General features: G+C 43.0%; 5 protein-coding genes, 1 long non-coding RNA gene and 2 pseudogenes across 15 annotated transcripts; 4 read left to right on the top strand and 4 right to left on the bottom strand.

The window, feature by feature from the left end:
- The first annotated feature begins 1,967 nt into the window (after nucleotides 1-1,967).
- LOC149970410 (uncharacterized) lies at nucleotides 1,968-3,127 on the top strand. Its single transcript, XR_016493323.1, has 2 exons — nucleotides 1,968-2,041; nucleotides 2,283-3,127. It is a non-coding gene; the product is annotated as an uncharacterized LOC149970410 (long non-coding RNA).
- A 22,010-nt stretch (nucleotides 3,128-25,137) lies between these two features.
- Nucleotides 25,138-26,167, bottom strand: LOC149970409 (general transcription factor II-I repeat domain-containing protein 2A-like; annotated as a pseudogene).
- Nucleotides 26,168-30,779: 4,612 nt separating this feature from the next.
- Nucleotides 30,780-37,239, bottom strand: LOC110509760 (intracellular hyaluronan-binding protein 4). 4 transcript variants are annotated; one of them, XM_021590849.3, is made up of 8 exons: nucleotides 36,600-37,239; nucleotides 35,068-35,179; nucleotides 34,615-34,749; nucleotides 34,461-34,532; nucleotides 32,414-32,485; nucleotides 31,995-32,175; nucleotides 31,252-31,443; nucleotides 30,780-31,057 (listed from the first exon to the last, which is right to left on the bottom strand). In XM_021590849.3, the coding sequence occupies exons 1-8, from the start codon at nucleotides 36,868-36,870 to the stop codon at nucleotides 30,992-30,994; spliced, it is 1,101 nt and encodes a 366-aa protein (XP_021446524.2). In that variant the 5' UTR covers nucleotides 36,871-37,239; the 3' UTR covers nucleotides 30,780-30,991. The 4 variants fall into 4 exon arrangements, with proteins under 4 accessions (XP_021446524.2, XP_021446523.2, XP_021446522.3 ...); XM_021590848.3 differs by having other exon boundaries at nucleotides 31,252-31,446; nucleotides 36,600-37,224; XM_021590847.3 differs by having other exon boundaries at nucleotides 31,995-32,196; nucleotides 36,600-37,170.
- Nucleotides 37,240-37,822: 583 nt separating this feature from the next.
- On the bottom strand, nucleotides 37,823-47,126 carry LOC110509339 (uncharacterized; annotated as a pseudogene).
- Nucleotides 47,127-60,342: 13,216 nt separating this feature from the next.
- Nucleotides 60,343-62,737, top strand: LOC110509761 (uncharacterized). Its single transcript, XM_021590850.3, has 3 exons — nucleotides 60,343-61,064; nucleotides 61,281-61,391; nucleotides 61,749-62,737. Exons 1-3 carry the CDS (start codon nucleotides 60,576-60,578, stop codon nucleotides 61,800-61,802), a joined length of 654 nt encoding a protein of 217 aa, XP_021446525.1. The 5' UTR covers nucleotides 60,343-60,575; the 3' UTR covers nucleotides 61,803-62,737.
- A 16,360-nt stretch (nucleotides 62,738-79,097) lies between these two features.
- On the top strand, nucleotides 79,098-88,275 carry LOC110509762 (phosphatidylinositol 4-phosphate 5-kinase type-1 beta). Its single transcript, XM_090226960.1, has 11 exons — nucleotides 79,098-79,314; nucleotides 79,796-79,948; nucleotides 80,123-80,419; nucleotides 82,833-83,023; nucleotides 83,188-83,268; nucleotides 83,374-83,422; nucleotides 83,509-83,593; nucleotides 85,326-85,466; nucleotides 85,657-85,792; nucleotides 87,356-87,453; nucleotides 87,816-88,275. The coding sequence occupies exons 1-11, from the start codon at nucleotides 79,210-79,212 to the stop codon at nucleotides 87,836-87,838; spliced, it is 1,359 nt and encodes a 452-aa protein (XP_090083086.1). The 5' UTR covers nucleotides 79,098-79,209; the 3' UTR covers nucleotides 87,839-88,275.
- A 2,083-nt stretch (nucleotides 88,276-90,358) lies between these two features.
- Nucleotides 90,359-125,816, top strand: tjp2a (tight junction protein 2a (zona occludens 2)). 4 transcript variants are annotated; one of them, XM_021590854.3, is made up of 24 exons: nucleotides 90,359-90,685; nucleotides 104,668-104,806; nucleotides 109,027-109,080; nucleotides 109,930-110,054; nucleotides 110,165-110,267; nucleotides 112,476-113,202; nucleotides 113,440-113,543; nucleotides 113,783-113,936; nucleotides 114,901-115,012; nucleotides 115,208-115,350; nucleotides 115,499-115,583; nucleotides 115,745-115,895; nucleotides 118,009-118,117; nucleotides 118,225-118,444; nucleotides 118,902-119,086; nucleotides 120,675-120,770; nucleotides 120,994-121,073; nucleotides 121,239-121,449; nucleotides 121,651-121,751; nucleotides 123,352-123,579; nucleotides 123,775-123,873; nucleotides 123,969-124,238; nucleotides 124,741-124,826; nucleotides 124,990-125,816. In XM_021590854.3, the coding sequence occupies exons 3-24, from the start codon at nucleotides 109,036-109,038 to the stop codon at nucleotides 125,141-125,143; spliced, it is 3,588 nt and encodes a 1,195-aa protein (XP_021446529.3). In that variant the 5' UTR covers nucleotides 90,359-90,685; nucleotides 104,668-104,806; nucleotides 109,027-109,035; the 3' UTR covers nucleotides 125,144-125,816. The 4 variants fall into 4 exon arrangements, with proteins under 4 accessions (XP_021446529.3, XP_036823740.2, XP_090083071.1 ...); XM_036967845.2 differs by having other exon boundaries at nucleotides 90,519-90,685; nucleotides 124,930-125,816; XM_090226945.1 differs by lacking the exons at nucleotides 90,359-90,685; nucleotides 104,668-104,806 and adding an exon at nucleotides 108,425-108,567.
- LOC110509765 (amyloid-beta A4 precursor protein-binding family A member 1-like) lies at nucleotides 125,377-137,711 on the bottom strand. 4 transcript variants are annotated; one of them, XM_090226947.1, is made up of 14 exons: nucleotides 137,159-137,707; nucleotides 135,791-136,117; nucleotides 131,982-133,875; nucleotides 131,576-131,791; nucleotides 131,422-131,461; nucleotides 131,061-131,206; nucleotides 130,458-130,490; nucleotides 130,233-130,316; nucleotides 127,942-128,145; nucleotides 127,645-127,824; nucleotides 127,212-127,424; nucleotides 126,806-126,925; nucleotides 126,559-126,699; nucleotides 125,377-126,350 (listed from the first exon to the last, which is right to left on the bottom strand). In XM_090226947.1, the coding sequence occupies exons 3-14, from the start codon at nucleotides 133,800-133,802 to the stop codon at nucleotides 126,279-126,281; spliced, it is 3,270 nt and encodes a 1,089-aa protein (XP_090083073.1). In that variant the 5' UTR covers nucleotides 133,803-133,875; nucleotides 135,791-136,117; nucleotides 137,159-137,707; the 3' UTR covers nucleotides 125,377-126,278. The 4 variants fall into 4 exon arrangements, with proteins under 4 accessions (XP_090083073.1, XP_036823744.2, XP_036823742.2 ...); XM_036967849.2 differs by lacking the exon at nucleotides 130,458-130,490 and having other exon boundaries at nucleotides 137,159-137,711; XM_036967847.2 differs by lacking the exon at nucleotides 135,791-136,117.
- Between the last annotated feature and the right edge of the window lie 6,468 nt (nucleotides 137,712-144,179).

Below are 144,179 nucleotides of genomic sequence, written 5' to 3'. Positions count from 1 at the left end.
TCCGTTTGAGATGCGCCCTGACCCTGACGGGGCATGAAAGCGCTCCCATCCACCTCATTAGGCCTTAAACAGTCCAAAGCCCAAGGTGTAATGAGAGCAAGCAGCGCAACCAGCAGCCCCCTAGCTCCGACCTCAGGTAGCATTTATGAGCAGATCACTCAATGTGATGAGGAACAATAGCAATAAAGTTGATGGGGAACAGCAATACAGGTTCCCTGGCCTAATGGTCCGGGCAATGTAATGAAACATTAGCACTTCTTTCTATAGGAGACAGGCTTGTTGAAAGCAGTTACATGCCAATTACTCAAGGAACAGCAGAAAGGGTTCTGTGATTGGAGCAAGTAATCCAACACCCTACGAAGGCAATCAGGACATGCTGGATTTCTTTTTGACTGCAGATTAGCCCGTCTGCACAGTATAACAAGCAACTTGTTATTAAACAACAAGCCATTTCTATGTCATTCATTTGTCCTGACGTCTTTGTATTCCAATTCCCCTGCCTTGATTATTTATTGACCAAGACGAGAGTGGGCATTGAGCAGGGGCAGTGGGTTCACTCAGTGATGTGAAAAGGGCGAATGATGCCCCTTGTCCACTTTCTTCCATGCCCTCCTCCAACTGATGCCTGCTTATTTTATCCCTCCCTTCCTCTGTCCCAATTCCCTCCCTGCGTGCCAGCCTGTGCCCCCTGTAGTGACGTGTTTCTCCTACTGATCGGTGTTCATTAGAGCAGGGCTGTCAGCGGGCCTGACTACGCAGGGAACACAGTGTGATCATCACAGGTAATAAGGCTCCAGCAGTGCCAGGGTGTCGTTCACCAGGCAGCGTCCGCTTCGTGCTGCTGCGTGTCACGCCTGTGTCTCCAAGATGGTGACAGGAAAAGGAGAAGTAGAGAGGACGCAGCAGTGTCCCCCATCAACCATCTATGGGCATGAATACTGTCTCCTTATCAAAAGCCTGATTAATAAACCCAGTCCACAGAGAGATAGAGGAGGATGAATCACTGTCTAATTACCTCTTCCTCTGCCTGCTCTTCTCTCCATCCACCCCTCCGGCTCTCTGCCTCCGCTGTATTTTGTTACATTTTGTTCCTTCGCCCCATGCTCTGTCCCACCCTGTCACCATTTACCCCATCAGGTAAACAGAGTGTGCTAACATAAGATAATAGATGCATGGGGGTGTTAAAGCACATTTTACGTGGAAGAATACACATTACAGTCATTAGCAAATGGTGAGACACTAGTGTGTATTGAGGCAGAATGGGGAGAACTCCTCAGTACAGAAACACTGGAGGGTGTACCTGAGATGGCCAAACCGGGAAGACATTTGAACCTGGGAAGAATATCAGCACAGTCAGCGGGGAAACACTGGGTATACCTTCTCTGCCAACCAGTCAGTCAGTGGGGTACAGGGAGATAGGGGGCAGAGCATGGGTTAGAGTGCTCTCTCTGTGAACTATGGGGATTCCCCGTCTCTCAACACCTCACACTGTACAGAGTTACTGAAATAGCACCTCACACAGGCAGTATTGAATGAGAGCGGGTGTTAATGAAGCAGGTTGGCATTTATTGGGATGCCTCACGTACTGGAGGCAGCTCTGCAATGTTGTCACTAGCTGGCACAGCCACAAAGTCAGAACATCTGATTTTAAACCTAACCCTAACCTCACTGCTAACATATGCCTAATCCTTTCCTTAATTTAAAACTAAAAAGCGTTTAAAAAAAATGTATTACTTTTTACGATATATAGCCAATTTTAATTTTAAGATTCATCCAAATAAACGTGAACCTGCGTCAATTAACGTATTTAATCCCATCAGTCACAATAGTGACCGTAAAAAACGTTTTCAGTCATAAGGCTCTATAAATGTTACTGAATGATATATCAATGCATTTCCAGCAAATATTGAAATAAAAGAGGGTCTCAATGAAAGATGTACAATGTCACATGTTTAGTGTAAATTGTCACATGACCAGAGCTGTTTACTTCCTGGTTGCACCATGAGAAGAGGATGGCTGCATCAAAGCTACCAAACAAAAGGTTAGTAAAGTACGTTAACATAAAGATAGGACAAAGATTTTTGGTACACATCATCTTTAAGGTGTCTAGTATTGATATATGCATTTGAAATTACTCAACTTTGTTCAGTGTGGTCATAGAATGTGTAAACATGTTGACGACAGCAATAGTGAGCAGCGAGATAACACAGTGCATCTAGGTATACTTATACACATACATAGTTCTTGTTCTACCTAACTTTCTACTCTGTTCTTTCTTTTAGTTTTACTTTGAGTCAAGTTCTGGATATTTTGGATCTAGGTGACGGCCCAGACAAGGCATGATAGCGTTGGGTCAGATATGGACTCTGAGGGGGAGCCAGGCTGTTGAATGTATATGCTGAATCTATGCAAACAGATCATGACAGGAACAAGGTTATCAGTGATGATGTGCAATGCGGATAAATTGCTTTGATTAAATAATGGCCTCAGTTCATGTGGTTGACAACACAAAGATCACTGACAACCAATTTAAGGTTAAGCCCGTCTTCTCTGAGCTCAATGAGTCACACAAAGTCATGCCATTTCAGAAATGGCTGTCAGTGGATGAGAGCATGATCCGATACTATGGCCGACATGGATGTAAGCAATACATTAGAGGTAAACCAATCCGTTTTGGTTACAAGCTATGGAGCCTTGCCTCACCCAGTGGTCACATGTATCACATGGAGCCATATGGTGGATCCCACATACTCCTCCCTGAGACTGGGTTGGGTCAGGGACCCAGTGTCGTTCTCGGTCTTGCAGAGCAATCTCAGGTGCCTCAAGGTTACAAGTTCTTTCATGACAACCTCTTCACTTGCACTCCTCGATGAAATGACAAAAAGAGGATATGGGAGCTCTGGAGCAATGAGGCAAAATGGTCTGTTTGATGTCCCATTCAAGCCACAGAAGGACTTCATGAAGTTACCCTTGGGGAACCTCTGAGGTTCTGACACAAGGACACAAGTTCCTGGTCCTTTGGAAAGACAATAACATTGTCACAGTTGTCACGAACCGGGAGACAACGTCGAGACAAGGAATAACAAAATATATTTATTAAATAAAGCAAACTAAATACAATTAACAATGTTGTGTGTAATCAGTAGTGTGTGTTTGCATGCATAAATGTGATAATGTGGGGTGTTGAAAGGTGCCAAAGCAAACAAACAAACAAAAAGGCCACAAAAACCCCACAACAAAATCTATAAAGGTGTTTGCATGGAGAGAGTCTCCTCCATGAATGGGGAAGTGGTGTATTTATCCTGGGACACACCCGGGCCCAGTTGTGTCCTATGTCGTTGACGACCCTCCCGGCTCCGCCCACCGACATCCTATTAAGGAATACAAGAGCAAAGAGAAAGAATATGGCAGACAGAGTGGGAGGGTCGTCACACAGTGGCAACAAACATGGAGGAGAAATACAGTGAGACCTCTGTCAAGAGATGGAACAAGGAGCGACGTGCCTTTTGACAAAGTCCCACAACCAAAATGCTTTTGGAAAAAAAGGTAAATTGATTCAAGATGTACTGTATGACAGTAGGTCTGACTGATCGTAGTTCAAAATAGTGATGCACAAACTAATTGTGCACTTGGTCCTAAAGCCTACTTCTAAGATATATATATATTATTTTATTTTGTTCAGTGTAGGCCTCTACTTGAATACATATTCTACAGGCCATCTCTATCCTAAATATTACCTGTATGTTCAATGTGAATGGATCACACGACTGCTATACAGTTATTAGTGAATGTTGCACTAAAATGTCACAATGACAATGTTACAATGAATATTGCACTAAAGTACAAGTTCAAATGTTACAATAAAGTTACAATATTAATGTTTCAGTACATGTTGCACTAAAGTAACACTGTTACAATGTATGTTACAATAAAGTTACAATATTAATGTTTCAGTACATGTTGCACTAAAGTAACACTGTTACAATGTATGTTACAATAAAGTTACAATATTAATGTTTCAGTACATGTTGCACTAAAGTAACACTGTTACAATGTATGTTACAATAAAGTTACATGTTGAAATATGTTGATGGTTGTTGTATTTTTGTCTTTGCTCTCAGTATTCGTATCAGTGTTGCATAAGGGTTTTTGATGTGTAAAATAGTCACACTAGAATGTGATGGGGCAAACTAGTAGCAATGCTGGGGACTGCCAGTGACAGGGTTTTAAATGTGTTAATAACTGGGCTGGGTTATTTAAGAATTCTGATGACTGCATAGGAGAAATATGTTAATTCAGTATACGTAACATTATCCCATCGGTCACGATTGTGACCGACCATAAAACACACTTTTTCACCAACTTTTCCATGAAATTAAAAAAAAAGAATGATTGATTATTTCAAAAGGTTACTAATGACACATGATTTGGATATTTTCATGTATGGGAAAAATGTGGGATTAAATGGGATGAGTTAAACATCCCATATCAGTTGGAATGCAGCTAACCTAGCACATGTAGGGCCTAGGCTTTGCCTTTTATGTTGGTTATTCCACCACCACCACCACAGACCTTAGTCAAATGGTTAATTAATTCTAATGGACCAAGAGACAGGGCTGAGATATCTTTAAAGAGATGGTGGGAGGCTCTGTGAAATGACGATTCCAGCATGCATTATTAGTGTGTTATACCTTGGTTTTGCACTATCTCTACTCTTTTGATGCCTCCAGGTAAGTTAGTATGTGAGTTAGTGAGGGGATTTCTACCTTCATTCTGAATGTGAATAGATTCTCAGAGCAATTGGGCCTTTCAAGCACAATGCCTTCACCCTCCTCCCTTTTTGGTGTGGAGAACTAGGCAACATATCGATTTTCCTAGCCAGCTAAAGTCTGTGTACTGTCCCGCTGTTGTTCCTCTGTTCCATTTTCTTCCTCGTTTCCTCTGACTAAATCTGCGTGCCTTGTGAGTGAAATTAGCTGGCCGTGATGGTGCTGTGCCCCTGGGCTCCTGCTGATAGCCGCCTACTGCCTCACCGCTGTAAAGCCAGAGACAGCGACCAGCAGGCTTCCTTCCCAACAGATAAAAAAACACAAATATGAATTGTTATTATTATTATTATATCTCCCTCTCTCTGCTTCGCCCTGACATCCAACTGCCTTCTTCCCATTGGTTGTCAATAGAGAAGCCAAGAGCCTGTAAATCTGTCTGTTTATATACATCACATCAAGTGCAAATATGAATGCTCAATTTCCTAGCAGTGGGCCATCCTCTAATGCATTTATCCTCTGCAAATAGCAATGTCACGCTAACTCTGGGGAGAGGCGTCCACTGAAATGTTATGAATAACTTTATCAAATTACACATTGAAAGCAAGAGGGGAATAATAAGGCTAGCGCCAGTGCTTCCCAGTCCGTACAAGTGAGCCAAGTTAAGAAAACCAGCCGTTTAGAAATGCTCCAGGTCATTCAGTATCCTGTGTTGTTTTCCCTCAGGGCTGAAATCTGAGGTATGAAATAATAGTCAAGGAAACACTGGAATTATCATTATATCATTTAACAAAAGATTAACATTTTTAACACTTTTCTGTGAATTTAACCTCATTGAAATGAAAAGGTACTGTATGTGCAGAAGAAAATATGCCTCAGACATTTTGTTCTTGGCTGTGTTAAATCTCTGGCTAGCCGTAATCAAATGCATGACTGTTAACTTTGATAAATCCTACTTTCAATCATAGTGAATGGAATCCAAGTGTGTCGCTTGCCATAGCCAAGGCTTAGGCACAGTAGTGATTTTTCAGTTTACAAATGGACAGGAGAGAACCACGCTAAGTTGTTCTGTTTCACTGAAACAGGTCTCTGAAAGAGATTTCTCTACACACTAATTAAATTATAAATTCAATATATTTTATCCATATGCCAAATGTCAAGCTGTTTCTGAGTTATTCCTGAGTATGTGCAGAATCAGTTGGTTTTGGCCGGATATCCAGAGTGAAGCATGCTGGGATAGATGCAGAACAGCTGCGTCTCTGACTGAAGATTATAGACCTCCTGGTCATGACCTCCAGCAAAGGTCATGCAGGTCAAATACATATTCCCTACCTTTAAATGACATACAGTCATTGTAGCCTACAACAAGTATTGTCAAATCATTCTTCTTTCACACCAAGAATACATATTTGGATTAATGTACCTAACAAAATAATATCCACAGTATGACAAAAAGAGACTCTAATTCAAACATTCTCTCTCTCTCTCTCTCTCTCTCTCTCTCTCTGTGTAGAAAGAATGTTATTGTTGAATGCTCCTGGAAAGCTGGTTACCATGGTTTGATTGAATAGTGGCCAAGGACAAGTAATAAAACCATTTGAATGATCTCTATGGGCCCGATTCCGACTTGAGTTAAGCGTGCATAAATGGAATGGAATTACCTTTTTATACACTTTTCTCACTGTGCATTCTGAACTAGAACTTTAGTATGAGAATAGCATGCTATTCAACCACTATTCGTTTTGGATGGTGATCAAATAAATGAAGGTGTGTCTACAGATACTCTGTATTCTGACCTTGACTTAATTCCCTAATAATTCCATCCCCTTTATGCGCGAGGAAACGTTTACCTAGCGTTTCTAAGTAGAAAAAGCATCTACTTTCATTTTCAGATAGAAATAACAGCTTTCTCCATGCGCTGTAATTCACAGATTGATACGAGCTATTGATAAGAGCTAGGTAAATTAGTAATCCGTTTGGATAAGGGGATTGTAAATATAAATTACTTGTTTTAGATCTATTTTACCTTACAAATGTGAAACCGGTTATACGGCTGTAAACTGAAGCAAATAAAATAAAATAACATTTTATTGGTCACATACACATGGTTAGCAGATGCTAATGCGAGTGTAGCGAAATGTTTGTGCTTCTAGTTCCGACCGTGCAGTAATATCTAACAAATAATCTAACATTTTCACAATGACTACCTTATACAAACAAGTGTAAGGAAATTATTAAGAATATGTACATATAAATATATGGATGAGTGATGGCCGAACGGCATAGGCAAGATGCAGTAGATGGTATAGTATATACATACAGTGCCTTGCGAAAGTATTCGGCCCCCTTGAACTTTGCGACCTTTTGCCACATTTCAGGCTTCAAACATAAAGATATAAAACTGTATTTTTTTGTGAAGAATCAACAACAAGTGGGACACAATCATGAAGTGGAACGACATTTATTGGATATTTCAAACTTTTTTAACATATCAAAAACTGAAAAATTGGGCGTGCAAAATTATTCAGCCCCTTTACTTTCAGTGCAGCAAACTCTCTCCAGAAGTTCAGTGAGGATCTCTGAATGATCCAATGTTGACCTAAATGACTAATGATGATAAATACAATCCACCTGTGTGTAATCAAGTCTCCGTATAAATGCACCTGCACTGTTATATTCTCAGAGGTCCGTTAAAAGCGCAGAGAGCATCATGAAGAACAAGGAACACACCAGGTAGGTCCGAGATACTGTTGTGAAGAAGTTTAAAGCCGGATTTGGATACAAAAAGATTTCCCAAGCTTTAAACATCCCAAGGAGCACTGTGCAAGCGATAATATTGAAATGGAAGGAGTATCAGACCAGTGCAAATCTCCCAAGACCTGGCCGTCCCTCTAAACTTTCAGCTCATACAAGGAGAAGACTGATCAGAGATGCAGCCAAGAGGCCCATGATCACTCTGGATAAACTGCAGAGATCTACAGCTGAGGTGGGAGGCTCTGTCCATAGGACAACAATCAGTCATATATTGCACAAATCTGGCCTTTATGGAAGAGTGGCAAGAAGAAAGCCATTTCTTAAAGATATCCATAAAAAGTGTTGTTTAAAGTTTAAAGCCACAAGCCACCTGGGAGACACACCAAACATGTGGAAGAAGGTGCTCTGGTCAGATGAAACCAAAATTGAACTTTTTGGCAACAATGCAAAACGTTATGTTTGGCGTAAAAGCAACACAGCTCATCACCCTGAACACACCATACCCACTGTCAAACATGGTGGTGGCAGCATCATGGTTTGGGCCTGCTTTTCTTCAGCAGGGACAGGGAAGATGGTTAAAATTGATGGGAAGATGGATGGAGCCAAATACAGGACCATTCTGGAAGAAAACCTGATGGAGTCTGCAAAAGACCTGAGACTGGGACGGAGATTTGTCTTCCAACAAGACAATGATCCAAAACATAAAGCAAAATCTACAATGGAATGGTTCAAAAATAAACATATCCAGGTGTTAGAATGGCCAAGTCAAAGTCCAGACCTGAATCCAATCGAGAATCTGTGGAAAGAACTGAAAACTGCTGTTCACAAATGCTCTCCATCCAACCTCACTGAGCTCGAGCTGTTTTGCAAGGAGGAATGGGAAAAAATTTCAGTCTCTCGATGTGCAAAACTGATAGAGACATACCCCAAGCGACTTACAGCTGTAATCGCAGCAAAAGGTGGCACTACAAAGTATTAACTTAAGGGGGCTGAATCATTTTGCGCGCCCAATTTTTCAGTTTTTGATTTGTTAAAAAAGTTTAAATATCCAATAAATGTCGTTCCACTTCATGATTGTGTCCCACTTGTTGTTGATTCTTCACAAAAAAATACAGTTTAAATCTTTATGTTTGAAGCCTGAAATGTGGCAAAAGGTCGCAAAGTTCAAGGGGGCCGAATACTTTCGCAAGGCACTGTATGAGATGAGTAATGTAGGGTATGTAAACATTATATAAAGTGGAATTGTTTAAATGACTAGTGATACATTTATTACATCCAATTATTAATTATTAAAGTGGCTAGAGATTGAGTCTGTTGGCAGCAGCCACTCAATGTTAGTGATAGCTATTTAACAGTCTGATGGCCTTGAGATAGAAGATGTTTTTCAGTGCCTCGGTCCCAGCTTTGATTCACCTGTACTGACCTCGCCTTCTGGATGATAGCGGGGTGAACAGGCAGTGGCTCGGGTGGTTGTTGTCCTTGATGATCTTTTTTGCCTTCCTGTGACATGCTGTAGGTGTCCTGATTGGGTGCTGTAGGTGTCCTAGATTGTATACAGATGTAGGATCTTAATTTGAGCCAGTCTGCTACAGCAGGAAAATAATCCTGCAGAAAAAGGAAATGTGAATTATTCGTTATTATTATATGGATTAGAATATATTGTTGTAGGGGCTGATACATTTTTTCAAAGTGGAAATTACAAACTTCAGAAGCCTTTTTTAACCTTTTTTAACCTCAAATACACTACTAAGTTTTACATTTGCTGAATTGCAAGAAAGTTCTTCTGCAACAGGGTGACCAAATTAAGATCCTACACCTGTACGTGCTGCTGATTTAGTTCAAGTGCATCTCTGGGTTCTAACCTCCATGGTCCAACCGTCATCATAAACCAAACAGTTAAAGCTGCACACTGAAAAAGAGTCTGTCATTCATCAAAAGTCCTTCTCATCCATTGTTTAAAAGTCAGATGTGATTGTGTCCTCATTGAAATTCATGAGGTGCCTGTGTGCATGAGAATGCTTTAGTCGTGTTCCTGGAGTAATTTGCCTGAGTGTTATTTCAATGGGATGGAATAGCCTGTCCTCTCCCAATATGATGCTGTACCACTGCGGTAAGACACATCCCACACAGAATTATGATGAGGTGGCCATTTAACACCCATAATTTCACAGTGCTCAGGCAAGCGCAGCACAGCAGAAGGTGGGAAGATTAGCCAAACTATGCCTGTTTCCTTACACCCCGCTAACTCATGTGGTAAAGTATCTTGTGCCTGTGTGCTTGTTTTAGATGTAGTTCTGGTGGAATCAACAGTGACATTTATGCTAATTTAGAGGATTAAATCCAAAGGGTATTCTCAAGGTTAATTATATGATTTGAAACCAATAAATACAGTGAAATCAATTGGTTTCTTTTAAATGGACCAATAATTAATGATCCTATGCCCCCTCTCTACTCTGACACACCACCCTGTTCCATTAAAAGAGAGAGAGAGAGAGAGAGAGAGAGAGAGAGAGAGAGAGAGCAGCATATCTATGCGATGGCAGCATAATTGAGGCGCAAGGATTTTTAATCAATTAGAAATGGAGGGCTAATTAAAGGCGGCATTGTGTTTACTGATTCAGAGCCACCGGCTAGGAGAAGAGCAGAGAGGGGAATGTAGCTGCACGCAACAAGCAGCAGGCAGCCGGCAGGGCCCAACACAACCTGCAATGTGTCGGATTCTATTCACCACTACAGTACAGCCGCGTCATTGTCTGAGAGGAAAGGACAGCCCAGCTGACCCACTGTAGCTATAGAGCTGAGACTGACTGGTAATGTCCAAAAGTGTCCACATGGAGTCTGTTACAGTTTTGAGGAGGTCGTATACGCCTATTATCAAGTGGTGTTAATGAAAGAAAAATGTCAGCAATAAAGTGCTGACCCGATGAAAGCTAGGCAAGAACGTTGTTATGAAATGTAAATGAATGTATTTGCCACATACACAATAAAGGCCATTTTCCTGACAACCTCAAAGTGAAGGTAATTTCATTACCCGCGCCCAAACTCTACATGCCTGACTGGTCCCGGGAAGAAAAAAAATCAATAGACACCATTACCATGGTTTTCAGTTAAGATGTCATGGATATGCCTGGTGTGTGTGCGTGTGCGTTCTCGTGCAAGTGCAAACAAACCTCATTTGCCACTGACTAATGAAGATTTAAGAACCTCCTGTTGGTCTTTTAGCAGAGGGTTGTCAGGGGTTGATTACATATTAAAATCAGTATGAGAGCTGAGTTGAGATGAGTTGAGCTACAACGTCCTGTGTTTCATCCTGTCACTGTGTCGAGGCTCAGGCTGAGGAATGGCACCTCACCTGACCTCGTGACCTCCCAGGTTAACCAGTGGGAGGAGGAGGAGAGTTGAAGGAGTCAGACGAGTCACTGGACTGAATCGTGCCCCTGCAGCCAGACTTTTCCATCTGCTATATGCAGTCTGCTTCATAATTAAAATGAATGACGGATTATTAAGCACAGGCCGGCCTTTTCTCTGAACACACACACACACACACACACACACACACACACACACACACACACACACACACACACACACACTGTCCTATCACACGTGTCTTAACCATGCCCTGAAACCTCTTTCAGTTAGGACACGTAAATCAACATTAGGCCTTCCCTCTTTTATTACACAGATGTTTTCCATCTGGAATACATAGACCTGCTATTGTTTTGACATTGCTGTCCTATTTGGGATTTTCATCCCATTCTCGCTGGGTCAATAGGCTTATCTAGCTCCTGCTAAGAGGCCTCAGATTTGGCTTTCATTTCGCAACAAGGGCACTTTGCATCTCTCATTTCAGGAACACCAGGAGGCAGTTTTTCCCACTCCTCCTGGTGCTGAGAGCCATCGTGTCCCACTGTGATCTATAGATCAGCACAAACCGCCCTGATGGACTGCATAACCAATGGTAAAACCTGGCTAAATCTACAGTACTATCTGGGTCTCTCTCTGCACACCTTCTCCGATCAAATAATAAATACTTGCCAATGCCCCACTGTCCGGTTGAGTTTTGCTAATGAATGACTTGACTGTATGTGTTCGGTAAAGGCATACAATGACCAAGGCTGGGAAGTTTGGGGGGTTTTCAGTAGTGCTGTATCTGTTCCTCGAGTAATCAAGTTATGTCAAATGTGTCACTGAAGCAAATAAATTAGCTTATGTTTACAGTGTGTGTGATGTTATGCCAGGTTCCACTCAGCCCGAATGAAGATCTCTACATCTCTGATATTTGTTAGTGGTGTTAATATCTTGAAGGCATCTCCTCATTATGGAAGACGCTGCAATTACACACTCTAATGCACAGGTGTATACAAACAACAGTTACTGTATATGAGGTATGGTTAAAGCATAGATACAGTTGAAGTCAGAAGTTTGCATACTTAGGTTCATTAAAACTCATTTTTCAACCACTCCACACATTTCTTGTTAAAAAACTATAGTTTTGTCAAGTCGGTTAAGACATCTACTTTGTGCATGACACAAGTCATTTTTCCAACAATTGTTTACGGACAAATTATTTCACTTATAATTCACTGTATCACAATTCCAAATTGGTCACAAGTTTACATACACTAAGTTGACTGTTCCTTTAAACAGCTTGGAAAATTCCATAAAATGACGTCATGGCTTTAGAAGCTTCTGATAGGCTAATTGACATCCTTTGAGTCAATTGGAGGTGTACCTGTTTGAAGGCCTACCTTCAAACTCAGTGCCTCTTTGCATGGGAAAATCTAAAGAAATCAGCCAAAATTGTAGACCTCCACAAGTCTGATTCATCCATGGGAGCAATTTCCAAATGCCTGAAGGTATCACGTTCATCTGTACAAACAATAGTACGCAAGTATAAACACCATGGGACCACGCAGCCGTCACATCGCTCAGGAAGGAGACTCATTCTGTCTCCTAGAGATGAACGTACTTTGTTGCGAAAAGTGCAAATCAATCCCAGAACAACAGCAAAGGACCTTGTGAAGATGCTGGAGGAAACAGGTACAAAAGTATCTATATCCACAGTAAAACGAGTCCTATATCGACATAACCTGAAAGGCCGCTCAAAAAGGAAGAAGCAACTGCTCCAAAACCACCATAAAAAAACAGACTACGGTTTGCAACTGCACATGGGGACAAAGATCGTACTTTTTGGAGAAATATCCTCTGGTCTGATGAAACAAAAATATAATTGTTTGGCCATAATGACCATCGTTATGTTTAGAGGAAAAAGGGGGATGTTTGCAAGCCGAAGAACACCATCCCAACCATGAAGCATGGGGGTTGCAGCATCATGTTCCGGGGGTGCTTTGCTGCAAGAGGGACTGGTGCACAAAATAGATGGCGTCATAGGCCTCCCGGGTGGCGCAGTGGTTAAGGGCGCTGTACTGCAGTGCCAGCTGTGCCACCAGAGACTCTGGGTTCGTAACCGGCCGCGACCGGGAGGTCCGTGGGGCGACGCACAATTGGCCTTGCGTCATCCGGGTTAGGGAGGGTTTGGCCGGTAGGGATATCCTTGTCTCATCGCGCACCAGCGACTCCTGTGGCGGGCCGGGCGCAGTGCGCCCTGGTTGCCAGGTGCACGGTGTTTCCTCCGACACATTGGTGCGGCTGGCTTCCGGGTTGGATGCGCGCTGTGTTATCGGAGGACGCATGACTTTCAACCTTCGTCTCTCCCGAGCCCGTACGGGAGTTGTAGCGATGAGACAAGATAGTAGCTACTTACAATTGGATACCACGAAATTGGGGAGAAAAAAGTAAAATTCAAACACCAAAAAAAAATAGATGGCTTCATGAGGAAGGAAAATGATGTCGATATATTGAAGCAACAACTCAAGACATCAGTCAGGAAGTTAAAGCTTGGTCGCAAATAGGTCTTCCAAATGGACAATGACCCCAAGCATATTTCCAAAGTTGTGTCAAAATGGCTTAAGGACAACAAAGTCAAGGTATTGGAGTGGCCATCCCAAAGCCCTGACCTCAGTCCCATAGAAAATTTGTGGGCAGAACTGAAAAAGCGTGCAATAGCAAGGAGGCCTACAAACAGATACTAGCACTAAGACCGCACTCAGTCAGCTGTATAAGGAAATAAGCAAACAGGAAACCACTCACCCAGAGGCGGCGCTCCTAGTGGCCGGAGACTTTAATGCAGGGGAACTTAAATCAGTTCTACCAAATCTCTATCACCATGTTAAATGTGCAACAAGAGGGAAAAAAAATTCTAGATCACCTGTACTCCACACACAGAGACGCGTACAAAGCTCTCCCTCACCCTCCATTTGGTAAATCTGACCACAACTCTATTCTCCTGATTCGTGCATACAAGCAAAAAAGAAAGCAGGAAGCACCAGTGACTCGGTCAATAAAAAAAATGGTCAGATGAAGCAGATGCTAAACTACAGGATTGTTTTGCAATCGCAGACTGGAACATGTTCCGGGATTCTTCCGATGACATTTAGGAATACACCACATCCGTCACTGGCTTTATCAATAAGTGCATTGAGGACGTCGTCCCTACAGTGACTGTACGTACATACCCCAACCAGAAGCCATGGATTACAGGCAACATTCGCACTGAGCTAAAGGGTAGAGCGGCCGCTTTCAAGGTACGGGACTCTAACCCGGAAGCTTACAAGAAATCCCGCTATGCCCTGCGACGAACCATCAAACAGGCAAAGCGTCAATACAGGGCTAAGATTAAATTATACTACACCGGCTCCGACGCACGTCGGATGTGGCAGGGCTTGCAAACTATTACAGACTACAAAGGGAAGCACAGCCACGAGCTGTCCAGTGACACGAGCCTACCAGACGAGCTAAATCACTTCTATCCTCGCTTTGAGACAAGCAACACTGAGGCATGCATGAGAGCATCAGCTGTTCCGGGCGACTGTGATCACGCTCTCCGTAGCCGACGTGAGTAAGACCTTTAAACAGGTCAACATACACAAGGCTGCGGGGCCAGACGGATTACCAGGACGTGTGCTCCGGGCATGTGCTGACCAACTGGCAGGTGTCTTCACTGACATTTTCAACATGTCCCTGATTGAGTCTGTAATGCCAACATGCTTCAAGCAGACCACCATAGTCCCTGTGCTCACGAACACAAAGGCAACCTGCCTAAATGACTACAGACCCGTAGCACTCACGTCTGTAGCCATGAAGTGCTTTGAAAGGCTGGTAATGGCTCACATCAACACCATTATCCCAGAAAAGGACAAAAGGAACACCTATGTGAGTAGTTCATTGACTACAGCTCAGCGTTCAACACCATAGTACCCTCAAAGCTCATCACTAAGCTAAGGATCCTGGGACTAAAGACCTCCCTCTGCAACTGGATCCTGGACTTCCTGACAGGCCGCCCCCAGGTGGTGAGGGTATGTAGCAATACATCTGCCACGCTGATCCTCAACACTGGAGCTCCCCAGGGGTGCGTGCTCAGTCCCCTCCTGTACTCCTTGTTCACCCACGACTGAATGGCCAGGCATGACTCCAACACCATCATTAAGTTTGCTGACGACACAACAGTGGTAGGACTGATCACCGACAACAACGAGACAGCCTATAGGGAGGAGGTCAGAGACCTGGCCGGGTGGTGCCAGAATAACAACCTATCCCTCAACGTAACCAAGACTAAGGAGATGATTGTGGACTACAGGAAAAGGAGCACCGAGCACATCCCCATTCTCATCAACGGGGCTGTAGTGGAGCAGGTTGAGAGCTTCAAATTCCTTGGTGTCCACATCAACAACAAACTAGATTGGTCCAAACACACCAAGACAGTCGTGAAGAGGGTACGACAAAGCCTATTCCCCCTCAGGAAACTAAAAAGATTTGGCATGGGTCCTGAGATCCTCAAAAGGTTCTACAGCTGCAACATCGAGAGCATTGGTTGCATCACTGCCTGGTACGGCAATTGCTCGGCCTCCGACCGCAAGGCACTTCAGAGGGTAGTGTGTACGGCCCAGTACATCACTGGGGCTAAGCAAGGATCAAAGACCCCAGCCACCCCAGTCATAGACTGTTCTCTCTACTACCGCATGGCAATCGGTACCGGAGTGCCAAGTCTAGGACAAAAAGGCTTCTCAACAGTTTTTACCCCCAAGCCATAAGACTCCTGAACAGGTAACCAATGGTTACCCGGATTATTTGAAAGCGGCAGCTCTACCCCTACATACATACTCTACATACACCTGCAGTGAAGGATAAACTCAAGACACATCCCACAATGGAAAGGGAAGAACAGCCTGGTTTCATAGACTAGACGTAACATAGTACATGTAAATCCGGAACTCTCAAATTAGTATGATATTTTACGTTTGGTATGGTTACAGAAGACAGACAGTTACTTAAAGCAAAAATGAAAGTAGGGTGGTTGGTCAAGGTAAATGGGTAGGGGTATAATGTGATTGTCTAGCAACCCAAAGGTTGCAAGATCAAATCTCATCCCAGACAACTTTATCATTTTATCTAATTAGCAACTTTTCAACTACTTACTACTTTTTAGCTACTTCGCAACTACTTAACATGCTAGCTAACCCTAACCTTAACCCTTTTAGCTAACCCTTCCCCTAACCTTAAGCTTTTTAGCAAACCCTTCCCTAACACTAACTCTAACCTTAACCCAACTCCTAAACTTAACCCTAACCTCTAGCCTAGATAACATTAGCTAGATAGCTAACGTTAGCCACCTAGCTAGAATTCATAACATACACTATGTTTTACAAATTCGTAACATATTGTAAGTTTTGCAAATTTGTAACACATAATACAAATTGTAATTCGTAACATATCATACCAAATGGGTGATGGGACATTATAAATGAATACATACCATACAAAACGTAACATGTCATACTGAATGGAGTGTCTCGGATTAAAGTACAGCATAATACAAATGCTCTGAGGGAGAGACAGAAATTGAGAAAATGAGAGAGAGAGACAATGCCAGAGAGCTAACCAGTGTGACTTATCTCCAGACAACAAAAGCCTCTTTTAAAAACAGCTTGTAAATTCTGGCCGTGGAGAAGCCTACAGAATCTGATGAACCAGAGGAAAGTATCGTCTAACCCAGGGGCGCAGGAAAACACACACAACTGGTAGCCTCTGCGTGTGAAAAACAGAAACCAAAACAAACTCTCAGAAGCACACATACACAAGGCTAAGCAGGCTAAATTTTCCCTGACATTGTGAGAGTACGTGAGAACATTTGTTCTCTGCTGAATTTAAGGGTGGTGGTGCCACTCCATGAAGAGAGAGTCATAATTGTTTTCTTTGAGACAGGCAGAGTGCTCACAGTTCACAGCTCTATACTCCACGTTTAACTCACTAATAAAACACCTGACTGCCAGGAAATAACCCTCTAGGCTGAGATACTCTGCTGGTACTGGATTATCTGATAAAGCCAAACTGTGTTGAATTGGGTCTACAGCTCTTTACTCTCTCTTTTACGTACAACCACTCAAAACTGTTTACTTACAGTGCCATGCGAAAGTATTCAGCCCCCTTGAACTTTGCGACCTTTTGCCACATTTCAGGCTTCAAACATAAAGATATAAAACTGTATTTTTTTGTGAAGAATCAACAACAAGTGGGACACAATCATGAAGTGGAACGACATTTATTGGATATTTCAAACTTTTTTAACAAATCAAAAACTGAAAAATTGGGCGTGCAAAATTATTCAGCCCCTTTACTTTCAGTGCAGCAAACTCTCTCCAGAAGTTCAGTGAGGATCTCTGAATGATCCAATGTTGACCTAAATGACTAATGATGATAAATACAATCCACCTGTGTGTAATCAAGTCTCCGTATAAATGCACCTGCACTGTGATAGTCTCAGAGGTCCGTTAAAAGCGCAGAGAGCATCATGAAGAACAAGGAACACACCAGGCAGGTCCGAGATACTGTTGTGAAGAAGTTTAAAGCCGGATTTGGATACAAAAAGATTTCCCAAGCTTTAAACATCCCAAGGAGCACTGTGCAAGCGATAATATTGAAATGGAAGGAGTATCAGACCACTGCAAATCTACCAAGACCTGGCCGTCCCTCTAAACTTTCAGCTCATACAAGGAGAAGACTGATCAGAGATGCAGCCAAGAGGCCCATGATCACTCTGGATGAACTGCAGAGATCTACAGCTGAGGTGGGAGACTCTGTCCATAGGACAACAATCAGTCGTATATTGCACAAATCTGGCCTTTATGGAAGAGTGGCAAGAAGAAAGCCATTTCTTAAAGAAATCCATAAAAAGTGTTGTTTAAAGTTTGCCACAAGCCACCTGGGAGACACACCAAACATGTGGAAGAAGGTGCTCTGGTCAGATGAAACCAAAATTGAACTTTTTGGCAACAATGCAAAACGTTATGTTTGGCGTAAAAGCAACACAGCTCATCACCCTGAACACACCATCCCCACTGTCAAGCATGGTGGTGGCAGCATCATGGTTTGGGCCTGCATTTCTTCAGCAGGGACAAGGAAGATGGTTAAAATTGATGGGAAGATGGATGGAGCCAAATACAGGACCATTCTGGAAGAAAACCTGATGGAGTCTGCAAAAGACCTGAGACTGGGACGGAGATTTGTCTTCCAACAAGACAATGATCCAAAACATAAAGCAAAATCTACAATGGAATGGTTCAAAAATAAACATATCCAGGTGTTAGAATGGCCAAGTCAAAGTCCAGACCTGAATCCAATCGAGAATCTGTGGAAAGAACTGAAAACTGCTGTTCACAAATGCTCTCCATCCAACCTCACTGAGCTCGAGCTGTTTTGCAAGGAGGAATGGGAAAAAATTTCAGTCTCTCGATGTGCAAAACTGATAGAGACATACCCCAAGCGACTTACAGCTGTAATCGCAGCAAAAGGTAGCGCTACAAAGTATTAACTTAAGGGGGCTGAATAATTTTGCACGCCCAATTTTTCAGTTTTTGATTTGTTAAAAAAGTTTGAAATATTCAATAAATGTCGTTCCACTTCATGATTGTGTCCCACTTGTTGTTGATTCTTCACAAAAAAAATACAGTTTTATATCTTTATGTTTGAAGCCTGAAATGTGGCAAAAGGTTGCAAAGTTCAAGGGGGCCGAATACTTTCGCAAGGCACTGTACACCTCCACAAGTCTGGTTTAATTCTGTGGGTAGTTTTTAGGTGAAGTTCTGCCTGTAAATAAAAAACTAGCCAGTGAAATGAGAGAGAGGGCTCTTAAATTAAACGTGCACTGTGCTAAACAGTCATGGGGATTATTTAGCTGACGCTATTAAAGCAAGAGCAAAGTAATATTCTGCCTTCAAAGACTCTCACAGGGGGGTATCAAGTCACTATCAAGCAGAAGGCTTTTAGATTTAGCATGGAACAATAAAACAAGCAGCAGTGACCTTCAATTTGAACTGAGGCCTTGCCGCTTGCGAAGTCAAACTGACTTCAAAATCAGCAGTACTGGTTGTCTTTTATTGGGTAGAACCATTAGCAACGTTACGGTTTGTGGACTTGTTCATTGCTCCATCTTTGTTAATGAAAAAATAAATCCCACGTGAGCTCAATCTTGATATTCCAGAGAAGACTGGGTCTGCTCTTCCTATACTCTGTATCGCAGGAGGCGAATACGGCTCATAACAATATCTGGAACTGTGCAAATAGAATGGCATCAACCACATGGAAACCATGTTTTTATTCCGGTGGAGGAGATCTTTGTGGGCTATACTCAGCCTTGTCTCAGGGTAGTAAGTTAGTGGTCTGTTGATATCCCTCTAGTGGTGTGGGGGCTGTGCTTTGGCAAAGTGGGTGGGGTTATATGCTGCCTGGTTGGCCTTGTTTGGGGGTATCGTCGGACGGGGCCACAGTGTCCCCCGACCCACCCCTGACTCAGTCTCCAGTATCTATGATGCAATAGTCTATGTGCAGGGGGGCTAGGGTCAGTCTGTTATAGCTGGAATAATTATCCTGTCTTATCGGTTGTCCTGTGTGAATTTAAATATGCTCTCTCTAATTCTCTATCCCTCCCTTCCCGGAGGTCCTCAGCCCTAGCATCATGCCTCAGGACTACCTGGCCGGATGACTCCTGGCCTGATGACTCCTGGCTCTACCCCTGGTCGTGCTGCTGCTCCAGTTTCAACTATTCTGCCTGCGGCTAGGGAACCCTGACCTGTTTACCGGACGTGCTACCTTGTCCCGGACCTGCTGTTTTCGACTCTCTCTCTCTCTCTCTCTAAAGCACCTGCTGTCTCGATCTCTGAATGATCGGCTATGAAAAGCCAACTGACATTTACTCCTGAGGTACTAACCTGTACCCTCTACAACCACTGATTATTATTTGACCCTGCTGGTCATCTATGAACGTTTGAACATCTTGAAGAACAATCTGGCATTAAATGGCCCTGTACTCTTATAATCTCCACCCAGCACAGCCAGAAGAGGACTGGCCACCCCTCAGAGCCTGGTTCCTCTCTAGGTTTCTTCCTAGGTTCCTGCCTTTCTAGGGAGTTTTTCCTAGCCACAGTGCTTCTACATCTGCATTGCTTGCCATTTGGGATTTTAGGCTGGGTTTCTGTATAGCACTTTGAGACATCTGTTGATGTAAAAAGGGCTTTAAAAAAAAAAAATTGATTGACTGATTTGATACCATTCCACCTATTCCGCTCCAGCCATTACCACGAGCCCGTCCTCCTTAATTAAGGTGCCACTACCCTCCTGTGCTCTGTATACCAGCTACGTAGCCATGGCAACATTTCAATTTAGTGGGCCTATTGATTTTACCATTAGAGATCGTATTATTCACAGAGCAAAATGTTGCTCGTCATCTTCTGTCCCAAGTCCTAGCTTGGTAGGGCAGTAACATGCTCTCCATTATGAGTAGGTATCAGCCTGGCACATTTTTGCAAAAAGGGCAAATGTCACAGTAGCTGATGTTTTTCTCAATACATTGCAGTCAATACGAAAAGATGAGTGTCACAGGGTTGACATTTATTTCAATACATTGCAGTCAATGGGAAAAGATGTCACAGGGTTGACGTTTTTCTCATTTATCTCATGCATGTCTCTCTCTCACTCTCTACCTCATCTTTATCCCCCCTCATTCTCTTCTCTCCCTCCCCATTCTTTCACACTCTCCCCCTCTCCACATCTCTCTCCCTCCCTCACTCTCCCCCTCCCTCACTCTCCCCCTCCTCCCCACCTCATCTCTCTCTGCCTCCTACTTTGCCTCCCTCTCCCTCCCCCTCCTCTCATCTCTCTCTCCCTCCTACTTTTCCTCCCTCCACCTCCTCTCATCTCTCTCTCCCTGTCCCTCTTTCACCCTCTTTCTCTCCTTCTGCCTCACTCTCCCCCTTCTCTTTCTCTCTCCTCCCCCTCCATTCTCTTTCCCTCCTTATTTCCTGCCTCCCCTTCCTCTCCTCTCCTCTCGTCCTTCCGTCCGTGTGTGTGTGTGTGTGTGTCCGTGTGTGTGTGTGTGTGTGTGTTTATCAGTTACACATTCATGTCAGTACATACAAAAAGAAGGTCACATGGGGGAGAGGCGTTGTGCCGTGAGGTGTTGCATTATTTGTTTTTTGAAACAAGGTTTGCTGTCAAAAAAGCAGAGCATCTCTTTATCACAGACCGACTTCTCCACATTATTACAACCATTGAATCAATATGTTCTGACCATGACAGTTTACAATCTATGGTAACATCAAGTAATTTAGTCTCCTTAACTTGCTCAAAAGCCACCATTCATTGCCTGATTCAGGTCTAGAACTTAGGGAATGATTTGTACCAAATACAATGCTCTTAGTTTTAGAGTTTGGTACTGGCCACCCGTTGTAAAACTGACTGCAACTCATTGTTTAGGGTTGCAGTGCATACCTGAATGCACACGCTATGTTTAATTCCAGTGGCAGGCAGGCAGGCAGGCAGGCAGGCAGGCAGGCAGGCAGGCAGGCAGGCAGACAGACACACATGCACAGGCAGTTAGGCAGGCAGGCAGACAGACAGAGGCCCGGCAGGCAGGCAGACAGAGGCCCGGCAGGCAGACAGACAGAGGCCCGGCAGGCAGACAGACAGAGGCCCGGCAGGCAGACACAGACAGTTAGGCAGGCAGGCAGACAGACAGACAGAGGCCCGGCAGGCAGACAGACAGAGGCCCGTCAGGCAGACAGACAGAGGCCCGGCAGGCAGACAGACAGAGGCCCGGCAGGCAGGCAGGCAGGCAGGCAGGCAGGCAGACAGACACACATGCACAGGCAGTTAGGCAGGCAGGCAGACAGACAGAGGCCCGGCAGGCAGGCAGACAGAGGCCCGGCAGGCAGACAGACAGAGGCCCGGCAGGCAGACAGACAGAGGCCCGGCAGGCAGACACAGACAGTTAGGCAGGCAGGCAGACAGACAGAGGCCCGGCAGGCAGACAGACAGAGGCCCGGCAGGCAGACAGACAGAGGCCCGGCAGGCAGACAGACAGAGGCCCGGCAGGCAGGCAGACAGAGGCCCGGCAGGCAGGCACAGGCAGTTAGGCAGGCAGGCAGACAGACAGAGGCCCGGCAGGCAGGCAGACAGAGGCCCGGCAGGCAGACAGACAGAGGCCCGGCAGGCAGACAGACAGAGGCCCGGCAGGCAGACACAGACAGTTAGGCAGGCAGGCAGACAGACAGAGGCCCGGCAGGCAGACAGACAGAGGCCCGGCAGGCAGACAGACAGAGGCCCGGCAGGCAGACAGACAGAGGCCCGGCAGGCAGGCAGACAGAGGCCCGGCAGGCAGACACAGACAGTTAGGCAGGCAGGCAGACAGACAGAGGCCCGGCAGGCAGACAGACAGAGGCCCGGCAGGCAGACAGACAGAGGCCCGGCAGGCAGACAGACAGAGGCCCGGCAGGCAGGCAGACAGAGGCCCGGCAGGCAGACAGACAGAGGCCCGGCAGGCAGGCAGACAGAGGCCCGGCAGGCAGACAGACAGAGAACCGGCAGGCAGACAGACAGAGGCCCGGCAGGCAGACAGACAGAGGCCCGGCAGGCAGGCAGACAGAGGCCCGGCAGGCAGACAGACAGAGGCCCGGCAGGCAGACAGACAGAGGCCCGGCAGGCAGACAGACAGAGGCCCGGCAGGCAGACAGACAGAGGCCCGGCAGGCAGACAGACAGAGGCCCGGCAGGCAGGCAGACAGAGGCCCGGCAGGCAGACAGACAGAGGCCCGGCAGGCAGACAGACAGAGGCCCGGCAGGCAGACAGACAGAGGCCCGGCAGGCAGGCAGACAGAGGCCCGGCAGGCAGGCAGACAGAGGCCCGGCAGGCAGACAGACAGAGGCCCGGCAGGCAGACAGACAGAGGCCCGGCAGGCAGGCAGACAGAGGCCCGGCAGGCAGACAGACAGAGGCCCGGCAGGCAGGCAGACAGAGGCCCGGCAGGCAGGCAGACAGAGGCCCGGCAGGCAGGCAGACAGAGGCCCGGCAGGCAGGCACAGGCAGTTAGGCAGGCAGGCAGACAGACAGAGGCCCGGCAGGCAGACAGGCAGAGGCCCGGCAGGCAGGCAGACAGGCAGAGGCCCGGCAGGCAGACAGACAGAGGCCCGGCAGGCAGACAGACAGAGGCCCGGCAGGCAGACAGACAGAGGCCCGGCAGGCAGGCAGACAGAGGCCCGGCAGGCAGGCAGACAGAGGCCCGGCAGGCAGACAGACAGAGGCCCGGCAGGCAGACAGACAGAGGCCCGGCAGGCAGGCAGACAGAGGCCCGGCAGGCAGACAGACAGAGGCCCGGCAGGCAGACAGACAGAGGCCCGGCAGGCAGGCAGACAGAGGCCCGGCAGGCAGACAGGCAGAGGCCCGGCAGGCAGACAGAGGCCCGGCAGGCAGACAGACAGAGGCCCGGCAGGCAGACAGACAGAGGCCCGGCAGGCAGACAGACAGAGGCCCGGCAGGCAGGCAGACAGAGGCCCGGCAGGCAGGCAGACAGAGGCCCGGCAGGCAGACAGGCAGAGGCCCGGCAGGCAGACAGAGGCCCGGCAGGCAGACAGGCAGAGGCCCGGCAGGCAGACAGAGGCCCGGCAGGCAGACAGACAGAGGCCCGGCAGGCAGACAGACAGAGGCCCGGCAGGCAGACAGACAGAGGCCCGGCAGGCAGGCAGACAGAGGCCCGGCAGGCAGGCAGACAGAGGCCCGGCAGGCAGACAGGCAGAGGCCCGGCAGGCAGACAGAGGCCCGGCAGGCAGACAGACAGAGGCCCGGCAGGCAGACAGACAGAGGCCCGGCAGGCAGACAGACAGAGGCCCGGCAGGCAGGCAGACAGAGGCCCGGCAGGCAGGCAGACAGAGGCCCGGCAGACAGACAGAGGCCCGGCAGGCAGACAGACAGAGGCCCGGCAGGCAGACAGAGGCCCGGCAGGCAGACAGACAGAGGCCCGGCAGGCAGACACAGACAGTTTCAAGTTTCGGGGTCAAATGACTTCAAATGTCATATGCCGCGTCATGATGGTCCCCCAGTCACAAATATGTACAATTTAGGAAGATGTAATATTTTTAACCCTAAGAAACTGCTCCTATGACCTCAATTAAGTCACTTCCTGTGATCACAGGAAGCTCAAATTCAATGTATGTCCTCCAGGGGGCGCTCTTTAATGATGCCCTTTTATTCTTTACGTTAAGAATTGACTGTTCTACAAAGGATGGACGACAGTGTTTTGTGTAACTGCAGGGAGAGAATGAAGGACCAGGTTTAGAATGAATTAAGACACTTCCTGTTACCACACGAAGCTGACCCTCAACACAGGGCATTCCTATAAGGTCACAATTGGTTGTGTGCTGGTTAGCTAGCTTAATCGCAGTCAACGGGCCATGCTAGGGCTGTAGGTAATGCTTTTCTATAGGACCAAGTTTTCACTGTGAAGAGTTAATTTTACATGGTTAGATATAGGCTTACCTTCATCTTTAGCGTCTGTTGAATGATCCCATATGTCAGGGGTGCTCAACTACTATTGGAGAAGGTCCAGTGACACAAATTTCCTAGGTGGCAAAGGCCCGGATGGATATCGTCCTTTATCGGCGCTGTGGTACAGCGTAGTAACAAACATGGTCGTCTATGACTTAGGAAACAAGTTGTTATATAAAATGTACATGAAATACATTAAATGAGACTACGAATTTGAATTAATTACAACTTCTTTCAAATGTAAACGTGCAACATTGCATCAACATCGCTGAAGAAAAAAAGTGGTTGCATAATTGTCTATGCAAAAAGGGCACTGTAAACATTTGTACATGGGCCTTGAATAAAAAATAACAATAATACAAAAATCAGATGCATGTTTTCTGGAGAACAAAGGAGAGTTGAACAAAAATAACAATCTGAATGCACAGAACCTCACTGTGGGCCGTGCAATATTCATGGATAAGTCACTCTGGGGCTTAATGAGAGAAAAATCCGCTTTCTGTCTCCTACCAATGCTTTTGAATTGTGTGAGAGCAACTCTGAGACACTGGTGCAGGTGTTCATTGGTGATTCTGGTGCGGTATTTGTTTTTAATAAAGTTAATTGTGGAGAAGGCTGATTCACAGCTGTGTGTGAAGCCAAACATGGTCAGGATGTATAATGTCAGTTTCTTGAGAACAGGGACCTCAGCTGCAGGCACCATCTTTTCCCCAGAAAGTGACAGGGTCACAATCACCAGCCTGCTCCTTCAAAGCCACCTTTTCTTGCAGCTCAATCAACTCCATCTGCAGTGATGCAACATCTCCCCATCTGAAGATCTGTTTTGCTTCGTCTGACAACTTTGTCACATTTGTGACCATGAAGGGGTTCTGGATGAGCAGCAGCAGTTATCTTCCAACAGTGAAGTCATCAAAGAGAGCTTTGAAGTTCTCCATCAGCTTCTGGATGAAATCAACATGGTTGAGAACATCTTTGTCTCCCTGCGTTTGCACCAGAAGATTGGAGTTCTCCCTGGAGATCATTCTCAAAAAGCTACAATTTCTATTGGAAAGCCCGGACTGCTGTTATCATATCCCACACTGTGTTGTCCCATCCCTGCAGCTCAACATTCAGTTGATTAAGATGTATTGTCTGGCAAAAATGCAACTGTTTCCATCTTCTCATCATCTTCCAAAAACTCAGAGAACTGAGTTGCCTTAATTAAGCTTTGATTTCCTCCTGAATGGTCCAAAAGTGTTCCAAAACCCTGCCTTTGCAAAGCCCTCTAACATTGTTGTGCAGTGGTAAGTCATCAAAACTGGCATTGACCTCTGTCAGAATGCTTCGTAGCAGGCGGTGTTGTAGGGATGATGTTGCTCTCAAAACGTAGCTAACTTTCATCATCATTGTCATGACCTCAGAATATACTCTTTCCCCAGACTGGCACACAGGACAGATTGATGGATGATGCAGTGATATGATGTCAGGTCAGGGTGGTCCTCTTTCAAACGTGCAACGAGTCCCCTACCTCTTCCTATCATGGCTGGAGCTCCATCTGTCGTGATGGAGACCACTGACTTCAGATCTGTCCCCCTTTTTGTCAGCATCCCTTTGATGGCCTCATGGATATCCTCTCCTCGCTTCTAGATTTGTTAAACCCAGCAGCTTAATAATTCCTTTGTTTCATTATAAAATCTAACAAACACCAGAAGATAGGCATTGTCGGTGTTATCTGTTGATTCATCCAAAGTTAATGAAATGCATGGTGCATTCTGAATGACCTCATCAAGTTGTGAAGTTAAATCTTCAGCTAATATTTCAGTTCTCCTCATTGCTGTGAATGTGACAGGGGGATCTGTTTGATCTTTTTGTTTACCTTCATATGTCAACAACTTCACACATACATTCTTCTACCATCTCAGTGTCTGAAAATGTTTTTTTTGTTGTGTTTTCCCAAAACCTAAGCTAGCCTCAGTGAACACTCCATTGCATGTTGCTGGGCTGTCAGGGAATTGACAAGGACTTTGGTGGACCTCTCATATTGGGATTTCAGTTGGTTAATCTTGTTTGTTCTCACCTCCGTTTTCAGGAGATATGTCTGATCGGATTTACTATGCCTGGTGTTATAATGGCACTTAACATTGGCATTTTTCACGAGAGATAAGGAACTCACTGCATATCAGGTACACTGGTTTTGTGCTAGTTGCAGGGAGAATTAAGAAATACTGTTCCATCCACTCGTCTTTGAAATATATGTTTTTCAGAGTCCTTTTAAAAAACATTTTTTTTTACCAGCCATATTAACAAAGATACTGGTAACTAAGCTCTTCTATCTGTGATATTTACAGTTGAACCGCGGTCAAATATTTCTGTTTCTTTCTGCCTACTTATCCCAAGGTTCCACAGAGGATATTTGGATTCATGTGATCGGGTAAAACGTAGCCTCCTGTATTTGCATATAATCTTGCGTTTGGATAAGACGGGGCACTAGTAGAGGTGGCCATTGCTTCAGGAGAAGAGAGTGAGAAAGAGAGTTTACTAAGTCAAAGAGGCCGCTGCGCCCAGTTGATTTCTTAAAGCTGTCTAAAAAAATAATGCAATGTTGTCCGGTCCGGATTGACCCTTCTCTGGGTCCGGACCCGGAACGCAGTCAGCCAGTTAAGTTTGGCTGCCATATGTGAATTTTGTTTCTAGCCTCAAACGTTCTGCCAATGTCACTCAAAAGCCCATTAAGTCTAGGTCAAGTTTCAAGTGAGGCCTACCTTTCTGCCATGTAGTGGGGGGAGGGGCACATGAATGAATTGTTCATTGAACGGCCTAACCCAAGCTTCATGTCCACTCCCTGCCCAACCCCAACCATAACTAGCTTCATGTCCACTCCCTGCCCAACCCTAACTGTAACCCCAACCATAACTAGCTTCATGTCCACTCCCTGCCCAACCCTAACTGTAACCCCAACCATAACTAGCTTCATGTCCACTCCCTGCCCAACCCTAACTGTAACCCCAACCATAACTAGCTTCATGTCCACTCCCTGCCCAACCCTAACTGTAACCCCAAACGTAACTAGCTTCATGTCCACATCCCGGCTCAACCCCAACCATAACTAGCTTCATGTCCACTCCCTGCCCAACCCCAACCATAACTAGCTTCATGTCCACTCCCTGCCCAACCCTAACTGTAACTAGCTTCATGTCCACATCCCGGCTCAACCCTAACTCAAAGAGACAAGATGTGGAGGGCTATGGTTGAGCCAGGATCTGGATATGAAGCTAGGGTGTTAGGTTTAGGGTTGAGTTTAGAGTTTGTCTGCCTGCCTGTCTGTGTCTTTAACCAATTTACCCATTGCAGCTCTGTCACCAACTTTTTTGCCTTGAATGCAATGTATTGACTTATATGTCAATATCCTCTCTGTGGAGGGGGGAAGTGGAGAGAGGTGGAGGTGGGAGATAGAGGGAGAGAGAAATTGTATAGAGGAGACAGAATGGGGGGGAGAGGGAGGCAGGGAGAGAGGGGGAAAATAGAGGAGTAGGGTGTCATGTATGTGATGCCTTTCTCTGTGTCCATATTGTGATGCTATTCTTCCCCCATTGACTGCAATTTATTGACATACGCTTCAACCCTGTGACACATCTTTTTCTATAAACTACATTTATTGACATAAGATTAAATTGGTTGAAGCTTGTATTTTCCCATTGACTGCTATGTATTAGCATAAATGTCAACCCTTGTGACACTCATCTTTTCCCATTGACTGCTATGTATTCAGAAAATCAGATGCAATGACCTTTGTTTTTAGCAACAACAAAAAAATGTGCCAGGATGATGTGTTCAGGCTAATAATGGGCGGATCAGCCTATTTGGGCCCAATAACAATTATAATATATGCCATTTAGCAGACACTTTTATCCAGACTGAGTCTTAGTGGCATCATTAGAGTAGAAGCAGTGTGTACGCTGTATATACTTATTTTTGGGCATTGCGTATACTCACTTCTTAATCCCCACGATGTGTATCAAAGTAGTGTACGGGAGGTACATGCCGTATCAATTAATAAAGTTGATGGAACAGATCAGAATGTTTAGATTCAAATGTTAAACTATTATTTCTTCACATCATAGGCGCAGCAATGTGCACACGGTGGTAAGCCTACGCAAATGTATTTTTTTGTCGATATTATCAATGTACTGGGACAGAGCCAAGAAAAGACACAATACTGTCTGGTGGTCTTTGTGCACTTTAACCAGCCTAGATGGGGGCATAAAAGCATAAGGACATGCTACAGACATGATTAAGTATTGTTTCTTAATGTTCATTCCCCACCCTTAATTTTTTAAAATACATGTTCATCTCAGCGTGTATGTGTATTGTGATTTTGGCTTATGTGATATTTACTTGGGCATTTACAAATTCCTTGTAAATAACCAGACTGAGGCATTGACATATGAACAGCACTCAAACCACTCGCTCTCTTCTGAGAAAAATAAATAACTTCCCCCACATCCTTTGCAACAACAGGGCCTTATGGGGCTCCACTAAGAGCCTTGTTTTGATTTCCTCAGATGAAAGACAGATAATTGCCAAAATAAAGGAAACACCAACAGTGTCTTAATATGGTGTAGGGCCACCGCGAGCCAGAACAACTTCAGTGCACCTTCACATAGATTCTACAAGTGTCTTGATCTATTTTGAGGGATGGAACACCATTCTTCCACAATAACTTCCATAATTTGGTGTTTTGTTGGAAAACGCTGTCTTCGCTCCGGAATCTCCCATAAGTGTTCAATTGGGTTGAGATTTGGTGACTGAGATGGCAATGGCATATGGTCTACATTTTTCCCTTGCTTACCAAACCAATGCCCCCATCTACTCATGCCCTGTAGATGGGGGCATTGCCAAGGTAACCAAAAATAATGGTCTGCCCAGCATTGTTATAGATGACCCTAAGCATAATTGCTTAACTCAGGAACCACACCTGAGTGGAAGCGCATGCTTTCAATAGACTTTTTATATCTCATGAACATAAGTATTTCCATTATTACCTATATCAACCCCCCACTGACCTTTACCTGCCAATCAATATAATGAGCACTCCTTTCAGAGAACCCAAGGAAGAAAGGTGTCTGCACATTGGTTCAAAAGCCATTGATTGTCAACGTCGCTAGTATATTAGATTCTCAATTGAGTCCCTGTTCTGGTAGGTCTACATACAAATCACTGTCAGCTGTGCTGCTAGATAAAACATTAAAAACTTAAGTCAACTTGCAGTTTAAATTTCTCACACCTCTGCGAGTTGATTGACGAGTCCACATGTAAAGACTATACAGTGCTCTACAGAGTGTAATTAATGGTGTGCATAGCCAGGGTCAGTGTGGATGGCTGATTAAGCAACATGCTGATCAGATGACACATTGATTTAGAGCTCAGCTCCTCTACCAGAGGCTCTGGCCAGCCATCTACCCATTAGCCAATATCTCTTGCATGGGGATTGGTTCTCCCACTCCCATCCCAAGACCTTAGTCTCATTGGGCCCCAGTATGACCACCAAGAAGCATACATCATGTAGCCTAGCTGTCTCTCTAATAAGAAAATATTTCCTTATAAGAAATCAGACAGGTCAGACTATTTTCAGTGAATAGCTTAACTAATGAGCAGACCAATGAGTGTTGCTCCCTGACTGATTCTAATTGTTAAGCCCAGTAGGAACTTAGAACTGACCAGCCTCACTAGGGGACAAAGTGTAAACACACAATTCTTGAGCATCAACACAAAAGGTTGAACAAAATTAATTAAAATAGCATTAAGTGAGCGACCAGCTTAGCTTCACAGGAGAAAAAGGTGGAGCTGGCTGGGGCACTGGCGCTATGAAAGGTCTATAATGACACGAAGCTTCATGGATTGAAGTTCATTACCAGTGAACAGCAGGGGGAGAGCTCAGTTACTGACACTACTTTTACAGAATGGAAACGTACGCAGATGTTTACATGTCCTACAGACAACGCATTTCTATAGCCTATAACATTTAACAATAAAGATGAATACACCAAACAATTCACTCTAATGGGCCAAGTATCACATGCAGTTTAACATTTGTTTCTTATTTGGATGAGTGGTTGTTCGATGGCTTGAGGCAAATTTGAGATGGCTTGTGAGGAATTAAATGGTCTCGACTCCCCCTTGTGGCTGACAAAGGCACGCTGCAGGTCTAGGCATGGGCACAAATGGCCATCAACTACAGTAATTAATGTGCTCAAATTAAATTGATACATTTTCACTGGAGCAAACAATAAGGGGTCCATCACCATGTCAATATACACAAGGTTGTACAAACTGTATCCTATACCAGGTGTCAATGTCAACAGTGCATTTATTATAATCAGGTCAAGTATTCATATTTCCCATTACAATGAAAGGCCATTCATCTGAACTCTGATTTATATACAGTTCTTTGGGATGTATAGGAGTTACTTCTCTTGGGAAGTGCAGCTCATTCCACTAAGGCACAGTACAGGTGACAGTCCACCAATGGACTGGGCTCTGGTCTAATGCTGGCCCCTTCCTTTAGGCCAGGGCAGGGAAGTCCTCTGGGTCATCAGGGTTTGGTGCCTGTCCCTGCTGGACCTGAGCCTGGGGAGAATCAGAGTCAACTTAGTGGGATGCCTGCATCAAGACATGAGCAAAGAACAAAGCCCAGCAGGCAATTGTAGTGCAATTCACAAATGCATGAGGCACCAGGGATTAAACAAAACACTTTGCTGCCCTCTACTGTGGTTTGAAACCCCTTCATGTACAGCCAAAAGGACCCAGTCAACCAGACACACCTTTTCAGGAGGCTTCTGAGGAGAAACGGTCTCTGGCCGTGTGGCTGGGCCACCTCGTCCACCCCCCCCTCTTCCTCTGGTCCCCCGTGAGGGTCGTCCCAGGCTGCCAAAGTCAATCTTCAGCTTGGCTGTGATGTCATTGGCAGGGCGACGGAGAGATGCAGCATCATCCTCCTCAACCTCAACCTGCTCCTGCTGAGTCAGAACCCAGGCAACGCAGACAAACACTTAGAGAAATCAGTACTGTGACTAGGGTTGTAAAACCACCAGTAATTTAACAAAGTTACTGGAATTTTGGTAATTGAATAAGTAATCTATGGTAACTTGTCATTTGTATTCATATTCAAAAAAAGATAAACCCGTGTCCATAAGTTTAGTGGATTCATTTTCAAATCAGGTCTTCAAAGATTTACCACCATTACAACTGTCACCAATTTGGCACCAAAACATTTTACAACAAAGACATTGAAAGATAAATAAGTATAAAATATCCTTCAATATTGCATGCCAAAACCCTCATATTATACAAACAGTATTCACTTATATCGGTTATTCAGGATAATGTTATACAGCATTGTCATTTTATTAAAATATATATATTCAAGTTCCCAAAATACTGGTAGTATTTACAGGTAATGCACTCTCACTTTTGCAACCTTAATTGTGATTCAATGAGAGGTACCAAACAGGAAAACGAGTGATTAAGCAGCCGGTATTTGCAGCATTTTACCAGGACTCCTCACCTCAACCTGTTTCTTGGACTTGTGGATGACCACTGAGTCAGAGGGCACAATGGTATCAGCCTTGCGCAGGTTGAACTCCTTCTTGGGCCGGTTCTGTTCTTGCAGGGCTTTCCACTCATCCAGAGACATCTCCACAGCAACATCCACCACTGCTTCCCCCTCGCCTTCATTCTCAGGGGCGCTGCAGAGACTCAACAGTTTGCTATGGCATATGAAAATCGAACACTCCAAAACTCATTCTATAACTAGAGTGAATTGTGAGTATTTAAAATGGGAGTCAGCATGTATAGCCTAGTCTAAAAAATAAATTACAAAAATGGGTATTGCAGAAAGAATTAAACTATACATGTATACTGTTTGCATGGTCTCACTGGCTGATTAAATAGTGGTGCTGTGCTGGTGAACCATTTGTCACTCACAGATCTTCACCAGTCTCTGCCACCTCATCTCCGTCACCTCCCTCAGTCGCCGCAGCACCATCAGACGCCGCACTAAAAAAACACATCAGGTTTAACTACAGTCACAATCATGCAAGACAACTCTCAGATGACGAACACTTGAGACATGGTTGTTGAACCACTCAATGAAGGCTTTTCTAATTCAGATCAGAAAGGAATACATTGGCTTTAATTTATATTTTTTCTAGACACAAGTCACAACATTCCACCATCCTTCCAAATCTCATCTTGTTGACTACTATTAGAAGTGTGGGAAACTTCAGTATCTGATTATGTGTTCGAATTTATCCTTCTTCCTTATTCGACCAAATTGGACATTTAAGTAGCCTGTGGCGTTAATTTGGAAACTTACGCTAGCTAGCTTGTTGCAAGTCAGAAATGTTTTTCTGAGAACCTCTGGACCGCCAGCCACGGGGAAATATTTGATTGGTTTTACAAGTGGCAACAAGTCACTAGCATCCTCCTAGACCAGGAGTTCCAAAACTTTCTCCCTCGGGCCACCCTTCTAACCTTGTGCAGTCTATTACCACTTTCAAAAGTAAGTTGAAAGCCGGACTGACTTTCGGGGGGACCCCACAACCCCTACTGGGGGGCGTGCCCCAGTCTGGGAACCACTGCCCTAGATTAGTGATGCACCGATATGACATTTTTGGCTTAAGCGATATTTTCCTTTACAACAAAAATAGATACACAACCAATATTTAATTTTAGCAGCCTTACGCATTCTAGTACAGTTACATCACACACGGACGCAGTGGTCTAAGGCACTGCATCTCAGTGCAAGAGGAGTAACTACAGTCCCTGGTTCGAATCCAATTTGTATCACATCCGGCCGTGATTGGGAGTCCCATAGGGCAGCGCACAATTGGCCCAGCATCATCCGGGCTGTGATTGTAAATAAGAATTTGTTCTAAACTGACTTGCTAAGTTAAATAAAGGTTACACACTACACTGACCAAAAAGTTATTTTTTGGGCATTGACGCATGTCCCCATTACCAGTAAAACAATCGAAACCCATTTCTTGCACTTACTTGCTGTGCTATTTCGTTGTTCATTTGTTCAGCCGTTTCATTCTCAACCAGGATTTCTATGGAACGCCGTTTGGGTCTTTGCACGTCAAAAAAGATAAGTCAAATAACACTACATAAATCTGTTTAAGTAGCTAGCTAACTATATAGCTATGTGTCACTTAAAATAACCCAAATTTACAAGACAGATTTCACCTTGGAGTTGTCTCGCTGAGATTATCTTACTCTTTCAAATGACTGCTTGACTTGACTGCTCGATCCACACAGCAAACACTGTGGGCTAGGTTAGGAATGCTGTTGCACATGTAGCGCACAATTTTACATGGCGTTATTACATCATGTACCTACGTTATACAAGTATGCACGGTAGCTTTGACATCGTTTTTTAACATTGGCGTTACACTAGACATCGACAATACCAATGTTATCATTTTTAGCTAATAATCGTCCGATTCGGATATGTTCACCAATATATCGTGCATCCCTAACCTACTGTAATCCACCCCTTTTTAATAGTCTACCTGATGAGAACTTCACCAGGCTTTTGAACAGAATGTGAAATGCCTGGGCTTCAGAGGCTACTCCCCCAATTATAGCAGAGCTCTCCTATAGCTAGTTAAACACTGTACTGAGCAAAAGCAAGGCGCTACAGAGGGTAGTGTGTACGGCCTACAACAGGCTGTGTCAGAGGAAGGCCCAAAAATTGTCCGACTCCAGCCTCCCAAGTCAGACTGTTGTTACCGCACGATATGCAGTACTGATGCAAGTCTGGAACCAACAGGACCCTGAACAGCTTCTACCCCCAAGCCATAAGACTGCTAAATAGTTAGTTCAACTACCTTTGTTACCTACATTGACCCATTTTACACCAACTCTCGACTCTTCTGTTTAGCTTTCCTGTTGCCTCGTCACTTAATCCCTACTGTTAGTCTACACCTGTAGTTTACGAAGCACCAACGGTCCTAGTGTGCATACTCACCTTATGTGGTCCCTCATAGATCCCCAGTTACGTGGACCACTGCCCCCTCGCTTCTCCTCTGACCGCACACCACTGAAACAGGCAAATGCTCAAACGTCACCAACCTCTACTTCACGAAAAAATTGATACGGGTTACGTGAGGTATTGATCTTACGTTCTATCACTGCCACTGTGGCGCTCGAACTCCCTCTTGCCTCTTTGGTCAAAGCCATCTGTGGATCTTATGTTGCCCCCGCCACGCATTCCTTTTCCACGGCCCCTTCCAGGACGCTCGCCCTGATCCACAGGCCTGTTGGGGTAGTGTGAGTAGTTATTACAGTCCTTGTGGCCAGAGTCAAAACACATACTCTAGACCAATGATAAGCCTTTGTTCTATCCAAGCTGATCTGAAAAGACTAGAATGGGGTAAGGAGCATGACAGCTCCACCAAGGGTGATGTTGGGCCAGGTAGAGTTTGAACTTGCATACAAGTAACCAGTTCTCAGATCTGCAAAGCAGTGTCAGCATGGAAAATAAACTGAAGGAAATTACACATGGGAATCCTTGTTTAATATGTGTCCAGTTTAATATGTGAAACCAGAAAAATGCCCACCTCGTGTATAACTACCTTTCAATAGAGTATCCTAAGGGTGCTTCACTGTCGTTCTGCCTTCGATCCCGGAAGCCAACTCGTCGCTCCTCTAGATGGCCAGGTGCACCTTGAGGAGGATATTTTGAACCTGCACATAAATTAAAGCTTAATGTAGATGACAAATTATGCAACCAGCACCACACACACACACACAAAACCAGTAGAACAGCCAACTAATCCAGAGAGGATCCAATTACCTACAATGTAACCAAGAGCTTGCTAGCCGATAGGTATTATCGCAAGGCCACAGCTTTCTTGTTTCTACCATTTAATGGGTAGCTATACTGAAGAGAAAAAAACGTTGAACGTTTTACTAAGCTACAGTTCATACACAGAAACCAGTCAAGTTAAACAAATTCATTAGGCCCTATTCTATGGATTTCACATGACTGGGCAGGGGTGCAGCCATGGGTGGTTAGAGGCCAAACCACTTGGTAGCTCAGCCAACCAGAATGAGTTTCTCCCACAAAGGGGCTTTATTACACTACAGAAATACACACCGCCCCCACAATCTTGCAGGTGAAGAAGCTGGATGTGGAGTTCTTGGACTAGTGTGGTTACAGTCCGCGGTTGTGAGGCCGGTTGGACGTACTGCCAAATTCTCTACAATGATGTGGGGGCAGCTTATGATAGAGAAATTATCTTTAAATGATCTGGAAACAGCTCTGGTGGAGATTCTTGCAGTCAGCATGCCAATTGTACTCTCCCTCAACTTGGAGACATCTGTGGCATTGTGTTGTGACAAAACTTCACATTATGAAAGCTGTCTTATTGTCCCCAGCACAAGATGCACCTGTGTAATGATCATGCTGTTTAATCAGTTTCTTGACATGCCACACATGTCAGGTGGATGCATTATTTTGGCAAAAGGAATTCACTAAAAGGGATGAAAAATAAAAATTAAGTTGTGCGTATGGCAAAAGTACATTTTACATGTTGCGTACATTTTTGTTCAGTACATTTTCAGACATTGCTAACCTGTACAGTGGTGTTATGACCCAAATCCAGGTTTAAGCCATCGTTAGCTAGCTGACTACCGTGGCAAGTCTACTAGCTAGATACATTCAAAGGCCTGTTCTGTATGACAACTGACGTTAGCTTGCATGTCATCGATTTAGCGGCAGCCTACCTGATTGCTAACTAAATTGTTAGCAATTTCACGAAAGTAGCACTGATTCAAGTAAAAATACCTAGCTAGAGCAAACCCATGTTGCACCGAACTAGGATGTTATATACAGTAGTTACCGTTACATTTGGCTAGCTACAGTAGTTAACGACCCAAAGCATCTAAACCCCAAAGTCTACAATCCCAGTTCCATAAACACGAAGGACACACAGGAAGAGCCTCTTATTAAAGTTCACTAGCAAGCAAAGTTCGTCACGCCGCAACTGTGTAAGTTTAACTACACATGCAATACACCCGACACGTGCTGTCAATCTTTACTAGAAGTTAGACACTTTCTTGAAGTAAACTAGATAGGCCTTCTTCAGCTATCGCATCGACTTACCCTGTAAACTTTTAACGTGTGCATTGTCGCATTCCCCTGCACTCAATGGAGTTCTCCTGTCCTTTTGAGAGTCCTTCTTCACAAATGTATCTGTAGTGGCAGTTTTTTTAGGCTCATCTTTCTTCTTTTTCTTCTGCTTCTCCACCTGAGCCTCGCGAATGATGTCGAACGGGTCGGCATCGTCGTCTAAAAGATGACCAAAGCGGTTTGTCACAGAGCACCCAAAACCAGCACTTTCGGTGTCGGTGGGTTCTTCAACAATTCCCTTCATGTTGAGAATGGAATTTTCCCCAAAAAATATATTGGAATACAATCTGGATTACACCTCTAAATCTATTGACCTTCTTTACGAGCCGAAGACCTCAAGAACAAACATATTGACCCGTGAATAAATCACGACTATTCCCCCTGGCTAAAATTCGAACAAACTCACTTGCATATTTCAGCATGCGGTTCGTCCAAAATGGCGGATAATTTATATTCAAACCCATAATATTACAATATTATTCATGAGGTTAAGGACACCCCCCTTTTTAATATCATCACCATCACAGCCAAACAACATTTATTGGGCGCGTTAGTGACTATCGCTGGTCACCACCTTTCAAACTGTGTTGCATTCTGTGGATAAAAATGGTTCGACTTCCGCATACATGACGACTGTATGAACTTTATAACAAACATTTTTATCATCATATATTCTGCAAATCCAGCACCTTGCATACAGTGCCAGTGTATGAAAATGTCAATTTTTGGTCTACTATTCATTTTAAATATTTATTTAGTCATTTCAAAAGTAAATTCAAATAATTAAATATATCCCTTGATTTAACCAGGTGAAGAGAACTGATCTTTTGCACAGTGTGGCTGCAAAGTAGATACCTGTTTTCATCATGCCAAGCATCAGAAAATAAAACACCACTGCTCATAGCTAATGAAATCAAATGGTTCTCATCATTAGTTGTGATAACCGTTGGTCTCAGGCAGCTGTACACCCGTAGCTGGATAATTTTTGACCAACAGTTTCTTGGCGATACTTTCTTTGTTCTCAACTTAGAAGAAAATGGGGATTTGTAAACTTCCATCGATAGTTGCAGGTGGAACGTTGGAATTTAGAAAATGCTCTATTATTTAAAGCTTCAATATGTAACTTTAAGGGCATCCTGACCAAATTCACATAGAAATGTGAGTTACAGATCTGTCATTTTCTATGCTTCCCGTTCTTAGGCGTAGCTGCAAATACAATCGTTTTGGTTATTGCAAAGATAGCTCACAGCGGATTAGATGATCCAATGATTCTGTACACTATACATTGCTTGTTTTGTTACAAACAGAAATTAGGCGAACTATTCAAATTTTTGCAACCAAGAAATTACAGTTGAAGTCGGAAGTTTACATACACCTTAGCCAACTACATTTAAACTCAGTTTTTCCACAATTCCTGACATTAAATCCTAGTAAGAATTCCCTGTCTTAGGTCAGTTAGGGTCACCACTTTATTTCAAGAAAGTGAAATGTCAGAATAATAGTAGAGAATTATATATTTCAGCTTTTATTTATTTAATCACATTCCCACTGGGTTAGAAGTTAACATACACTCAATTAGTATTTGGTAGCGTTGCCTTCAAATTGTTTAACTTGGGTCAAACGTTAAAGGTAGCCTTCCACAATAAGTTGGGTGAATTTTGACCCACTCATCCTGACAGAGCTGGTGTAACTTAGTCAGGTTTGTAGGCCTCTGCTCACACATGCTTTTTCAGTTCTGCTCACACATTTTCTATGGGATTGTGGTCAGGGTGTTGGGATGGCCACTCCAATACCTTGACTTTGTTGTCCTTAAGCCATTTTGCCACAACTTTGGAAGTATGCTTGGGGTCATTGTCCATTTGGAAGACCCATTTGCGACCAAGCTTAAACTGATGTCTTGAGATGTTGCTTCAATATATCCACATCATTTTCCTACCTCATGATGCCATCTATTTTGTGAAGTGCACCAGTCCCTCCTGCAGCAAAGCACCCCCACAACATGATGCTGCAACCCCCATGCTTCACGTTTGGGATGGTGTTCTTCGGCTTGCAAGCCTCCCCCTTTTTTCTCCAAACGGTTATATTTTTTCCCCCATCAGACCAGAGGACATTTCTCCAAAAAGAACGATCTTTGTCCCCATGTGCAGTTGCAAAACATAGTCTGGCTTTTTTATGGCGGTTTTGGAGCAGCGGCTTCTTCTTTTCTGAGCGGCCTTTCAGGTTATGTCGATATAGGACTCGTTTTACTGTGGACATAGATACTTTTGTACCCGTTTCCTCCAGCATCTTCACAAGGTCCTTTGCTGATGTTCTGGGATTGCTTTGCACTTTTCGCACCAAAGTATGTTCATCTCTAGGAGACAGAGCACATCTCTTTCCTGAGCGGTATGTCGGATGTGTGGTCCCATGGTCTTTATAAGTGCGTAATATTGTTTGTACAGATGAACGTGGTACATTCAGGCGTTGCTCCAAAGGATGAACCAGACTTGCGGCGGTCTACAATTTTTTTTCTGAGGTCTTGGCTGATTTACCCATGATGTCAAGCAAAGAGGAACTGAGTTTGAAGGTAGGTCTTGAAAATACATCCACAGGTACACCTCCAATTGACTCAAATAAAGTAAATTACCCTATTAGAAGCTTCTAAAGCCATGACATCATTTTCTGGAATTTTCCAAGCTGTTTAAAGGCACAGTCAACTTAGTGTATGTAAACTTCTGACCCACTGGAATTGTGATACAGTGAATTATAAGTGAAATAATCTGTCTGTATATAATTGTTGGAAAAATTACTTGTGTCATGCACAAAATAGATGTCCTAACCAACTTACCAAAACTATAGTTTAACAAGACATTTGTGGTGTGGTTGAAAAACAAGTTTTAATGACTCCAACCTAAGTGTATGTAAACTTCCGACTTAAACTGTATGTAGCGACTTCTGCATATTGCACCTTTAATAATAATAATACAAAATTGCTCTGTGAAATAATCAGACTATTTTAGTCTTTTTGTGGGCTGCTCTAGTGTAATTGGTGTTTCCATTGTCTTGTAATTCCAAGCTGGAAAGTACCCAGGGCCTTGCCTTGGCTCCAACATAGAGCAGATCCGCCGCAGCCATGGCCCAGTGAGACACGGATGCCGGCCCGTGTAGATGGAAACAGACAAGTCTGAGCCTTTTGGGTTAAACACTGGGGTAAATTCACCTCACAAAGCAACTGTCTTGATTGATGGAGGTTGTTGATTCTTCTTGCCACAAGTCTTTAGTGTCACACAGAGCCTACATTAACATAAAACACTGGCAGCCCACTGGTGTGGGGGTAAGTCTCACTGGAACAGCAATGGTAGTGTGTTCAGATTTATATCACATGAAGCGTGCACACACAGCGTGAATACACAAGACGCAGCATGCATACTCACCAAGCTCACCTTTACATGGTTTTGACCATGCTTCAGTTAATGGAAATCTGAACACACAACCAGCACTTTGAAACGTTGGTTTAATAATACTTTCCGGTGGATATATTGTCAAATCTCTGCCCACATAAGGACCAACCACGCAGGTAACAGGTAGAGTAGGTTCAAATGTCATTTTAGTCAACATTCCAGCTTGTAGAGGACCATTTCCTGAATGAATCGAACACAAAGATATTCCAGACATTAGTGGATTTAGAAATTCACGCATCTGGTCCCCGGGCAAATCCCTCTGTGACCATCATATTTCATTCCATTCCAGTCTTTAGTCCAGTCATGGCCAGCTCTGGAATTACTTGCCTATTAAATAAATTTATGCTTGATCTAGCAATAGGGTACAGAGACTCTGTAAGAAGGGTGTGGCACAATTGAGGTGCCTCTGGAGGTTTGCAGAGGACAAATCGAGCTCTGTACTGCATCGGCAAGCGCCTCGCACATTTTGTAACAATGTGGAGGGCTCCATATAGCTCCGCATTGACATGATTTGTTAGGTTGGGGTGTGAGGTCCTGTACAAACAAACTCACTTCCATGACATCTTCCTTTACAACAGCGCTGCGTAGAAGAATGAATGCCTTGACTTCTTAGAGGCCGTATCACCAGTAAATGCTGTACGGCCATTGCAGGTCGGATTGACCACGCAGAAACTTCAAGGCAGGGCGGAAAGTCATTCCATGGAGGGCCTAGTGTCTGCTGGTTTTTGACATTTCCTTTCAATTAAGACCTATAAAACCAGGTGAGTTCCTTACTAATTAATGAACTTTATTCAACAACCAAGTATGAGGAGCGAAAACCCGCAGACACTCAGCCCTCATGGAATGAGTTTGACACGTGCTTCAAGGGATACGAATAAGAAGTGTTTTGTAACATTAGGCCCTAAAGCAAGTGTTGATGTGTGAAGAGATGATCACAGTAGTAATGTAAAGGGGATTTCATTTTTTGTTTTTTATTTGTTCCATCACCACAGCACTGTGTTGGCTACGCAAGTAGATGAGTGTTAGTATTTACTTCCTATCCTCACGAGGCTAGACCTTTATTGCTGGCAGTGTTGAATTATAACCACCACAGATCAGCCAGGCAAAACTCAAAATGTCACCCTCATCTATTGGGTGTAATATTAATTAATTGAATGCAATCAGAACACCACACAACAAAACTATTGCTCACTCAAGGCAAAATTCTAATTAAAACTTGTTAGGAAAGTATTGACTTTTCCCGTTGATTCAATAAATATTTCCCAAAATATCTTATCTACACATTGAAGACAAAACAACGACATCTTCACTGAACAAAAATTGTGTTGGTCCCATGTTTCAAAAGCTTCTTTCTCTCAAATTCTCTTCACAAATCTGTTTACATCCGTTAGTGAGCATTTCTTTGCCAAGAAAATCCATCCACCTGAGGCATATCAAGAAGCTGATTAAACAGCATGATCATTACACAGGTGCACCTTGTGCTGTGGACAATAAAAGGCCACTCAAATGTGCAGTTTTGTCACAACACAATGCCACAGATGTCTCAAGTTGAGGGAGCGTGCAATTGGCATGCTAACTGCAGGAATGTCCACCGAAGCTGTTGCCAGATAAATTAACATGACATTTTCTACCATATGCTGCTTTCAATGTCGTTTTTGGCCTCACAACCACAGACCATGTGTACGGTGTCGTGTTTGCGAGCAGTTTGCTGATGTCAACGTTGTGAACAGAGTGCCCCATGGTGGAGGTGGGGTTATGGTGTGGGCAGACATAAGCTACGGACAATGAACACAATTGCATTTTAGCGATGGCAATTTGAATGGACATTGCCGTGACGAGATCCTGAGGACCATTTAAAAAAAAGGTATTTGTAACCAACAGATGCATATCTGTATTCCTAGTCACATGAAATCCATAGATTAGGGCCTAATGAATTTATTTCAATTGACTGATTTCCTTTATGAACTGTAACTCAGTAAAATCTTTGAAATTGTTGCATGTTGCATTTATATTTTTGTTCAGTATACATCCAAACAGTAGAGTAGAATTGTCTATTGTGCCTTTAAAAGTATAATCTCTCCATCAAATGAAACTGAACATCTATGAAATAAGCCCATCCCATTATACAGAGGGATCAGGTTTTCTTCAGAGTGATCCTGTACATTTTTTCCAATGACTGTTTTCTAGTTGAACTTGCACCTATGAAGTTTCAGGTTTCGGGCACATGCATAGCCATTCCCACATTTGTTGGACACAAACACTTTCACAAACACTAAAATGCAATTGTGTTCATTGTCCGTAGCTTATGTCTGCCCATACCATAACCCCACCTCCACCATGGGGCACTCTGTTCACAACGTTGACATCAGCAAACTGCTCGCAAACACGACACCATACACATACGCGTAAGGCTTTGAGAAACTAAATGACTTGTCTGGGAGAATCTCTTGCCACTTCACAAGCATATGGTCTGTCCCGTGTGAGTGCTCATGTGGTTTACAAGAGTACACTTTATCGTGAAACCTTTCCCACAAATGCAACAGTTGAATGGTCTCTCGCCTGTTTGACTGAGGCATGTGGATATCAAATGTAGCCTTCATTGTGAAACTTTTACCACAAATATAACAGTTTAATTTTTTTCTCCTATGTGTATGTGCTGATACAGCACAGATTTGTGATAGCAGCCTTTACCACAGTGGCTACAGACGTGACTTTGAAGTTAAGAAGGCAAGTGAATCATCTTGTGTTTCTTGGCGTCGGCACGCGATGATGCGAGGTAAAGCCTTCCCCACATATATTACACGCGTAAGGCTTTTCACCAGTGTGACTGCACTGACGTATTTTAAGGATTGTTAATTGGGTGAAACCTTTACCACCAGTAGTACAAACGTACAATTTCTGCCCTGTGTGAGAAAGCCTGGGTTACAGAACTTTTTACCACATATTACAGGCAAAAGATTGTTCTCACCAGTATGTATGTACGATCGTGCCATTTGAGCCTGGTTGCATCAGAGAGATCACAGACATACTGGTAGTCTCTTTTTCTGGTATGGATGGAGGCCACATGTCATTTGAGAGCACTTGCACCCCGGAAGCATGCCACATGAATTAGAGACAGGTTCTTGTCCAGTGTGCATGGTTTTGTCTTTCAAAAGTGTGCGAGATGAAAACACTTGGCGCATACGTCACAGACAGTCGGTTTCTCTCTGATATGGGCAAATGTGCTTTGAGCTGGCTTGCTCAACAGTAACTCTTGCCCATAAACCACAGACAAAAGGTTTCTGTCCAGTTTGTAAAGTCATATGATCTTTGAGACTGGTTGAAAGACGGAACCCTTTGCCACATGCATCAAAGTGATAAGCCCTTGCTTGAGGAGTTGCACTCTGACTGGATAAGGATGAAAGGAAAAGCTTGCCACAGGATTCACAGCAATACTTCTCCTTTGAGTGCTCTGCTTTATGAAGATCCCATTGATACCATGACTGAAAGGTCTTAGACAGCAGCTGTGTGCCCTTTCCTCGTGATCACTGAAGTTGTGCCTTTTCAGAGCATGTTCCCCACAGAATATTTTTTCACATGTTGTGCAGGTGTTCCGAGTTGGGTTAAGCTCCCTGTGTTTGACCTAACTACTTCTCAACGCAAACATCTTCCCACAATCTGCGCATTTGAAGGTCTTCTCTTTAGAAAGCACCACCAAGAGGTGATTACTACACCCTGTCTTTGTACTAAAACCTTTCCCACACTGCGGGCAACTAAAGGGTTTGATGTGAGAATTAAGGTGGGCTTAAGCATATATCTCCAATTGAAACACTTTCCACAAAAGTTGCAAATGAAGGGCTTCTTCGCTGCTCCGGTGGCAGCGCTTCTATCCGAACTTTGGGCTATATTTAAAGAATCACCATTCTGCACATTATCTCCAATCCTGCCTGGGTTTGGTTCTGTGTTTGAGGGATGGCCATCTTGTTTCTCTGGGTCTGATGCAGGTGAGATCTGGGGATTAAGGTGAACTTCCTCTTGATGATCAAATTCAGAGAGCAATACCACATCTGCAACAGAGGTTGCTGAGGCATAAATGTAAAACAAACTACTGCATTACATATATGAATAATATTGTGGATATGAATGACCATTTCTCATAAATAACTTTAACAGCAATGTACCCACCCTTAAAAAGTATTCCTTAATAGTCTGATGGTGGCATTTACCCCAATAAATGCATAGGAACACTAATTTTAAATGTTTTTTTGACAGATTGTCCTGAATATCCTTAATCATAAAAAGTCACTCAAAAGTTGGCTAAATGGTGGTAGTGGTACCACGATGCCATTAGCTGACTGATTCAAGTAATATGTTTCATAAAATTGCACAATACAATACGGCTATTGGACTTGACCATGTCTACCCATATTCAGTGTGGTCTTGTCAACGTCTCAGTGTTTCTCTGATTATCTTTGTCTGAGTCAGCCCAAGGGGAGGTCTGGGAGTAAAAATCCTCTTCCTCTTGATGAGCCTCCTCAGAGAGAGGGTCAGAGCAGTAGTTGTAGAAATGAATACGGTCTCAAAAAAAATCAGTATGTGTAAAAAAAATAAGACATGCAACAACACCAAAAATATTCCTCATTATAAATCTGCTAGCTAATAATTTAATTCCAGTGTTTGATACTTGTCAAATGTATTCTCTTTTTGGACATAGAAATCAGCCTAGTTGAGTTGAGTTTATTTTTTATTTTTACAGGGCCAGTGCACATTAATCAACGTTTCAGTAAAAGTGCCGGTTTTAGCCAGCCGGCTAATTTTCAACCGCAGTCCCTGGGCAGGTTATTTAAAAACAATTACAATATAGACAATAGCAGCATAGAACAAGCAAGACATAGCAACATAGGACAAGCAAGACATAGCATACAGACAGAGCAACATAGGACAAGCAAGACGTAGCATACAGACAGAGCAACATAAAACAAAAAGCAGCAAGACAAAATTCATAAAAGCAACAAAGTGTTTCCACACCTCACAAGCTACAGACAACAGACAACATGGAAAGCGGCAACACACAGCTAGGGACCATGTTCACAAATCTGATTGACCTTTAGCCATGTCTTCAAGCATTTTGTGAAAGTGTGATATGTGGTGCAGTTATGTGTGTCTGATGGCAGTGTATTCCAGACATGGGAAGCTCTCACAGAGAATGCAGATTTACTAAAGGTGCTTTTCCTTAGGGGAACTATACAGTCACCTCTCATGGCAGACCTTGTGGATCTGCTGCCATATGTCTGGGTTTTCTGTTTAACAAAAATATTGAGTGGAGGGGGAGCCAGGCCAGTAAGGATCTTGAATACAAGACATGCGTCGGTGTATTGCACAAGATTTTCCCAACTCAAGAGCTCATGCTTCCTAAGAATGTGACAATGATGATGGCTATTGGGCTTCCTATCAAGCACTTTGAGAGCCTGTTTGTAGACAGACTGAATAGGTTTTAATGTTGTACAGCAAGCTTGGGCCCAACTAGTCAAGCAGTATGTTAAGTGGGGGAGTATCATAGATTTGAAGTACAGTTTTGATGCCAAGGTATGATGCCAAGGTACTTAAAATCGGATACCACCTGGAGCTTCTCCCCTGACACATAGATATCTGGCTCAGTAGCATCTGTTGCCCTCTTTGTGAAGAACATGCAAACAGTTTTTTTCACATTGAGATGCAAACACGAGTCACTGAGCCACTTTGTAACCTGGACCATTACAGTAGTGAGTTCTTGTGCAGCTTGTTGTTTGCTCTTTACATGCACATATATCACTGTATCATCTGCATACATTTGAACTTCAGACCCAGTACAGACAGAAGGCAGATCATTAATGTACAGGCTGAACAGGAGGGGCCCCAGTATTGACCCTTGGGGCACGCCCACATCATAGCTACGAGTGGGCGACAGCTCATTGCTCACTCTCACACACTGAGTTCTGCCTTCAAGGTATGATTTCATCCATCTCAAGGCATCAGGGGAAAAGTTGAACTTGGACAATTTTGTGATGAGAATCTCATGGTTAACAGTATCAAAAGCCTTCCTTAGGTCCAGAAACACAGCCCCAACAGCACCCCCTTTGTCCATCTTGGACTTCACATTTTCCAGAAGAAAGCAGTTGGCTGTTTCTGTGGAGTGTTTCGCTCTGAAGCCAAACTGCATGGAGTGTAATGTGAAGGGGCTGTTGTTGAGGTGGGCAATCAGTTGTTCTGCTACACACTTTTCAACAACCTTTGACACCACAGTAGTATTGACATCATGCATTACACATGCACTGTTCATGTTGATATCATTATCTGTTCAGGTAGCTAGCTAAGTGGGTTATTAAGTAGGGAGGGAGTACAAATTGAACTAGTCTAGAACACTTGCTGATTTTGGCTGACAAGTTATACATTTCCACACAATTAGAATACTTCAGCTTACACACACACCTTTAATGACCAATGATCTATCTAGGCGGACGCATTTATTCTCTGATACAGTCTATGGGTGTGTACCTTTTGGTGCGCCTTCCACCTCAATCCCTTTTTCCCGACTGACACTCGTTCCTGTGGAAGTCTTCTCCCTTTTGACCATTATCACGTTCATTAACATCGCCCTTTTTTTCCAACATCTTCATGAATATTGTATCTGAAAGATTAAAATATGAAGTTAGAGCGACCTAACAGGTTCCAATTGATGTTCAGGTAGCGAACTTGGTAGGTGGGCAGACGACAGTAGTTACAGATGAGAGGTGGAGTATCTGGTTCAGTAACAGTTAACGCGTTAGCAAGGTAACCTTCACTGGTAAAAGTTTGTAGCTATCTAGTTTGCTAGCCAGCCACGTTTTCACCAGCAAACTCGTTTTTCCGACCAAATGTGTAGTCACTGTCTTGGTTTTGTTCACACGAAGTTTATTCTTCAGCAAACTAATTTCCTTATTCTGCTGAACCAACATCAGACTCATAACAACAGCGAAGGAGTCTACTCATCTATCTGCGCAACTGCAACTAATACCTAGACAATGGTGGATAATTGTGTCTGAAAAGTCTCGTTACTCAACATTGCTGCAAGCGAAAACAATTATATTCGTGATTTATGAAATCACCCTTCTCAAAAAGTATTGAATATAATTATAATTTCGATTACTGTTAAGTATCGATGTGAGAATCTTTTTAAAATAATTTTAACATTTAAAAAAAATCATAATACAAAAATCAACTTACATGAACTACATCAAACATGTCTAACAAAATAAAACACAGGTATTAACAAGAAAATACTCAAACATTCAAAAAATATCAATAATACAAAAAATAAACAGTTTTAGTGCAATTGTATTCACTCTGAAAAAATCGTATTATAATGATTCAGGAAGACGTTATTCACTAGGGTTAATGTTTTAATAAGATCATTAAATTCAATCAGAAAAATGTGTAATTTTGGTAGAGAATTTTGGAATTTTTGTGTGTGTATGAAGTATTTGGCAACAAGAATTTAGAAAATGCACAATCATTTCAGTGGTCTTGTTATCATTGCAATAGTAACATATTATATCGTTCATGTCAAAAACATAGGCATTGTTCATAATGGTAAATAAGTATTTTGCTAGGTTTTCTTAAAATTCTGACACAAATTTACATTCAAAGAACAAGCGAGACAGATTCTCACCTTCTTTTTCACAGAAAACACATATCAATAACCACAAATTTGGATATCATAGAATTACATGGATATATCTTATGTTAAAGTGCACTTCCTTAACTTTGTTTGGTATACAGAATTTGTAAGGCCTTTTAACCATGCATTTTAACAGACAAGTTCAGGAATAAGCATGTTCCAGAAAAACTTTCCTCTCGGTGTAAGTTGGTTTTGTGAATGAAGAATTTGTCTTATACATTTATTACAACAAGATTTCTCAAGTAAGCCCACGCCTTCCAATCTGAGTTCTGGATAAACTTTGATCATTCCCAAAACTAAGATGAGTTTTCATTAGTGTAGTTAGACTACTGGGAACGGCGTTGATCACAGAAATAAACTCTCTGAAAGGTATTGGAAACTCTTTCAATGTTATAAATTGTTCATATGTGAGAATATTACCCTTGTTGTCGAAAATATCAAGAACAAAGTCAACATTCCTCTCATGCCAGCTGGGGTAGAACAATGTTCCAGTTGATTCCTTATAGTTATGTCTGAATTATTCCACAAAATAGCTTTATGTGGGGAACAATTGTCCAGGAAACATTTTCCAGGCCATTATAGCTTGTTGGTGAAACCTAGCCAATTAGAAGGTAATCTTACAGGAATATAATGACATTTCAGTAAAAATTGAAGACCTCACAATTTATTTAACACATTATTTGGAATGAAATACCATATTGAATCAGTATTGATCAAACACTTTTTCAACCAGTTTATCATGAGTGTTATTTATGTCAACAAAATCCAACACTTCTCGACCGCCTTCAGCTCTTTTGTTAGAAAGACAGATTTTTGTAGTTTGTGAGACTTAATTTTTCCAGATGAAGTCAAGAAAGGACTTATTGATCTCTTTACAAATAGCAGGATTTACACATAACAATAGTGAGGGGTAAAGAAAATGAGACAGGAAATCATGCGAGGAAATCATCTTTTGAAGTTTTTTTTAAAGTTTTATAAAAAATTACATGAACCTTTCCTTTTTATATTATTTTGTTTCAGTCGTAGTTTTAGTGTTAGGGACAGAAAATGACCTATGCGTCCATTTATGTGTTGTATAGTTTTTTGGGATGTCACGTCTTGCCACAGTGAGGCAGTAATATATAAACTGATGGGTTAAGGTCATAGGTTAGGTTAGGTTTAAAGGTAGGCTCAGCAAGATGACGTAGATGCACAAAGTAAATAGTAGTAGGGTCAATTCCAGCAACAACCAGGGGTGTTAAAGCATGAGGCTAAACTTGTCAGCTATTTTGGTCTCAGTTGTGTCCCACAGTTGTGAAGCGCACCCGTGCACATACTCTGCACTGTAAATTTTTTTTTGACAATGTTGATTCAAATGTACAATTGCAAGGCAACCAGCTGCAATAGGATTGAGTTGCCTCAACCTTTGGGCATATAGCTAAACCAACATATGTTCTCAAGTTTTTATTTAATCTTTATTTAACTAGGCAAGTCAGTTAAGAACCAATTATTTTTTTACAATGACGGCCTACCCCGACCAAACCCTCCCCTAACCCGGACAACGCTGGGCCAATTGTGCACCACCCTATGGGACTGCCGGTCGTGATACAGCCCGGGATCAAACTATGGTCTGTAGTGACGCTTCTAGCACTGAAATGCAGTGCCTTAGACCGCTTCGCCACTCGGGCGCCTTATAACTATTTGTTGAACTGTATGCTTACTCAACTTACAATTTTAGGTTGAGTGAACATATAATTACATTTTAAAAATGTATTCCTTATTTGCATATTTTCCAGTGTAGAATGTAACTCCTTATGACAATACATTACATATATCATAAAGCCTTCTTTGCCAAGTTACACCTTAACGCAGTGGTCTGAAACTCCTGGTTTACAGGCCACATCAAGCCTGCAAGCAAGTCACATTATGCTGGCTTGCAAAGTGATGTGTTATTCCTATTGGAATCAGGCAGTGAGTTAATCACCCACAACCTGCATTGAGAATAATTTCCAGGGTAGGTGATATTGATTATTGAGACTACCTAAAGCACAAAAACTGTTATTTACTTTTGTGTAGCATAAGATTAATCGATCAAGCTATGTACATGCAAAAACACAGGTGAATTTAACCATGTTCCTGTCCTGCTAAGCATTCAAAATGTAACAAGTACTTTTGGGTGTCAGGTAAAATGTATAGAGTAAAAAGTACATTATTTTCGTTAGGAATTAAGTGAAGTAAAAGTAAAAGTTGTCCAAAAAAATAAATAGTAAAGTAGTACTTTAAAGTATTTTTACATAAGTAGTTTTCACCACTGAACATTACTCAACAAGTTGGAAATTGCAAATTCAACAATGAGTGGTTTGGAAGGAATCAGTGCCTAACTGCAAGTATTGAAAAGCAATCACTGTTATTCAGTGGAGTGGGTGTGTGGTCCCAAGTCTGAGTTTAAGGGTCTCTTTTCCAAGCTTCAAAGGATAAATATTCAACATTGGCCATGCTGTCAATTCAGTGAGCGCCGACTGGGAAAATACGTTTTGAACGGTCATCCAACTCAGAATTGCAAGTCGGGAACTTGGGTCTCTTTCTAGAGCTCTGACCTGAAGATCACTGATGTCATCATGATTCAATCTGGTCTTGAACGCACCATAAATCCAGAGAATGACAGATTTTTATGACAAAATTTGCCCATGAAGGACCGTAGCGCCACCTTCCTGTTCAAGTGAGCACAGCACAACACGGTGAGTCCAAAGATGTATTGTATGCTGCTGAATAAATTATGTAGTATGCCAGGGAGATATGAATACTGTAGTTAAGAAAGCAATGCTAAGTATGTTGTGAAGTAAGATGTTAGTAGCCCATGTGCCTCACCCTAATAATTTGGTCCCTTTTCCCTTCATCATTTCACCTAATGTTCTGACTTAATGGTGCACATGTAGCCTATTGCCTGTTTTAGATAAATGTAATCATTGTAGAGTTGAAGTTTAGCCAACTAAATTTAAATTCAGTTTTTCACAATTCCTGACATTTTGATCCTCGTAAAAATCCCCTGTCTTACGTCAGTTAGGATCACCACATTATTTTAAGAATGTGAAATGTCAGAATAATAGTAGAGAGAACGATATATCACATTCCCAGTGGGTCAGAAGATTACATATACTCAATTATTATTTGGTAGCATTGCCTTTAAATTGTAACTTGGGTCAAACTTTTCGGGTAGCCTTCCATAAGCCTCCCCACAATAAGTTGGGTGAATTTTGGCCCATTCCTCCTGACAGAGCTGGTGTAACTGAGTCAGGTTTGTAGGCCTCCTTGCTCACACAGGCTTTTCCAGTTCTGCCCACAAATGTTCTATAGGATTGAGGTCAGGGCTTTGTGATGGCCACTCCAATACCTTGACTTTGTTGTCCTTAAGCCATTTTGCCACAACTTTGGAAGTATGCTTGGCGTCATTGTCGATTTGGAAGACCCATTTGCGACCAAGCTTTAACTTCCTGACTGATGTCTTGAGATGTTGCTTCAATATATCCACATAATTTTCCTACCTCATGATGTCATCTATTTTGTGAAGTGCACCAGTCCCTCCTGCAGCAAAGCACCAGCACAACATGATGCTGCCACCCCCGTGCCTCACGGTTGGGATGGTGTTCTTCGGCTTGCAAGCCTCCCCCTTTTTTCTCCAAACAGTTCTATTTTTGTTTCATCAGACCAGAGGACATTTCTCCAAAAAGTACGATCTTTGTCCCCATGCGCAGTTGCAAACCGTAATGTGGCTTTTTTATGGCGGTTTTGGAGCAGTGACTTCTTCCTTGCTGAGCGCGCCTTTCAAGTTATGTCGATATAGGACTCGTTTTACTGTGGATATAGACACTTTTGTACCTGTTTCCCCCAGCGTCTTCACAAGTCCTTTGCTGTTATTCTAGGATTGATTTACACTTTTCGCACCAAATTACATTCATCTCTAGGAGACAGAACGCGTCTCCTTCCTGAGTTGTATGGTGGCTGCGTGGTCCCATGGTGTTTATACTTGCGTACTATTGTTTGTACAGATGAATGCGGTACCTTCAGGCGTTTGGAAATTGCTCCCAAGGATGAACCAGACCTGTGGAGGTCTAAAAAAAAAATCTGAGGTCTTGGCTAATTTCTTTTGATTTTCCCATGATGTCAAGCAAAGAGGCATTGAGTTTGAAGGTAGGCCTTGAAATACATCCACAGGTACACCTTCAATTTACTCAAATGATGTCAATTTGCCTATCAGAAGCTTCTAAAGCCATGACATAATTTTCTGGAATTTTCCTAGCTGCTTAAAGGCACAGTCAACTTAGTGTATGTAAACTTCTGACCCACTGTAATTGTGATACAGTGAAATAAGTGAAATAATCTGTCTGTAAACAATTGTTGGAAAAATGACTTGTGTCATGCACAAAATAGATATCCTAACCAACTTGCCAAAACTCTAGTTTGTTAACAAGAAATTTGTGGAGTGGTTGAAAAAAACGAGTTTTAATGACTCCAACCTAAGTTTATGTAAACTTCCGACTTCAACTGTATATTGTAAGAGCTTTCATTGTCTTTTTATGTCCCCTTTATTTATCCTATGGTTCTGACTTGGTGTACAGGGAGAATACTGTAAGAATGGTCCATGTTCTGAATTCTGTCTTGGTACATTTCAAAAGTGCTGAACAAATAGTTATATTGACTACGTCCGTTCTAGCTTGCTCATTAATGACTTAAATTAAATTTACAGATTGCCTCTTCTCCGCTCATCGTTCCCTTATGCCGTAGTTTGTACATCTCAATTCTCAGTAGAAACCACATTTGTTTAAGCAAGTCAGCCTTATCAGCTATGTTTTTTTAAAGGCAGTAAATGAGTCTGAATTAACTGTTTCGCTCCCAGAAAAGGCTCCGCTGATAGCCAAGTGTAGCAGTGGTAAGGATTCACTCCATGGTGCTGAAAAGAAAGCTCTGCTTTTGGGACAGCTTTATGTAGGCCCTAACAGTTTGTGGGCACTGTTTGTCACCGTTATAGTGCAATTCATGTATTGTTTAGTGTTGTGGCTTTACTGGCATGCATCTGCAACATTTCTATTTTTTGCCCCCACCACAATTTACATGCTAAAATCCCTTTTACATCCACCACATGGGTTTGCACTGAACATAAATATAAATGCAACATGTAGAGTGTTGGTTTCATGAGCTGAAATAAAAGATTCCAGAAATGTTCCATTCGCACAAAAAAGCTTATTTCTCTCAAATGTTGTGCACCAATTTATTTACATCCCTGTTAGTGAGGATTTCTCCTTTGCCAAGATAATCGATCCACCTGACATGATTAAACAGCATGATCATTACACAGGTACACCTTGTGCTGGGGACAATAAGTCTACTCTAAAATGTGCATTTTCCCCCCTCATTTTTAATCTCAGCCCCCATCCCCGCAGGAGGCCTTTTGCCTTGCATCATTTTAAATAAGAATTTGTTCTTAACTTACTTGCCTAGTTAAATAAAGGTTAAATTAAAAAAATACACTGAGTTTCAGAAACATTAGGAACACCTTCCTAATATTAAGTTCCCTCAGAACAGCCACAATTCGTTCGGGTGTTGACTGGGTGTTAAAAGCATTTGACAGGGATGCTGGCCAATGTTGACTCCAAAGCGTCCCACAGTTGTCAAGTTGTCTGGATGTCCTTTGAGTGATGGACCATTCTTGATACACACAGGAAACTGTTGAGTGTTGAAAATCTAGCAGCGTTGTAGTTATTGACATACTCAAACCAGTACGCCTGGCACCTACTACCATACCCTGTTCAAAGGCACTTAAATATTTTGTTTTGCCCATTCGTCCTCTAAATGGCACACATACAATCAATCAATAACATTTATTTATAAAACCCTTCTTACATCAGCTGATTTCTCAAAGTGCTGTACAGAAACCCAGCCTAAAACCCCAAACAGCAAGCAATGCAGGTGTAGAATACACAATCCATGTCTCAATTGACTCAAGGCTTAAAAATCCTTTAACCTGTCTCCTCCCCTTCATCTACATTTATTGAAATAGATTTAACAGGTGACATCAATAAGGGATCATAGCTTTCACCTGGATTCACCTGGTCAGTCAATGTCATGGAAAGAGCATGACTTATTTGCTCTATGATAAGATATTAATTTTTTATTTATTTTTTACAATGACAGTTTGTAATATTCCTCCCATTCAGGATGGACCTGTTTTTACTCCACGACAGCTATCATATTTAGCACAATCCTACAAAGAAGACACGCTATTTTGTTCTCCAGCATTGTGACTTTCTATGTGATTCGTCAGTCCGATAGGTTAGGCCAGTTATTTTACCCAGTCTCTGTTCAGGTGAAGAATTTGGCCAGCTTGAACAATTTGAAAACACTTGCTGTTCACTAGTAAAATAAGCTCTGCACACAATCACACAGCTCCGATGTTTCTTGCGTCAGATGAGTCTCCTCCAGCTACTGTCACAGACGCCAAGGCCATGGCAGTGTGGTATCCCTGGCAATGTGATTTTCACAACTTAGTCACAAATCAGCATGCCAGAGACACACACAGCCACAACAAAGGAGAACTCCACACTGCTTTAGTATCAGAAAAACCTGCAACCCTCCTCTTTTGCTTCTGTCCTCCCTCTCCTTCTCCATCTCCTTCCTCTCTCACGTTCCTTTCCCCCTCCCTCCCTCCCTCCACTCTCCCATGCTCTTTTTAACGTTGGGTATTCCCTCATTAACTGCTACGCCTCAGAAATAAAAAGATGACATGCTACTGATAGCTGTTAATGATTAGCCTGTGATTTGATGTCAAAGACCCCATAATCTCACAGCAGGTGTGAGGGAAATCAGCTGCAAGCTATAAAAGTGTTGAATAGTCAAAGAAAAAGCTCAGAACACACACAGTCCCACACATACCAGTCCAGGTACACTGTTGTTCAAAACATCCCCACATGCCAGCAATATCTCACGTGTCGTATCCAGCCAAACACCTTGTGCCTGTCTCGATCTCTCTGCCATTCCCATGTGAGCAGAGAGGCTGTGTAACCTGTTAGAGCAGCCCCAGGCAGAGACCTTGGCTCTCTCTCCCCTTGTATTTTTATTGGTCCTGACGGAGGACTGTGCATGTGAGCGCCACCTCCAGAATTTAATGAGAAGCACAAACCCCTCGTGGGAACACATGTTCCCAGCAGCAGGTCATAGGGCTGCTCGTTAGAGAGAGACGGGAAGAGGAAGGTAAGAGCAATAAAGGCAGGGTTGTGAGAAGGGAAGAAATAGACTTATGTTTCCTTAGACTATCTACTGTATGCTGACACTGATGACATGGGTGATAGAATAGTACACTCTCAAGCGCAAATACCTGTAAAGTCAAAAGGTCACACATGAGCACATGCACACACACACACTTTCATAGAATGGGTCTTCTGGTGAGAACAGTACACACGGCATGTGGGGACTTGACCCTGTGGGATAGGTCTGATAGAACGGATTCACTTATGTCATGATCTGTTAGGGCCTCAAACTGATTAGGGATACATTTCAAACACTGCTTTTGCGCTAGGGTCTGGGCAATTATATGCTGGAAACACAGTCGTGTCTCTGTAAGGGTGGTCATAGTCATGTCAACACTTTACTCACAAGACCAGTTGCAAGTCGCTTACTGTCTGCATAATGCTTACATGTTACATTTGGATATTAAACTGTCTCGTCTTTCGGATGGGACGTTAAAACGGGTGTCCCACGGAACTTATCGTAAGAGTAGGGGTGTTAACCCTGGTGTCCTGCCTAAATTCCCAATCTGGTCCTTGTACCATCATGGCCACCTCATCATCCCCAGCTTCCAATTGGCTCATTCATCCCCCTTCCTCTTCGTGTAACTATTCCCCAGGTCGTCGCTGTAAATGAGGATGTGTTCTCAGTCAATTTACCTGGTAAAATAAGGGTTAAATAAATAAAAAGCTCTCTCACTTTTATAATACATCTGAAAATTATTAATATTTAGAGTTGGATAAATGTAATTATTGTTGTTCCTCTATGAACAACAATCACTGGTGCCAACAGTGAATAAATAAACTCGTCAGCCAATCTGTGATGATTTATGTTCTGTGACACTCCACAGCTGCCTAGCAAACCGGTCACTCATCCCAGCTGCTCATGGCACGTAAATAATATGGCTCATAAATTCACAGCTCTCACTCCCTCAGTCTAATTGAGCAATCGCTGAACTATAGGGGGATTGTACAAGCTTTACGGTAACTTGTTGGGACTCCTGTTCAGGACTGCAATCCTGTCCTGAGCCAGCTGTGCTATCGGTGTGTGAGAGTTGGAGCTTGTTTAATGGGAATCACACTACAATAACACCTACATTCTCCCATGCTTGAGATCTTTCCTTACATGTTCAGCTCCGGGAGACGTCGCCCTGCTCCACATGCCTGTCGTGATCTCGGCATGTGATCCTTTGTTTCATGCCCGTTTTTCCTCGTCCAGCTTCTCAGAGCCCCTTTCCCGTAGATTGACTGTCATGAATCTTGCACTGGAGGCAGAACTGAGTGATGTTCGCTAGATGGGACAGCTGCAAAGTCAAATTGGCTATAGGCTTATTGTAAAAATGTATGAAAACAAAAATGAACTTTTTGGTCTTAATTTAAGGTTAGGCATTAGGGTTAGCAGTATGGTTAAGGTTAGGTTTCAAATCCAATTTTAATACTTTGTAGCTGTGCCAGCTGTGGAGTGTGCTGACCACTGTAGAGCTGCCTCTAGGGCAAGATTGAGGACAAACAATGCCGACCTGCCCCCTTCCCTGCCCCTCACGCCCCCCTTCCCAACTAGAGGGTCTAGTCAGGGCAGCCCCGGGGGCGGGAGTCAGTGACTGCCCATAAATGGGGGAGATTGAGTGACCAAGGCAACTTGAGGGTGAGTGTGATCAGAGAGATTACAGTAATACCACCCCTCTTTCTCTCTCTCTCTCACAGGTTCCTCATCTATCCATCCAACTATACATAATCAAGTACTACCATTTCTCTCCTTCTAAATGTGTTCCCCCTATTCACTTCCTGTGTGTCTGACACACTGAATTAATCTATTTCCTGTGTTTTTCACTGACTGCATGGAATCTGACATTCCCTACCCCCACCTAAAGAGAGTCAGGACGGAGAAGTTTTTAACAGCACCAAAAGACGTCACTGAAGTCGATTATGATTTACTCTAAAAGTTAATAAGGGTCAAGATCTTACTTTTTTCTTTTCCCCTAATACCTTTTCTGATCTGTCTTTTTCTGAAATATAATCAAACTAGTCACCTTAGAGAGAGAGAGAGAGAGATAATCAATCAATCAAATGCAGTCTCTCCAGGCAGGCATCAGTGCCTAATGATCAGATCTTGTCCCACTCCCCAAATACAATATATTATAGTAGGTTTGTCCCTTCTGATCTTTTTCCCAGTATAAGTTTGTCTCGTCAAATAGTCCACTATGGTCCGCTCAGAGTCCGATCCTATTCTTTAGTGTAGCATGTAGCGTGACCTGATTTGGTCTCTCTCCATGTGGAGGGTGGTCTTAGTATTCTTCTCTCACACTGGTCTACCCTGTCTAAGCCTCTCTCAAGAGAGCAGTGGTGTGAGGATATATAGCCCAAGGAGCTCTTAAGTCTGATCACAAATGTAATACGAGCATGTTAAACATCGGAGAACTTTCTCCCAGCAGCTCCATTCACACACTCTGATCCCTGACTTCTGACTCCTGGGACCCTAGAGGTCCTCCAATAAAGACATAATTACATTAGCTTATCAAAACCATTGGTCACGTTCTTGATCTATGTCGCCAGATGCGACAGCGGACAAAAGACATTGTTGCATTGTTATATTCTGGAAAATGTATAGGTATAACAACAAGAATTCTAGACTCACGTTAATTTGCCTATTAGCACGTTCTCTTCTGGTGATAGAATGATTCCCTTGTAAATGAAAGTTCTTGATTGCATGTACACAACTTTCCTCTTTGGAGCTGAATGCGACAGGAGGAAGCGGTGGGCAGAGACTGATGCCTTTCACTCCTCTATAAATCAGGCTTTATGAGTTGTGCCATTTGTTGTTACTCCACAACAATTCAAAGAGAGGTTTGTTGGTCTGTCCCCCCAGTTACACAAGCAGCTCTTTCAGCATTGCTCTGTGTGTGGGAAGCCATGTTCTCTCTCTCTCTCTCTCTCTCTCTCTCTCTCTCTCTCTCTCTTTCTGGTGGAACAAAAATACCAAGTGTCAACCTATAGCTGCTCCATCCATTTTTGGTATGTATCCATTGGTATGTACCCATTGATTCTTGAAGAATATAAGTTATAAACGCCTCATGAGTTGAGTTCAACTGTCATACCCCATACCCAAAATAACCCAAAATATAAGATTGTTTTACTCCAATGTTTGTAAACAAAGCAATTGTAAACAAACACCAGTGTTGTGTTCGAGACCACCTAAAGTGAGACCGATTCAAGATCAAAACTGGAGAAAATTGAATCCGAGTCAAGACCAAGACCAGAGGGGGGTGAGCTGTCTGAGACCGAGTCAAGACCGACACCATAAAAATGGAGTCCAATTCAAGACCATGATTGTAATTGTGTCAAATCACTACCCTAGTATTTCTGTGTTCATATTTCAGAAGAACACATGGATTCTTTGGACCTGTGTTCCCCAACTGGTTTTTATTTGTATTATTTATTTGGTTTAATGATTATGTTTATAGTCAAATATTATATCTGTTTAGGCTTCTTGTGGTCAATTTAAAATCTAAAAATATGTTTTTTTATTGTGTTCCGGCCCCGACCATCTGCTCAAGAAAAAATAGCCTGCAGCTGAATCTAGTTGAGGATCCCTGCTGTAGACATTCAGAATGGTGGAAAAATGCATGCTGAGGGCAAATAAACAGCCACTACATATTATCACCAATTCAAACAGATCTATAATAGATAAAAATACAAAATATGTTACAACTTCCCCAGGTTTCCCCTTACTAATAGTGAGCACACAACTTTAAAATAATTTCCCTCATTCTTCCCTACCAGCAAATCAAGGACATTCTGATAAGCGAATGTTTGAGGATATTTTTCAACTAAAGTAAAGGACAGTAATGTTAGGAGTAAAGTAGGAAGCCCAGGTCTCAATAGGCGGAAATATATTAACGTGTCATAAAAGGAGTGTGGCCTGGCAAAGCGGTTTTATCCGCTGGCTGAATGGGAGCTGATTATTATGAGGTTTTTTACTACACCGGTCTCGGGAAGAGATTATGAGTTGATATTTTTGTGTTAGTAGCTAGGATATTAAAAATTCAGCATAAAGAAAATATGAACATTTTCACACCAGTGGTGTTTCCACCAAACGGACTTGTTGTGGATACAAATCAGTGTGTAGAGACGTAGTGCGCACAAAATGTATTTTTCAATGTGTTTCTATAGTTCTGTCACGTTTTTTGCGTTAAATAGTGAATGTGCCTACTCAGGTGTTTGAACGTGCGTTCTAGCCAACAGCTCGCAGAAACTAGGCTGTGAGGGTAGACTTTTTTGTTAATAAAAGTGAGAATATTTGTGTTTGTCAAAAGGCAGTCAAGCATCGATCATCATATCACTAGATTCAGACATTCGATAGTGTAACGACCCTGGGTTTATAAGCGCGAAAAACTACCCTGCCGCACGAGCATGCTTTTTCGATAGCGCGCCGGACCTAGGGCTAGAAGGTCGAGGGTTCGAGACCTGCTCCCTGCCTGTTTCATTACAATATTACTGGAAAGCAGCATCAAGATCACGTGCACTTTCACCACCCTGTGAAGTTTATTCATTGATGTAATCTGTAGCCTAATAAACTTCATGCTTTCGCTCTTTTGTCCATAATATGAATATCATTATGTATGTAGCCTACCTGCATCTACTGTATATGCGAGCTGTTGGCTAGAGCGCACGTACAAAGACGCGAGTGGGCACATTCGCTATAACCCAACATCTTTTGTCACGAAACGATCAGTAGATTTGAAAATGCGATGGAAACCAATGTCATTGTATTTTTTATTCGGTACATGGGAATTTAACAGCACAATAATTTTTTTATGTGCAATACGTCATCACGGACGAAAAAGTAAATGTGACGCAAACAAACCTAGCCACTGACACACTTGTTAGATTACACAGAGCTTTGACAGAAGTCCACACCACACACACGAATAATGGTAACACCTTCAGCATTCTGTATGTGTCTGCACCACCACAGATGGCCAGCAGATACAACCTTTGCTTCACTTCCATCAATAAAACTAAGGCCAAGAAAGATTTTGTAATTTCTCAAATGTTTCCCAAATTGCACCTACGGTTTTGATTATTAGAGTCTGTCCGATTCAAATTGATTAAGTAACCACATTTTTTTATGTAAATTCAAAGCAGATTTATTTAACAGTTTGTCACTCCTCTGAAGGGAGGGACTGTATGACTTATCTTTAGTAGTGGCAATGGTTATTAATGGAACTGCTCATTCCAGTGAATTATAAACTATTTGAGTCAATGGGGCTGTTTGGCTGCAAGGCTGGTGTCAGTTTGGGAACACCCACTGTCTCTTTCCAGCCCCTCCCTCTCCTCATCTCTCTATCCAACATCAGTCTGAGCTCCACACCTCCTCAGGACAGACCTGCAGTACACCCAGAATTCTGTGAGGTCTCATCAGACCTGAATTTTCCTGATTGCCATCTGATCAAGATCCAACAGGTTCTGGGTATAAAGGCTCATCACATCAGCTTACTGGATCCACAACCACATTTATCTACAATAAGATACTTTCTCGTTCAAGACTGAGTTGAAGGGGATCTCTCCATAACAGGCCATGAGGGTGAGCCGGGTGTTACAGCTGTCCATCTGCCTGGTGGGCCTCAGCCTGGCATGGCGCTCCCCACCACCAGGCAAACCCTCCATAGAGAGAGGTGGCCAGGTTCCTGTAGGCCAGATACAGGTGCTCTCTGTGGGGCTGCTCCAACTGCTCCAGGGGGTGCAGGAGAGTGCCTGGAGGATGGAGAGGCAGGGCGACCAAGTGTCAGAGGAGCTGATGGGAGACACCCAGGCTGTGGAGAGGCTACGAGAGCAAGGTGTGCAGGTAGGAAGGACCCACAGGCAGGTGACGAAGAACCTCCAGATGATGACAGCACAGAGCGACAGGCTGGAGAATGCAGCCCAGGATGTGCAGCTGGGACTGGAGACTTTATTGGCCGAGCAAGGTGCCTTGGAGCTCAGGATGTGCCGTGTCCTGGAGAGGGTGCAGAGCATAACCAAGCCAGTTCTAAGGATGGAAAAGCAGCTTAATATGAACCTGATGAAGGTGAGCTATTACACATTTCTAACTATATAACCTGCTCCTTCTCTCCTCCCTAGTCACAATTTCTCTGTTTTTTTTCAGCTAATGAGTCTAAAAGAAGAAAATTAGAATATTATGCCTTTCAATTGATAATCACCTCCAGGTGTTTCATGCCTGTATTTCCGCTGTTCTGTATTTGGTCCGAACTTACATCTGTCTATCAATACGTGTGTGCTTTAGGTGATAGTGGACACTCAGTCCAGACGTCTGGCTGACCTAGCCTTGGAAGTTATGACCCGGGACAGATTGATTGATAAGCATCTGCAGCACATTGTTGACCTGGAGGAACAGGTATAGTGCAATGGCGCCACGGTTATACACCGACAAAATACAAATTGAGACATAACTAGATAGAAACCCTTGTTCTCATAAAACTAATGTACACGACCAAAGAACATATAAAGACCAGCACAAACTGTACATAAAACATCCTGTCTTACAATCAGAGACAGCAATGGGTATGGAAAGTATAGGCTACACGTTTGATTGAGTCTTTAGAGAACAACTATTTGGGGTGATATCCATGTTTTTTCCCTGCTCTGTGTGCTACTGATGTAGTGTGTTTTTCTCTGTGAAGCACCATATGTTTTAGGAGTGTAAAAGGAATGGAACATTGCTGTTCCTTCTCTGTGTTTGTGTGTGTTCCAGGCGTCTCGTATCAGAGGGGAGAGGCCTCCCACCAGCGCTGAGGGCAGATTCTGATGATGGCTCTGGCCCTTGTCTGGGCAACAACCACAGCTGCATCAATATAAACACTCCATTCAAAACTATAAGAAAACAACATAGTTATAGTGGAAATCTGAGAAAGAAAGACACATAGCATTATTCATACAATATTCAAGCTTCATTTCTTCATCCAGATACTATGAGATGATCTGATTGGGATTTTAAAAGGTAGACATCCTTGTTGGGTAATCTCCAAAGTGGTGTGGCTCTGTGTTAATGTTTGAGGTACATATTTGGAAGCTTTGTATTGCAATCCCTTGTCAGCTGGTGCCTCTAGGGCAATTCAGGTAGATGTTAGAGGGCCCTTTTACTGAAGCATGTGTTTGTTTCATACAATTGTGTTTTGCTTTTGTTGTTTTCTTTTCTTTTCATGCATTGTGTAATTGATGTGTATAGATATCCATACTAGTGTAAGGGTTGTTTATTGATGTGTTCATGCAGGGCTCATCTACAAAAGAGACCTTGGTCTCAGCATGACTCAATGCTTAAAACTGCAATATGTAACTTTTTGGGTAACTCCACCAAATTGACATAGACATTTGTGTTATAGATCTGTCATTCGCATTGAAAGCAAGTCTAAGAAGCGGTAGATCTGTTCTATGTGCACTATTTCTATGCTACCCATGCTTAAGTTTTGTTTTTGCATCTTTTACTTTAGCTTTTGTACACACACTTCAAACAGCTGAAAATACAATCTTTTGGGTTATGGACAATATATTTTACAGTGGTTTAGATGGTACAATGATTCGCTACACTATATTGCTTGTTTTGCCACATAAACTGAAATTAGGCAAACTATTAGAATTTTAGCAACCAGTATATTTCTGCATAGTGCATCTTAAATAAAGGCAAACCCTTTTTAAATAAATGCAACCACAATCAAATAAACAGATTCAAGGTAATGGAATGGATCAGACTGCCTGGAAAAAAATTATTCCTGTCAACTTTGGCTGATTGGCTAATTCTCCTTGAACGTAAAACAAACAAAAAAAGGCTCTGTGGCTGTATTCTAGAGGTACAGGAGACCTCCTACCGCCAAAATCAGGAGATTCTCATCTTCTCAGCTGCCCGACAACCAAATGTGGCAAAGGTTGTGTGTGAAAGCTTTGAGGACTGAGGTCCTATCTGATGGCCTCAAGTCTGTGAGATCTAAATGCATGAATGCTGTCCGACTGGTGTTCCCAAACAAACCCAGCCAGAGCAACAAACTCTGACCCAACATAACAAAGAGAATATACAGTAATGTTCCTGTAAATCTATTTGAAATGTGCCTACAGTTCTTCATTTGACTTGGACATTTTATCCATTTAGCAGACGCTCTTATTCAGAGCAACCTACAGGAGCGACTGATTTGTTTCACCTAGTTGGCTCGGCGATTCGAACCATCAACTTTTCTGCACAACACTCTTACCCGCTAGCTACCAGACACCCCACTGACATACTCCAACAGGTCTTTACTCTTGAATTCATTTACATTTCATTTCAGCCAACCTATGTTACCAGACATGCCCATTGAAGATGGAAGATCAAAGCATATTGAGTGGGCAATTTCATTGTCACACACAATATGTTCAGTTTCAGGTATGATCTTTGTCATATTGTGTAGAGTATGATGATGAGCTTCAGAGTATAGTACCTCTAGGCTATCATGATTCTGAACTACACTGAACAAAATATAAATGCAACATGTTGAAATAAAAGATCCCCGAATATTTCCGTATGCACAAAAAAGCTTATTTCTCTCAAATGTTGTGCACAAAGTTGTTTACATCCCTGTTAGTGAGCATTTCTCCTTTACCAAGATAATCCATTAACCTGACAGGTGTGGCACTTCAAGAAGCTGATTAAACAGTATGATCATTACACAGGTACACCTTGTGCTGGGGACAATAAAAGTCCACTCTAAAATATGCAGTCTTCTAACACAACACAATGCCACAGATGTCTCAAGTTTTGAGTGAGCGTGCAATTGGCATGCTGACTGCAGGAATGTCCACCAGAGCTGTTGCCAGATAAAAATACAATGCAGTGGCTCCGGCGAAACTACGCTAAACCGCTGCATTTACTCAAATGTGACACCTTATAATAAATAGGTTTATGGGTTTGCAGACTAAATTCAATAGGAGTACTGGAATGCATTCAACCATAGATACGCTTTTTCAATGTATCTTATCATTTAAGTAGCCAGCCCATAGTCGCACACAACAGCTTTGTGCGAATATGCGGACACTATACCTCAGGGTTTTACACAAAGGTGCGTGACATGACAGTAAGCGGAGGATGGCTCGAAGTATCGAGGATGCTAGCGCGTCACTGACATCATTACCAAAAGCCTTCAGAGGAGTCAGAAACGATGAAACCTGGTTGGAAAAGTTACTCTTCTTTGTTTTTTTCATTTTACAACGACGGTAATATTTAAGGTAAGGACGCACATACATTTGACATACGAAAAATAATATGTTGTCTTCTTGTCACCAATTGTTTGCAAACTTGACACCGCCTGAATATGTCGGCCATTGTTGATGCCACCTGTCGACGTTTTGGTTACCACTTTTTTGTTTCATAATATAATTAACTGTTCTGTTATTGACATAGTCTTAAGTTCTCACTGCAAATAACTTTTTTACTGTTCTTAACATATTCAATTCAAGCAATTTGGTACGATTGCATTTGATCATTACAATGAAGGCTATTGATGATGATACGAAGTTGATTTGCTTAACCACAGGAGGAAATACTGGCATCCAACTAATATAAGGATTACATCAAATTAAATCACAATTTTAAATAAAGTTTGATTAAATTTAGTCATATTCTTTAATTAACATATGTTTGGTTGAGATGGAGAGGTGAATCCAACATATCAATGATTAATTTGTAGACAAACTGGAATTAAAACCGGTCTAAGTCAGTGGCACAGACGGAACTATCCAAATGTTGATATTTGGTTGCATTGACAACTTAACACAATTCAATATCTCTAAATATCATTACATTTGAAATAAACCAGATCTTGAAACCGTGGGCCTATTGTATTGTCTATTTTTAGTTCAATTCTGTGTTGAATTGAAACAATAGCTGTTGATTACTTTGTATATAGGCCTAAATAGCACCATTAAAGATATGAGTGATACAGTATGGTCACATTTAATTTGCTCTATTAAACCCCTTTGGAATGAGCAGCAGTGAATCTATTTCGTTTTTAAGTGGAGATCTCTCAACAATAATTCTCAGTAGTAATTAGTACACATTAGTAATAGTCAGTGACAAATAACTAAGCAGGGCCGGGCTTAGTTAAAACCCTGGCTGGGATACCAAAGGGTAGCTGTAAATAGATTACTTCTCCAGTAGGAGGTGCTGCCAAGCCTATAGGAAAATAATTATAGTTGATATAACATTGTTTTAAAGGTACGAATTCAACATATTTAAACCAGATTAGGTTATGTTGAAATGTGGTTACCATGATGACATAATGTTGGCATTGAAATTTCACCCTCAAAACAACAGTTGATTACTTTTTTCAAATCCACTGTATTTTCCATGTAGATTTTACGTCACAATACGTAGACAAATTATGTTGAAACGTTGATTCAAACAGATTGTGCCCAGTGGGTTGTCACTTCCCCATAACCTGACAGAGTAAGAACTTCACTTTGAAAAATAATGTAGGCTCCCCATTATTGTTAATATGCATAATTATGGAATCTATGAATACGATTGGCCTGTGATAAAAGAATACACAATTCAGTAAACTAGTAACTGGAGTTGTTGACCTGCATATGAAATTATGTAGGTCACAGGATATTATGCGTGCACTATTTTGGCTGTGTGACTGTATTCAGGCATCAGATATAAACCAGATATTTATACAAACTTCTACTAGAATAGTCCCTATGGACAGACCGTAATAGGATTGCATTCAGGGATTTCTTTGTTCACATTTGGTTATTCCATTATTTTATTACATCCCCTATCTTATGAAACAGTATGTGTCGTGTGTGTGAGTGGGTGTGTGTGTGGACCATATTTGACTATGGCTGATCAACAAATCTTCAGCTCAGATTTCACAGTTCCCCAGTATGACAGCATCACACATCAACCCTTTTTGACGTTAAGGTTAAGTGAATGTTATTCAATCTAAAGTCTGACCAGACACAACTTTTCTTTGCATCATTGTTTTTGATGGGGAGGGCCTTTCACGACTGGTAATCTCTTAACACTCTTCAATTATTCTAAGTACAATAGCAGTGACTGCTCAGAAGTTCCATGTTTTTACTCACGTTGTGCTGTACGTAATATTATGTAATCCATTGATTGGGTCATCAGTGATTTACATTAAAGGTTTCCCTTAGTGGCATCAGTTCAGTTCAGCCAAACCTAGGGTATGGCAAAGTGGGTCATTTCTACACAATTTAAAAACTCTAAAATGCTATTTGGAGAACAGCAAAAACTAACAAAAATGACTCCAGCCATTAATTATCATCGCTAGATTTACAGGTGAACGGCATATACAATGTCAACCACGACTCAACCTCATCATAAATGTACTAATTTACTTGTGGAACTGTGCATACAATGCAACGTGACAATTTAGGCTAATAAGATCCAGTGATGAAGACAGTGAATATGCACAATAAGATATGCTACTGTTCGCTCAATTGGGAGTTGAGAATGTTGATAACTAGAGACAGATGAGTATATTCTTGTCTTCCCTTTTCAGCAATAGTCATTTGCTTTCTAAACTATGTTTTTCCTACGATTTGAATTTTTGAAATATTGCGAAAGGCCTAGGCCAATTTAACTGCTTTTCACTGACTGCAGCAATTCAACAATCAGCTATGATGGCGCCGGAAGAAATGGCAGCCGTTTTACGAGGGCCTAACCAATTGTGCCATTATGTTTTTCTGCCACTGTATTTTACGGCAAAAAAGAGCTTCTGGATATCAGAACAGCGATCACTCACCTTTTTCTCCAATAAGCAGGATGCACAGGATGTACTTCAGACACCCGACAAGGCCAATATCCCCGTCATTGGCAGGAGAAAGAGACGCAGGTATAGAGGACACAGGGCGGGGTACCTTGAAAGGATCTGCCGACAGCGAGTGGGAAATCTGCCTTTACCATCAATATTACTTGCCATCATACAATCATTGGACAATAAATTAGACAAGGTACAATCACGAATATCCTACCAACGGGACACAAACAACTGTAATATCTTATGTTTCACCGAATCGTGGCTGAATGACGACATGGATAACATTCAGCTGACGGGATATGCGCTGCACCGGCTAAATAGAACAGCACACGCCGGTAAGACGAGGGGGGGGGGGGGTCTGTGTATATTTGTAAACACCAGCTGGTGCACAAAATATAAGGAAGTCTCTAGATTTTGCTCCAATGAAGTAGACTGACTATCTCATGATAAGCTGTAGACCTCACTATTTGTCAAGAGAGTTTTCATCTATATTTTTCGTGGCTGTCTATTTACCACCAGAGAAGAATGCTGGCGCTAAGACCGCACTCAGTCAGCTGTATAAGGAAATAAGCAAACAGGAAAACGGCCATCCAGAGGCGGCGCTCCTAGTGGCCAGGGACTTTAATGCAGGAAAACTGAAATCAGTCTTACCTCATTTCTATCAGCATGTTAAATGTGCAACTAGAGGGAAAAAATCTCTAGATCACCTTTACTCCACACACAGAGACGCATACAAAGCTCTCCCTCGCCCCCCATTTGGCAAATCTGACCAAAATTCCATCCACCTGATTCCTGCTTTCAAGCTAAATCTAAAGCAGGAAGCACCAGTGACTTGGTCAATAAAGAAGTGGTCCGATGACGCAGATGCTACGCTACGGGACTGTTTTGCTAGCACAGACAGGAATATGTTCCGGGATTCCTCCAATGGCATTGAGGAGTACACCACATCTGTCACTGGTTTCATCAATAAGTGCATCGATGACGTCGTCCCCACAGTGACTGTACGTACATACCCCAACCAGAAACCATGGATTACAGGCAACATCCGTACTGAGCTAAAGGGTAGAGCTGCCGCCTTCAAGGAGCGGGACTCTAACCCGGACGCTTATAATAAATCCTGCTACGCCCTCAGACGAACCATCAAACAGGCAAAGCGCCAATACAGGACTAAGATTGAATTGTACTACACCGGCTCCGACGCTTGTCGGATGTGGCAGGGCCTGCAAACTCTTACAGACTGCAAAGGGAAGCACGGCCGCAAGCTGCCCAGTGACACGAGCCTATCAGACGAGCATAGAAGTGATCTAGCTCGCTTTGAGGCAAGCAACAGTGAGGCATGCATGAGAGCATCAGCTGTTCTGGACGACTGTGTGATTACACTCTCCGTAGTCGACGTCAACATTCACAAGGCCGCTGGGCCAGATGGATTACCAGGACAGGTGCTCCAGGCATGTGCTGACCAACTGGCAGGTGTCTTCACTGACATTTACAATGCCCCTGATTGAGTCTATAATACCAACATGTTTAAAGCAGACCACCATAGTCCCTGTGCCCAAGAACACTAAGGTAACCTGCCTAAATGACTACCGACCCGTAGCACCTACGTCTGTAGCCATGAAATGCTTTGAAAGGCTGGACATGGCTCACATTAACACCATTATTCCAGAAACCATAGACCCACTCCAATTTGCATACCGCACCAACAGATCCACAGATGATGCAATCTCTATTGCCTATGTTGCACCTATGTGAGAATGCTATTCATTGACTACAGCTCAGCGTTCACCACCATAGTGCCCTCAAAGCTCATCACTAAGCTAAGGACCCTGGGACTAAACACCTCCCTCTGCAACTGGATCCTGGACTTCTTGACGGGCCGCCCCCAGTTGGTGAGGGTAGGTAACGACACATCTGCCCTGCTGATCCTCAACACTGGAGCCCCTCAGGGGTGTGTGCTCAGTCCCCTCCTGTACTACCTGTTCATCCACAACTGCATGGCCAGGCACGACTCCAACACCATCATTAAGTTTGCAGACGACACAACAGTGCTAGGCCTGATCACTGACAACAACGAGACAGCCTATAGGGAGGAGGTCAGAGATCTGGCCGGGTGGTGCCAGAATAACAACCTATCCCTCAACGTAATCAAGAAGAAGGAGATGATTGTGGACTACAGGAAAAGGAGGACCAAGCACGCCCCCATTCTCATCGACGGGGCTGTAGTGGAGCAAGTTGAGAGCTTCAAGTTCCTTGGTGTCCACATCACCAACAGACTAGAATGGTCTAAACACCAAGACAGTCGTGAAGAGAGCACGACAAAGCCTATTCCCCCTCAGGAAACTAATAGGATTTTTCATGTGTCCTCAGGTCCTCAAAAGGTTCTACAGTTGCACCATCGAGAGCATCCTAACTGGTTGCTTCACTGCCTGGTACAGCAACTGCTCAGCCTCTGACCGCAATACATCACTGGAGCTAAGTTGCCTGACATCCAGGACGTCTATACCAGGCGGTGTCAGAAGAAGGCCCTAAAAACTGTCAAAGACTCCAGCCACTCTGCTACCGCATGGCAAGCGGTACCGGAGCGCCAAGTCTAGAACCAAAAGACTTCTCAACAGCTTTTACCCCCAAGCCATAAGACTCCTGAACAGCTAATCAAATGGCTACACAGACTATGCATTGTGTGTGTCCCCCCCCCCCCCCCAACAGGTCTGTTGTATTCGGCGCATGTGGCAAATAAACTTTGATTTGATTTGGTAGGCTATTTGCTGCGCGCTACCCAATTTGTGCACTTAAAACAATTCACAGCTCATTCTTTAAAAGAAACGAATGATCCTCTGTGGGCAAATCATGCTCTTTGGTTTAGTATTTTGAATTGTATTTATTTCTGTATCGGCAGAAGTAATTATAGCTAATTTGGGTAATTTAATTCAATTACCTTTATGGGAAGCTTATCTTTCCCTAGCCTATTGGACGCGCCGCTTATGCCAACATCAATGTAAAAGAAACCGCTGCATAAAACAGCTGGCCCTGAGGCTTACAAGGCCGAGTTCAAATGCAGACATCAAATTCAAAGCAATTGTCTGGCACTGTCTCTGCTTAAAATGAAAGGCATGCAGGCTGGTAGCTTCTCTCCAAGCGATGCTCCGCATGGTCCTAAACCCAGCTATTCGAAACGCTAAACATTGCATTTTAATCGGGATTGGAATGATTTTACTCTACATTTTTGACGTCTACTTTTACATTTTTTTAAAGGAACGAACTCAGTCTGGCTTTCAACTTACTCTTGAAAGTTGCTGCACAAATAGAGTACGTCAGTCTTTAATAAAGCTCTTTTGTGGGGAAAAACGAATTCTGGTTGACTGGGCCTGGCTCCCAAGTGGGTGGGCCAATGCCATCCCAGGCCTACCCATGGCTGCAACCCTTCCCAGTCATGTGAAACCCATAGATTAGGGCCTAATGAATATTTTAATTGACTGATTTCCTTTTAAGAACTAGAACTCAGTAAAATCTTTGAAATTGTTGCATGTTGCGTTTATATTTTTGTTCAGTATGTAACTTGTCAGAAATTCCCAGATCAGCTAACATTTTTTTAGCCCATAGTAATGAGTCACTGAAATATCACATGAATACACATTAGACATTGCAAAAAAGTATAGAATTGCAAGACCATTCCCTCTCCGCCAACAAGAGGGGTGTGAACAGTTTGTGTCTAGAACTGTGCTTGTGCCCATAGAAATACACATTCATTTCCCACCCAAGTTAACCAGTATGAACTGAAACCCCCACAATGAAAGACCACCACACAAAATGTACAGTACAAGAGTCCAGGACAGTACCAAACAAGTCAAGGAATGTGAGCTATGGTAAACCTAAACATCAAATTGAACACTTGCACATTCTTTGGCACTTTGAATTCATCATCTATTTGATGCATCATTGATGGTGCCTTCAGACACTTTAACTCTATGACGACTTAGATGCTCATATAAGTTGCTTGAGAATGTGAGTGGTTGGTATGAGTCTAGCAGATGAGTTGTTGAGTCTGATGAGTCTGTTGATAAAGTAGCACAAGTAAATACTTTGTTGTCATTGTTTTTTCCCAACTCGACGTGACAATGTGTCGAATAATTGCTTTGCTTTCCAAGATTTTGAGTGGTGTGTTATTGTGGTCATCATATTGGCAGAGACTATAAATCATGAATGAATGAATTAATCATGAATAAGCCCTTGTAACAATGGGTCTCGTGTCCACTTCACCCAGCAGCTTTACCTCAGTGCTACTTGTTGATTTGTTTTGTTTCTTTGGGAGATGTAGCCTAATTGAAAGAGGCTTGAATTTCAGACTTCCTCTTGGAATGTCCCTGAGGGAGATTTAGCCTGAACAGGTTTCTCAATCCTCCCTTTATTGGGACCAAGAGTTGTTCCCGGGGGGTTCAATCAGCAGAGGTGAGGGTTTTTTTTGGACCAAAGCTTTTTCACAGCATAGTCCCGGCCAGAGTAGGTATGTATGTCTCTCTCTCTCTCATTCTAGAATCTAGACTACAAGATGCCCTGGGTATGTGCTCTGGCAGAAATGATCGGACAGACGTAGATGACATTACTACGCGGCTGGGAATGGAAGATTGTTGATGTTGTTCCCCTGCGTGCTCTCTTGACTTAAAATGTCATAGTTGCTACAGTATAATGTATTTTCAGCAAGCAGATTGCAAAAACTTATCCGTTTTGTAGATGGGGAACTTGATATGGATAATGGGATACAGATGTTTTGTGTGTTTTCTATAATGATATACAGTGCTGAGAATTTTTGGACTTGGCCCTCTCTTTCCATCTCCTCTAGGAAGTGTGAAACTGGGATTGGCAGTAATTGCTAAATATTTGCTTTAAAAGGTCAAATCAGCCCTCATATCACACCATTTATTGTGTCGTGGAATAGGAACTCACTTGTTCCCTGTTTATGCTTAACAAAAGAACCAGAAGGATGGCCTTTTAGGGAGTTGTTCTTCGCCACTGTGGTTCTGCCTCTGCATTGCTTACTCTTTGGGGGTTTAGGCTGGATATACCTAAAGCACTCTAATAATTGCTGATGTAAAGAGGGCTTTATGAAATAAATGTGAATATTTGGTTAATAATGGAATACCACAACCATGATTTAGATGATAATAAATCTATTATTATTATGTCATGTTAAACAGGGTGAAAGGGTATATAATTAATCTTGTGTTAGATTAATCTATATTCTTTCTGTCCAAAAGATGGAAACAACAACCACTGAGAATGGAGGTGGAGGAACCAGTGGGTCAAAAGATTACAAAAAGGTATGGATTCTTTGGGCCCCGGTAATTGATTTCTAATTTATGGCACACATCTACAAATCCTGTATAATGTCCTTCTGAGTGTGAACAAGGTCCCATTGGTGAACTGAGCTTCAAGAAGGATTACTGCCATTCCTCTTAATATTGGGCAATGCTTTGCCCTCCCTGGACTGGAGATGGTGTTGTGGTTGAGCGTTACATAATGGGGCTCAGTGTGTCTGTTTGTTTGCTGATGGAGGGGCCGCAGCGGCGGATAATGTGATTAGGTAGATCAGCCACTGTGTTTAGCCACACGAGTTCAGAGCGGAAATGCCAAAATCAGTTACAAAGCTACAGGTGGTCCTGGTATCCATGAACGTGCTGACTGACATGCATCAGATGTACCTTTCAGATGTACAAAAATTGTATGGTTTGATCTGAAATCCCTACACATTATGATCAGTGTTGTATTGATTGAGAATATTATGTTTGTGTGGTCCCAGCCAACTGCTGCTGCACTGAAAGGAGCCATCCAGCTGGGCATTGGGTATGCTGTGGGGAACCTGATATCCAAGCCTGACAGAGATGTGCTCATGCAGGATTTCTACATGGTGGAGAGTGTCTTTCTACCCAGGCACAGTACACAGCACTGGCATCACTCAGCAGGCTTATACACATCACTAGTTAGTGACATGAATACAGCACAAACCCTGTTAAAGAAGCAAATCTGACAGATTATCCCATCTACACAGGCCGGTACTACATAGCCAATCAGAGCTACAGTAGGCCTATATGCAAATTAGCTATCTGCCACACCGGCCTGCCATCACTCACTTTGAACTGGACTGTGTGTTTACAGGCAGTAGCAACAGCACGACTTTAGATCATTAGAACGCATTCGGCAAAAGCCACAAAATACACCTGAATGAATTTCTGCAAATAAATAAAGTACCACGGGTGTCCACTTACATTTGCAGACTTTACAGTCCTATTGATCAAACAACCATGAAAAGGTAAGCTATCTCTCCCACAGATAGCACTGTAACTTTTTTTGAACATAATGATTCCTCCATTGTTTCTTATGACTGAAAAAGCTTCTAGACATCAGAACAGCAATCACACACCTCGATCTGGACGAAGACATCTACTTCAATGAGTCTACGCCACAGGACATACTGCCCATCTCGAACCAGGCCCTATTCCCCGGAAGAGAAAAAAACATAGCTGTAGAGGTCGCAGTGCGGGTACATTATTGAGACTACAGTGATGAGTGAATAAACTGCTCCTACCCTCTGTTCTGAGATACTCTTAATGATTGGCTATGAAAAGCCAACTGACATTTACTCCTGAGGTGCTGACCTGTTGCACCCTCGACAACCACTGTGATTATTATTATTTGACCCTGCTGGTCATCTATGAACATTTGAACATCTTGGCCATGTTCTGTTATAATCTCCACCCGGCACAGCCAGAAGAGTGGCCACCCCTCATAGCCTGGTTCCTGTCTAGGTTTCTTCCTAGGTTCTGGCCTTTCTAGTGAGTTTTTCCAAGACACCATGCTTCTATACCTGCATTGCTTGCTGTTTGTGGTTTTAGGCTGGGTTTCTGTAGAGCACTTTGTGACATCAGCTGATGTAAGAAGGGCTTTATAAATACATTTGATTGATTGATTGATTGATTGTTCTATTGGTGAATCTGCAATCGCTGGAGGACAAACTAGACGAGCTCAGTTTGAGACTATCCTATTAACGGAACATTAAGAACTGTAATGCACTATGCTTTTCGGGGTCATGGCTGAACAAGGACATGGATAATATCCAGTTAGCTGGGTTTTCCATGCATCGGCAGAACAGCAGAATCTGGTCAAATCCGTGGGGGTGGGGTGTCTCTCTTTGTCAAAAAATACTGGTGCGCATTCTAAAGGTTCTGCTCGCCTGAGTTAGAATACCTCATGATAAGCTGTAGACCATACTATTTACCAAGAGAGTTTTCATCTATATTTTTCGTAGCTGTTTATTTACCACCACAAACCGATGCTGGCACTAAGACCGCACTCAACAAGCTTCATAGGGCCATAAGCAAATCCGTTTTACACAATACATTTTTCCAACAATTGTTTACAGACAGATTATTTCACTTATAATTCACTGTATCACAATTCCAGTGGGTCAGAAGTTTACATACACTAAGTTGACTGTGCCTTTAAACAGCTTGGCTAATTCCAGAAAATGATGTCATGGCTATAGAAACTTTTGATAGGCTAATTGACATTATTTTAGTCAATTGGAGGTGTACCTGTGGATTGGTTTACATACACCTTAGCCAAATACATTTAAACTCAGTTTTTCACAATTCCTGACATTTCATCCAAGTAAAAAAATCCCTGTTTTAGGTCAGTTAGGATCACCACTTTATTTTAAGAATGTGAAATGTCAGAATAATAGTATAATGTTTCTTTCATCACATTCCCAGTGGGTCAGAAGTTTATATACACTCAATTAGTATTTGGTAGCATTGCCTTTAAATTGTTTAACTTGGTTCAAACGTTTCGGATAGCCTTCTACAAGCTTCCCACAATAAGTTGGGTGAATTTTGGCTCATTCCTCCAGACAGTCAGGTTAGTAGGCCTCCTTGCTCGCACGCGCTTTTTCAGTTCTGCCCACAAATTTTCTATGGGATTGAGGTCAGGGCTTTGTGATGGCCACTCCAATACTTTGACTTTGTTGTCCTTAAGCCATTTTGTCACAACTTTGGAAGTGTGCTTGGGGTCATTGTCTTTTTTATGGCGGTTTTGGAGTGGCCTTTCAGGTTATGTCGATATAGGACTCGTTTTACTGTGGATGTAAATACTTTTGTACCTGTTTCCTCCAGCATCTTCACAAGGTCCTTTTGCTGTTGTTCTGGGATTGATTTGCACTTTTCGCACCAAAGTATGTTCATCTCTAGGAGACAGAACGCGTCTCCTTCCTGAGAGGTATGACGGCTGCGTTGTCCCATGGTGTTTATACTTGCGTACTATTGTTTGTACAGATGAACATGGTACCTTCAGGCGTTTGGAAATTGCTCCCAAGAATGAACCAGACTTGTGGAGGTCCACACTTATTTTCTGAGGTCTTGGCTAATTTCTTTTGATTTTCCCATGATGTCAAGCAAAGAGGCAATGAGTTTAAAGGTAGGCCTTGAAATACATCCACAGGTACACCTTCAATTTACTCAAATGATGTCAATTTGCCTATCAGAAGCTTCTAAAGCCATGACATAATTTTCTGGAATTTTCCAAGCTGCTTAAAGGCACAGTCAACTTAGTGTATGTAAACTTCTGACCCACTGTAATTGTGATACAGTGAATTATAAGTGAAATAATCTGTCTGTAAACAATTGTTGGAAAATTGACTTGCGTCATGCACAAAGTAGATGTCCTAACTGACTTGCTAAAACTATAGATTGTTAACAAGAAATTTGTGGAGTGGTTGTAAAATGAGTTTTAATGACTCCAACCTAGGTGTATGTAAACTTCCGACTTAAACTGTATATATATATATATATATATATATATATATATATATATATATATATATATATATATATATATATATATATATATATATATAATGTACTGTAATAGAGGTCCTGGATGGCAGGAAGCTTGGCCCCAGTGATGTACTGGGGGGTACCCACTACCCTCTGTAGCGCCTCACGATCGGATGCCAAGCAATTGCCATACCAGGCGATGCAACCGGATTAGGATGCTCTCGATGATGCAGCTGTATAACTTTTTTGAGGATCGGGGACCCATGGCTATTCTTTTAAGCCTCCTGAGGGGGAAAAGGCATTGTCGTGCCCTCTTCACAACTGTCTTGGTTTGTTTGGACCATGATAGTTTGTTGGTGATGTGGACATGAAGGAACTTGAAACTCTCTACCTGCTCCCCACAGCCCCGTTGATGGGAATGGGGACGTGTTCGGCCCTCCTTTTCCTGTAGTCCACGATCAGCTCCTTTGTCTTGCTCACGTAGAGAGAGAGGTTGTTGTCCTGGCACCACACTGCCAGGTTTCTGACCACCTCCCTATAGACTGTCTTAAGAACAAGAGGGGACTAAGCATGCACCCCTGAGGGGGCCCCCGTGTTGAGGATCAGCATGGCAATGTGTTGTTGCCTACCCTTACCACCTGGGGTGGCCCGTCAGGAAGTCCAGGATCCAGTTGTTTAGTCCCAGGGTCCTTAGTGATGAGCTTTGTGGGCACTACGATGTTGAACGCTGAGCTGTAGTCAATGAACAGCATTCTCACATAGGTATTCCTTTTGTCCAGGTGGGAAAGGGCAGTGTGAAGTGAGATTGAGATTGCGTCATCTGTGGATCTGTTGGGGCGGTATGCGAATTGGAGTGAGTCTAGGGTTTCCGGGATGATGGTGTTGATGTGAGCCATGACCAGCCTTTCAAAGTACTTCATGGCTACCGACGTGAGTGCTACTGGGCGGTAGTCCTTTAGGCATGTTTTTCTATGGTGGTCTGTTTGAAATCAATCAATCAAATGTATTTATAAAGCCTTTTTTACATCAGCAGATGTCACAAAGTGCTGTACAGAAACCCAGCCTAAAACTCCAAACAGCAAGCAATGCAGATGTAGAAGCATGTAGGTATTACAGACTCGGTCAGGGAGAGGTTGAAAATGTCAGTGAAGACACTTGACCCAGACATGCGTGACCTTCGAAGCTTCACTGAAAGATGCACATCTGTTGTGACATCTGTTTGGCACTGCTTATCGCACAGCTGATGCTTCTTGTATACTTCAATACTTTCCTTGTAGTGGTCCATCACTCAGTCACAATATTCTCTGTTTGCTCAGTGGTTCCCAAACTCTGGGGCCAACTTACTCTTGAAAGCTGTAATAGTAGAATACTTCAAAATGAATTAGTGCATCAGCAGTTTTCCTCTTGTCATTGCTCCCTCAGAGAGCTATTTAGGTAGCCTAGTGGTTAAGAGCGATGGGCCAGCACCCGAAAGGTCGCTGGTTTGAATGCCTGAGCCGGCAAGGTGGAAAAATCTGCCGTTCTGCCCTTGAGCAAGGCAGTTACACTGTGCCGTGGATTTCGATAAAGGCAGCCCCCCGCATCACTCTGATTCAGAGGTGTTGGGTTAAATGCAGAATACACATTTAGGTTGAATGCACTCCGTTGTGCAACTGACTGGTATCCCTTATAATGTTTTAGAAATGACCAGAACCAACTTACTAGCCCATGTCAACTAATGTTTTTTTATCTAGGTTTTTAAACCCATTTTTTTGTTCCCCAATGATGGAAGGGGGGCCCAGAGTGGAAACGTTTGGGAACTGCTGCTCAAACTGATACATTTGTGTACTGTACCCTGTTCTATTGGGATGCAAATGTACTGTACGGATTGTCAGTGCTAAATTAGTGTTTGTACAGTGTGGCAAAAAAAGTATTTAGTCAGCCACCAATTGTGCAAGTTCTCCCACTTAAAAAGATGAGAGAGGCCTGTAATTTTCATCATAGGTACACTTCAACTATGACAGACAAAATGAGAAACAAAATCCAGAAAATCACATTGTTGGATTTTTTATGAATTTATTTGCAAATTATGGTGGAAAATAAGTATTTGGTCACCTACAAACAAGCACAATTTCTAGCTCTCACAGATCTGTAACTTCTTCTTTAAGAGGCTCCTCTGTCCTCCACTCGTTACCTGTATTAATAGCACCTGTTTGAACTTGTTGTCCGTATAAAAGACACCTGTCCACAACCTCAAACAGTCACATTCCAAACTCCACTATGGCCAAGAACAAAGAGCTATCAAAGGACACCAGAAACAAAATTGTAGACCTGCACCAGGCTGGGAAGACTGAATCTGCAATAGGTAAGCAGCTTGGTTTGAAGAAATCAACTGTGGGAGCAATTATTAGGAAATGGAAGACATACAAGACCACTGATAATCTCCCTCTATCTGGGGCTCCACGCAAGATCTCACCCAATGGGGTCAAAATGATCACAAGAACGGTGAGCAAAAATCGCAGAACCACACGGGGGGACCTAGTGAATGACCTGCAGAGAGCTGGGACCAAAGTAACAAAGCCTACCATCAGTAACACACTACGCCGCCAGGGACTCAAATCCTGCAGTGCCAGACGTGTCCCCCTGCTTAAGCCAGTACATGTCCAGGCCCGTCTGAAGTTTGCTAGAGAGCATTTGGATGATCCAGAAGAAGATTGGGAGAATGTCATATGGTCAGATGAAACCAAAATATAACTTTTTGGTAAAAACTCAACTCGTCGTGTTTGGAGGACAAAGAATGCTGAGTTGCATCCAAAGAACACCATACCTACTGTGAAGCATGGGGGTGGAAACATCATGCTTTGGGCTGTTTTTCTGCAAAGGGATCAGGATGACTGATCCGTGTAAAGGAAAGAATGAATGGGGCCATGTATTGTGAGATTTTGAGTGAAAACCTCCTTCCATCAGCAAGGGCATTGAAGATGAAACGTGGCTGGGTCTTTCAGCATGACAATGATCCCAAACACACCGCCCGGGAAACGAAGGAGTGGCTTCGTAAGAAGCATTTCAAGGTCCTGGAGTGGCCTAGCCAGTCTCCAGATCTCAACCCCCATAGAAAATCTTTGGAGGGAGTTGAAAGTCCGTGTTGCCCAGCAACAGCCCCAAAACATCACTGCTCTAGAGGAGATCTGCATGGAGGAATGGGCCAAAATACCAGCAACAGTGTGTGAAAACCTTGTGAAGACTTACAGAAAACGTTTGACCTTGTCATTGCCAACAAAGGGTATATAACAAAGTATTGAGATAAACTTTTGTTATTGACCAAATACTTATTTTCCACCATAATTTGCAAAAAAAATCATTAAAAATCCTACAATGTGATTTTCTAGATTTTTTTTCTCATTTTGTCTGTCATAGTTGAGGTGTACCTATGATGAAAATTACAGGCCTCTATCATCTTTTTAAGTGGGAGAACTTGCACAATTGGTGGCTGACTAAATACTTTTTTGCCCCACTGTATATGGATGTATAGGGCTGCTGTTGTACACTGATAACACTGATCTGTTTGTGTGATAACGCTTGTGTTGTCAGTGAGGGGAGCAACATGACCCCAGCGCACCACTTCCCAGACTTCCGCCTCAAAACCTACGCCCCTCTCGCCTTCCGCTACTTTAGGGAGCTCTTTGGCATCAAAGCAGATGACTACCTGGTTAGTGTGGAAAGCCCTTTACAGAAAACACTCCTACACACCATGTGCTTCTTTGATAATACAGCACACAATCATGTAGTAATACACCCCATTAGAGTTGTCTGATCTATAAGTAAGAGCACAGTGTTCACACTGGGCACATATGTCATTTCATTGTCTAGTTTGGATTTACATTTGAGTTGTCAACTAATGTGAATTCAATGTGAAATCAACAAAACATTTCACCATGTCATTGGATTTAGTTTAAAAGTTGGGTGAAAAAACTACAATTCCCTTACGTTGATGCCTTTTTTCAAATCCAATCAGTTTTCTACGTTAATTCAACGTCATCACATTTACATTTTTGGTTTGAAATTACTTCGAAACAATGTTGATTCAAACAGTTTTTGCCCATTGGGTTTGTTTTGTTATTTGAAAACTTCCATGTTGCTGTCCTGTCAATATGAATTCATGCTATTGGCTCTTCCTGTATGAATTCCAGTACTCCATCTGTAATGAGCCTCTAATCGAGCTGTCCAACCCCGGGGCCAGCAGTTCCTGGTTCTACCTGACCAGCGACGATGAGTTCATCATTAAGACAGTGCAACATAAAGAGGCTGAGTTCCTGCAGAAACTCCTTCCTGGTTACTACATGGTGAGCCCCTCCCTTAACACAAACACCATTCCTGGCATAATAAATAGGGCAACTCCTATCAGTTCTAGTGCCTTCAGGATATTCTTATTCAAATATTTTAAAGTTTAATTTAAATGTTGGCAGCGTGTGAACTATTCTCAAATGTATCTCTTTTTCCATCTTGTTTCATTTCAGAATCTGAATCAGAACCTGAGGACACTGCTACCTAAGTTCTATGGCCTGTACTGCATCCAGTGTGCCGGGGTCAACATCCGCCTGGTGGTGATGAACAACGTGTTGCCCAGGGCCCTCCAGATGCACTACAAATACGACCTGAAGGGCTCCACTTACAAACGCCACGCCTCGTGCAAGGAACGCGCCAAGTTCTCACCGACCTTCAAAGACCTGGACTTCCAGGAGATGCTTGAGGGCCTGCACTTTGATGGCGACATGTACAGTGCCTTAATGAAGACACTGCAGAGGGACTGCAGGGTGAGGCCGCTTGCAGTAGATTCACTTACTTATTGGTATTGAATATTCAAAACATGAAGGCTAGTCAAGTGTGTGTTGTTAGAGGGACATTTTAGTTCCTTCAATAGCATTTGGTTGGATATTTCTCATTGAACTTTGAACCCTCATTGGCAATCATGTTACATAAGGATGACTGGCCTCTTCTCCATCACCATTGAGCCCTTCTGAATGACTGCATTATTACTCAACAGAGGAACTGGACATGTGGTAGGTAGGCAGCAGCACTGTAAGCTAACTCAGGCATTGTTAAGGCCTTTGTTTAGAGGAGTTATTGTGTCACATCAGTGATGGTCAGAAGCAATGTTCCCTCTAAGCTGTGCACGAGATTGAACTTCACTCAATTTTCTACAGTTTTCCCCTTGAGTTAGCACTATCAACATTTCGCTCTACTGTGGGAATTGTGATTGAATCAATGCAATATTAGCCACGTACACAGACCGGTGCGCCATAACCAATCTTCTTCTATGGTATGATGGCATTCTCAACAATTAGATGTGCATTCCGCCACCTACTGTGCAGGTGCATAATAAGAATCCCAAAAAAGGAAATAATGTGGGTAAAAATAAATCAAATATCGTACAAACTATCAAAAAATAAATTAACAAAATCAACCTGCTTTTCTGTAAAACACTCATTCTAATCAGGTCCCTACACAGGTTCAGAAGACTCCTGTGAGGGCGGGACATTTCCTAGAGACATTAGTCCTTGCAGTGCTTCAGCACTCCAAAAACGTATCGGCTGCAGATAAAATGACAATTGTGCTGTACAATTAATCACTGTGGCTATAAATGCCACAAAATCCATATTCTTTACAATGAGTGTATCCAGATCACTCGATTTACTTAAAACACTAACAACTGGTTGCGATGCATCCACCGCCATATCTTCAACACTGTTGCCTCTTGACCTTTGACTCTCTTCAACCGGTACACAGCTCTGATCCTTGACACCTCGAACCTCCTTCACCCTAACAGGGCACTCAAGAAAGTCCAGAGTATGATCCCCACCACAGTTGCAACATTTTCCATTCACCGATTCTTCAATAGCATACTTCTCCCGTCTGCAAACATTTCACATGTGCCCATATCCTTTACAATTCCCACACTGTAATGGTTTGGACACAAATGCTCTCACTGCATATCGTACATATCTCTCACCACATACTGTACATAGCTTCACATGTTCAGGTAGTCCCCTCAAACAACAATAATAGGTTTATCTCTTTCCTTCCATTTACCGTAGGGGTCAGGTGACGTGCACTGACCACACCTGGGATTATCTGACTAAGTTACTCGTCTTCTATATCCAACGAGACTCCAGCTATAACTCCTTTGGCTGGCGCCCTGCTCTGAAGAGCAATACGTGGGCTGACGTGGGCAATTTTGCCAGATGCAGTGCACGCTTCTGTTCTTCGACACAATTAACCAAAACAAGTCACCTTGATTGAATCCACCTTTCCCACTGCTTTCTTCACAGTCCTCGATATTACAAATGGATTTCCCAAATGAAACTATTGGGCCGGTCTTCTACTATAGCTTTTGCTCGTTTTGTTCCATTCTTTGATTTCACTATTTTCCATTCATTATCCCGCACTTTCAGATTCAAGCACAGTCTCCATTTCCCCACCTAACCACCTAGGGCCTTCCCACCATAACCAATCAGAGCTGCAGTAGGCCTATATGCAAATAGCCATTGCCATATATGGATCTGTACCATTCACTTTGAACTGGACTTTGTTTAGACTACAGTATGAGCGGTGGCGAGTAGATTTGCTTGTTTTGAGAACAGTGACAGCTGCATGTAGCCAGGTGTGCAGATTTGTTCATATTCTTTGCTAGTTGGTGAGTTATTAGCCCAGTTATAGCTCATTTCTAGTAAACAATAGGGGAGTGGCTGCTTCCAACGAGCACAAAATGTGTGCATTTCTAGCCATCTTTGAAAAGCCAGTCAGGTAAAGAGTTTTTAAAAAATGTCTTAAAGGGGAAGTTCTGTATTTTAAGACGGTCTTGAATTAGCTAAGTAGCCAATAGGCAGAGCGTAGCATAATTTGTCTGATTCTCTGTAATAATGGCATGATAATAATAATACATTTTATTTTGTAAAGTGGTTTCTGAGAAAAAAATAGAGGGAACATTGGTCAGAAGGCTAGAGGTTTAAGTGTGTTTGGTTTGCTAATCCATCTTTGGTGGCTAGTTTGACAGGACTTTCAGCATGGGTGGTTGTTGAATGTCACGTGGAGTGGTCAGTTAAGAGGATTGTTGAGAATTTAAGTGGGGAAAAAAAAGTTGTCATGTTTGCTTTGGTCATGTGGCCTTTTATGTTCCTGTCATCTTAATGTGTCTGTGTGTGGATTGTGTGGTCATGTGACGGTCAGGTCCTGGAGAGCTTTAAGATCATGGACTACAGCCTCCTGCTGGGGGTGCATGTGCAGGACAAGAAGTGTCTGGACAGGGGGGCCAGGGCGGACAGTAAGCGCCTCAATGGCCAGAGGGTCCTCTACTCCACCGCCCTGGAGTCCATCCAAGGGGACGGCAAGGTTGCAGAGCCAGTGGCCGAAGATGACACGTGAGAGAGCATTCACCTTCATAAGGCCCTTTCACCAATGACATATCACTGACTTCACAATGAGTCATTGTAAACATTAGTGCATTGTATTATTCACACCATAATTCAGTCACACACTGCATAGAAGCTGTGTGAGATGTAAATTCATTTTTTTTATCCATTAGAATGGGTGGAATTCCAGCTAAACACAAAGATGAGAAGCTGCTGATCTTCTTAGGGATCATTGACATCCTCCAGTCCTACCGGTGAGGACTTTTTGTGGAACCACTGTCGTCATTTCCATCAAGACAAACGTATCAATGTTACACAAAACATAAATGATCTTTGTAACACCTGTACTTCTTTTTAAGGTTCATCAAGAAGGTGGAGCACTCCTGGAAAGCCCTCGTACATGATGGGGTAGGCTACAGTGTGTGTGTGTGATTGTATTCATATTCCATTTTGCTCTCATAGCGGCCGGACACCTGTGTATCTTTGTGTTTCAGGATACAGTGTCAGTTCACAGGCCCGGTTTCTATGCAGACAGATTTTTGAAGTTCATGGGCGGCACTGTATTCAAAAATATCCGTCGTAAGTGACCTCTTTCACTTAAACATCCTCAATGTGACCTTATACAGTGCCTTGCGAAAGTATTCGGCCCCCTTGAACTTTGCGACCTTTTGCCACATTTCAGGCTTCAAACATAAAGATATAAAACTGTATTTTTTGTGAAGAATCAACAACAAGTGGGACACAATCATGAAGTGGAACGACATTTATTGGATATTTCAAACTTTTTTAACAAATCAAAAACTGAAAAATTGGGCGTGCAAAATTATTCAGCCGCTTTACTTTCAGTGCAGCAAACTCTCTCCAGAAGTTCAGTGAGGATCTCTGAATGATCCAATGACCTAAATGACTAATGATGATAAATACAATCCACCTGTGTGTAATCAAGTCTCCGTATAAATGCACCTGCACTGTGATAGTCTCAGAGGTCCGTCAAAAGCGCAGAGAGCATCATGAAGAACAAGGAACACACCAGGCAGGTCCGAGATACTGTTGTGAAGAAGTTTAAAGCCGGATTTGGATACAAAAAGATTTCCCAAGCTTTAAACATCCCAAGGAGCACTGTGCAAGCGATAATATTGAAATGGAAGGAGTATCAGACCACTGCAAATCTACCAAGACCTGGCCGTCCCTCTAAACTTTCAGCTCATACAAGGAGAAGACTGATCAGAGATGCAGCCAAGAGGCCCATTATCACTCTGGATGAACTGCAGAGATCTACAGCTGAGGTGGGAGACTCTGTCCATAGGACAACAATCAGACGTATATTGCACAAATCTGGCCTTTATGGAAGAGTGGCAAGAAGAAAGCCATTTCTTAAAGATATCCATAAAAAGTGTCGTTTAAAGTTTGCCACAAGCCACCTGGGAGACACACCAAACATGTGGAAGAAGGTGCTCTGGTCAGATGAAACCAAAATTGAACTTTCTGGCAACAATGCAAACGTTATGTTTGGCGTAAAAGCAACACAGCTGAACACACCATCCCCACTGTCAAACATGGTGGTGGCAGCATCATGGTTTGGGCCTGCTTTTCTTCAGCAGGGACAGGGAAGATGGTTAAAATTGATGGGAAGATGGATGGAGCCAAATACAGGACCATTCTGGAAGAAAACCTGATGGAGTCTGCAAAAGACCTGAGACTGGGACGGAGATTTGTCTTCCAACAAGACAATGATCCAAAACATAAAGCAAAATCTACAATGGAATGGTTCAAAAATAAACATATCCAGGTGTTAGAATGGCCAAGTCAAAGTCCAGACCTGAATCCAATCGAGAATCTGTGGAAAGAACTGAAAACTGCTGTTCACAAATGCTCTCCATCCAACCTCACTGAGCTCGAGCTGTTTTGCAAGGAGGAATGAGAAAAAATGTCAGTCTCTCGATGTGTAAAACTCATAGAGACATACCCCATGCGACTTACAGCTGTAATCGCAGCAAAAGGTGGCGCTACAAAGTATTAACTTAAGGGGGCTGAATAATTTTGCACGCCCAATTTTTCAGTTTTTGATTTGTTAAAAAAGTTTGAAATATCCAATAAATGTCGTTCCACTTCATGATTGTGTCCCACTTGTTGTTGATTCTTCACAAAAAAATACAGTTTTATATCTTTATGTTTGAAGCCTGAAATGTGGCAAAAGGTCGCAAAGTTCAAGGGGGCCGAATACTTTCGCAAGGCACTGTATATTTCCCCATTCCTTTTCTTCGTAATTTCACTAATGCTCTCTGTTTATCTCTCTCCCACTCTCTCTCAGCTCTAAGAGGAGCATCCTCCAAGAGGAAGAGGAGCTCCATCCATGCGATGAGGTCAGCCTCCCAGGAGGTACTGTCCCCCCAAAAGGAGGAGAAGAAGGACGAGAGAAAGGCCCAAAGCATGGAGAGCCTGGGCGGACAATGTAGTCACCCTTTATATAAAAAAAAAAGATTGTGGGTTGTGTCTATTGGGCCTGTACACACGCCATGCCTGTACACACGCCATGCCTGTACACACGCCATGCCTGTACACACGCCATGCCTGTACACACGCCATGCACTCTCTGCTTTATCATTTGACGTTTTTTTGTATTTCTCTGTTTTGTTCAACAGTAATGAGTTCCTCCAAGCACTCTGACCTAGTCCTACTTCCGAAATGTTTAAATCAGGCTGTTTCCTCATCCTTCTCCACTCTTGAGAAGATCAAGAAAGACCTTGAGGAGCACTTTGAGGAGCACCTGGAGAATAGGTACAGTGTCGACTGCACATTAAATCTTTACACCTTCACCACTTAGCACAAACTGGTTGAGTCAACATTGTTTCAGTGTCTTTTGTCAATTTATTTTGACATGGAATCTACATGGAAAATACATTGGATTTGAAAAAAGTTAACTGTTGTTTTGAGGGTGAAATTTCAACCACCAGATTACGTATGTGATATTTGTAACCAATTTTCAACATAGACAAACTGTGTATAAAATATGTTGAATTTGTACATTTGAAACAACGCCAGATCTCCAATGTAAAATCCACTGTCAGAAAAAGATAAAAATAGGCTGGGCAGCACTTCCTACTAGAGAATTGATCTACTACTATTGATTTGGTCTCCCATCCAGGGTTTTAACCAAGCCCAGCCTAGCTTTGATATTTATCACTGATTACTACCAATGTGTTATCATGAGAACAATTATTGAGAGATCTCTTCTCTATATTCACTGTTTCTATCGAAGTCATTCCAAAGCGTAGGTTTAACAGAGTAAATACTATACGGTGCCTTCAGAAAATATTCATACCACATTTTGTTACAGCCTGAATTCATAATGGATTAAATAGATTTGTTTTCTCACGATCTACAAACAATACCCCAGAATGACAGTGAAAACATGTTTTTAGAAATGTTTGTAAATGTATTGAAAATTAAATACAGAAATATCTAATTGACTCAGGGGTATTAAGCACACGTTTAGTGCTGAACTTATTTAGGTTTGCCATAACATAGGGGTTGAGTACATAATTCGACTTTGCCGTTATTGTGTGTAGGCCAGCGACAAAAAAAACTAAATGTAATCAATTTTAAATTCAGGCTGTAACACAGTTGGGGGGTGTGAATACTTTCTGAAGGCAATAAGTCATATCATCAATTATACTATTTAGTTAGTTAGTTTTTGTTGTTTTGTTGGCGACATTTAAGAAATAAAGAAATGTATGCTCACAACGCTGCACCTTGGTCCGGTCATTTTCAAGACGACGCACGTAACAGCAGGTCTGTGGAGATCTTCACAATTGCTATAATAATCTGTGCAGAATCTCAAATATCATTGATCACTTGCACTATGTACTTTTAATGTAATCTCAACTGCAATCCAGGTCATTTGGTTGTGCTATTAGATTAAGCACAGTGATCACACATTAAGTTGTTGTATAAATAAACAATATCTGACATTGTATTCCCATTTGAATTTTGTAGTTTTAAATGGTTGAAAGCATAGTGATAACACATTGGGAATTTAACAAACATCTGGCTGTCTTTTTGAGTGACTGAATAAAGGTTGAAATCTCAATGGTCAACGTCTTAACCAAATAATACCCAAATTTCCATGTTGAAATGATGCGGTGTGCCCAGTGGGTCCTCACCCTGATTGTACACCGCACCACTTCATATACACCAGACCTCACCCACTCCTTATCCACCTTAGCACCCTTATACCTTTCAAGGCTCACCCCTTGATGGAACCAACAGTTTGTTCTGTTAGACAGTGATGGAGTTATGTATCTTTGTTGTCCATTGTAACTCTTCCCACTGTCTCCTCAGTGATAACCATTGTGACTCCAGTGCAAATGTGGCCCTGGATGACACGGTCCCCTCTCCCCATACCCAGGGCAGTCCAGACTCTACGCAATGTCTACTTGGTGGGTGTACAAGATACACTATGCATTTAGTTAGGAGTCTATATCTGTTTAATAGTGTCTATGACATCATCACTTCTGCTTGTCTCTATGATATCATAAATATTCCATGCCCTTTGTAAGGTCACTGATTATGTCGCTCTGTGACATCATTGCTAACTTAGCTCCTATGTAGGACATCACTAAGATGTATTTAGGCATTTCCCATATGTCCTTTTCAATGTCTGTCTCTGACGTCATCAGCATTGTTTTTTGTTCTTCTCTATTACCAATCCTCTCTGTGAAATCCCTGTTTGTTTGGTAATCTAAGACATCTCCAACATCTCCTCTGTTACATCTCTGATTCTCAACCTCTTATGTTCTAGTGAAGACGGGTGGAAGAAGATGAAAAGTCCCTTCCCACAGCATCACTAAATAGATAATGATCTCTTTAAGCATCAACTGCACATAAAAACGCTATTATGACAGTGCTCCAATACAGACTGTCCTGCCTTTTGAAGTCATGACCTGCACTGTAAAGCACCTTTCTCCTGCTACCGTACACTTTGCTGCTACTTTAAAATCAGGGACAATCCTGAGGTTTTCGAATGGAGATTACTAGCAACAGTCACCTTGTGGAACATGCCAAATCACTTTTATTCAATGCTTCTCTAGCAAAGCTCTATTTGTCACTAATGACAATGTTTAAATCTCTGAGGCTGGATTCCTGAAAAAATGTAATCTGTAAATGTTATTTGATTAAATAGGAAGCATTAAAAATATATATATATACATGCATAAAGATATAGAGTTTAATTAAAATAAATCTAGAATAGTACAAGAAAATACTGTATTGAGCAAATGCTTTAGTTACATGACATACTTTTGAGACTCCCGAAATCAACCCATTAAGTCATATCACAATCTAGACCTTGGACACCAGGGAACACACAATGTACTGGGGATTTAAGGCTTGCACACATCGCAGCGAATGTGGTTCTAGCATTCGTCTACCAATCGTTCAGCACGCTGTGTTTTAGGGACCACCCGCTGTACATGTTTGACTGCCAAAACATTTCTGCCGATTCTACATGTAAAATTGATTCGCAGTTGTTTTGCAAAGTACATTCAGACGTGCTAAATAGTCCTACTCTTGGCCAGCAAATGCTATCGGTGTGTCTGAGCCCTTAATTGCCAATCAATGTTCCATGCATTGAATTAGTCAAGATTGTAAAACAATGCCATGGTGAAAGAATACATTCGAAGGCCTATGTTATGTAGCTAAAGACATGTGATTATGCCATATCAAGAAGTGTCTTCCTTTCATGATCACACATTTTCTAATGCATTTCATATAGGTGTAGGCCCATTAATGATCAGGCATGATTGCACATTTTATTTGTTTTAAAATTATGTATTTCAAGATTTTTTTTTAAATGTACAGTTGGCATAATATGTATATTGTATTTTAAAATAATTAGTCTTCTAGAAATATTTGTCTGTCAAATAAAATCAGATTTAATGCCGTAGCATTGTATGTTTCCGTCTCTAAACTCTCTATCATTGCCATGCCCATAAATGATCAATAGGGGGCACAATGTGTATAGAATTACTGATCTCTATTTCTTTCCTCATCGAGGATTATGTTACGATAGATGCAAACGCTATCAATATTCCATATAGAAGCTTTTTCAGTGAAAACTAAACATAGAAAATATATACATTTTATCTGTTCATGTGAGTTTAAAAAACATGGGTTTGAATGGGGACTCCCGTTCTATTAATTCTATCAAGGCTATCAACATACCTGTGTAATTTTTTTATTCTATCCGATAACTGAAATTCAGATAGATAATCTTAGAAAAACTGGGCCCTGGTGATTCACAGCCAAGTCCTCCTGGGTCACGCCTTAAGAATGGGCTGTTGTGGCTTCAAAAGTTGTTTTCATTATCTGGAGATGCACAGGAAAATTCAAAAGGCTTCCATCGATCACAGTTTGGAGACCACTACATTTTAACACATCAGGGAATCTCACTATTACAATCTTCTATGGACATTGCAGGCCAATGCTATCAATATACCCTGTTTGAAAACAATGAACCCATCCATGATTTTCAAATGCAGAAACTCAACAGCTGACATCAAGGAAACATACAACAGGCTATCAACATACAGTGCATTCGGAAAGTATTCAGACCTCTTGACTTTTTCCACATTTTGTTACATTACAGCCTTATTCTAAAATTGATTTGTTTTTTTACACCTCATCAGTCTACACACAATATCACATAATGACAGAGCAAAACATTTTAAAAAAAATATAATTTTTGCATTTGTATTAAAAATACACATCTGATCGTATTTACTTAAGTATTCAGACCCTTTACTCAGTCATGTTTTGAAGCACCTTCAATTGAAGCACCAAATCAATTGAATTTAAGCACAGGTGGAATCCAATCAAGTTGTCGAAACATCTCAACAACCATCAATGGAAACAGGATGCACCTAAGCTCAATTTCAAGTCTCATAGCAAAGGGACTGAATATTTACGTAAATAAGATATTTGTGTTTTTTATTTTGAATACATTTGCCAACATTTCTAAAAACCTGTTTTCGCTTTGTCATTATGGGGTAGATTATTGTGTGTAGATTGAGGGGGGAAATTTTTATTTAAACCCCAAACAGCAATCAATCCAGAAGTAGAAGCACTGAATCAAAATTGTAGCCTATTGATAACATGTCGGTAGGATGGTAATGGTTGAGATAAAAATGGTTGAGTGGATGAGGAGTTTCCTTTTATGTTTCACTTCCCAGGTATGATTCATACAGTTTCGGTGTGGATTAGGCCCTACTTTGAATTATAAGGAGTGTGTGATTGGCAGGAGTGAGTCGGCTTTGTCTCACCTTACATATTAATGAGCTGACATTCAGTTTCTGTACAATTCACTGGGGAGTGTGGACATCCGTACGGAAAGTGGGCTATATAAGTGTACATTTGACGGGGGACTCATGCCCTTTCTGCGGAACTGAACTCACCTACGTATGGTCACGTGGTAGTCTACAGCACTGTGCGTGACTCACCTGCAGTTTCAACGCCACGCCCATACCTGCAAAAACCAGGAAACGCAAAGCATTGCCGCACAACGAACTGCTTTTTTCTTACCTCAAAACACACCTTCTGCTGGTAAACTATCATTTTCTGATTTTAATTGTGGTTTTCCATCGCAAACTACCAAATATCCAGAATTTTCATTAGGTAAGTCAAACTTCGAAATTGCCTTTCGTAACGTAGTGTATAATCTCTCAGTTTGCTTCTCTTGTCTTATTTGGGTATTGACCATTGTTCACAGTAGCCATAACATGCGCTTTATTTCTAAGGTAAAACATCAAACTTCTTAAAATATAGTACAATTATAACTGATCAGGCTTGGGCGGCCTCAGTGTTTGTCCTTTGTAGCCCATTCATGAGGGTTATTCTGTTACAGAAACGTCACGATTTGGCCTACATTCTGAGGAGGCCTCAACTCAATGTTACTACTGAACCATTTCCATTTGTTCGTGTCTAGTAGTTGACCTATTCAACTTCATCCACTCTTGCTTTTTGGGGTAACCAAAACCTATTTTATACAGATTATAATTTTGTAAATATTAACTGGTGTCTTTGAGTGTGGCTATGGGTGTTTCTAGCCCTTGATCATGACTCGGTCCAAGTCTTTGGATGAAAGCTTCCTCTGTATGGGGGAGTTTGCCGATGCACATTAACGCGCATTGCTTGCGTTACGTTTTGGAAGCATTAGTATTGAACCAGATAGTACGTTCAACCTTTTGGCAGCTATCTTTAGGATAGTAAGAAAAGCCATGCATGAATCGTCAATGTGAAATTGAATCGGTGAACATACAAACACCATGTTACGATTACGGACTTACATTTTAGTCTTGAACAAATCTTGCTTTGCAATTCTGACGTACAATAATACCTTTCAGAGCTTTGGCAGTTTCATCTCCCCAACAAAACATGTACACCAAACGGCCTGTGAGGACTGCTACGCGAACAAGTAGAAAACAGTATTTACAAAATAAAAAATAAATGGTCAGGAAAGTTTCAAAGTTAAGTCTCTATTACCCCTCAGTTGAGTTTACTTCACATTTAGGTTGCTAATGTAATGGATTTGTTGGCCAAGTCTAGATAGCACTAGCTGTATTATGCCTACAACAGTGACTTTTCAATCCGCTAGGTGTATCTCTACAGACGTGGACATCCCCATGCATGCATATGACTAATCAAAATATGACTAATTCAATATGGCACCATCCCATTCTCTGGGCTCTGTCTGTAATCATAACCAGCAGTATATACCAGGAATAACGAAACAGAATATAATAGATATTTGGTGAATATATAAATTATGTATGACCACTGGAGTCTTTGCCAGTCAAAATAAAAAATATTTCATCACTAAATCTTGCCAAAGCATATTCTGTAGGAGGGGTTTATATGAATTTAAAATCATTTTACATGATTTGTATGAATCGGGCCATGAACATATGGCCTTTGAAATGAACTAGGGAGAGGTTAAACAGATGTCTGGCATAAACTTATTCCCCACTTTACAATAACTCTGTTGCAGTGGTCTTAGGTAGTTCCGTATAGGCTATTCCCTCCATCGCGACACTGCTGCCCAGTTGAAGAGCTTGTTATCTGCTTGCAGCAGCGCCTTTGGAAAAGCACCCCTCAGCCTCAGAATATGCCCTTCTAGAGGCATGCAGTCATAGTCATTATACCCTAATGTAGACCTACTAGCCAGGAAAAAGTGCAGAGCATGCATAATGCTGCATCTCATATTCCAACATTTTAACATTTAGTTCATCCTCCAGTATTCAGTATGTCATTAATTCTGTCATTTGCCTGAGTTGCAATATGAACTAAATCAAAGAGAATAGAACAGTCTTATCCATTTGTTTATTGAAATCCATGTGTGTATTCTAAATTCCTCAAAGGTCTTTAGCCTATCATTTTAACAATTTGATGTTTCATTTTGGCATATCCAAATAAAATAGGACTTCAACTTGTAGGCATTGCAATTTAGGCTATAGTTTTGGGTACTGGTGTCTTGCAGAGTAATTTGAACTATTTGTTTTATAACTGCTTTTATTGGCCTCCCCTTAAAAAGAGGCCCTAGCTCACAGGCCTCTAAATATAGCCTCTAAATAAATAGCTTTATGAGTAGTGGGTATTTCTCCATTCTGATTGTTTTATACTGTTCAATTCAACTTCAACCAAAAATAATTTTTCATCAATTTCCTGCACTCATATGAGATCATTTCCACACTGCCACGTAAGGGCTGCATGATATAGGCAAAAAAATCTAGGCCTTATTTTTTAACACATAGGTGAACTGTTGGGATCATGAAACTATAATGATTTTTCTATTTTTTTAGTTACAATATAATCGTGGGCACTTTGCATAGTGTTTGACATGACAATGATTGAAAATGCAAGGGAGGAGTTATTGTGATAGGGTAGGAAACAGTGTTGATTGGTTCCCCTAGGAAACTCTTATCATCTTTGGCCACATTGAATGATTTCACTTAGCTACATGAAGGAGCTAACATTCTTTCTTTGCGTATTTGGCTTTGATTTAGAAGATATTGTTGCACAAACAACACGCTGATTTAGGTCTACACCATTACTGGTATTATCAGGCTGTATAGCTAATTACGCTTGCTCTGACTCAGTACATTTAATAGCTAGCTGGCGATTAGCATTAGCGGCTAACACGATTGAGGCCCAACTTGCTAAGAAAATACAAACTAGCTGTTTGCAGATGTAAGAAACACAAATGAATAGTGTCATTTATAGAACACTGGTGGATTAATATTAAGAAGCAAAGTGAAAACTGCATCATTGTCATCAACATTGTTGCATGTGCTAGACTGAACACAAGTGTCTCAGTCGTGGAACAACAAATGCTCTCCTTGAGTGCTGGGGCGGGACTAGGTCTGTGTGGAAAAAGCGGCATGGAGAGAGATGACTTAAGTAGCGAAGTAAACTATACAAATGAACGTTACACCTAGTGTATTACATTTTAACAAACCAAACATTAAAATAGTTTTATAGAGGGTAAAGTAAAAAACCCAAAACGGTTCCTGCATCAATACTAGTATATCGTAAAATACGGTATACCGTCCAGCTCTCAGAGTATTTGGCTGTTTTGACTTCCAGAGCCAATTCCCCTTTTTAACAGAACATCAAATCAAACTACATTCGTCACATGCGCCGAATAAAACAAGTGTAGACCTTACCGTTGAACATGTAAGGTCCTTGGACTGTAAGGGGTAATGTTAGACTCCTTTTGTCCATTTATTGGGCTATGGGTATGTCTACCCAAAGCACTGAGACCTTATTCAGAATAGCAGATCCCAGTTAAAACATCTATTTGAGATAAGGTTCACTACACACCATGTGGAGAAGAGAGATATTGAGATATCTCCTTTTACTCCATTTCTTTATTTCAGTCAGCATGCCCAGACTATGTTTGTAAGAACTGAATGTATGTTTTAATGTGAGGCCTTCTTTGATCGGAGTCGTGACCAGTTCTGAATGCTGCAGGTTTAGGCATTTGTTTTACAATGAGATTCATCACCATTCATCGTGATAGCTTCAGCTTTATTAACTGCGTGCATTCATTTCCTAAAATCACTGCACGCTTATCTTAGATTAGTTCTCAACTGTGGGATGTTGACTGTCTCAGTGATTACTCAGGGACATCATTACGTAAACTGGTCTCAAAGCATTTTGTATTATTCTGTACGTAAATCTGAGTCACTCCATTTATCCTGAACAAAAATATAAATGCAACAATTTCCGCATTTTTACTGAGTTACAGTTCATGGGGTGGCAGGTAGCCTAGTGGTTAGAGCGTTGGACTGGTAACCGGAAGGTTGCAAGTTCAAATCCCCAAACTGACAAGGTACAAATCTGTCATTCTGCCCCTGAACCCACTATTCCTAGGCCGTCATTGAAAATAAGAATTTGTTCTTAACTGACTTGCCTAGTTAAATTAAGGTAAAATAAAAAGAGCGTTGGACTAATAACCGAAAGGTTGCAAGATCTAATCTCGGGCTGACAAGGTAAAAAATCATTGAAAATAAGAATTTGTTCTTAACTGAACTGCCTTGTTAAATAAAGGTACAGAAATATATAAATAAGGAAATCCATCAATTCTAATACATTCTTTAGGCCCTAATCTATGGATTTCCCATCACTGGGAATACCGATATCCATCTGTTGGTCACAGATGCCGATATGAAAAAAAATAGGGTCTAGGATCAGAACCAATCAGTATCTGGTGTGACCACCATTTGCCTCATGCAACACGACACATCTCCTTCACATAGAGTTGATCAGGCTGTTGATTGTAGCACGTGGAATGTTGTCCCACTGGCTATGCGAAGTTGCTGGATATTGTTGGGAACTGGAACATGCTGTCAATCCAGAGTATCCCAAATATGCTCAATGGGTGACATGTCTGCTGAGTATTCAGGCCATGGAAGTACTGGGACATTTTCAGCTTCAAGGAATTGTGTACAGATCCTTATGACATGGGGCCGTGCATTATCATTAACCTTTCACCTATCCCTTTTAGCCAACCTTAACCATTTAACCTATCTAATGTTAGCCACCTAGCTAGAATTCATAACATATTGTATGTTTTGCAAATTTGTAACATATAATACAAATTGTATTTCGTAACATACCCACAGATTAATACATATCATACTAAATTTAGTCTTGTTTTTACGTACAGAATAATCCAAAATGCTATAAAACCAGCTTGCATTACAGTAGGCAAGAAGTCTCTCTCATTCATTCATTGTGATTGACATGTCTCCCTCTGCCATATACATTCCAAATACAGTGAGCTCCAAAAATATTGGGATAGTGACACATTTTTGTTTTGTCTCTGTACTCCAGCACTTTGAATTTTAAATGATACAATGACTTATGTTAAAGTGCAGACTGTCAGCTTTAATCTGACAGTATTTTCATACATATCGGGTGAACCGTTTAGATATTACAGCACATTTTGTACATAGTCCCCCCATTTATGGGGTCCCAAAGTATTGGGACCAATCATTTTCGTATTTATTTACCCTTTTTAACTTGGCAAGTCAGTTAAGAACACATTCTTATTTACAATGATGGCCTATCAAAAGGCCTCCTGTTTTCCAAAGTTAGTTATCTGGTCCCGTATTCCTAGCACCCAATGCTTGTGACTCTACAACCTTGTTGGATACATTTGCTGTTTGTTTTGGTTGTGTTTCATTTTGGAGTCACGTTTTTTGTAAATAAGAATATGTTTCTGAACACTTCTACTCTAATGTGGATGCTACAATTATTGTGGATAGTCCTGAATGAATCGTGAGTAATGATGAGTGAGAGTTACTCGCAAATATCCTACCCCCAAGACATGCTAACCGTTCACCATTACGTGTGTGGGGGGGGGGGGGGGGGGGGGGGGGGTTTATGCCTCTGTAACTTTCTGATTCATTCAGGATTATCCGTAATCATGGTAGAATCTACATTAATGTAGAAGTGTTTAAAAACGTTTTTCTTTACAAAATAAGTGACTCTAATATGACTCAATACGTTATATACCATCCATTTCCATTGGGCACCAAATAATCTGAAACACAACCAAAACAAACAGCACATGCATTCAATCCAACAAATTTGTGGAGTCACAAGCTTGATGTAGTCATTGCGTGCTAGGTAAATGGGACCAAATACTTTTATTTATTTTATTTTACCTTTATTTAACTAGGCAAGTCAGTTAAGAACAAATTCTTATTTTCAATGGCGGCCTAGGAACAGTGGGTTAACTACCTTGTTCAGGGGCAGAACGACAGATTTGTACCTTGTCAGCTCGGGGATTTGAACTTGCAACCTTCCGGTTACTCTCTAACCACTCGGCTACCCTGCCGCCCCTTAACTTCACATTTTAAGTGAATTTGTCCCAATACTTTAGTCCCCCCCCCCCACCCCCATTTAAGGGGTCCATCTCCAAAAAGTGCTGTTATTTCTAAACGATTCACCCGATATGGATGAAAATACCCTCTAATGCTGACAGTTTGTACTTGAACCTCATAGTCATTTTATCATTTAAAATCCAATGTGCTGGAGTACACACCCAAAACAAACAAGATGTCACTGTCCCAATACTTTTGGAGCTCACTGTACATATGGACATTGTGAAAGCAGATCAAGCAAAATACTACAGTAATACTGCACGTGGTGAGGGCAGGGTCACAGTGAAACCGACTGGGATAAAACAACTCGCAAGTAGACATTCAATGGCTACCTATTTAGAAATCACTAAGTACAGCAGAATTAACTCAGTTAAAGGGATACTTTGGGATTTTGGCAATGAGGCCCTTTATCTACTTGCCCAGAGTCAGAGGAACTTGTGGATACAATTTTTATGTCTCTGTGTTATGTCAGTTTATAGACCCGATGCCAAGGTATTGGGACATCAAAAAACTGTCCCTAATTGATTTAAATTTTATACGGTATTGCTGTCAAACGTTTTGACTTGAAGTGAAACTTTTTTTAAATTTATTTATACTAAACATTTTAAGCCATTTATGATATTTATTTTTAGGCAGACAGACTAATTGTCTCTTCCAATTTTGTGGCAGAATAGCGACGAGTTGGTTACAATTTTGTATTGAGCACTGTCTTTACACTTGTGCACATGCCACTGACTACATGAATTCATATTAGGAATATATTTCATGAGATTACTATAAAGAACTTGATTCTATGTATTAAGCTGTTTTGGAAAAAGTAAAGGTTTTAGATTAGAATTCTAGTCATCAGTCAGCACAGTGGTAGCATCATTCATGCTCTTTATCCCTTAGACTGTGCCTGCTGTCTGGATGATGCACAATGCAAAGCAATTTAAAAGTGCTTAATTCTATGTGTTTGTTACCTAACTGGGTATAAAAGAGACTGTTATTTATAGCCTTGCTGCTTGTTTGGGGCCCATGGAGTGCTCAGGGATTTCTATGCCCTGCTCACTGGCAGTGAAATCTTCTGCTGTCATTTACCAACCATACAGAGAGCGGTAATCCAGACATGCAAACTGCTGGAATATCATTCCTGCCCGGAGGTTTGCATTGGCTGGCAGCTCACTGAATACATTTATTTATTTATTTCTGTACTGTCAGCGGGTGACAGGGCATACATGCATGTGAATGAAATAGTGAAGACACTTGCCAGTTTGTCAGCACAAACATGTTTCAAGCAGGCCACCATAGTCCCTGTGTCCAAGAACACTAAGGTAGCCTGCCTAAATGACTACCGACCTGTAGCACTCACGTCAGTAGCCATGAAGTGCTTTGAAAGGCTGGTCATGGCTCACATCAACACCATTATCCCAGAAACCCTAGACCCAATCCAATTTGCATACCGCACCAACAGATCCACAGATGATGCAATCTCTATTGCACTCCACACCGCCCTTTCCCGCCTGGACAAACGGAACACATGTGAGAATGCAATTCATTAACTACAGCTCAGCGTTCAACACCATAGTGCCCTCAAAGCTCATCACTAAACTAAAGGACCCTGGAACTAAACTCCTCCCTCTGCAACTGGATCCTGGACTTCCTGATAAGCCGCCCCCAGGTGGTGAGGGTAGGTAATAACACATCCTCCACGCTGATCCTCAACACGGGGGCCCCTCGGGTGCGTGCTCAGTCCCCTCTTGTACTCCCTGTTCACTCATGACTGCACGGCCAGGCACGACTCCAACACATCATTACATTTACCTCACCAAGCAAAGTGAGAAGGTCTATCACAGTCTGCCGATATGGACAGCCACATCAAGAGGATCCTCTACACTGCTCAAAAAAATAGAGGGAACACTTAAACAACACAATGTAACTCCAAGTCAATCACACTTCTGTGAAATCAAACTGTCCACTTAGAAAGCAACACTCACTGACAATAAATTTCACATGCTGTTGTGCAAATGGAATAGACAACAGGTGGAAATTATAGGCAATTAGCAAGACACCCCCAATAAAGGAGGGGTTCTGCAGGGGGTGACCACAGACCACTTCTCAGTTCCTATCCTTCCTGGCTGATGTTTTGGTCACTTTTGAATGCTGGCGGTGTTTTCACTCTAGTGGTAGCATGAGACGGAGTCTACAACCCACACAAGTGGCTCAGGTAGTGCAGCTCATCCAGGATGGCACATCAATGTGAGCTGTGGCAAGAAGGTTTGCTGTGTCTGTCAGCGTAGTGTCCAGAGCATGGAGGCGCTACCAGGAGCGTGGAGGAGGCCGTAGGAGGGCAACAACCCAGCAGCAGGACCGCTACCTCCGCCTTTGTGCAAGGAGGAGCAGGAGGAGCACTGCCAGAGCCCTGCAAAATGACCTCCAGCAGGCCACTAATGTGCATGTGTCTGCTCAAACGGTCAGAAACAGACTCCATGAGGGTGGTATGAGGGCCCGACGTCCACAGGTGGGGGTTGTGCTTACAGCCCAACACCGTGCAGGAGGTTTGTCATTTGCCAGAGAACACCGAGATTGGCAAATTCGCCACTGGTGCCCTGTGCTCTTCACAGATGAAAGCAGGTTCACACTGAGCACGTGACAGAGTCTGGCGACGCCGTAGAGAACGTTCTGCTGCCTGCAACATCCTCCAGCATGACCGGTTTGGCGGTGGGTCAGACATGGTGTGGGGTGGCATTTATTTGGGGGGCCGCACAGCCCTCCATGTGCTCGCCAGAGGTAGCCTGACTGCCATTAGGTACCGAGATGAGATCCTCAGACCCCTTGAGACTGAATCTAATTGAGCACATCTGGGACATCATGTCTCGCTCCATCCACCAACGCCACATTGCACCACAGACTGTCCAGGAGTTGGCGGATGCTTTAGTCCAGGTCTGGGAGGTCAGGAGACCATCCGCCACCTCATCAGGAGCATGCCCAGGTGTTGTAGGGAGGTCATACAGGCACGTGGAGACCACACACACTACTGAGCCTCATTTTGACTATTTTTAAGGACATTACATCAAAGTTGGATCAGCCTGTAGTGTGGTTTTCCACTTTAATTTTGAGTGTGACTCCAAATCCAGACCTCCATGGGTTGATACATTTGATTTCCATTAATAATTTGTGTGATTTTGTTGTCAGCACATTCTACTATGTAAAGAAAAAAGTATTTAATAAAAATATTTCATTCATTCAGATCTAGGATGTGTTATTTTAGTGTTCCCTTTATTTTTTGGAGCAGTGTATTTTGAGAGAGCGTGGTAAGCAGCCTGAAACTCCTGGAACCTATAGCAGTAGCCATTGCTTGGATTGAGGTGGACAATGCCATCCTGTCTGATGTTCAGACTCGGTTTGCAGATGTAAGAGAAGAAATCTGTACTGCCCTGCCCACAACACTGTTGCTCCTGCCCACTTCACTAGTGCTGAAATACATCAAAAAGCGTGAAGATTTCTGCCTGAAGCCCATACACGCCGCAGCGTACGTGTTGGATGCCAAGTATGCTGGCTAGAGCATCCTGTCTGGTGCAGAGATCAACAAGGCCTATGGTGTCATCACTACTGTGTCTCGCCACCTTGGCCTGGATGAGGGCAAGGTTCTTGGCAGTCTGGCGAAGTACACTTCCAAGCAAGGGCTTTGGGATGGAGATGCAATATGGCAGTCGTGCCAACATATCTCATCAGCCACCTGGTGGAAGGGACTTTGTGGATCTGAGCCTCTTTCCCCTGTTGCCTCCATCATCCTCCAAATCCCACCAACATCAGCTGCTTCCGAGCACAACAGCTCCTTGTTTTTGAACACACAAGAAACAAGCCATCCTCAAACATGGAACATGCCATCCTCAACAAGGTTGGTAAGTGACAGTGAAGATGAGGCCTCGGAGTCTGATGTTCAAGAGGTGGACATTGAGGAGGTCCAGGGAGAAGACATGGAACCCTGAGAGGAAGACAACCATAGCTTTAGTTTCCAGACTATCATTTTACAGATGTATGTTAAAAACATTTTTGGGAGATGTGATGGATCATTCAATATTATCTTTTGTTGTTCAGTGAAATCATCCCATGTGAAGAGTCAACTCATTTAAAGTTCAATTTGTAAAATATTATTATTTAAAAAAAACAATTCTATTGGAAGGATTTAATCATTTGCAATTGTCTACTGATAAGGTAAAAGGTTTCTGTCTCCATGTGATATGGTAAATATATCCAATGCAAAAACCATCTACTTTTGAATGGTATTAATATTAATTTGCATATATTCCCGTTAATTCCCACAAAGTTTCCTCCTCTGAATATTCCCCAAAATGTGCAACCCTTGTCCAAACACACCAAGACAGCCGTGAAGAGGGCACGACAAAACGTATTCCCTCTCAGGAGACTGAAAAGATTTGGCATGGGTCCTCAGATCCTCAAAAGGTTCTACAGCTGCACCATCGAAAGCGTCCTGAAGGGTTGCATCACTGCCTGGTATGGCAACTGCTCGGGCTCTGACCGCAAGGCACTACAGAGGTAATGTGTACGGCCCAGTACATCACCAGGGCCAAGCTTCCTGACATCCACGACCTCTATACCAGGCGGTGTCAGAAAGGCCCTAATAATTGTAAAAGATTCCAGCCACCCTAGTCATAGACTGTTCTCTCTGCTACCGCACGGCAAGCAGTACCGGAGAAGCAAGTCTCTAGGTCCAAGAAGCTTCTAAACAGCTTCTATCCCAAGCCATAAGACTCCTGAACAGCTAATCAAATGCCTACCCAGACTATTTTCATCCCCCCACCTCGCTTCTATGCTGCTGCTACTCTCTGGTATTATCTATGCATAGTCACTTTAATAACTACTTACATGTACATATTACCTTGACACCGGTGCCCCCGCACATTGACTCTGTACCGGTACCCCCCTTGTATATAATCTCGCTATTGTTATTTCGCTGCTGCTCTTTAATTATTCGTTTTTCTTATCTCTTTAAAAAAAAAATATTTTCTTAACTGCATTGTTGGTTAAGGGCTTGTAAGTAAGCATTTCACTGTAAGGTCTACTACACCTGTTGTGTTTGTCACATGCTAGATGAATGATCTGTTGGGGGATGGAGAGGGTATGGTGTGAGGATGGAAGTGTGTGTGAGGATGGTAATGATAGGGGGCTCTGGGTGTTAATGGCCAGAGGACTAATTCTCTGTGGGGATTATGAGGAAATGGGGCGGGGTGTATACATGATCTATCAGGGCTTAGTACCGGAATTATCCTGGCAGCAGCGTTTTCATTAGTGCAATGTTTAGAGATCTCCAGAATTGTATAAGAGTGACTTGCTGTCATCCCCTCTGGGCCTGCCCACCGCCTGTAATGTGGCTGTAATTGTCAATTTTCTTTCTCTGGGGGGGAAAATACATCTGTCGGAGCTGATGTTAGGGGACACGGGGCTCATTATCGCAAATGTAGTAGCTAGTGGGCAGGGTTCAGTGTATGTGTGACGGCAGTGAGCACAGTGGTGGGAGAGAGGGATGGTAGTCAGGGGTTTAGAGTATTGTGGAGGGAAGTGAGGTATGTTAGTGGAACCGTTGTGAGTAGCATGGGGTGTAAGTGAAGAAACAGCTGAGGGCTCAAAGATGAAGTTTAAGAAGTTCATTACCATCATGCAGGCGGCCATGGGGATCGTCCCCCTCAACAAAAGAGAGCTCCTAGCACCTGGGAGGAAGCGATGGAAACCCCCAGGGTGAGTGAAGCTGAGGTGTGGTGGATGAGCGTGTTGGTGTGAAATTAATGTGGGTCTAGTGTCGGTAGCATGTAGCTTAACTCTGGTGGATTCAAGTACACGCATTTACTGCACCTCTAACGTAGTTGAATCATTTGCACTACAAATAATCAATTGTGTGTGTGTGTGCCAGAATGTATAGATGTTTCAGACAGATGGTTCTAGCCTACATGCTACAGCATGAGCATGTGTGTTGTCATTAGTTCCCGCTCAGGTCATAGAGCTTTGAGTGTGACTATAGATGCACAGCAGATGAATGTAGCAGAGATCCTGTGAGTCGCATGGCTCTCCTGAGCTGACCCAGTCCAGTCACTCACTGGATCCATTATGGAACCTTTCTTTAGTTTGTGTGTGTTTTGATTTATTTATCAATCAATCAAATGTATTTATAAAGCCCTTTTTACATCAGCATGTCACAAAGTGCTATATGACCCCTCACCCACTGAGGTTTTGTGTGTGTGATCCCTCGACCACTTTTGAGGACATTGTAGATCAGTAATTCACTATACACAACATTGGTCTTAATCATTCTCCTAAGATACATAGATTGCAGTATTCTTAGTTTGGAGATTTCCTAATTATGTAGTCTCATTCCAGGCTGTACCACAACCGGCCGTGATTGGGAGTCACATAGGGCGGCGCACATTTGGCACAGCATCGTTAGGGTTTGGCCAGGGTAGGTCGTTATTGTAAATACAAATGTTCTTAACGGACTTGCCTAGTCAAATAAAATTGAAATAAAAATAAATATATGCTGATAGAAGCTTGCCTGTAGTTTCCCTGCACATCTTAACACTGCTAGGGTCAGGGTTTTGGGGAGACAGTTGAAAAGGCAAACAACACGAGCTGAGCATTTAGTCAAAACAAAAATATGAACGCAACAATTTCAAAGATTTTACTAAGTTACAGTTAATATCAGTAAATTGTAATACATTTATTAGGCCCTAATCTAAGTATTTCACATGAATGGAAATACAGATGTGCATCTGTTGGTCACAGATGCCTTTTTTTGAAAGGTAGGGGCATGGATCAGAACCCCAGTCAGTATCTGGTGTGACCACCATTTGCCTCATGCAGTGTGACACATTTCCTTTGCATAGAGTTGATCAGGCTGTTGATTGTGGAATGTTGTCCACTCTTCAATGGCTGTGTGAAGTTACCGGATATTGTTGGGAACTGAAACACACTGTCGTATACGTCAATCCAGAGCATCCCAAACTTGCTCAATGAGTGACAGGTCTGGTTAGTATGCAGGCCATGGAAGAACTTGAACATTTTCAGCTTTCAGGAATTGTGTGCAGATCCTTGCGACATGGGGCAATGCATTATCATGCAATTGTGTTCACATAACAGCACCGCCTCTCTATTTACAACGTTGACATCAGCAAACCACTCACCAACACTATGCCATACACGCTTTCGGCCATCTGCCGGGTACTGTTGAAACCGGGATTAATCCTTGAAGAGCACACTTCTCCAGCATGCCAGTGCCCATCGAAGGTGAGCATTTTCCCACTCAAGCTGGTTACAACGTTGAACTGCAGTCAGTCAGTCAAGACCCTGGTGAGGAAGACAAGCATGCAGATGAGCTTCCCTGAGACGGTTTCTGACAGTTTGTGCAGAAAATCTTGTTTTTGTGCATTTGGGTTTTGTGTGATTTTTTTTTATTCAGCTCATGAAACATGGGACCTACACCTTACATGTTGTGTTTTTATATTTTTGTATGGTGTATTTATTCCTCTTCTGACACAAGGCCAAATAGCAGAGCATATGTTTGGCTCAAATGCAAACAGATTACAGCTACACTGGCTCTCCTTGTTGTCCCCTCCCCCCTCCACTGCCCTCTTACAAATGCAATCAATTTTTTAAAATGTTTTTGTGTATTTTTAATGATTTTTGTATTCGACGGGCAGAATAAATAGCATTAGACAAATGATTTATCGCTGCATGTCCATATCACATGACATTCAATAATAATGTATAAGGTATTTATAGTATATGTGTAACTGGTGTGAAATGGCTAGCTAGTTAGCATTGCTCGCTAGTAGCGTGCTAGTAGCATTTCATTTTGTGACGTCACACATGCTCTGAGACTTGCTCTGCAAGGGCCACGGCTTTTTTGCAGAAATCGGTACTGATGCTTCGTGGGAGGCAGTTGTTTTCAGAGGGTCCCTGGGTCGAGCCCAGGTTGGGGCAAGGAGAGGGATGGAAGCAACTCTTACACATGCACAGACATACCAATTAACAGTACATGGTATGCTAATTGATTCCACCATTACAAGATCAAATATTTGTCTTAATTAGTTTCTACTTTTTTCTTCCGAGCTACATTTTACATAGGTTGACAATTTAAAACTCCTTATACAAAGTTGAACTCTGATCTTAATGTTGAGTAATGGTTATCGAAAGCCCTTTTGTCTCTCCCCACAGGGACACATCCAGTACTGACCAGTCCAACACTGACCTGTACCGATCTAGCTGCTCCTGGGATAGGTTCTACTGGACCAAAGAAGCCCAGTACCTGTGTCTCCGTCGACTCTCTTCACCCAGCTACTCTGCTATTCTGAAGGTACGTCATCATTTCTGCAAACTTTGTATGTGTATTCTTTGCCCATCCTAATCTGCCCTAAGACCGTGAGTGTGTGTGGTTGGACAAAGGATTTATATATTGCCATTTTGTGATCTACTCTGTAAACAGGAAATCAAGAGTGGTTTTGGCAGTAGGATATGGTTTAAAAGTCTGTTTGAAAATCTCTGCTGGATATCTATTACCTTGGATCATCCTTCGGTTATTCATGTTCCTCATTCACAATGTTTCCAAGGCCTATGTCCCTTAGCACTATTTGGAAGTTGCTGGCCCACGCACCTCACCCAATGCATATTTAACCAGGAGTCTTCCGTAGAAGCAGTTGAAAGAGAACTCAGCGGAAAAGATTCAGGCCACCCATCACAGCAGATTATTGCGCTAAATGCATGTGCAACCGGAAATGCTGTTTGATCTTGAGGCTACTAGTAGCACTGTTATCTACTCTACTTTGATGCAATGAAATGGAGCTACGCTTGAAGGCTACATAACTTGACAGCTCTGAATCTGATATTGGAACGACACACCAGCATATTAATATTTTTATTCAGCTTGCATTGTTAGATTGAAAAACCTGTCCTTTTTACAACACTGAAACTCTACAACTAACAATCATTCTGTCCATTTTGGAACTGACTGACTTGCCTCTGTTAGTCTTGGGACACCCAGGGGTGAAAAATCTATTAAAGTTATCTGGAAGGATCCATTTTGTCAAAATAAAATTGACAGAATTCCAAACGATAATGAATGCGTGTTGTATTTTATTGGTTTGAACATTAGTTGGGTGTTTTTATATACATTATTTGGTTGTGGTAATGGACTGCGTTTTATAGGTCTACATATTTGTTGAGATAAAATATCGAGACACTTACCTCCATCTTGAATTGGTACATCCTAATACTGTCGTCTCTTTCGGCACTCGGACTCACTCAACATTGTTTTACAGAGTTTTTTTAAAAACGTTTTTAACTCGGACCCATCTTCCAGCATTGGGTAACAACATCCCCCACGTCTATTTCTATGGGCACAAGCACTGTTCATGACACAAACTGTTCACCCCCCTCGTTGGCAGCTAGAACATTTGCAATTCTACACATTTTGCCATGTGTTTTTGTGATATTTGGGTGAGTCAAACATTACAAAAAAATGTTAGCTGACATGGGTTGGTTGATCTGGACATTTCTGACAGGTTTGAAATCACTCTAAAGTCCGAGCCTACTAGTGGTTTTAACCCAGTAGTGTAGGTAAATGTTATCCCTTGAAATCTGTTAGTGTCTTTGATAGTGCATTTGGGCACCCCGTGTAGTGTAGCTAGCTGTTCTGCAAGTAGAGGGCGTGCTGCTACTAGAAGACATTCTAGAGTGGACTAGTCTGATGGCTGCCCTGTAGATAAAAACACACCATAATGAGAACTGTTTAGAATTGCAGTGCTGGAGTTATAGGCATACCTGGCATGTGTTTTGTGTAAGGCTTTGTAGTGGATTTGTATGCTTGTTTGTGTTGTCTTATTATATTGTGTGTGTGTGTGCATATTGGGTAAAATCCATTTAAATGATTACAAACAATTGTTGTCAAACAATTTGTATTGTTTTGTTGTACAAAACAATCCTTTTCATAATGTCAATTTATCTAAATGTAGAAACTCATATATTTTTTCATATTCGCATATGTTGTAGCTTAGACCTCATTTCACATCTGAGATTTTTGTGTTGTGCTTGCCATCGGTTGAGACAACATTCTCTTGAATTTCAAACATAAAAATATAATTCATAGATTGGCACTATCCCTTCAAACCACCAAGTTAGCTGGTAGACCATTTGACATTTTAATTTAATACAAATTGTAACTTTTAATTACTACCAAAAAACAAAGATGACTGATGGTCCACCCACCAAGCGAATGTTAACTTAAAAACATGCTCTGGTACTTTGGTGACTAAGAAAGCATTTTTTTTACTGTACCTCAATTAGCCAAGAAATACCTCATTTGAAAGCAACTGTTCTCTTGAAGCTATGCTGTGCAATTTTCCCCACGTGCTACATCAGATGACCTGGCCTCCACAATCACCCGACCTCATCCCAATTGAGATGGTTTGGGATGAAGGATGAGTGAAGGAAAAGCAGCCAACAAGTGCTCAGCATATGTGGGAACTCCTTCAAGAAGTTTGGAAAAGTATTCCATGTGAAGCTAGTTGAGAGAATGCCAAGAGTGTGCAAAGCTGTCATCAAGGCAAAGGGTTGAAGAATCTAAAAAATGTTTTTACTTTGATTACTACATGATTCTGTATGTGCTATTTCATAGTTTTGATGTCTTCACAATTATTCTACAATGTAGAAAATAGTAAAAAATAAAGAAAAGCCCTTGAATGAGTAGCAAAAGTTGTGTCCAAACTTTTGCCTGGTACTGTATGTGATACAGTACCCAATTTTTGGGGACCACTTTTGGCTGGTGAGTGCTACTTTCAGAGCTACTGACTCTAAAGTATACAAAAGTATCAGAGAATCTTTTTAAATGATAGGTCTTGATGTCTATTCTATTAATTATATTTATATGATTTCAATAGATTTCCTATGGAGGGTTGACAGTATAATTCAAAACAGCAGATATTCCCATTCAAGTCAACATTCTCTGATGTGTGGACATCCAACCATCCTTCTTGGTAACATTTTGAAAGTTTAAATGTAAATTTTATTCCCATAGTAGTGCATTTATCAGCCAAAACATGACACCTACCCTGTATTCAAGAGCACGTTGTGTCTCAACCAATGGCAGGCAGAACACGTTAGCTAATGTAAAATAGGGTCTACGCTACAATGTACGTGACTATGTAAACAATCAGAGTTTGTGTTTTTTAGATACTTGACGTTAAAGGGGAACTAAACCATTATTCATCAACTCCAGCACCACTTCCGCATATTTGAAAATGGCGTGTGTCTATGTTTTGTAGTTAAAAAAAACAACAACTAAAAAACAAAGATAAGTGCTTCCAGTGAGGGGTGGTGCTTGAGATTATGAATATGAAGTTGAAACATTGTGAAATTACATTTGAATTATTCAGAAATGAATGTTTGTCATATAATTTTGCATACATTATAAAATAGTTTGACAACCCTGTTTTGTAAGCTTTTAAATTACATCAATTTCAACCGTTTTAGCTTTTTCAGTGATGAAAACATGGTATGATAGGGTATGCAAAATGGGTCAACTTTGAGCACCTTTTATCTCTTGAATATTTTGGCATTCGGGTCCAAAAAGTCACTTTCTGACCACTTCTACAATGGGAAATTTAGGTTCCGTTTAAATCAAAAGGGATGCTGTCAAAAAGTGATTGAATTCAAATGGATTTACCCTATTTGAGTTAAATGCGTTCACACGTACATCTGCATATACTCATTCGTATATGTCGGTGTGCGATTTATCTCGGTGCGTCTATGCACGTTATTTTGTGTGCATGTGTATTTAATCATCGCCGCGTTTGCAATTGTGTGTTTACACTCTGTGGACGGTGGGATTTGCGCTGAATGTAGGCCAGCAAAATAGAGCTTACGTCAAAGCTAGGCAGGCAGATAAATGCAGGGTGTGGCTGCGCTGTGGGAATGGATGAGGTCGTGGCGTAGCAGCTCAGGCAGCCAGAGCAAATAGTCAGTGGAGGTAGATAGAGCAGAGAAGGAACCATGAAGACTGTCCTACACCTGCACAGGAAGTGGATCCACACCTACAAGGCCATCCGTATCCTCCAGGGGCTTGTGAGTGACTTCAGCTTGGCTCTAGTTAGACAGGTGGTCTCTGGGTGGAAAGGTAGACCGATCAGCAGGTGTTTCATGGTGGGTGTAGCAGTTGGTTAAAATGTGGGTGGGTACTTTGGTCAAGTTCTCTGTTTTCATCTGGTATGTGTACTGTATTGGATGGTTTGTGTAAGGCTGAGGGTGTACGGAAGCAGTAGTCCATGCGTGATTCTGCTGATTATTTGGTGTGTACTGTACCATGTGCTCAGAGGGTATTGGTTGGGAACATGGAATTTGTTTGTGCCGGGTATAGCGGAGGGTTATCTTATGTGAACTTTCTGTTGGGTATGTGAGAGTTTGAGCATGATGTTTGGCATGGTCCCTCATGATTGAGCTAATAGTTTGCACCTCAGTATGTCCTGTTGAACTGAGACACATGGTTATCTCCTGTTCATTGTGGAACGTGTCCTTCTCCCATAGAGCCCAGTCATGGAGGAAACCGTGTGGGAGCAGTACACAGTGACGCTGCAGAGGGTGAGTCCAGCTTTACAACAACACACATACAGCACCACACTGGACTACTACACAATACAACCTGTTTAAGTACTGCAACCATAACACACTATAACACTCTTCACTGCGACTATCACATTTCAATTATAACCAAAACAGAATTGAATTCTAATTGTCATGCGCAGCTACAATGCAATACACTGTGGGTCCTTTTTTAAGATGCGTTTCAGAACATCTGACGCACTCTAGTACATGTTCACCCATCTACAGCACACAGACTGGAATAATGCCATGCATGCAATCACATCTGCCCAGGACAGTTAATCGTGTGGCGCTCGTGCTCATTGTCTCCTCCACTCACTCTGCTCTGGCTATAAAGCTGCTTTTTTTTAACCACCACATCACTGACCCTTCCACATCCAGCTGTCATACAATCTGCTAGCGAGGATAGAGAGAGAGTGTAACGGGCTGATGTGATGCTCCTTTAGTCGTTACAGGATAGGTACTGTTGGGCATAGCATAGAGAGTTTTCGACCGAACGCTGTCGGCCAAACTCTCGCGGGTGGAGCAGGGAATGTTTTTAGTACAGATGGGAGAGGAGATGGGGGTGTTTAAATCTCTGCTCTAATCTCATCTGGTCAGCACGGGGGCAGGTACATCACACAGACAACAAGGAGAGAGAGAGACACACACACACACACACACACTTAAACACTAGGTAGGATGTATGGCTTATCTTACATAAAGACTTCATCACAAACGTAGACAGACAGATACATTTACTCACACACTAACCTGAACAGACGAGGTCACACAGGCACTCACACACCCATACAAACACATCTCTAATACATGTCCTCTTCACTGCAGGACCCCAAGATGGGTTTTGGTATTGCAGTGTCCGGGGGGCGGGACAACCCCAACGAGGAAAGTGGGGAGATGTCCATAGTGGTATCTGACGTACTTCAGGGAGGGCCCGCCGATGGCCTGCTATTGTACGTACCTCTTGTCAATCAGTCATTATGAGAAATCAAGTGTTCTGTCATTTTGAGGAGCTAATGTGTGTACAGTTTGTATATCCTCATATGTTAATTGTGTTTTGTAGTGAGAATGACCGGGTGGTGCAGGTGAACGCCATTCCCATGGACAACGTGCCACACTCCTTCGCTGTACAGACCCTCAGAAAGTGTGGAAAAGTAGCCAAAATTGTGAGTGTTTGACATGCAGTCCTTTCAGAAAGTGTTCAGACCCTTGACTTTTTCCACATTTCGTTACGTTACAGCCTTATTCTAAAATAGATTAAATATTTGTTCCCCCCCGTCAATCTAAACACTACCCCAATAAGGACAAAGCAAAAACAGGTTTTTAGAAATTTCCCATTTTTTAAAACAAATTTAAAAACTTGAATTTTACATTTACATAAGTATTCAGACCCTTTACTCAGTACTTTGTTGAAGCACCGTTGACAGCGATCACAGCCTCGAGTCTTGGGTATGGCACTACAAGCTTGGCACACCTGTATTTGGAGTTTCTTCCATTCTTCTCTGCAGATCCTTTCCAGCTCTGTCAGGTTGAATGGGGAGTGTCGCTGCAGAACTATTTTCAGGTCTCTCCAGAGATTTTCGATCAGGTTCAAGTCCGGGCTCTGGCTGGGCCACTCAAGAACATTCAGAGTCTTGTCTCGAAGCCACTCCTGTGTTGCCTTGTCTGTATGCTTAGGGTTGTTTTCCTGTTGGAAGGTGAACCTTCAACCCAGCCTGAGGTCCTGAGCGCTCTGGAGCAGGTTTTCATCAAAGATCGCTCTGTACTTTGCTCCATTCATCTTTGCTTCGATCCTGACTAGTCTCCCAGTCCCTGCCACTGAAAAAAATCCCCACAGCATGATGCTGCCACCACCATTCTTCACCGTAGCTTTCTTCCAGATGTGACACTTGGTATTCAGGCCTAAGAGTTCAAACTTGGTTTCATCAGAACAGAGAATCTTGTTTCTCATGGTCGGAGAGTCCTTTCGGTGCCTTTTGGCAAACTGCAAGCGGGCTATCAAGTGACTTTTACTGAAGAGTGGCATCTGTCTGGCCACAGATGGTTGTCCTTCTGGAAGTTTCTCCATTCTCCACAGAGGAACTCTGGAGCTCTGTCAGTGACCATTGGGTTCTTGGTCACCTCCCTGACCACGGCCCTTCTCCCCCTATTGCTCAGTTTGGCTGGGCGGCCAGCTCTAGGAAGAGTCTTGGTGGTTCCAAATTTCTTCAATTTAAGAATGATGGAAGCCACTGTGTTCTTGGACCTTCATTTTGGTAACCTTCCCCAGATCTGTGCCTTGACACAGTACTGTCTGTCCTCTACGGACAATTCTGTCGACCTCATGGCTTGGTTTGTCATTATGGGGTATTGTGTGTCGATTTGGTGGAGAGAAAAAACAACATAATTTCATCCATTTCAGAAGAAGGCTGTAAGGTAACAAAATGTGGGAAAAGGAAGGGGTCTGAATACTTTCCAAATGTGCTGTGTATATATATAAAAAAAAAATTGATTATGGTGGCAAAAGATTCCCAATTAGATCTGTTTGGGATCTGAGGGTAGGCCCGGACAGCACCGTTTCAGCTGCTACACTTGTTTTAGATGTGCTAAATTGCTTAGGTCCTAAAAATCATCATTGTGCTGCCTTCGACACTGTTGGCCGTCACATTCTCATTCAAAGGTTGACTGAAATAGGTCTGGATCAGGCGTCTTGCAAGTGGTTTGAGAATGAACTGTCAGACAGGACACAATGTCTGATTTCTGATGGTGTTAAGTCTCATTTCCTGGATGTTACAGAAGCTGTAGCGCTGGGGTTTGGTATTGGGAGCATCTACATTTTAAAAAGTCAATAAATCTATTTTAATATACACATACAATACATCCATTATTTATTTAGGGCAGGTCTAAAGAAACATGAATAAAATGTAGTCAACAGAATTTGAGACGGCCATGCCGTAGGCTAGTTCAATTAGCAGACAATATATTCTTATAAGTCCCGTGCCCTTATTTTATAAATCATTTTTATAGTAAAAATAATTTAACTTAGCTGAGTAAAATAGAAAGGGTATTTTCCCATTCCGGCATGAGTGAGAATATGAAGTGGCTATGTTGAGCATAAAAGTGATCATTTGAAACAGGTCCTATAAGCTAGATTTAGTTATTTGGTACCTTATAGTTAAGAATGATACAAACCTCTTAAATCAAAACGTATATGGGCTGCATGTTGTTTATGAATCATGTTGAATTTGTTGTCCTCAGGGCACCAATGAAAATGAGATCCTGGTCTCAATGGATTCCCCTGATTTTTTTAATTAAAAAAATAAAATAATGTTTTAATACAAATTGAATAAATAACAGTTGTGAATGATTCCTGATGGGATCTTTGTTTTTGACAGACGGTCAAGAGGCCCAGGAAGGTTCCGGTGAACCTGCTGAAACGCGCCCCTTCCCCCGATGACCGCGTCTTCAGTAACGACTACAACGATGACTATGACTACGACCAGGACCGCCGCAGTGTGTACAGCGGACGCAGCAGTCATCAAGACCGCGACCACAGCCAGGAAAGGGGAGGTTACACAGACGCTGGCTATCAGGGACGGGGCTTTGACCGTGATTACGGTCGAGATGACCGGGGCAGAAGTGTGGAGAGGGACCTCCATCCAGACAGGCAGTACAGACGAGACGGGAGCATGGGTCGCACTCTGGACCGTGAACGTAGCCCTGACCGCCGCTACAAAAGCGACCTCACTCTTGACCGCGACCACAGCCCCGATCGGCGTTACCGCAGCGAACGGGCCCTTGACCGCGACCCCAGCCCCGACAGGCGTTTCCGTAGTGAACGCACTCTGGACCGCGCTAACAGCCCCGAGCGGCGGTACAGGGCCGGTCACAGTCCCGCCCGCAGCCATGGTCGCGACCACAGCTTTGAGCGTAACCGTGAACGTGTTCCCAGTGACCGCGACCACAGGAACGAGCAGATGAAGAGGAGCGGGAGCAGGGAGCGTCTGGACCGCTCACCCTCCCCCACCGCCATGCCAGTCCCCATGGCCCGCCCCCCTCGGGAGCAGGAGCCCCTGGAGAAACCCCTCAACGTGCTGCTGCTGAAGAACAGGCCCAATGAAGGTCTACATGCATGCATACATACATACATACATACACACATACATACACACATACATACATACATACATACATACATACATACATACATTTGACATACACATACTGTACTAACACTCCATATTTACAGTGATATATCTCTACTATGCTCATTCCTCTAAGACAACCTGTGCTAAATGTTTACTATCAGTTAAACCATGTTTTTATGTTTACACCATGTGTTTTGTGTGTGTGTTATAGAGTATGGTCTGCGTCTGGGCAGTCAGCTGTTTATTAAGGAGATGACCAGCACAGGTCTGGCCTGCAGGGATGGCAACCTACAGGAGGGAGACATCATACTGAAGGTAGGAAGGGCCTCACATACAGACCACTGTTTCATCTCTGCCCTGGGGGAAGCGTTGTTTCACTGCTGCCTCGTTAAAAGTTGCATGTTATGTTGGCCTATAATGGGATTTATCCCCCCCCCTCACACACACACATTACTTAAGAATGATCCGTCTCAGACAGTGGGCTACAGATATTATGTGTGTTTGCTACGATACACTATGAATGTGATTTGACTCTCTCTCTCACTCTGTGTCAGATCAATGGTACAGTGACCGAGAACCTGTCTCTAAGCGATGCAGGGAAGCTGATCGAGAAGTCTCGAGGAAAGCTGCAGCTGGTGGTGCAGAGAGACAGGAGACAGGTCCTGGTCAGGATTCCTCCCCTGGCAGACAGCGACTCTGAGCTCGATGGTGAGAGACCCTCCACTCTCAGTCTCTGTGGCAGCAGCTCCTTTCCTTTTTAAGGAAAAATACCTTTTTATGTGGACAGATTCAGAACGGTCCCAGTGCTTTGTAGAAGTTATTCATTGAGAGTGTTTTAACCTACTGTATTGTCTACTGATATGAAAATGTATGTTTTCGGTTGTATTGTCCTGTCCATATCTGGTTTTATTGAATTGTCTGTTTTCTTTTTGTTTGATTCTGGCAACAACAAAAAGTTTCCCCTTAGGGATAATAAAGTTTTGTTTCAACTTTACTCACCTTCCACCCGACCTGTCATTGGTATAGAGAGATTATGAAACGGTATACCCATGCATGTCAGCCAAACAGACACCTTGTTGATGACATTTAGTCTATTCCATCAATAACATTTCACATTTCTATAGAAGTAATGTATGAAAAAGAGAACCGTGTTCTCTTCAGTGTCACCTGGCCGTCTCTATGGCTACTGGCTCTATTTCAGTATATTTGTCACGTGATCAAAGTGCAGGTTATGATTGGGTTGTGTAATTAAATGGGAGGGTGGGGTGATGCGCTAACCCAAAGCGTTTGAGGGGGGCGTTGTCACACACCCAGGGACTTCTGACCCACTTTGGTCCATTCAGGGACGTGGTGTGTGAGAGCTTGGCAGGGGAATATAATCCCCCCCCGATAATCCACTTATTGAATATGACAGAATTTCATTATGTTATGGTCTGAAATGTAGCAAATAAATGTGCGATCTAAGATTGGAACTGCAGCTTCTGTATTGAGAACAGGGGTGCTTGTCTGTGTGACGGGTATCTGCAAGAAATGTATCTGTCTGAGGTTTGCTGTGTTTGTCTGTTTCTCTCCACTCCACTAATACCAAATGTAACATTTCTTATGGGGAAAAGTCGACTTGGGTTATCTGTCTTGAAGATGAACTAGATGTTGGTAATATTTTGTGTTCCAGATATCTCTGAGATCGAGTCTTACCGCTCCTACTCGCCACAGGATGACCGACGAGCCCCCCACTCAGACCTGTCTTCCCACTCCTCCAATGAGAGGCTCCGAGACAAACCCAGGTAAACAGTCACCCTCTGCTCCCACCTGCTGTATGGATCACTCTTATATAATATCTTACCATATAATATTGTTGAGATGATATTTACATTGAGTATTTGTACACCATCACTATGGTATTTCTGAGAAGATGAAAGCCTACTGTAGCTGTGCTGTACTGTTTGAGAACCATGGGATTATGTGTGTTTTACGCTCAGGGAGGAACCTCCCAGCAGGCTGGCTAAAATGGGCGCTATGCCGACACCGTTCGCCATGCCGGCGCGAAAAAAGGATAGAGTTGTGGAGGACACACCCCTTCTGCCAGTAGAGAGGGTGGAGCCCCGCCCGGAAACACCCCCAGGTAAGCACAATGACTTTGAATAACTGAATATGGGAAATGTTTTATTTCCCGTTATTACATTTATCTGTTATATAAGCAGTGCATCAGTTAAATTACCCATCCATCGTAGCAATGCTCACCAATGAGGATTTCCATTTTGTTTTTACAGCACCGGTAGTAACTGTTGCCCCAAAAGTCCACGCTGCCCCAAAGGTACCACTGACACCAAGCATAGAGGATCAGGAGATATACGGGTAAGTGTTGGTTCCACAAACACATCTACAGCGAATGGGTCTAGGGCACAGACTCACTATTAACTCAACAGAGTTGTGTACTCTAATGTAGATTATGAATGAGGAAATGTACAAATGTTATTAACTTGCCTGTTGTCTTAAATGGATTGTGTGTTGCCCAGGCCCAACACTGTGATGGTGCGTTTCCAGAAGGGGGAGAGCGTGGGGCTGAGGCTGGCGGGAGGAAACGATGTGGGAATCTTCATCGCAGGCATTCAGGAGGACAGTCCTGCTGAACAGGAGGGTCTTCACACTGGGGACCAGATCATGAAGGTAGGGAAAGGGTTAACTCTTAGTCTTCTTTGGGATCGGTGTCCCTTCCGTGGGACGATTGAGCTAACGTAGGCTAATGCGATTAGCATGAGGTTGTAAGTAACAAGAACATTTCCAAGGACATAGACATACAGTGGGGCAAAAAAGTATTTAGTCAGCCACCAATTGTGCAAGTTCTCCCACTTAAAAAGATGAGAGGCCTGTAATTTTCATCATAGGTACACTTCAACTATGACAGACAAAATGAGAAAAAACAATCTAGAAAATCACATTGTTGGATTTTTAATGAATTTATTTTCAAATTATGGTGGAAAATAAGTATTTGGTCACCTACAAACAAGCAAGATTTCTGGCTCTCACAGACCTGTAACTTCTTCTTTAAGAGGCTCCTCTGTCCTCCACCTATATTAATGGCACCTGTTTGAACTTGTTATCGGTATAAAAGACACCTGTCCACAACCTCAAACAGTCACACTCCAAACTCCACTATGGCCAAGAACAAAGAGCTATCAAAGGACACCAGAAATAAAATTGTAGACCTGCACCAGGCTGGGAAGACTGAATCTGCAATAGGTAAGCAGCTTGGTTTGAAGAAATCAACTGTGGGAGCAATTATTAGGAAATGGAAGACATACAAGACCACTGATAATCTCCCTCGAACTGGGGCTCCACGCAAGATCTCACCCCGTGAGGTCAAAATGATCACAAGAACGGTGAGCAAAAATCCCAGAACCACACGGGGGGACCTAGTGAATGACCTGCAGAGAGCTGGGACCAAAGTAACAAAGTCTACCATCAGTAACACACTACGCCACCAGGTACTCAAATCCTGCAGTGCCAGACGTGTCCCCCGCTTAAGCCAGTACATGTCCAGGCCCGTCTGAAGTTTGCTAGAGAGCATTTGGATGATCCAGAAGAAGATTGGGAGAATGTCATATGGTCAGATGAAACCAAAATATAACTTTTTGGTAAAAACTCAACCCGTCGTGTTTGGAGGACAAAGAATGCTGAGTTGCATCCAAAGAACACCATACCTACTGTGAAGCATGGGGGTGGAAACATTATGCGTTGGGGCTGTTTTTCTGCAAAGGGAACAGGACGACTGATCCATATAAAGGAAAGAATGAATGGGGCCGTGTATCGTGAGACTTTGAGTGGGAAAACCTCCTTCCATCAGCAAGGGCATTGAAGATGAAACGTGGCTGGGTCTTTCAGCATGACAATGATCCCAAACACACCGCCCGGGCAACGGAAGGAGTGGTTTCGTAAGAAGCATTTCAAGGTCCTGGAGTGGCCTAGCCAGTCTCCAGATCTCAACCCCATAGAAAATCTTTGGAGGGAGTTGAAAGTCCTTGTTGCCCAGCAACAGCCCCAAAACATCACTGCACCTAAGGGGGTCTGCATGGAGGAATGGGCCAAAATACCAGCAACAGTGTGTGTGAACCTTGTGAAGACTTACAGAAAACGTTTGACCTCTGTCATTGCCAACAAAGGGTATATAACAAAGTATTGAGATAAACTTTTTTGTTATTGACCAAATACTTATTTTCCACCATCATTTGCAAATAAATTCATAAAAAATCCTACAATGTGAGATTCTGGATTTTTTTTTCTCATTTTGTCTGTCATAGTTGAAGTGTACCTATGAAGAAAATTACAGACCTCTCATCTTTTTAAGTGGGAGAACTTGCACAATTGGTGGCTGACTAAATACTTTTTTGCCCCACTATCTGATATTGGCAGAAAGCTTAACTTCTTGTTAATCTTACTGCACTGTCCAATTTACAGTAGCTAGAATGGATTTTCCCCCCCTTTGTATTATGTTTTACCAGATCTATTGTTTTATATTCTCCTACATTCATTTCACATTTCTTTCAAATTTCAAAGTGTTTCCTTTCAAATGGTACCAAGAATATGCATATCCTTAATTCAAGGCCTGAGCTACAGGCAGTTAGATTTGAGTATGTCATTTTAGGCGAAGAAAAATGAAAAACGTGCGGATCCTTAAGAGTTTTTAATGTTTGTCATGTTTGTGAAATTCCTCATGTCTGTTCATGAGTGCTTTACATATGATCGCTAATGTTATGTCTTCTGATGTCTTTGTGTCTGTCAGGTGAACAACATGGACTTCAGGGGCATGGTGCGTGAGGATGCTGTCCTATACCTGCTGGAGATTCCAAAGGGAGAGGATGTCACCATCCTGGCTCAGAGCAAACCAGATGGTGAGTCACGCCTTCACTCTGTAGAGAAAGACACATCTGTCATTTTATTTCAACTCATGTCGCAGGTGAAGTGGTTTGATGTTTGTGGTGTCTGTCCTCTGTTCCAGTCTATAAGGACATCCTGGCATCGGGCAGGGGGGACTCGTTCTTCATCAGGACCCACTTTGAGTATGAGAAAGAGGTTCCCCAGAGCCTGCCCTTCTCCCGAGGGGAGATCTTCAATGTGACTGACACACTCTATGACGGCAAGCTGGGCAACTGGCTAGCCATCCGCACTGACAAAGACAACCAGCTGCTGGAGAAGGGCATCATCCCCAACAAGAGCAGGTGTGTATGAGGCTACTTATACATAATTACACAGTCATAAGACTCCTATTCCATCTGCAGCCAATGGCAGCCTGAATAAATAATTAACTTAGGTTATTTAAGAACTCATCATGGTGAAATAGGAACTCATAATGTTATTAATGAATTAGTGCTGTGCTTATAGCAGACTATATTTGGATCATGTTAATATGTAGGTGTAATAATCCTATCTATTATCATACTGTATGTAGCCTATAACAATGTTGGAAGATATTTGTTTAATTTGGCTTTGTATTCAGTTGGCACCGTATGTAGTAATTCATATGATCTCAATTTTAGAAGTGATGTTCTCTACCTTGACAGTAGTTTTAACCATGTCTGATGGAATTACCAAGTTTTCACCCAAGTGTTTGAAAGTGTGTGTGTGTGATGATTGAGACTAAGTACTTTATGATTCCTGGTGTTCTCTGCTTCTCAGGGCGGAACAAATGTCAAATGTGCAGAATGCCCAGAGAGGAACAGCCAATGACAGAGGAGACTTCTGGAGGTTGAGGGGTCAAAGGGCGGCAAAGAAGAAGGACCTCCGTAAGAGCAGAGAGGATCTGACTGCCACCCCTGTCACCACTCGCTTCTCTGCCTACGAGAGGGTGGTCTTACGAGAAGGTACGTCTCCCAACGCAAAAGACTCCTATCTCCTGTTGGGGTGTGGTCTAAGAGCCACTTGACTGGATAGAACAGAACAAGTTCTAAACTTTCGATTGAACTTAACTATCAACTGAATTATTAGGAACTTTCTCATAATGGAATGCACAGACAAACTATATAGCATGTCTAACCAGAGCTACAGTTGAAGTTGGAAGTTTACATGCACTTAGGTTGGAGACATTAAAACTCGTTTTTCAACCACTCCACACGTTTCTTGTTAACAAACTATCGTTTTGGCAAGTCGGTTAGGACATCTACTTTGTGCCTGACACATGATTTTTCCAACAATTGTTTACGGACAGATTAATTCACTGTATCACAATTCCAAATGGGTCACAAGTTTACATACACTAAGTTGACTGTGCCTTTAAACAGCTTGGAAAATTCCAGAAAATGATGTCATGGCTTTAGAAGCTTCTGATAGGCTAATTGACATAATTTGAGTCAATTGGAGGTGTACCTGTGGATGTAGTTCAAGGCCTACCTTCAAACTCATTGCCTCTTTGCTTGACATCATGGGAAAATCAAAAGAAATCAGCCAAGAAAATTGTAGACCTCCACAAGTCTGGTTCATCCTTGGGAGCAATTTCCAAACGCCTGAAGGTACAACGTTCATCTGTACAAACAATAGTACGCAAGTATAAACTCCATGGGACCACAAATCCGTCATACCGCTCAGGAAGGAGACGCGTTCTGTCTCCTAGAGATGAATGTACTTTGGTGTGAAAAGTGCAAATCTATCCCAGAACAACAGCAAAGGACCTTGTGAAGATGCTGGATGAAACAGGTACAAAAGTATCTACATCCACAGTAAAATGAGTCCTGTATTGACAACCTAAAAGGCCAATCAGCAAGGAAGAAGCCACTGCTCCAAAACCGCCATAAAAAAAGCCAGACTACGGTTTGCAACTGCACATGGGGACAAAAATCACACATTTTAGAGAAATATCCTCTGGTCTGATGAAACAAAAATAGAACTGTTTGGCCATAATGACCATGGTTATGTTTGGAGGAAAAGGGGGGAGGATTGCAAGCTGTGAAACACGGGGGTGGCAGCATCATGTTGTGGGGGTGCTTTGCTGCAGGAGGGACTGGTGCACTTCACAAAATAATGTGGATATATTGAAGCAACATCCCAAGACATCAGTGAGGAAGTTTAAGCTTGGTCGCAAATGGGTCTTCCAAATGGACAATGACCCCAAGCATACTTACAAAGTTGTGGCAAAATGGCTTAAGGACAACAAAGTCAAGGTATTGGAGTGGCCATCACAAAACCCTGACCTCAATCCTATAGAAATTGTGTGGACAGAACTGAAAAAGCTTGTGCGAGCAAGGAGGCCTACAAACCTGACTAAGTTGCACCAGCTCTGTCAGGAGGAATGGGCCAAAATTCACGGAACTTGTGGGAAGATTGTGGAGGGCTATCTTGACACGTTTGACCCGAGTTAAACAATTTAAAGGCAACGCTACCAAATACTAAGTTAGTGTATGTAAACTTCTGACTTCAGATGTGAGATACTAACCGTGTGTCTGTTTTGATCCTCAGCTGGCTTCAGGAGACCAGTGGTTGTGTTTGGGCCCATTGCAGACGCAGTCAATGAGAAACTGGCCAACGACCTGCCTGAGGAGTTTGTCATAGCCAGTGAGTATGGTGCTCCTAACTTCTGCTTGTAAACGAAGGTGCATCATGTATTTACGTTAGGTGCGCTCAATTTAGTATTTTTAATTTCAATGGAATAGTTCCACATTTGTTCACCGTGCGCTGACCGGTCATTCTAAATTGAGCATTTCCTTATGGCTTCTATGATCATGTGTGTTTATGTAGTATTGGTGAGAAGCTGATGTGTTTTTGTTTGACCACACAGAGACCGAGCCCAAGGACGCAGGCGCTGACAAGTCCTCCGGTGTGGTGAGACTCAATACCATTCGTCAGATCATCGAACAGGTAAACGCGATCACCACCGGCGTCTTCATCCTCCCCATTTTAATCATTACCATCATCTTCATCCACCCCTTACCTTCATCACCGTAGTCGTCATCCTCCACCTTACTCTTCCTCTTCACTGTCATCTTCTCCAGCTTCCCTCTCACATTGACCCTGTCTCCCTAGGACCGCCATGCCCTGCTGGACGTGACTCCCAAGGCAGTGGACACCCTGAACTACACCCAGTGGTACCCCATTGTGGTGTTCCTCAACCCGGACAGCAAGGGGGGCATCAAGACCATGAGGAACCGCCTTGTGCCCGGCTCCAGTCGCAGCGCCCGCAAACTCTACGAGCAGGCGGTCAAAATGAGGAAGACCTTTTCCCACCTCTTCACTGGTCAGTCACACACAGCAGCTCCTATGTATATGGCACTGTACATGTCACTGATGCAAGTCCCCAGGTGAATCCCTAGTATTATGAAGCCCAAACACTAGGGTTGGTCTAAGGAGGCCACATTGTTTCAGTAATAAACTATGATTACGCTGTATTTCTTCTGTTTCTGTTGTGCCAATCATTCTGGTTTGTTTCTCTGGACAGCAACTGTTGACCTGAACTCGGCCAATGACGGGTGGTATGGGAGTGTGAAAGACTCTATCCGGGCACAGCAGGAGCGGGCTGTGTGGATCTGTGAGGGCAAGGTAAGCTCTGTTTTTATTTAATACATATACACTGAACAAAAATATAGATGCAACATTTGAAGTGTTCCTGACATGTTTCACACACACAAAGCTTATTTCTCTCAAATGTTGTGCACCAATTTGTTTAGATACCTGTTAGTGAGCATTTCTGATTTACCAAAATAATCCATCCCGCCTGATAGGTGTGGCATATCAAGAAGCTGATGAAACTGCATGATCATTACACAGGTGCACCTTGTGCTGGGGACAATAAAAGGTCACTCTAAAATGTGCACTTCAGGCCTGTGCACAAAAGCCGTTGCCAGATAATTTAATGTTAATTTCTCTACCATAAGCTGCCTCAATGTTATTTTAGAGAATTTGGTAGTACGTCACCCATTGAGCAGGTTTGGGATGCTCTGGAATGACGTATGACAGCATGTTCCAGTTCCCGCCAAAATATCCAGCAACTTCACACAGCCATTGAAGAGGAGTTAGGCAACATTCCACAGGCCACAATCAACAGCCTGATCAACTCTATGTGAAGGAGCTGTGTCTCGCTGCATGAGTCACACCAGATACTGACTGGTTTTCTGATCAACTCTATGTGAAGGAGCTGTGTCGTGCTGCATGAGTCACACCAGATACTGACTGGTTTTCTGATCAACTCTATGTGAAGGAGCTGTGTCGCGCTGCATGAGTCACACCAGATACTGACTGGTTTTCTGATCAACTCTATGTGAAGGAGCTGTGTCGCGCTGCATGAGTCACACCAGATACTGACTGGTTTTCTGATCAACTCTATGTGAAGGAGCTGTGTCGCGCTGCATGAGTCACACCAGATACTGACTGGTTTTCTGATCAACTCTATGTGAAGGAGCTGTGTCGCGCTGCATGAGTCACACCAGATACTGACTGGTTTTCTGATCAACTCTATGTGAAGGAGCTGTGTCTCGCTGCATGAGTCACACCAGATACTGACTGGTTTTCTGATCAACTCTATGTGAAGGAGCTGTGTCTCGCTGCATGAGTCACACCAGATACTGACTGGTTTTCTGATCAACTCTATGTGAAGGAGCTGTGTCGCGCTGCATGAGTCACACCAGATACTGACTGGTTTTCTGATCAACTCTATGTGAAGGAGCTGTGTCTCGCTGCATGAGTCACACCAGATACTGACTGGTTTTCTGATCAACTCTATGTGAAGGAGCTGTGTCTCGCTGCATGAGTCACACCAGATACTGACTGGTTTTCTGATCAACTCTATGTGAAGGAGCTGTGTCTCGCTGCATGAGTCACACCAGATACTGACTGGTTTTCTGATCAACGGCGCCACTTTTGTTTTTGTGACCAGTCATGTGAAATCCATAGATTAGGGCCTAATGAATTTATTTCAATTGGCTGATTTCCTTATGAACTGTAACTCAGTACAATCTTTGAAATTGTTGCATGTTGTGTTTTTTAAAAATTTTTGGTGTGTGTACACACGCACGCACGCACACACACACACAGAGAACAAAAATATCAACCGCAACAATTTCTAAGATATTCATTTACTTGAATATGTGAATTTATGTACTGTATGTAGTGTCTTTCATACCAACTTGCGTCTTTCTTTCAGTTGGACGGCTCTGAAGAGGAACTGGATATCCATGATGACCACATGTCATACCTGTCAGCGATGAGCACCGATTACCTGAGCATGGACAGCCGACTGACCAGCGACTTCGACGACACGGCCGACGAGGGTGGGGCTTACACCGACAACGAGCTGGACGAGCCAATGGACGAGCCCCATCAGCCGATGTCGGCCATCAGCCGCTCCTCAGAGCCCGTACTGCCAGAGGAGGTGGGTGTGCTTTACTACTGTCAATCACGAGCCCTCATTGTCAATCACTCATCCAGTGTCAGAGATGGAGACTGGCATCTGTCTCTCTCAAGTGTACTCCATTAATCTCTCATTGCCAGTCAACAATCTTGACTTGTTGTGTTGACCTAGTCTGTGTTTGTTGACATGCGTACATCCCTCCATTCCCACCTGTAGAGACGCCATCCTGCCCCCATACCTCGTATGAGATCAGGGAGCAGAGAGGTGCTGAGAGACCCCAGCCCGCCCCCCACCTTCGTCCCTGAGCCCCCCAAGGTGAGACCCCCTTGAACCCCACCCTCAGCTCTCAAACCCTGTACCACATTTTGTGCTTGCTTTTAAGACCAGAATATCCTCTTCTATTGCACCAGGTGAGGGTGCAGTCTCGGGGGGGCTATGACTCCCATTCCAGCAGCACCATTAGCAGTGACGCAGCCGGGGGGTCCAAGCCCGCCCCGCCCCCCGTGGCCCTCAAGCCCACCCTAAAGGCCCCCGGCCAGTCATCTGAGGACCACAGTGTCCAGGGGGGAGAGGACCCGGCTAACCGCTCATTCATTGGCAAGGTGAAGGCCTTCGAAAAGATGGACCACCTGGCCAGAGCCCAGAGGATGCTGGAGCTCCAGGAGGCCGAGCAAGCACGGGTCAGTACTACTGGTGGAAAACAGACAGTAACGCCCCTAGCAGTAAGATGTAATGCCCATAAAAGAACCAAATGGTTCTACAGGGGAAAGTGATAATTTCATATATTCTGATTTAAATGTTTTATTTCAAGTGCCAAAAGGTATATTCAAGTGCATGCAGTTGAAATCGTAAGTTTACATTACACTTAGGTTGGAGTCATTAAAACAATTTAAAGGCAATGCTACCAAATAATAATTGAGTATGTAAACTTCTGACCCACTGGGAATGTGATGAAATAAATAATTCTCTACTATTTTTCTGACTTTTCACATTAAAATTAAGTGGTGATCTAAGACCCTGTCTTACTGGTATTAAATGTCAGCAATTGTGAAAAACTGAGTTTAAATGTATTTGCCTAAGGTGTATGTAAACTTCCAACTTCAACTGTATGTTGCTTTATGTTTAATGTACAGTATGTGCGTTGACACAACTGTCAAACTCCTCCTGCTCTCTTGACTGTAGCTGGAAATAGCCCAGAAGCACCCAGACATCTATGCAGTCCCAGTGAAACTACCAAAGCCCAACCACAACCGCCCACAGCCAATAGGGTAAGTTCGTCTTTTTAACCTTGTCGATCACCACACAAATTAGCATTTTTACTTAACTTTCCACTGCCTGTCAGGTTGGGTTCAATACTTTTTTTTTTTACAGACTCAATGCCCAACAATCTGAATGAACAAAAATGTCTCTCCCGCTCTCCTGTGTGTCCAGCTCAGAGCCCCAGACCCCGTCCTCCAGGCCACCGTACTCTGAGAGCAGGGGTCACTACGACGACGATGAGGAAGAGTACCGCAGACAGCTGGCCAACCAGACCAGACGAGGCTACTACAGCAACCCCCAGAAGTACAAAGACACTGAGATGTAGGACAGACAGATCCACCTTATTGTTCTCACTGTGGTTACTCGAACACCCTGTCCTGTGGCCCCACCTAGTGGCAGGATGATATATCCCATTCAGGTGTGTCCTGACATTGACTGTTTCCCTCACTGTGTGGGATGGCATATATGCCTTTTAACCTCCCAACCCCGCAGTCATATTTATCCAAACCAATAGGGTTCGAATACACTTTTTATAACCGTGTATGTATATATATGATCTTTTTACATGTTTTAAATCTTGTTTATTTCAATGTAACAGATCTGGACAGACATGGGGGTACTCTGTCTCCAGCTGGCCTGTTAGTGGGTGGTGGGTTATCTCTCATTGCATACCCTTTGATTTACTGTACTCTGTCATTTTTGTGTATTTTAATACTAGAGATCAGCGCATACAAAGTGCCTTTTATAGTGTAGCAGTGTCAGACCACTGAAAGAAGCAGTCAGCACTAGGCTCTGAGGTGATGGACAAAACATGCCAGTTTACATACAACCTGAGACAATCACATTTTTATGGCATATACAGTATAGATGCTCCATTCTTGTTTTACCAGGGTGTATCAGGGGTGTCAACCATCTGTATATGCATCATGGTCATCTTCATGCGGCTGAAATCAACTAGTGAGTCGTTAACTTTCTCAAATAAATCTATTTTAAACTTTCATTTGTGTCGTGGTGACTGTTTCTAGGAGTTCATTCAACCAGGTGCAAATTATAGCACAGCTGCAACATCGCAGTTACATATTTTTTACATGCAAGGCTGTAGAAGTGGTTTTGGTCCAATGAAAAGCTCACATTTGGGTTACCACGCCCCCATGGAGACAGTTTACAGTACATTCATAGGATCCTGAAAGACCAAAGGTGTTTCTCCTCAATACGCATATTTAAATTCCGCTATCTGGTTACTGATCAAACATTAATCTGCCTGGTAAACAACTCTGTGCCGTTTTGGTTCAGATTAAGGCAAGTCAGTGCGGAGTGGCATGAAAATACTTTGATTTTAAGCAAACAGTGATGTGAAAATCAAATACGTGGCTGATGAATGTAATTAAATAAAAACCGAAGTAAAATCCCCTTGATGTGAACTGGAATGGAGAGTTTTGTCCAGGGAGAGAGAGCAAGTCTCAGATGTAGACCGGCTGTTCCTGGGCAGTCAATAGACGGTACATGGCTGCAGGCATCGTCTTCATGTGGATCTGCAGCACAAAGGTTGCGTGATCAAAACACAGCCGAGCATAGAGTTTTCCTGACGTTTTGAATTGACAGTCAATTCTATCTCCACTCCATAAATTAATTGTAATGCCATTTACAGATTCAATTAGGATTACTTCAACTCATGACTATTTAAGTTCTTGACCTCGAACACTGGACTATTACATGTTACTGTTGCGTGTGTTCTTGTACCTCTCCCACTGCATTAGACAGGACTTGAACAATCTTCTCATGAGGTGTAGCCACCACACTCTGACCGTTGATATCAATGATGCGATGACCGACACGGACCCCTCCTCTCTCAGCAATGCCCCCCCTCATCAGACTGCAGATCTTTACAGGACAGAGGGTCACAAACAGCAATAAATCTAATCAAGCACTCAAAGCTAAGGGTCATCTCTCTTCCCCCCCCCCCCCCCCCAATTGTCATGATACCCACAATGCCATTCTGTACGCTGAAGCCCAGCTGATATCGGAGGTCTGGTCTGCGGATCAGCACCATAGTGACGGGGGGACACCTGACGATGTTCAACTTAATCTTGGACTGGGCCTTCAGACCCTGGGGGGACAGATTATAACAGGAGGAGACAGCCAAGAGAAGAGGGGAAAAAATGCACTTACAGCACCGCATGGTCAAGCAGTCAAAGTCAATTGTTTTCAGTGTGTGCCAGCTTGCAGAGGGGTAGACTATTTAGATTTAAAACGGACTGTCTGCCTGACCACAAGTGCATTTGCATTTTCAGCAGAAATGCACAGTTGGGCTGCAGTGACACAAAGAGAGAAAAGGTGAAGGCAGGGAGATGAGGGAAAGAGGCTGAAAGAACACAGACAAGACAAAGGCAAACCTTGATGATACTCTGGCAAGTGGAGAGGGGCAGTCCAACCAGACTGGTTCCATTGATGGTCATGAGCTGGTCACCAATGTTGAGTCGACCAGACTTCTCCGCAGGCCCAAAATGCATCATGCTAGCAATGATGACGGTGGGCAGAATAGAGCCCCAGCCTGACTCCACTATGACCACGCCCAGCATCTCTCCCTTCTGCTTCTCTATGTAAACCTGCAATAGGATACACACAGAACAAATTACACTACTTACACCAATAAGGTCAAGGCAACTGTTCACTTGAATGTCTTTCAGTTAGCCCTTCTTGTTAATGCTGTGTATTACAGGTATAGCTCACTGTTTTAGAACTAATTGGCATAGCCACGAAGGTCTAAAATCCCATTTCAAAATTCTAAGCACCCAACACTGGCCTGCCCCCTGGTGGTTGACTCACATCTCTGCAGTTCTCTGACTTGGAGAAGTGGATGAGGTCATCGTTGTACATGTCCTGAGTGTTGAGCAGGTCGCTGTACTCCCTCTGACTCAGGTCCTCTGGGTCGATGCCATTGGCCCGCAGGAACTCCTGGTACGCCACACTGAAGGCCTGGCCAATAGACTGGGCTATGAGCTGGGCCTGGACAGAGGGTAAGAGTGGCAACACAAACGCACATATTACGTTGTATGTCATAAAGTTCCTTCATACACACACTTGTGTCAGAGTTAAACAAATCATTTGTAAACACACACTTACATCCTCCGACTCAAACACGTGGCAGACCATCCTGTACTGGGGGAGGTCGTTGCGGGCAGGGCTGTTGGTGTGGTCAGTTGTATGGTTCAGATGTTCCTGAGCGCTCCTGGAGCGTACCATCTTCCCCCTGGCCATCAGCACCACCATGTTGCCTATGTCGGCGATGTAGGAGATGGTCCTCAGTGGCAGGTCCATCATGGACGCCTGATAGGAACACAGGATAAGGACATGGTTATGTGGCTATAGAGGGAAAGAGGTGTTTGGCAGTATTGTATGTGGATGTAGTGTTGTGTTTGATAACTGCGCCGTTCCACCAATTAGGTGGCAAATAAAAATTAAATGTTCACCTAATTGTAACATTGTCATTAAGAGCACATGTTCAACTTCATAAAAAAAGAAATCCCATCTCAATAGGCTAAATTTAAAAAAATGACTAGTAAGTGTCAAATAAAGTAACAGTGTTGACAATTTAATCTTAAACCAGCCATAAATCCCCTTGTGACGGGGGAATGGAAGCTTGTTGTGTACAACAGGGAGGGGAAATTTAATGCAAAAAAAAAGGAAATTTAAACATTTCTAGCCTGCCTATCTATGGGTAATAGGGTTGACGTGTTATGCTTGACCCACTCAGTTTTCCACCACAAAATGGACAAAGGGTAGAACCAGCTCACCTGCTTTATCACTATAATTTGGCTGTTTAATGTTCCTTTTGAAAAAATATTTTAAAAGGAATAGTTTCACCATATTAAAAATGAGAGTTCAGTTCACGTAACAGGGTTAACCTTAAAATGAGGGACAGATGTAAATGAATCACTAATCACATAATAATCTTTATTTACAATGATGGTGAATACTTGGAGACATTTTGGGTTTAAGTGGGTTAAAACCTGTTTGGGCTAGGCATCCCGGTGAAACTGGAGGGCGCGCAATTAAAACAAATAATCATAAAAATTATGGCTATTAAACATTTAGGTACATATCAGTTGAAAGCTTAAATTATTGTTAATCTTACTGCAATGTCAGATTTACAGTAGCTAGTACAGCGCCCCACATCAAACATTTTTACCACCGGCACAGGTTTCATAAATTCACAAATAGCGACTAAATATTCACTTACTTTTTGAAAATCTTCCTCTGATTTGTCATCCAAAGTGTCCCAGCTATAGCATGTAGTGTCGTTTTGCTAGATAAAATCCTTCTTTATATCCCAAAAAGTCTGTTTAGTTAGCGCCATCGATTTGAATAATCCACTCCAACATTTTTTTAAACTTTAATTTAACTAGGCAAGTCAGTTAAGAACAAATTCTTATCTTCAATGACGGCCTAGGAACTTTGGGTTAACTGCCTTGTTCAGGGGCAAAACGACAGCTCTTTAACCTCGTCAGCTCGGGGATTCGATCTTGCAACCTTTCCGAAAATCTACCCCGAAACTTTGTTTCAACAAGTCAAAATACGTTTCTATTCACTCCTCAGATACCCTAAAATGTAAACAAACTATAATATTTAGTACGGAAAGAAGTATGTTCAATAGGAAACAAATGTTTAGCAGGTGCATCCTGTCTTCATGGCGCACAGACACAAATTTCCAAGACTGTGTCCCTGTATTAAAACTGATATTTCTTATTCGTTTTTTAAATTAAAAGCCTGAAACCTTGAACATAGACTGCTGACACCCTGTGGAAGCCATAGGAATTGCATCCAGGGAACTAATTTTCAGTATGACCTTATGCTTGCCATTCTAAGACGATGGTCTCTCAAAAAAAGAAAATTCCGGTTGGATTTTCTCCTACCATATCTTTTTTGTTATATTCTCCAACATTATTTTAACATTTCTACAAATGTCAGTGTTTTCTGTTCAATGGTACCAATGAAAAGCATATCCTGGCTTCAGGGCCTGAGCAACAGGCAGTTTACTTTGGGCACGTCATTCATGCGGAAATTGAGGGTAAAAAGGGGCCTAACTAAGAAGTTTAAAATCGTTCTAGAAGTCACAGAGGGTGTACGGAGGGAAATATCAATATGCCAAATTTTGGCACTAGCATTTATTGAATTCTCCATGTGGTCTATACTAAAGCTCACTTAATTTAATATAACAGGCTTTAATATCCAATATTGGTGCACAATTTCTACTTAAAATATCAAAAGGGTTGCACGCAACAGGCACTCATTTCATGGAACGACCAAATTAACACCGGGATTACTAACACTATAGCGATTGTTTGGTACATGTAACATAGCAGCCGCTATCCTTGAGTGAGTCCATGCTAAGGTCAATATTATACAGTATTTACCTGAGTGTCTGCATTCAGCACTTTGATCCTCTGTGTAGACATGAAGAGATCCACTTCAGTGGAAGAAGGAATCTCCCCCCCAGTCTGCACATTTAGGGAGAGGAGAGCATCACTTCAACAACAGAAGACATTCAAACAACCATTACAGACAAACAGAAAATATGACTTAAGACACAGAACAGACAGAAAAAAATATATGTTACAGCCGTAATACTGTCACTGTACCTTCTTTCTGTTTTTAGCTTGCTTTTGTCCAGTCTGCCATATAGAATAGCAAGAGAGAGAGAGAGCAAGTGCGTTCAAGACAATGCTCCGCCAAGAATAGTAAGATGGGGCTAGGGTATGGACGACACTGGATTGGCTCACAGAAGATTGGCCATCCCATTTGGTGTATTAGGGCTGTGTGTGTGTGTGTGTGTGTGTGTACACACATGCCTTGTGTGGGCAGGTGGTGATTTAAGCTGTCTACCACATCTGACAAAAGTTACTGGCCCAGAGGTTATGAAGCAAACATCCTCAAAAGTTTCCCCTTCGTCAATGTGACATTAGCACCCCTCAAGAAACAAACAGACTGCATGTGATAACAACATAGACTGACAGATGCCATGGGCATTCCCCAATACTTCTTTATGGACATGAAACAATGTTATTTGGCAGATGTGTCAATAGCTATTTAGTAAAAATGTAATGCACAATATAATGCACATAATTATATGGAACTAAGGACATGAGAATGATTACTGCCTGTCACTTAAAAGATGGAAGAGGGAAGGAAGGAGAAAGGGAAGAGTATTCGGTCCTAGCTGATGTGACCCCCGTGTGGCTCACCCTGACACGGCTCATAGCCTCCTGGGCCTGCTGCATGCGGGCACTCTTAGTGGGAGTCCTCTCTGACAGCAGGTGGGTGGAGCCCAGGTAGCTGGCTGCAAAAATGATGCCATCAATCAGGTCCTCTGGGTCACATGGCCCTGGGACTGTGGACAAGACGGTCATTGAGGTTGGCGACAATCAATGGTCATCACTTTTGATTTGAGTGAAAACAAAATCAAAAGTGAGTGACAACATGCCACTGATGCCTAACCTTTTCCATCAAGTAATTGAAGTGCATTTTATACCACAGCAAAGCTTAATCTACAAAAACGTTTTGCTTATCTCACTACTGACCCCCCCAACCACCCGAGACACTCACCTTCCACGTATGTAGGGAAGGACGGCATATGCCTCTGGATCTGAAATGAAAACAGAATATTACTATTATACATCAGTAATGGTGACAGTAACAGTAGAATAGCACTTCTCTTTCCACAGTGGTGCGTGTGACACAGTGCAGAGCAGTCACTTACCTCCTCAATGGATGGTGGCCTAGGCGGCTCCCTCTGTTCTCTATGCTCCCTCTGCTGATCCTGGTGTGTTCTGGAGGACTCTACCCTCACAGGACAGACATGCTCTGGGACTGGCACCGGAACTCGAGATGGGGCTGGAGCTGGTACTGGAACATGGACAGGGGAGGGAACTCGGGCTGGGACTGGGTTATAGTGTGAAGGAGACTGAGAGACAGGCTGTAGAACAGATTAAGAGAGAACCTCAATTGATTTCTGGTGGCACATTTAAACAGGAGTAGATAACATTATTACCTCAGAGATCACTCTTATCACTGATGCAATGAATGGATAAACATCCATTCTCTCCACTATGTAAACATTTCAAAAATGTGATTTCTGTAGTGATCCAGGGCTGGCTCATACTCACTTCGCCACCCGGTGGCTGCTCTGGGGAGGATTCGTCCTCATTAGGACTGACCTCCGGTCTCATCACCCACACAGGCTCTATGGGCTGGTCAGGAGTGTAGGGCGAGCGCACCGTCTTTGTCTTCACCTCCTCTATGGCCTCTCGGATGTCCCTGATGGCCAGAGAGATAGCATCTCCTGAGCCTGTGACACTGTCCTCTGAAAGGCCTTCCGCTGGAGGTCGGAGCTCCATCCCGGCCTGCTCATCCTGGAACTCACCTGAACCAGGCTGCCCAGAGCTGGGACGCTCTGACTGGGCTTCACCTTGCACGTTCCAGGGAGGTGGCCCCAGGCTTTGGGATCTGGGGCTTTCTTTGAGGCTGTCGTCCTCCCCATCAGACGTAGTGTCATTGTAGTGGTGTAGCCTTGAGCCGACTGAGCGTCCCTGCCAATGGGGGCTGGTCTGTGGTAACCCCACATCCCTACCTGGCCAGGAGTCACGGGGTTGGGGTTCAGTGTCTGTAGCTCCCTTATAAACATGCTTGCTCTGTCTACGACTGCAGGAACCTGGGTGAAGTTCTGAATATGGCTCATCAGGGTCAGCCTCAGATCTCCTGTCTGGATAATTAATCCATTTCAAGGGTGCAGGGAAAGACTGAGGGTAGGATTTTGCGTAGGGCTCTGTGTTGGATTCTGTGATAGATTCTGACTGTGGGTAGGACTCATTATAGAATTCTGCATAGGTCTTAGGATACGAGTCTCTGAAGGTGAAGGATTTGGGGTGGGACAGTGGAGAATCAGTGTAGCTCTCATCATCAGGCATTATGTCATTTTCATAGGTGGGACTTGGGCTAAACTCGTCACTATATTGGTCCGAGTTCTCAGACTGAAGTGGAGGGGGCAAGAATGGTGATTGGTGAGGAGGTGAACTCAGGGGCGGAGCCTCCATGCTTAGCGAGGCAGCACTCTCAGTGTCAGAACAGTACTCATTAGTTCCATGTTCCTGATCATCCTCTACCAGATCCCTCTCGCTGCTGTCTTCTTCTCCCAGACCGGTCTCCCCCTCTCCATGGCCCCCCTCCCTCTGGTTCTCTAGGTCTGTCTGGTTGTCAAATCCACTTTGAGTACTAACAGACTGCGTTATGGATGAGCTGTACCCTTCCTCCTCTTCCTCCTGAGGTTGGGGAGACTCTATGTTGGGAAGGGTTTGATGCAGGTCTTGGGAAGGGGGATCAGGGGCAGTAAGACATGGTGTGTGGTGTGTGGGGGTAGGAGAGGTACCAGCAGTAAGGTCAGGTGCTCTACTGTTCTGTGTGTGGTGGGGTGGACAGGAGTGTGGGGGGTGCTGCTGCTTCATTGTTGCGGGACCAGTCATGTCCCTCTGTTCAGTCAGGGGAGCGCCAGATGACCGTTGCTGTTGAAACGGCAGGGCGTGGGTGTCTTGGCCATCTCTCGTCGGCGGTCTCTGTCTGTAAACTCTAACCCTGGGCTCTCCCTGGCGGCGGTAGCGGGCCGCGCCAGGGCAAGGCGGCTGGGTGTGGCGAGGAGGCTCCATGTCTGCTCCCTCCCACTGTCTGGATGGGCCCTGCCCTGAGGGAGTTCGTCTACGGTACCGTGCAGGGCCGCGGCCCGAGCCTTGGTGCGGAATAGGAGGATGATGGTGGTGATGATGTTCCTGCCCATCCTGACCGAGCATTTGGCAGGGTCTCCAACTTCTCCGGACAGGGACCCCTTCTCCTTCTCCCCCTGTGCTATTGGGCTGCCGGTTTCTGGAAGCAGGTGAAGCCTTATGCTCCTCCAAGATAGCATCACCTAGCCCCTCCCCCTGCTGCTTGTAGCTCATCACTCTGCTGTGGTCTGTTTACCTTTAGAACATGGTCCTTCCGTCTCCTAGGAGACACCACTCAAAGCACTGCCTGCAGGGAGACAGGAAATGAATGTGAACAGATAGTTCAGGGGTTATGGTTCAGGGGTGAAACAGAAGGATCAGGAAGGCATGTCTACAAACAGGAGATTGTGTTTGTGAGCGAGCACCCCTGTGGTTATGAAGTAGATCTATGTATCACTCTCCCAATATCCATTTTAACATCAATTCTATCCTCAATTTCAGAGATCTGCCAATCCCCCACACATCTACAAAGCACACACGCACAAGATCCTGATAGATAAGCAGAGCCGCAGGGGCTCCCTATACTCCAGGGTAAAACCTAAATCCCATGGGATTCATCTGGGTGTGTTTAATCTCAGGCATATTCTCCCTGCACCAGCAGCGGCACCACGCCACACCAAAGCAGCTGGCAGATGGCGTGAGGAGGAGGAGCAGGAGGAGGGACAAAGCACTGACGTCACTGACCTGAGAGAGAGGAGGTCAGGCTGAATACCAAACTTTAAGCTCAGTGTACAGAATATTGATGTCTGAACTCTAGATAGACTGTGCAGTATACTCAGCATCAATCAGTAGACTGACTTCACAGTATCGTATAGGATCAGTTTTCAAAATTGTGCACAGTATTGCAGGTAAAGTATTTTGTAGCTTTAAGGGCTATAGCCCATTGTACTGTATGAATTAGTGGCTTAAATTCAAATTTGATGGATATAGAAAGCAGAGAGTGTACAGATTTAATAAAGGCTGGATATCTGGAGACTAGGGGCAGAGGTTAATGCAGAACCTCAGAATGAAAAGGAATCTGAGTGCAGGCGAGAACCGACAAAGAGGAGACATGTAGGAGGACAAAGAGTATAGATTATATGCTAGAAATATGCCCTTTCCCCGGTGATTGGTGCTGCTGACTGGGTGGGCCCCTGGGGGGCAGTGCCCAGGTCACAGATGGTCAGGCTGTGGGCAACATCGGCCAGGCGGCAGGCGGAGGGAGGGAGCTGTGAGCAGCTCCTCCATCTGTTGGGGGCCCAAGTGAAATCCACAGGGAGGGGTCACTGATCTTACGCTAGCCTAACACACACAGGCCAATGTTAAAACAATGTAGGGGAGAGTATGTTGAGCCATTTTCTACATTCAGCATCGCTACATCAAGGGAAATATAGTATTATGTCTAAAAGATATCTACACGGAGTGTACAAAACATTAGGAACAAATTACATTTGTCAGAGCATGGACTCTACAAGGTGTCAAAAGCATTCCACAGGGATGCTGGCCCATGTTGACTCCAATGCTTCTCACACTTGTGTCAAGTTGGCTGGATGTTCTTTGAGCGGTGGACAATTCTTGATACACACGGGAAACTGTTGAGCGTGAAAAACCCAGCAGCATTGCAGTTCTTGACCCACTCAACCTGGTGTGCCTGGCACCTACCACCCTGTTCAAAGGCACTTAAATATTTTGTCTTGTTCATTCACCCTCTGAATGGCACACATACACAATCAATGTCTCAATTGTCTCGAGGCTTAAAATCCTTCTATACCTGTCTCCTCCCTTTCATCTACACTGATTGAAGTGGATTCAAGGTGACATCAATAAGGGATCATACTGTAGCTTTCCCATGGATTCCCCTGGTCAGTCTATGCCATGGAAAGAGCAGGTGATCATAATGCTTATTGATATTGTGTGTCCCTGGAAATAACCAGAATTAAATATAAACTTAACAGTTTTCAAAACATAGCTTGTCCAAAACAAAGTTGTCTCTTGGCACAACTTCCCCGGGGTAAGGGGGTTTGTTGAGCACATGTACAGGGTAAATTGAGCCACATTGAGGGTAAGTGGGTGATAGTGTCTTGTGACAGGTAGGTCAAAGTTGAAGTCATGGAATGGAATGGGGGTGTGGTATATTGTATATATAAAATGTATGCCTACATTCAGATATAGATCTCACTTACCCTTCCATTTCTTGACCAATTGTCTGGGACAAGGATGTTGTTTCAACGTGCCAACTCGTAGGCAAGTTCTCTGCATTTGAGGATACTAAGCCCATGAAACTGGTCCGCGAGATTGTTAATATGTTTAGCAAGCTCAGACTCCATGTCATCAGATGAGACCTCATGAGCATCTGCTACTCTTTCACACAGGTACATATTCCTTTTTTATCAATGTATCTCTTCAGTGTCATTCAGTCTAATTTTTCATCCCTTGCTGCTGCTCAAATTGACTTCTTCTCTTCTCTCACTTCCTTGTCTGCTCTCTCAAGAACCTCAATGATGTCAGCTCTGTAACAACGACAAAATGCACTTGAGCTCATTTGCATGACACATTGCAAAAATACTATGCATAAAACTGACAAAATGTAATCATAATTTGTATGGAGTATGGTGGACATTGGCTCAATTTACCCCAAGGCAAACATTTTGACTGTATTAGCCCACACAGCTACAAGGATGCACTTTCATGCTAGATTAAGGACCTCATTTGTAGTTTATAAAGACCCAAATTGATGTATTAAACAATATTTGGTTTAGATAACGTTGGTTTAGATACAAGCGCCATGAAACTTACAACATAAATTCATTTGACTTCGTGAAAATCAATTTTTTGGGACCTAACTTGCTTACCACTTTTTCCATGTGGTTTCTTCCTTCACAGACTCTTATGACCTCTTCCTAAATATTTGGTCACATGATTAATTTTGTGCATGGTTTCTTAGAAACAAGGAGTGGCTCAACTAACCCTTTGGCTCAATATACCCCACTCTCCCCGAGTATCAATAGGCCTATTGGTTATATTTTGTTGATATATTTGTGGTTTCAGCAGGACAGGATTAATGCATAGACTAAGTAAGGTGGTGTGACGACTGGCAAAAGCTTGTAGACTATTCAAGTCCCACGTTGAATGGCCGCTGGGAGGACTTTTTTTTGCCTGAACGTGAGGAAATTAAAAGGGTAGGACAGCAGGTAGCTTGTGCAGAAAACGCTCTTCCGATTCTGTCACCGTGTATGGAGTGGGACGTAACCCAAAAGAAAAGCAAAACGAGTAGGCGCTCCTGTGATGAAATATCCTAATACATGTTTACTTATTGACAACTGCTCAACGAACGGGCTATTATCCTATTTAACAAACAGACACCTGTCTGAATGTCCGACGACGATGAAAGCCAAAACGATGTGACACGTCTCTAATTAAATGATCCGCGGGGGGCCTTTCATGGTCAAATCATCGGCGCCACTGGTACCTTCATCGATTCGCTGGTGTTATGCGATTCGTCATAATGTAGGCTCTTTGCCCGATCTCCTGGATCATAAATAGGCGCTTACCTGTACATGACTAGGAACTGGTAGATCGCGTAACATTCCGCTTCACCATCTTTATCCTACTGGTCCCTCTGCTCGATACCTTCAAACAATTTGCATGGATTAGGCCCGATCGGTCAACTCCTGCTGCATCGTGACATTTGATCGGATTACCGATGCACAAAGCGACTTTAGACTGCTGTGTTTCAACATGATGGCGCTGCAACGATCGTGTTCTACGTAGCCTACACTGCTCTTGTCTGCACCACTTTTTCCCACGCGCAGTGAGATAGAGCCCGCAAATTCTTCCCTTGCGCACAATGCATCCCCTAGGGCTAAGAAACACCGGTGTAAGCAAAATATCGACACCACGGTGTCAAGCACACAAAGCAAACTATTCAAGGACCCTCGCTCACAGCATTTTATCAGAATAGCCTATGGATGTAGACTAGCCTACATGATCTATTAGGAAAATATTCCCGAGAACGCACTCACACCTCTATTGCTATCTTCTCTACAGTCTAAACGAGATCATTGGGACGTCCCAACTCTGATGTCAACCTGTTGAAGTGTAAAACGGTTAATGCTGGGGTAAGATTTATGGTTAAATTAAGGGTAGGGGTTAAATTTAGCGTTAGGCAGTAACGTCTCAAGGATTCACGGATTGCAATAAATGTGTGTTGGGTCACCATGTTATCCAATCTGTGTCAGCATTTAAACCTAGAGGGGCCTAATTGTCCCATCTCTATCTCCCGCACATCCATAATTTCAGCTCATTCTTGATTAACAGTAAGGGAGTGATTTGTTTGGCAAGTGTGGATTCATCCATGTTGGATTCATAAAGTAGCCTATCATATACCCCCTTCTTATTGGTGCCACCTAGCATTTCCTGCTCCCATTCACACGTGCTGTTCTATTTTAAAACCGGGCATCAATTTCTGGTCCTTTCTTTTCATTCAAGATGAATGTATATCTTATGTCTTAAGTTATTTAGGAACATGACAGGCTTTGAGAGCATGTTTAAAACCCATCTTTGAAATGATCATTCATAAATGTTTGATCAGAGCCATTGCAGTGTTGTCACGCAAAACCCATGGCCCACATGCAAGGCCTCCAGTATGACTGGTTTAGACTGCACTGAAGAAAGCAAAAGGGTTGGATGGTGTAGTATTGTCTCTTCTTCTCCTATCTTCCCAGTACTTGTCATTGTGCTGGGCTGCAGGTGGTGCTGTCCAATGGCTGAACTGTTATTAATCTTTTGATATGAGCTGACCAACCATATGGTAGTCCTATCAATCGTTTGTGCTTACAGAATTTGCACATCATTGCAAGGCTCAAACCACTCCCATAACAATCCATGACACTCCCATAATAAGTGTGGGACATTGTTGCATTATAATGTTAATAATAATATTTTTACTCAGAGGATCTTCGGTGCCGTTCAAAAACAGGGACTTGAAATCATTTCCCCAGGTCATTAAGAACAAATTCTTATTTACAATGATGGCCTGGAAATTCCACACAATGCTGGCCTAGACACCCAAAAAGACCTGACACATAGAGTCCTCTGGTCCCTTGCCACATTCTGCACAGAACCCGTCAGGGTATCAGCTAACACACAACAGCACTGTGTCAACCCAGATGGCTACAGATATCGTATTCTTCAAGCACACTTAGGTGTTTATGAAAACATTCTCACAGTGTTTACAAGGTGCTTGAGAAAGGGCATGTTATTTTACAGTTTTTGTTGATTGTCATTTTATGATGATTGTGGTAGTTTCTGCACTAATTGGTTTCTGTGTATCTTGCTGGTTCAGTTCTCTCAATACTTGGTCTAACACTGTAAATGAGCCCACTCTTCTCTCTTAGCAAAAGAGATCCATTGATTGCTGAAGTCCTTCTTCACATAATAAAGTGTGTATACTGTAATATTTCACCTAGAACTGACCTGTTTTCCCATGTAGCATTTCACTGCACCTTCAGGAAAGAGGGAAAGGCGAACATGAAGGGACAGACCAGACAAAGTTCCTATGACACAGGGTGCTGTAGATGTCCTGGAGGGCAGGCAGTGTGTCCCTATTGGACCGGCCGCACTACCCTCTGGACAGCAATGCGGTTGTGGGCAGTGCAGATGCCGTAGCAGGCAGTGATGCAGCATGACAGAATGCTCCCGATGGTGCATCTGTAGAAGTTCATGAGGGTCTTAGGGGCCATGCTGAATTTATTCTGCCTCCTGAGTTTGAAGAGGCATTGTTGTGCCTTCTTCACTACGGTGTTGGTGTGGTGGGCCCATTTCAGGTCCTACGTGATGTGCACGCCAAGGAACTTGAAGCTTTTGACCCTCTTCACTGCGGCCCGTTGATGTGGATGGGGGCGTGCTCTCTCTGCTGTCTACTGTAGTCCACGATCAGCTCCTTCGTTTTGTTGACGTTGAGGAAGAAGTTATTTCCCTGGCACCACTCCATCAGGGCACTAACAACCTCCCTGTCGGCTGTCTCGTTGTTATTGGTGATCAGGCACTGTTGCTGTTATGTCGTCAGACAACTTGATGGAGTCATGCATAACCACGCAGTCATGGCTGAACAGAGAGGAGCGGGCTGAGCACGCATCCCTGGTGGGCCCCTTGTTGAGGATCAGCGTGGCGGAGGTGTTATTGCCTACCTACACAGCCTGGGGCGACCCGTAAGGATGTCTAGGACCCAGTTGCTGGGTGTTAAAACCCGAGCTGTAGTCGAATAACAGTATTCTCACTTAGGTATTCCTCTTGCCTAAGTGGGATAGGGCGGTGTGCAGAGCAGTGACTATTAGGGTGGTGTGCAAATTGTAGTGGGTTGAGGGTGTCTGGTAAAGTGGAGGTGATATGGTCCTTGATAATCCTCTCAAAGCACTTCATGATGACAGAAGTGAGTACTATAGTGTGACATTCATTTAGTTCAGTTACCTTTGCTTGCTTGGGTACAAGAACAATGGTAGACATCTTAAAGAAAGTGGGGATGACAGACTGGGATATGGATAGATTGAATATGTCCATAAACACTCCAGCCAGCTAGTCTGCACATGTTCTGAGGATGCGGCTAGGGATGCCATCCGGGCCAGCAGCCTTGCGAGGGTTAACACTCTTGAAAGTCACGTCGGCCACAGAGATCTAGAGATCACAGTCCTCGTGAGCAGAGTGGGCCCCCGTCGGCGGCTCTGTCATATTCTCCTCAAAGGGGGTGAAGAAGGCGTTCGGTTTATCTGGGAGTGAGGTGTTGATGTAAGCGATGTGGCTGGTTTCCCCTTTATAATCCAATTGTCTGAAGTCCCTGCCACATGCGTCACATGTCTGAGCTGTTGAATTGCGACTCCACTTTGTCAATTCTTTGATTACCTTACGGAGGTCATGGCTGGTCTGTTTGTATATGTCCATGTTCCCGGACTTAACCAATGTGTGCAAAGTGAAAATATTCCACGGCAAACCAATTGACAGAAAACAATATTGCTCAAGACAATAATAACAGTTCTTTCTCTTCACACAGGATCCTTCCTTCTGGCCCGCTCCCGGCTGAATCCACGCGCTGGCTATATTAGCCACCTGCTCGGGCCTCTTCTGCCCGGCAACATGAAGTACTGTCTGAGGTTCCACTACTCTCTCTGTGAATTCATCCAGACAGACCAGGCTCTCACCGTTTACATTCAGGATCAGAGCGGAATCACACAGGAGAGGATATGGACCCAGAACGACAAGGTGTCTGGATAGCGACAGAGGTCACCATCCAGAGTCCACATGTTGCCAATGTAAAATGGCTTAACAATGGCTTTCCTTTTTAGTTAGTCAGTTATTTTCATTCCTCAGTCAGAACAACTGTCCTGTGCATGCCTTGCCTATAGTGTTTCATAATGTTTGTGACGGAACCCCTTGTGTTTATTCGGCCTTACATTGTATCTTTGACATCGTTTTTTTTAATTGTCAGTCCTTTGGTTTGGCTCCAGCTTCATAAGGAGCAGCAGTTTAAAATGAAACACGAATGCCGAAGTCTGTAGTCAGCGATTCTCCTCGTTGGTTTTTCTTTTTAAACAGTGGAATACCAAAGTGACCAACAGCATCAGGCAAGTGGTGAAAAACATCACTACCCATAATCCCTCTCCTCCTCTGTACAATAACACCTGAGACGTAATAGGAAACGAAACACCCCACTCGCTGTTTTATTCGTCGTCTGCGTAGAGGTGGATCAGAGAATCACCAGCAGCAAGAGGGACATCATTGATGTATACAGAGAAAAGAGTCGGCCCGAGAATTAAACCCTGTGGCACCCCCATAGAGACTGCCAAAGGTCCAGACAACAGGCCCTCCAATTTGACACACTGAACTCTGTCTGAGAAGTAGTTGGTGAACCAGGCGAGGCAGTCATTTGATAAACCAAGGCTGTTGAGTCTGCCGATAAGAATGTGATGATTGACAGAGTCGAAAGCCTTGGCCAGGTCGATGAATACAGCTACACAGTATTGTCTCTTATCGATGGTGGTTATGATATCATTTAGGACCTTGAGCGTTGCTGAGGAGCACCCATGACCAGCTCGGAAACCAGATTGCATAGCGGAGAAGGTACGGTGGGATTCAAACTGGTCAGTGATCTGTTTGTTAACTTGGCTTTCGAAGACCTTAGAAAGGCAGGGTAGGATAGATATAGGTCTGTAGCAGTTTGGGTCTAGAGTGTCTCCCCCTTTGAAGAGGGGGATTACCGCGGCAGCTTTCCAATCTTTGGGGATCTCAGACGATACGAAAGAGAGATTGAACAGGCTAGTAATAGGGGTTGCAACAATTTTGGCGGATAATTTTAGAAAGAGAGGGTCAAGATTGTCTAGCCCTGCTGATTTGTAGGGGTCCAGATTTTGCAGCTCTTTCAAAACATCAGCTATCTGGATTTGGGTGAAAGATAAATGGGGGAGGTTTGGGCAAGTTGCTGTGGCGGGTGCAGGGCTGTTGACCGGGGTAGGGGTAGCCAGGTGGAAAGCATGGCCAGCCGTAGAAAAATGCTTATTGAAATTCTTAATTATCATATATTTAACGGTGGAGACAGTGTTTCCTAGCCTCAGTGCAGTGGGCAGCTGGGAGGAGGTGCTCTTATTCTCCATGGATTTTACAGTGTCCCAGAACTTTTGGGAATTTGAGCTTCAGGATGCAAATTTAATGTTTGAAAAAACTAGCCTTTGCTTTCCTAACTGCCTGTGTATATTGGTTCCTAACTTCCCTGAAAAGTTGCATATCGCGGGGGCTATTCGATGCTAATGCAGTATGCCACAGGATGTTTTTGTGCTGGTCAAGGGCAGTCAGATCTGGAGTGAACCAGGAATATCTGTTCCTGGTTCTATATTTTTTGAATGGGGCATGCTTATTTAAGACGGTGATGAAAGCACTTTTTAAAGAATAACCAGGCATCCTCTACTGATGGAATGAGGTCAATATCCTTCCAGGATACCCGGGCCAGGTCGATTAGAAAGTATAATATAAAGACATATTGATGTCAAACACAAAATACAACTTTGCCATGATGAGTAAAAGAGAACCTCGCATTTACAACCAATCAAATTGCTTTATCACTGTAAACGTTTTTAAATTTGTCACACCTGACTATACTTGCTCTTTGTATAGAAACTGGTAATAGTCATAGTCAACATTTCCCCAGCAATAGAGGATACTTTGTCTTCAGATGAATATGAATTGGATTAATGGTAAAACAATTTTTTTTTAAAGAGAGAAGCTTTTTCAACATGTTTCCTTGTCTTGATTTGATCAGAAATCACAAAGCATGCCTTTAACTTCCAAACGGAGAAGCTATTAAGAACCTTTCGGATGCAACAGACTTTTTCGTGAGAATACCGAATTTCGGGATGCCTCATTGTCTGACAAACACCGCTGTAACTCGGCCACCTTCTTCTGCTGATGCGGAAGGCCGACATAATGAATTACTGTGATTACTGTAACAAACTGTTACTGCCCCACTTCGTGGACATGAGTTGCATGTGGTAACAGGAGCAGTAGAGAAAAGATGGCGGAAGTGGATGATGAAGTGGATTATTAATCTAATGGCTGTAGAATCAAGCAGAATTGGAATATTGTCCAAAATAATGGAAAACAGATCACAGTAGAGTACAATGATGAGAATGTCACTAAGTATCTTGTAGGAGTACGGTTTGTAAATGAGGAGCAGCTGATCAAATTACCCATCTTGAGGAATCCATTTGAGATATCCACACTGGTGGAGAGAGTGCTGGGTAGAATGAAGGCTGTGAGGATCACAAGAGATGGGCTGGTTTGGATTTTTTTGCACTTCCAGAAGAAACGTGTATTTCGTCTTTCCCGATTTAATAAGTTTGAAGTGTTGTGTGTGTCTCTTAGGAACAGGGCACCCCTCAAGGGGGTTATATCTTGTGGGAAGTAGATGTTGAAGAGATGAAGCACCCTGCATCCCATTGCTGGCTTGCTTCTGAAGCTAAACAGGGCTGGTCCTAGTTGGTCCCTGAATGGGAGACCAGATGCTGTTGGAAGTGGTGTTGGAGGGCCAGTAGGAGGCACCCTTCCCTCTGGTCTACAAAAAATATCCCAATACCCCCAGGGCAGTGATTGGAGACATTGCCCTGTGTAGGGTGCTGTCTTTTGGATGGGATGTTAAATGCGTGTCCTGACTCTCTGTGGTCACTAAAGATCCCATGGCACTTATTGTAAGAGTAGGGGTGTTAACCCCGGTGTCCTGGCCATCATGGTCACCTAATCATCCCTAGCGTACAATTGGCTCATTCATCCCTCCTCCCCCCTGTAACTATTCCCCATGTTGTTGCTGTAAATGAGAATGTGTTCTCAGTCAACTTACCTAGTTAAATAAAAAATACAAATAAACTCTTCTTGGTGTGACTGATGCACATCAGATTAATTGTGTGAAGAAAAAGTGTTATTTTGGTTTTTGATATGGAGTCTCTCCCTACTCACGTGCATTTAGGGTATATTTAGGGTACATTTATCCCAAGACCAATACAGTGTGATCATTGTAAAGATTTTGGTCATGTT

Source organism: Oncorhynchus mykiss, chromosome 29 (genome assembly GCF_057628025.1).
Source record: "Oncorhynchus mykiss isolate SJ-2025 chromosome 29, ASM5762802v1, whole genome shotgun sequence".
NCBI lineage: Eukaryota > Metazoa > Chordata > Actinopteri > Salmoniformes > Salmonidae > Oncorhynchus > Oncorhynchus mykiss.
The sequence above is the reverse complement of the archived record's forward strand: the minus strand, read 5'-3'. Positions and strand labels throughout refer to the sequence as shown.

Coding starts and splice junctions, on each gene's coding strand:
- tjp2a (XM_090226945.1), top strand. CDS start 108,496: ATGAAGACTGTCCTACACCTGCACAGGAAGTGGATCCACACCTACAAG. Junction 113,937..114,900: donor CAGCGACTCTGAGCTCGATG/GTGAGAGACCCT, acceptor TTTGTGTTCCAG/ATATCTCTGAGATCGAGTCT. Junction 124,239..124,740: donor AGGAGGCCGAGCAAGCACGG/GTCAGTACTACT, acceptor TCTTGACTGTAG/CTGGAAATAGCCCAGAAGCA.
- LOC110509761 (XM_021590850.3), top strand. CDS start 60,576: ATGAGGGTGAGCCGGGTGTTACAGCTGTCCATCTGCCTGGTGGGCCTC. Junction 61,065..61,280: donor TTAATATGAACCTGATGAAG/GTGAGCTATTAC, acceptor TGTGTGCTTTAG/GTGATAGTGGACACTCAGTC. Junction 61,392..61,748: donor TTGTTGACCTGGAGGAACAG/GTATAGTGCAAT, acceptor TGTGTGTTCCAG/GCGTCTCGTATCAGAGGGGA.
- LOC110509760 (XM_021590846.3), bottom strand. CDS start 36,870: ATGAAGGGAATTGTTGAAGAACCCACCGACACCGAAAGTGCTGGTTTT. Junction 32,197..32,413: donor GCAGAGACTGGTGAAGATCT/GTGAGTGACAAA, acceptor CATATGCCATAG/CAAACTGTTGAGTCTCTGCA. Junction 31,447..31,994: donor AGTCCAAGAAACAGGTTGAG/GTGAGGAGTCCT, acceptor GTTCTGACTCAG/CAGGAGCAGGTTGAGGTTGA.
- LOC110509765 (XM_090226947.1), bottom strand. CDS start 133,802: ATGAGCTACAAGCAGCAGGGGGAGGGGCTAGGTGATGCTATCTTGGAG. Junction 127,425..127,644: donor AGTCAGAGAACTGCAGAGAT/GTGAGTCAACCA, acceptor ATCCTATTGCAG/GTTTACATAGAGAAGCAGAA. Junction 126,926..127,211: donor CTTGCCAGAGTATCATCAAG/GTTTGCCTTTGT, acceptor CTGTCCCCCCAG/GGTCTGAAGGCCCAGTCCAA.
- LOC110509762 (XM_090226960.1), top strand. CDS start 79,210: ATGACCCCAGCGCACCACTTCCCAGACTTCCGCCTCAAAACCTACGCC. Junction 79,315..79,795: donor TCAAAGCAGATGACTACCTG/GTTAGTGTGGAA, acceptor TATGAATTCCAG/TACTCCATCTGTAATGAGCC. Junction 83,024..83,187: donor CCAGTGGCCGAAGATGACAC/GTGAGAGAGCAT, acceptor TTTATCCATTAG/AATGGGTGGAATTCCAGCTA.